Source organism: Cyrtonyx montezumae, unplaced genomic scaffold, assembly GCF_038088225.1.
Source record: "Cyrtonyx montezumae isolate F1298 unplaced genomic scaffold, pur_monq_1.0 scaffold_2, whole genome shotgun sequence".
Taxonomy (NCBI): domain Eukaryota; kingdom Metazoa; phylum Chordata; class Aves; order Galliformes; family Odontophoridae; genus Cyrtonyx; species Cyrtonyx montezumae.
This window is the reverse complement of record NW_027071936.1, coordinates 32,867,008-33,011,186: the sequence shown is the minus strand read 5'-3', so window position 1 is coordinate 33,011,186 and position 144,179 is coordinate 32,867,008. Positions and strand designations below refer to the sequence as shown.

General features: G+C 36.1%; 1 protein-coding gene across 1 annotated transcript; it reads right to left on the bottom strand.

Annotated features, from left to right (window-relative positions):
* Window positions 1-43,818: 43,818 nt before the first annotated feature.
* PRDM5 (PR/SET domain 5) lies at window positions 43,819-127,818 on the bottom strand. Its single transcript, XM_065736834.1, has 16 exons — window positions 127,675-127,818; window positions 122,810-122,893; window positions 110,824-110,946; window positions 99,210-99,393; window positions 98,239-98,413; window positions 96,964-97,056; window positions 96,581-96,702; window positions 92,825-92,904; window positions 88,020-88,104; window positions 86,598-86,755; window positions 79,687-79,780; window positions 74,482-74,642; window positions 73,052-73,145; window positions 60,472-60,557; window positions 48,617-48,721; window positions 43,819-44,224 (listed from the first exon to the last, which is right to left on the bottom strand). The coding sequence occupies exons 1-16, from the start codon at window positions 127,765-127,767 to the stop codon at window positions 44,060-44,062; spliced, it is 1,902 nt and encodes a 633-aa protein (XP_065592906.1). The 5' UTR covers window positions 127,768-127,818; the 3' UTR covers window positions 43,819-44,059.
* Between the last annotated feature and the right edge of the window lie 16,361 nt (window positions 127,819-144,179).

Below are 144,179 nucleotides of genomic sequence, written 5' to 3'. Positions count from 1 at the left end.
AGCTTCTACAATATTGAGCATAGATGGGTATACAATCCAACAAATCTAACATAATCCAGAATAATTTCTTTCTTTTTGCAACAGTATTGTCTCATTTTTGGACCTATTAAAATTTCCTTTTCATTATTTTACACAGCATTACTGCCTGCTTAAGTGTTCACTTCTTTATACTTGTATATGAGGTTTTTCCTTCCCCACTGTCATAATTTGTATTCTTGCATTTAATTTCAAGCGTTTCCTTAAGACCATTTCACCAATTTGTCTAGAGTCTTCACTCTCATTAATGAATACACTGAAAAGAACTATCAGGTCCCTCTGAAAGTAATGCCTCCTATCTTTTCCCATGGGAACTATAACAGATACGAAGAGTACCATGACAGTATTTGACAGAGCAAATTCTCAGCTACAAAGCACTGGGTGAAGGATTTTACTTATTTGCATGGTGCCAGATAAGATCAAATGTATTTAAATGAACATTTGTAACATGCAACAGTTCTTAAAAAATAAAATATGAAGATGTTGGGACCAAAACAATACTGATAAACAAAAACTATCATGTTATTGTCTCCTAATGAGAATTACTGATCATTTTTTTACATTTCATTTCACAGTCTTCATCTCAATTAATCCTACATGGCAAAGTTAAATTATTCAGGTTGATAAAGATTATCTGACTCCAAAATATACTTATTAAAAGAAATTAAAGCCTGGTGCTAATCAGGGGAATGAGCGTGTGTTACTAACCAAACATTAAAATCCTAACAATGAGATAATGACAGGTAGGATGACAGATACAAAGCACTGCTATTTAAAGGCAGTAAAATGTTTTGAGCTTCCTGAAGGGAACAGGCACTGTTGATGAATCTTCTGAAAGAACATCCTTTGCTTTTTAAATTGTGTTTCTCTCATATCTCAGATATAAATGCATCTGCACTGAAAAGTGACCGAAGATGATAAAAGTAGTACTTTGAGAAGGTATACCAGAGCCATGACAAAGTCACCGAATGAAAAGCAGGGCTTGCTGTTACGTAGCACAGGGGCAGTTTTCCACAAATGACTGAAGTATTCCCAGTCTTGGCACATCTATCCAGAAAGTCATTTCAAAGTGAACTGGGAAACCTGGATTCAGTGTTGATTTCCACTGACCTGTATATCTATCAGGATAGGTTTGTTAGACCTGGAGTCAAGACAGTACTAATGTATTTATGTGTCTATGAGTAACACTACATAGGTAAGCAGACTCAGCAAAGCCTGCATTTTGATGGGATAAAAATTCCTGAATTAGCTTCAAAAGCTTTGTTTTACTCAATGACGAGTGAGATGATTAACATAAGCATGATTTGCTTTCATTTGCATGGAACACATGGTTCTCTGGTTGAGAAAATTATCTATAATTTTTCCTGGCAACCCTTATTGTTTTGGGACGCAGCCTGACATAGTAATCTTGCTCTGGTAAAAGAGATTTCTGGTTGTAATGTAGGTCTGAGGAGTCAGGAAGGTTTTTGTGTTGGCAAGCTCTTGGCTTTGAGGGATCAGTTCTGCCCAGCATGGGTGGGAGGATGCACAGTCCTGTGCAGCCCTGCAGTGAGCATGGGCTTCATGCTCCAGTAAGAGCAGCTTGGAGACTGCCCACAAAGAACAGATTCATGCTTCAGGGTTTTATGAAATTATAGAAAAATTATTTCACAGCTCAGGAAACCTTGTCTGGCCTGGGTGCCCAGGAGCTTGGCCTGCTGGCCAAGGTGGTTATGTGATCCACAGGCAGTCACTGGCTGCATGCTGTACCCCAGCCATTTAGGAAAACATATTTTTCAGAGTGCTGCATGTATGTTCAAGGACTCCCACAGTTTAAGTTAATTTTTCACGTCGCTTTTCCAAGACAAGACATAAGCACTAGAGAAGTGCCATGTGGCCTGACATACTGAGGATTAAACACCTGAATATAATTACAACTTTTGCACACCAATTACTCACAGGTTCTCAGGGGAGAGGAAGAAGAGCCAGCTTATGTTTCAGAGAATTTCAAGTCCTGCGCTTCTCCAAATATACAAAAGGAAATTCACCCAAATATTTTGCTCCTCAAAGTATGCTCCTTTCTGCTGTTTCCTGTTTTGCATGGGTTGTCCACGGATGTTATTAAACCCAGATATCACCTTTCAGAAACAAACACAAATTATATGTAAGTAAAAAGGTCATTAGGGAAATGGAAGAGTTGTTTGTAGCGTATCATTGTCTAGTACCTTCAGGCTCTATTATTGGTTTTTAGATATATGCACTGAACTGTGGCATAACAAAGTATGTTAACTGATATTAAACTCTTTCTACTCTGTCAAAATGAGAACCTGAAATAAATGATATACAAAAGGACAAAAGACAGACACAGATTATTTCCATTATTTAAACCTGCATTCCTGTGCTCAGCAGACTCTGTTGTATAACTTGCCTCTATTTTTTGCAGCAATTAGAGCCTGCATTTTTGGGTCAGCAGTTGAAAGTTGGAGACAAGGTGCAAATAGAGGAATGTATAACTGCTTCTTTAGACACAGGGAGTAAAATCATGCCATGTCATTGTGAGAGTGCATTTCTATTTGTAGAAGTCACTTGGGTACAAAATGATAGATCTAATTTTGTTTATTCTTCCCATTATGCAAAATAAAAGGAGTATATTCCAACATGGATATAACTTTCAATAAACTGTTCCAGGTTACCCTCATCTGTTTAAAACTAGTATTGAATTTCCATGTGCCCCTTTTCAGTCTGAAATCATACAGATAGGAACTAAAAAACCAACAGCGTTAAAGATATCAGTGTTGGCATAGGATTTGGATTTGATTCAAATTACAATAAAAAAAATAATAATCTCAGAGAATATCAGAAATTTAATTTTTATATGCAGGTCTTAAAAAGCTTATCTAACTTATCAGTGATGCATGTTCATTTTGTCACACCATTATGGGCTTTTCAGGAGTTCAGATCCATCCCACTTACAAATCAATGATGAGCATGGGTCACCCTGCAACTCCTGAATACAATTAAGCGCATTTTGAACCTAGGGACTGTAATTTATTGTTGTTAATTTTTATAATTGTTTTTATAATTTTTTATAATTATTGTTTATAATTTTTCTAATTGCTATTTTAAGAGCCCACTAAATCTTAAGGTTGAGATATACTTTTGCCTGATTTTTAACTGTAAATACATTTGATTTTTGAGGTTGTTTACATACAACCATGAGACCCTGTGTTATACCTGATTTTTTTTTTCCAGTTTCTAACTGTACAACAACTGGCAGATATGATTGTAACATTTAAAATAGAAAGATGACACAGAGATGCAATGCATCATCTTGGTGCTTAGTGCAACATATAATCTACAGAGCTCTACATTTTTGTAGCTAACACTGATCTACTCTGCCACAGTGCTAAGTTATTCAACAAACACAGAGCTTCAGACTAACAGCATTTGTTGGGAATATATTATTTGGGTAGATTGTTTTCCTCAGGAGTGCCTTACTAAATGTAGGTGCTCAAAATGAAGTTCAGGTTGAACTGCAAGTGTAACACAAACCTGCATTAAAAACAGTCAGTTTTGGGCGCTCAGGAATGCAGGACACTTTATATAAACCCTTACAGACAAGAATCATATTACTAATAAGCAGCATGCCAAAATAAACTTGGAACAAGGACATTGCTGAGTTAAAAGAAGAAACCTTACTCAAAATGCAAGCCCAGCTTTTTCTTGAAGTTTGAAAATCCAAATGTGCCAAACCCTCCTTTCTTGCATGACTAACAATGATGAGCTATTTTCCAACCTTCCAGGTACACATGTTAGGTTTTGCTTATTTGCTTGCCTGATGACAACAGTTAAGTTGCTTAGATGAAACTCCACAGTCTTGACCTGGCAGAAAAACCCCAAGCTGTCATTCTTCCCAGAGTTGTTCTTCTCTAACAGTTCTACTGTTGTAAAAGAGAGAACAGTCCAGAGGGACTTCTGTTGAATTTGAGTTAACTGTCATTTTGTAAGTTCTCCAGAAACAGTCTCTTTTGTATTTTTTTTCAATGCCACATCTCCAGTATTCTTTTTACACTCCATTCTTATCAATAACAAATGTGGTCACATATCATTTGCTAATTCTATGGGTACAGCAAGTTGTTGCCTTCTATCAGATACAAAACATTATATGTAAATCTTTTGTTAAAATAGAAAATTAGAGTTCTCCTTTTCACTCCAGAGAATAAAAAGAAGATGAAATTGCAATTCATAATTCAATGACATGTTAAAGCCTTCTCCAACACTGCTGCCATCCTTTCACAACACTTCACACTTTACCCACAAATCCCTACTTCTCTTGACCTCATTTCCTCCTGGAAGTCCTTCAGAAAAAGGAACCAGCATCAAGGCATTGCAAGCCCACATTCCTTTCTCTTAGGGGCAGAGAAACAAAGATGTTCTGAAGTTATGGCTAAATGTGTAAAGACAGAAATTCCTCCTGTATAGCTTTCACTAGTGGGTTAGCTCCAGCAGCACAGTTTAGATGATCCATTATGCCAAAAGTCTCTTTTACACCTTTCCTGGGCAGTTATAAAACTGCCCAAGGTGCAGGAGAGCAGCAAACCCTACAGTACATTTCATATGCACATATAACAATAGGAAAAGCTGAAAATGGGAGGCAAAAACTCAGGGAGAAATGTAAGTGCCAAACCCTGGCAAATGCAGCTCAAAGCAGTGTGTGCCTGGCTCCACACACTTAAACTGAAGCATTCTTGGCTCGAGAGGTAACTTGTCCTGGAGAGAGGACGTGGAACCGTTTCAATGTCAGAGAAAGATCCTATCTGTAAAGCCCTGTTATCTTGTAAAGAAAAAATGTTGTGGTATCAAAGATAAATCATATGAAAAATAGCAGCACACAGACTGTTCACTGGTATATGATCTTCCAAGGTTTTGCCAAGTTAAAGGGAAGATATGCCAACAAAAACAGTTTTTCCTCCCAACAGGAGACCAATTACACATCCATTGTGTTCAAGGCCAACAGCTTCTGCTTTATCCTGAGTTCTGAGCTGGCAAGGTGTGGGGGGCACTGCCCCTCAAAGTCACTTCCTTCACATGCTCCCAACTTCTGGCCAAAACAGCCTTGTGCCAGGCAATTTGAGATCTGCCCTTGTGTGAGCTTTGGCATTGCATCACGCAGTTGGTTTGGTGCAACACACTTGTTCTAGTTTCTAAACAGTTTCTGAGAAACTAGTTTCTAAACAGTTTGCCTTATCTTGTACTATGGTTAGATGGAGCATGTATCCTCAGCTTAAACAATTCTTGTTTATATCTAATCTATGCTTTTTCTATGCAAGATTAAGCATAAGGAATATTGTAACTTAAGAAGCTATACTGAATAATAACGTTTAATGCATGTATATGAAGAAAGCATTACTTAGGATTACCATGGTACAGCATATAACCAGATTAGAAACAGCAGGTATTGGTTTTAATTTACTAGTTTTTTTCTAATATACCTGCCAGGATATCTCAGCCATCCAGGCATGCAAGCTGAAGAATTTACTCGAAAAAAAATTGAATCTAGACACCATGCATCACCAACAACATGAATTAAATTATACTTTTTTTCTAGTTAAGAATATGCAACGACTGATATACATCAATGAAGCTTTCTTGATTTCAGTGTAGTGGTGTCAATTCACAGCATTCAAGGATTTAGCTGAAATTTTCCTGCTAGAAAACAGAGTTTATTTCAAGCTATCCAAATAAATATACTTCTGACTCATAAGTAAATAAACAAAAAGAAGTGAGACAGACTTGTTTTGATGTGACTGTTCAATAAGACTCCCTTCTTTCCCACAACTGCACATTCACGCAGCACTGACAAAGCCCCAGGCCTCACCCTTTTTAGTATTTTCTCTGTCTCAGTAATTGTACAAAACAATCTTCTCACACCTGCACAGCATTCCTGTCTCTCCTCAGTTCCTTCCCCCACCTCAGATATTTCCCTGTGATGTTTCAGGACACACACAGGGAAACAGAGAGAAAACAGAGGCCTGCCACCTGCAATAGTTAGAGGGCACTTATTTACAAGGAGGAAAAAAATACCACTTAGCAAAAATCTGTGTATGATTTCATAGAAGCAGAAAAATATGTACATTACCAGTTCTTGGAGTCCTTCCTTCTTAGCCAGAGCTGCATGCACATTTGTGTGTGTGCATCCTTGTTCCAAGTAGTACAGGAGGCCTTCTTGTCCCATGCTGTCCTGGGATCCTGAAACAAAAACTCTTTCTGATAAAGGTTTGGTTGTATTCTGAAAAGTTTTTCTGACTGCTGGCCTTCCTTATTCAACATGACTGTGCAAAGGCCTCGACTGCTTGGAGATGAGAAGCCCTTTCTCTGCCACACTGAAACACAGAGCATGCATGCATTTGACGCAGCTTTGTACAAATTTTGCTCTTGAATAATGTGCTGCTTTATCACTTCATACATTTTCTACCACACGTACAGCAACTCTGGAAAAAGAAAGATGATAGAAGTCTTAGCAGCAACCTTAAAGTAAGAGGCTGAGTGCCCCTGGTTATCTGCAGGGCAACAATACCATTTTGAGAGCACAAATTTGAGGTTAAGAACAGCAATTAGGAGAGTTGTGGATGAAAAGCTTCAAGGAACTATGCAAAACTGTACCTACATCATCCTAAAAGTATTATCTTTTAGGCTAGATTTTGTTTAATTTTTGTTCCCCAGCAGAAGACCACGTTTAGGGAGAAAGGATAAATTCAGAGATAAACTCAGATCTACTCACAGTAAATAAATATATTTCCTATGATCACCGGATAAATACATTATGTACATAACATAACTTGTGTCGGTGGTCAGGTAGGAACAAAAGATATGGATAAAGTAGTACATTAGTGTGATCTGGAATGCGTTTAAAACAAGTTTTTCACAGTTGTTTTTTTTTTGCCTCTGTGAAAAATTTTGTGACACTTAGTTTAAATTAATAGCCACAAATGCCAGTATCACATGGCTTTATCCAGTTCGAATGAGGAAAAAGTAGCACCACTGCAGAACTATTAAAAAAATACTTAAAAACTTAAGAGCATCACATCCCATATTCGAGAGAAATTTACTGATTACTTTCCTTCTTTAGAGAAACTTGTAAGACAGTGAACTTGCAGAGGTATATCTCTTGCTTAACCATAATTAGATGATCATACTTGGGTTTAAAAAACTTAGCCACATTAGTATGATCTGTACCTGCCACCTATAGATTTTTGTTTTAGAACATAAATAGTATACTGTAAAGTTACTAGCATACAAACTAAATTACTTTTAAAAAGAACTGACCCCTCAGGTGTTGCATTGTCATATTTATACGTAGCTAATCACACACAGTTTGAATTCTGCTTCTCCTTTTTATCCTTTTGCCTTTTTGTTAACAAGCAAACAAAACCTTTTTGATATTTGCTGTTTCCTTTTGACTTTGGAGGCAAAAAAATCCAAACACCTTTGCATGAACCCAGCTTGTTAACTGCTCCAACACTTTAAACCCAAGATTAGCAATAATTATGAGAGGTGACAGATCGCTGTCATTGGTATTTCACTACTGATATCAATGAACTTGTAATCAGGTAATTAATCTTGTTTCCACATCAATTTAGACTCCAAATTAATAAGCGGTCTATTAATGCTCTATAGAAAGTAGCAAAAATCAGACCTGTGTTCCTAATATTTATCCTGAGTACAAACAATATATGAAACACAAATGCCTTTTTTTATTTTTTTCCTAACAGAATTCTGTATTAGAAAAAAAAGATTATTATTCAGCAACAGTGGTTTCACTAGCTTAAATTAACTAGAAATAAGATTAGAGTTGCTGGAAATAGAAATGACGTAAGAAGAAAACTTAAGACTTAATTTTCCCTTGATAAAGTTGCCAGATGAGAATCACTTCATTCCTACAACATAAACAGACAAGTAAGCTAACATTTATGAAAACATGATGCATTAACTTATTGGTCCTACACATTTTCTTAAAAACAGATAGATTTTATCTGTAATATTCCCTAGAAATTGTATTATGGAGAGCTTGCTTTCCCTGTGTGCTCCCGGAACATGTGCAAAGAGTAAAATATCACAGGAAATAACATTTGTACACTGATCACTCTGAGAGTAATGCCTCCTGTTTATTTCCATGGACACTACAACAGATACAAAGAGCACCATTAACACTATTTGAGAACAAATTCTCTGCTACAAAACACTGTTCCACATCATAGACACTACCATTAGCTATGTATTTCTGCAAGTAATGAACAAGAGCCTGCATGCTGTGTTTGTAAGAATCTGTACCAGTGGAGATGACCTGCTGCCACTGCTGATGCACACCACTCACCACCTCACTGTGCTCACATCCACTGGTTGGCCTCCACTGACGTTCAGCAAGTGTTGATGAATGGTAGAGGGTGCAATTTTTTTCATATCAGGAATTCAATGTCACGCTTTTGCTCCATATGCGCTTCAATGTCAGACACCACTCTGTCAAACTGCCCCTCTGCTGCCATCCATCACACAGCAACAACGTGATGGAATACTGGTGCGAAGGTTCACCTTCTACTGCCATACCACCAGCACCGGCTCTACATTGTGGCCAACACCATAAAACAGGAGGCATTACTTTCAGAGCAGCCCTCATGCTTCTTTCAAAAGACTTGCACTATTTCACTTCCCACAACCAATTCATAGCTGAATTTCGAGTTGTAATTACAGGGAAAAAAACCCACAAATTCTAGTATCAAAGTTTTATATATATATGCACATAAATATACATACACCCTTTAAAATAAATTACCTTAACAAGCTCCACCTCAAGAATCACAGGTACCCTGTTGTCCCTGACCTCAAGTCAACAAAGCATATAAGTCGTTTCATTCCTGAATCAGCGATAAGACAAATATATATATATATATATATTTTTAATCTCTGGAAGTGATTTCAGTGGCATTTATGCAAAACCAGTAAGCCTACACTTAAATGACCTGCTAAATCAGGCCTATGCTTAGTTAAAAGTAAAATCCCTACCTAATTCCTGCTCTCATTCTGAAGACAAGATTTATAAAACATTATGCTGACAGCTGATCAGTGGTGTTTTTCAGATTATGTGGCACTGAACATGACACGTATTTTTTAAGCCAGCTTCAAATCTCTGAATGCAAAAGAGAAAATATCGGCTGACTTCAGCAGCAAAGAAAAACATTTTTCAGTTTGAAAAATGAACTTTTACCTCATAACTGGTGCAGAATATGTGGAGTTTTCTGAGGCATAGAAGGCACATATTGCACAGATCATTTTTATTTAGACATTGTATTTTCTGTGATATTTTCAGCAAATTGCCCCATCTTCCCACTCATACATATAAATCAAATACACGCTGTCTTAATTATTGTAGGAAGTGGCATGATAAATCTCTCATTTTCCCAAGATCTACAACCTCATAAACTCAGTACAATGTACATCATCTCTCTTGTGTAGCAACGTCATTTTATTCTCCTTCTGGCACAATCAACTACTCTGTGGGATATTTGTACTAACAGTCATCAGTCTCTCTAATGAAGGACGCATGGAAAAAATATGGTGGTTTAACTACTAGGTGCTATTTCATAACAGTAAATCCTAAGGTTTTCCAAATATATATCATTTTCTTAACATCACTGAATTTGACTATGCCATTTGTAACACTTGTATACTGAGCCAGTGACACTGAAAATAAGACTGTTCAGAGAAAGCAAGTACAGTTAGTTAACTTTAGGAAAACTCTGCTATCGTAGATAGAAAGAAAGAGCAAATTAATTGCCTCCCATCAGAACAGTGTCCCATCATCTCTCAGAAAAGGAAGACACAGTGACTCTGGACCTTCATGGTCAGTCAGTTATCTGAAAGTGCATTAGGGCAATACTCTTTCCTGGTGAGCCAGGCATAGAAGTTAACAGATCCAAATAAGGGACAGCATAGAGCAGGCCTTTGAAGAAGTATCTTGTCACTATTCCAAAAACAGGCTGCAGAAAGCGACATCATGCAAAATAGTTGCATTTGGACACCAAGAAAAGATAAAAGTCCACACTGGAGAAAACAGATCAACACCAAGGGTCAACAACAGGACAGACCGACAGACCCTGTGCTGTGAGGAAGAAGGCCAGGTTACTACCACTAAAATTTCCAGGATTACGCAGTTATGAGACCCTAAACTAAAAGGCCCTTTTATGCGTACATCACTCCTACAAGAGCCTCTGCAAGACAGTATTTAAAATGTGGTATTTTCTCTCAAATACCTTGGACACCATTCTTACATCTACTGTCCTCATGCCGCTGTTACTCTCACAGCTATATAGTGTATTTAAACAGAGCAATGATTCTAACTGTGATATTAAAAGCATGAAAATAAAGCCTTGCTGGTTAGCGAAAGACCAAAAAGATCTGTCTGGATTTTTCAGGGACTTATTGGCTTCTTTGACCTTAATTTTTTATTTTTCATTAATCAATGACAAATTTCTTACCTTTACAGATGTCAAATAACCAAAGATGAAAGACTTCAGTCTAATGGTCTAATGGCAATTCCTTACTTCATATTGCTGGTTTCACAATTTTGCAATTACATTCTTGCTTCTGAACTTCATTCACTCTTCAGCACTGATTTGTTCACCTCCTCTGCAAAGCCAATCAGTGAGACTTAGAGAGTTCAAAGGCTAAATTTCATTTTCTGTTTTCTGAAACTCCAGTTCTAGAATAAAAATAGAAAGTAATAAGTATTGCCTAATAAACCTAAGCTGTAAATCCACAGCACATAAACTTGTAATGCTAGGTGGTATACAAGCAAGCCTGTCAAATAAGTCATATTTAACACAGATAAATGACTATTTGTCATGAAGAAAATTTAGAAGTCTGAAAGTTAACGTGCTTCCTTGGTGCTTTTTTTTGTTATTTTTTCTTCTTTTTTCCCTCTGGTTAACAAGAATTTTATTGATGATTTGCATAATTCCAGACAAGTTACGTTTAAGTTTCTGAAAGTGGTTATTAGTTAATCTTAAGTTTCTACCTGAAGATCTACTGCTTTTATAGAGGTTTTCTTATTACGGAAGCTATAGGGGAAAAAAACCTATTGACATAATATGGTAGTAGGCAAAAAAGATAAATCCTGGGAGCTAAGACAAACAGTGTAATATAAATTTGACTGTCATTTGCCAGAGATGTTGCCACATCAGAATTAGCAGAGTAATTCTGTCTTCCACCAGAACACAAAAGAATCAAAGCTCCATATTTTGCATAGCAGATGACTTCTACAAGGTCATTTATAATGAAAGTTCTCACAGAGATAGTAAGGCATGAAAATACGTACAGCTCTGGAGTTTCTAAAACTCAGGTCCAAGCCATGCTCTAGAAATATGTTGTGACTAAAAAAATTTTTGCTTTAACAGCTCAGCTTTGATTTCTAAAGTTTGTAAATGCATTCCTGGGCCGAAACCTTAAGGCCAACGTGTGCCTTTACAGGCACTGAAATACTTCTAAAGAAAGGACCTCTTTGCCTCAGAGAAAGAGTGCAAAGATTCTGTCAAGAGCTACAGTTTAATGTGCATGGTACTCAGAAATTATGTCCTAATTACAGAACTCTGATGAGAAATGATAAATAAGGAAGTTATTCAAATTCCCTACCAAGTATTAATGGACATGTGCAAGAATTTAGACATTTGCAATGACACGAAAAGTTCTATTATTCTATCATCCTCCCTTTTTATGTCTTACTTTTACTGTAACTCATCATATTCATTATCTGGTATATTTCTTTTATAGTGCAAATCACCCTGCTGAGTACTGATGCTGTAGAAATTAAGGTAATAAGAAACTCATTCTTCCAAACTTCTCCATGATAAATAGGATATTCAATAAAATGATTCCTCTGCCCAACTTGGAATTTTATGCTTCCTCCAAGCATGACATATTCCACACCTATGAAATCAATCAAATGCCCATGTTATTTTTATTTTACTACCCAGGACTGGTAGAGCAGCTTCAGTAAAAATAATTCGTACCAACTGTTGCCAGTTAATGGAAATTCAAAGTCTTCGGACTGTCTTTTTTATTCCTAGTGCTTGAATTCTCAGGGAAACAGTGAAGTATAATTGATACCATATGCTTTTTATTGTTTTCCGCATGAAAGAATTGTGATATTGAGTGGATCACTGAATTATGCTGTGGCATTGTGCCACATCATCAAACAGCAAGGTCACAAGCAATGAAGGTACAGTACTCACAATGGGACTAGCATGTGCCATACCTTAGAATTGGAGGTTTATTTGAGTTTGCCTGAGTAAAGCTAGACTAAAACAAACAAACAAACAGACAAAACAGCATAATTCCAAGTACTACAATACATTAGACCTAGGTCGGTTGCTTTGGCCACTTCAGAAACATTAAGCAGGGAGTACAAAAACAAATGCACCTACTGTACTCCAGGAATATCCCTGACATAGAGAAACAGACCTCCATACTTGTTCTCTGCTTTATACTTCTGCTTCACAAAATCACAACTAAAGGAATATTTTTAGAAAATCAAAAGATTTTTTCAGCTTTGGAAAAAATTTTTTAATTTTGCTTGCAAGCCTAGAACAGATTCAGTAATCTAAGTTTTTAATCATTCTTTGTCTCATTCTCAGATGCACCTCAACTTCTGTATAATTTCAAGCAGAATACTTGCTGGAAGCAAAACATCTTTGTAACATATGTCTTACACTATGGAGAAATTAGGTGTATATCAAAGAATTAGAATTCCAGAACCAAGTGAAAGCCAAAACACTCTTGTGTTTTTGCAATGTATTACTGTTTTATCCCCAAAATCAAAATCCTTTCTGATAGCATATATATAAACCAGCATATGCTGGTCTTAAAAAATACAAGGTTGTTTTTGTCAGATCCAAGTACTACTTAATTCTTCTATAATAAAACTCCAGTACAGAGTTTTTTCAGCAGATGAAATAAAAAATTTGTTCTGCCTAAAACTCTACCCATAGATGGCTAATTATGTATTTAATTACTTTATTCCATTTATAATGTACTTGTTTTATAACACACTGCTCATGAAAGCCGAACAGAATACAATACAAAAAATGTGGACCCCAGAATTCCAAGTAAATTAAAAACAACTCAAGAGAACCTTAGCCATTTCATTACATGAAATTTCTTAATGTTGGCCACTAATTTCAAAGTCATTGAAGTTCCTTCTTGTTTGCTTCTAGTTTGGCCAGTGCTTTACATATATGAGATAAACATTTTCTTCTTGGAAATCATGATTCACACATCAGAAAAAGAGCAACATTACATAGGGAGCAATCAGGCTTCAGGATTATGTCTGGAGTTATAATATATCTGAACTGCTTACAGAAATACTGCATACATACTTCTAATCATCCTAGCAATTTTTTTCATTTTTATTTGATTTATAAATCTGCTTCTTTTTTCTACCAGAATTACAACCAGAGGTTGATGAATTAAAACTTTCATTTAACAGTTCACAACACAAATACTACCAACTACAGTGCACAGGCATTTTTGTGTCCAGTAATAGGACTATTTGGAGAGCAACAGGAAACAAGGCAGATTTTCTCTTTCCATACTTCTCAGGCAGGAAATCTAATTTTTTGCCTTCTGGAAGGGCTTCAGTTGTAAAGAATTCTGAAGGAACACAATGGTGGTATGATCTAATTTGATGGTTTTAAAGAGCGGAAACACTGAATTTTTGGCAGAGACTGTATTATGATCCAATATCTTGGCCTTTATTAGAGATAGAATGAATATTGCCCTGGGGTTTGAATGACTTTTTAGACAATCTTCCCAGAATCTTTGCCACTCACTGTGAACTCCAATTCACAGGTACATTTCTTTTATAAGTCGCCTAAAACCCTGCACAGACACAAGGCTGGGGGAGACCTTAATTAATCCTTTCTTCACACAACATAATAAATGGCAGTCTTGCTATTTTTATGTTCTCCCTACTTTTTCCCTATGCCAACACTCACTTGTTAATAAATTGGTTATCAATATTTAAAGAATAATTTGTTATCAGGTCATTACCAAAACTTTCAATGGCAAGCTTCTTCATACAGCTTATTTGCTGTTTAGATCAGCAGTAAAAAAGTGCAAATGAAGAGACAAAAAATGATCCTAGCTGCTGTTCATCCTACATTTTTAGATTACATCAACTGACCTTGAAAATTGAGCCATGTTTTGATCAATGACCAGCTGCATCCGCCTCAGGATAACATCAATTATTTGCCCAGGCCTGGCAGTCCACACTGAAGTGGTGTGAATTATTTTTGCTCCATCTTGAATCAACTCTGGCACATCCTGGGTGGACTGTTTGAAATACTGTTCACACATGGGCACAGGATATTTGCACAGCTGTGAGTTTGGCATCCCTTCTTCCCTACCTAAAGACACATCCTACCATTTGACCTCTGGAGGGAAAGGCAGGACAGGACACGAGGTTAATTTCTGAAAACATTTAAGAGTGGTGCTGGGATTTGTTGAAAGGAGATAGCTACAGAAAAGAACAAGGAACCCAACCTTTTCCATAACAAATGGGAACTTACACACCCTATAAATGCTGCCTTTTCCATTTACAAGATGCTTAATGGAAGAATACTAAACTTCTTCTGGAAGATCTGTGAGATTTATCCATTTGCCATCTCCAGTGAGCAGTATTTGCTGCAAAACAAGATAGAAAAATACTAACCCTTTAGAAGGATTTATATATATGAGGAGCAAATCAAATATTTATGTACTAAATATGTACATGCGCAAATATCTATCTTAATATGTTTTTACACTCAGAGGATATTGCATATTTGTCTATGTATTTTCTGGAATTGGTTATGAATGCAGGATTACTCTGGCAGCTTCTCCCCACCCCCAATATTTACACATTCATGGGTATTTGCCTAAGAGGATTTGGATGTTCTCAAAGACAGGGAATGCCTAGGTCTTTCTCAGCAAATGGAAATAAGATGTATTTTTGCTGGAAATTGATACATGAGAAAGATAAGGACTGAGGAAGAATCTGAAGAATTAAACCTATGTAAGTTCAACTCCGTTTTGCAAATTCAGAGGAAGTTTTGATCTGTGTGTCTCATCTTCATTTTCCAAATTAATTTGCATGTATGTTAAACACATACCAACTTCAACCTCTAAAAAAACTTATCACAAATGAGCTTCTGTTTAAATGCTGTTAGATAAACAATACCCTAAAAGTCACAACACTAACGAGTAATTGGAGATTATTACTACAGCCATGAAATGCTTTTGCCAGGAGCAAATGCATTAATATTCTTGCTGTTGTACCCAAGAATACCATATTCAAAATGCCTGCCTTTAATGTTTATTTAGACATGTGCAATGAGAGATGAAGCTACGGATTCTGTCAAATCCCCTGAGGGGAAGCTGGTTTTCTTTTGAAGCTGTATTCTGTAATACTGTTTGTATGTGTTGCCCAGCTCTCCATATATAAGATTAGAAGCAAAACAGATCAACTCTACAGCAGATGCTATGTGACTTGAGAGGTGGCAGCGCGTTCTTAGTGCACTGTCACTCCACATTTCCTGAATCCTTGAAAATTTTATTTGGGGGTGGCAAAGATATGCAATGATGATGAAGTACCATTTTCACAGTGCATTCCACTTCTTCAGCTGTATTTTTGAGATTTACTACAAGTGCCTACGCTCAGTGTGCTTTCAAGTCACAGGGATACTCTTTATTTATGTACATCAGCATGTACCCCTCTCACACATGTCCTGAAGAGTATATTCCCACTTGCAACACAGAACCCATCTAGAAATGTTTCCATTGGCACCATTTCTTTTTTTAGATGTATCTATTCAACAAAATCACAAAAAAAAGAAAAAAAAAAAAGGAGGAAGCATAAACTTTCCACATAAATTATGCATAAGGAGTTTATTCTCAGAGTTGCATGGCTTGTTCAAACTCAGCCAAATGGCTGAATTAATATTTTTACTGGATATGTAAGGACTCTCTGATTTGTATGCATTCCTAAGCAAAAGCAGAAGGCTCTATCAGTTCTGTGAAAAGGGCTATATGATTTCACAGGTCAGTTTTATAGACTAAGTTCTATAGACTAGGTAAGCATGTAAATTTGTTCAGGGTTAAAGAACACAAAAATCACCTTTTCAAACTGTTGGTAACTACCTTGCATTGCAGACCACATCTACCACAATCAAATGATGCTCTGCACCCCTAATACATGACAAGTCATGAGTAGCTTAGTTCTAAGATACAAAGTATTTCAGTATTAGTAGGGGTTCTCACAGTGGATTGGTATAAACAATGAGTGAACTTCCTATCCTTTTTTAAGATGTATGTGTTTCCTCACTGGACTTTACTTTTGTACTTAATTCACTTTAATGCAATTAATCCTAGGAAAGAAACAGCTCCAGTGAACGTGGAGGAACCATTCCCAGAGACTGCAGCCACTGATAACAGACAGAACTATCACAACAACAAGGAAGATTTAAATCCCAGATGGGATTCTGGGGACTCCCAGAGCAACACAAGCAGATCATTGATAAAATAGGCTCCTCCAATTCTAGTTTATCCATATTATGGTTAAAACCATCTTGACAACTGTAGCATTGAGCAGCTTATTAAACTTTCGGAAGGACCTACAGCTGAGGCTGCTTAGCTAGGGGTGATCAAATGTAATTTGGAATTCCTTTTTTTTTCCTGACAGAGGTAGAACACAATTACTTCCATAAAGAGTAGTGAAAAAGGATTCGGGTGCCAGAGCAGATTGTGTTCACTTTTGTAGGCAGAAAACCAGCCTGGAACTTGCAAACAGCGTCCTCTGACAGGGAAGCCACAACTTTCTCCAGGAACAATTCTTATGTAGAAAATGTAGATTATGTAACAAAAATAATTCAAAAGCCCACAGCTCTCACTGAAATTACTCTGGATTAGAATACTACACTAGGATACCAATGGGAACGATGGGAAAGATCAAATTTAATTTTGGCATCCAGAACCAAACTCTGCAGCAATAACAATTGTTTTTGGCTCTCTTTTAGCTTAGTAGCACTGACACTGCAATTGCATTTTTCACTACTGAGAAATAGTAATTATCCCTCCTTCTTTTACTCACATTTGTCACAGCAAATATTAGTCAAGCGCAGAAACATTTTTACAGATAAATGCAACAGAGCAAATCTGAAATTCAACCATTGCTTCTTCCTCCCTTTAAAGGAAGTAGAAAAAAAAAATCCTGAAAGAGCAACACTTGTTTGGGGCTTACTCTTCCCTTCTTCATTTTTCTACCAAGAAATCCACTCATACAGATTAATAAATATATCATTTTTAACAAAATAATATGAAAAAACAGCTGAAAGAAACATGAAAGAAATATTTCCACATATACATAGGGAAAGGTCAGAGAACAAAGGGTAAGGGTTCCTGGTCATGTTTATAAAACCGTAATACAAAATAATGCTGGTACCAATAGGAGAATACTTAAATACTGGCTCTATCCAAGATCATCTAACTACACTAATCTCAAAATAGATAAAACAGGAATCAAATAAAATCAGAGATTTCCAGCAAATAGCTTTCCTATCTGTAAATTACAAAAAGTAGCAAAATCTCATGGCTGTCAGGCTGCACTAACAGAATTCTGAGAATATAGGAAAAAGTTAGAAGGTTTCAAAAAACAGGTGTTAACAGCTATGTTCCAGGAATAATATATTTAACACCTGAGGCATAATTATCTGAATATTCGTCAACTGTTCTCTCGAAGGTTGCCAGAAAAGCACATGATGGCACTTACAACATCTTGTAGTTGAATGACATCATCCAAAAGACTTGCAATACTATACAAAGTGCACTAATGTGACAGGTAGCACAAATATTGCTCCTTTCAGCAAAAACCTTGAGCACTTCACGGATGTTTATGTCTTCTCCTTTCAACCTCCCCTTGCAGAAACACACTACTTGTGCTTCATACACCCATGGTACCTTTTATGCTCCAGGTAAAATATTGCTAGCATGCCCTTCAGCTAATAAGAATAGCTACAATCAATGTCACAGCTAATATGAAGTGACTGCGAAAAAACATGACACTTTCAGATCTCTTCCATACTTCACCCTTTCTAATTCACCTAGGTGGACCCCCCAGCAACATCTTTTATTCATGTATTGTATAAATTACATTAATATTTTCAACCATGTATTGCAATGTCTAAGGGTGAATAAGCTGTAATGAGATAGAGAGGATAACAACTAGGATAATGACAAGGGAATGCTGAACTTAAGAACACCTGTAAACAAATAACAAGCCACAGAGTAGCTGTCACCTCCTTGCAAGCACCCGAGTTCTCAGCATTTATTCTACACTCAACTTCTACACTATGAAATTATGAATGATGAGATTTTAAAAATGAGTGATTATGATTATTCTATCTCAACATCTACTGTACCCAGAGGAGCCTTTCTACTGTCTTTAATTTGAACGTCCATCAGCCAATGAAGCACTTCTGAAAATTCCCTCCTTGGAGGCAGAAGGGAAGCACAAGCCACTACAGAGACATTAAGAAATATCAAAAACCTGTAAGCTGTATTGTCCCCAGCTCTTTTCAAAATTAACACTCTCAAACGCATCAAAGATGATCAACAGACAGACCTCTGCCTCCAGATGGAGATGATAACAGAAGTTCTTCAAGCAATATATTCTCTTCTGTCTTAAAACATTAGTCTTCTTTTCCTTTTCATAACTAGCTCCAAGATCACTATGGAAAAAAGACACAAGCAGTTTCTAGATGACATGATAATAATGTAAGGCTATGATAGGAGAAACATTCCTGCTATTCCTTGTTATTCTGCTGTCATTGTTTTATCTTTTTTTCCTGGCAAAAAGTAAGATTTGTAAACAGTGCAAATCATGCTTCAAGCAGCAGGTTATTCCTTGTAATGCAAGGCTTCCTAAGTGGCAATAACTCACAACAGAGCACAGGAATCAAACGCATAAGCTGTTGCTGGCATGATAGTCTTCAGAAAATGTTACTTTCCCCTCTGACATGGTACATGTGTGAAATGAAATTAATCAAGTCTTCAGTGGAAATTCTGCCCACAGAAAAGGCTTCTGTGACACAAAAAATAATAAAAAAAAAAGTTCTGTCAAAAAAATGTCATGAGAAAACTTTCTCTCAACTTTTATGCTGACTGCAGCATTTCACTGTGGGTGAGATACAGTTGTATAAACGCAAGAGTCCAGTGGTCTCAGCAACTGTAGGACATGTGAGGATGTCCCCAGGAGACTGACCAAAGACAGAGGACCTCCTGCTGCCCAAGGGGATCCTCAAGAGCAAAATACAGCTATGCTTCAGCAACTGCATCCCACCACAGTGCTCACTAATCTGCACATTTGAACTGTGAAAATAACAGCAGTGTCCTTTGTTTTTTGGGGGTTTTTTTTGGGGGGGTGGGGGAAGGGGAGTGGGTGGGGTGGAAGCAATTTGAAAGTTAGGGAGCAAAAAGCACTAGTGAGGCACTCAGAGACCAGAAAAGTCACAAAGAGATGAAGTAGGAATATAAATAAACAGAGGGAAAGCAAGAAAAGATCATGGAAGTTGGACTAAAGTGTAGAGTTCCAGGATACTCAGGCATGGACAGCCTACCTGTGAGGCTCTGTTGCAGCCATCCCTCCTTGCAATTGTCATTCACATTTGCATTCACTTTCCATCTCACCTCACAAAGTGGAACAGCATCTGAGCGCTGCACAGTGGTAACAGGTGGTGATAATCCCACGGATTTCCTTGAAGATATTATGGGAAATGAAGTTTTCACTGCCTGGCCCACACCTAACAAAAGAATGTGAATAAGAGCACAGGGGATGGCTGGGATGTAAGTATATGCTTCTAATTAGAGGGGGAATACTGCACATCCTGCATGAAAGCTCCAGAATGAGGAATATCCTATGCTGATGTCTGCATCTCACCCAATATCTCAGTGATTCTGGTTCTTTAGCCACCTAATTTCAGTGGGCTTCCCAAGCAGTGAGTATACTTACAGACATCACAGAAAACTTCTCAGGTCTTGCCCAGCACCAAAAAGCTCAACTTAGTTTTTAAGGTGAAAGAGAGTTCTATGCTTACAAAGCCCAAAGGACAGTCCTTTTAGGTGTACTTTGTAATTTAAAACCATGCTTATTAATATCAAAAATCACAGACAAAACATGCTATATCAAAATGGAATTTTTAGCTAGACAGAAAATACTCCTCATCAGGTAACACAATTTTGAGACATATCCTAAATGCAATCTTGCTGTCACTAACAGCCAATGCTTAAAAAGAAAACAGAAATAGAATGGTAATGATGATTTTTCTCCTGAGCAATATGACTAATAGCTAGTAAGTCCTGGTTGTTGATGCTACCATTTTTTCTGTCTTCTCACTGATCTTTAACTCACTAAACATGGGTAATTTTCTAACTGATACTGCATCAATCTTTTAACCATTTGTGCAATACTAAAGACAGTGAAATACCTTAAAGAGGAGTGTGATCTCTAGAACCTTTGTCTTCATTTACCATTATTATAATGTTGTTCCAAGAAAAAAGCAGCAGCAAGTAAGATTGGGTTCTTCTCTGTCATGGGATTATATCTGAAAGAATTATAAAATGATTTGTGACTGAAACTATCAATAGCTTAGCTCCTAAAAGCATTTCAGTTGTTTGGCTAATTCCCTGAGGATCTTAGCATATTTGACCAGTATCTTTTTCCTTTCTTGTTCCACAATATAAACAAAAAACTTGTTTTACAAAAACACACCTTTTTTTTTTTTTTTTCAACTGATATTTAATATATGGACTTCACTAAATGGTATCACCAAATCCAAGAACGTAATGTATTTTATCATGAAGGTAAATAAACCAGTCCCAACAGTTTGCAACTGTGCCACTAATGCTAATCCTGCTTAAGTCTGAACCACATGCTAAGAGGTATGAGGTTAGAGTGTTTGCAACACAATGCATAATTTATGTATGATGCTATAGTCAGAAAAGTAGAGACATTACCAGCTCTGTGTCCTTCCCTCTAATGTGCTTCATCCAGATCTTTGATATGGATACAGAATGCATGTCACTTGGTTTCGTTTCAATGTTCCAGTTCACTTTGCTCTTACTTCACGTATAACATATGTTCAGTTTTTCGAGGTTTTCTGCATATTACATCATCTTCACAAGTGACCTCGTGAACTTGCATCACTAATTCAAAAGGATTAGCAACATTTGCTTGATATTTCTTTGAACTTACTTCTACTAAGGGATGGACTGTTGAACAGAAGTTCATCCTCCTGAAAAAATAACAGAAAATAGTCTTTGGTGTCTGTTAAAAACATGTACATTAGCAGGCAATCTCCTGTTACAACAGGGAATTACTTTTGATAACAGAAAAAACTTTGATCAAACCCTTAGACTCTGTGGAAATACACTCACCCTCATTGTCTTATTCAGTTCCAGTGGCTCAGCTACTTCAGCTTCAATTACTGCAGCCCAATGATAGAACACAGAATGAAATAGCTACAGTAAATTGTCCAAAATTCTAGAGTACATGTGATTCCAAAGCATTCCCAACTGAACTTGAGGATTCAAGACATCCAGTAGTTGACAGTTCTCAAACAATATTTTGCACTGAAAATACCTTTGTTTTCTTTCAGACTTTTGAAAAAATCATCTTTTAATTAGGAGAAAAATAAAACAAACAATGCAACCATTTTTTATTTTTCTATTTCTAAGCTGTCGTGGCAAACAGATTTTTTTTCCTACTAAGATTGGTAAATGGAGAAACTTAAGAATGAACAGAGGAGTAGATTTAAAAAAAATCACAAATAAAAGGGAGTGAGTACAGTGCTAAAACAATGCAAGTTTATTAACTGAAAACTGTCTCTATCCTATTTGGGTGTTAAGACGCTGTGTTGACTGCAATATCAGAATTCAAGGTTCATAAATAGACTCTGGGCTCATTTGTTTGCCATTCTGGGCTTCAGAGCCTTGAATTCCAAATCCAGCTTTTCCAAGGGGAAAGACAGCCAGTCAAAATAGGATCATCTTTTGAGGATGTATCTGTCTCCCTCCCACTCCAGAGATACTCATCCTAGGTTGTATCAAACTCCTCTACTATAGGCCATTGCTCTGCAAGAACGAAAACCAGAAGAAAAAACATAATCTATGTTTCCCAATTCAGTGCATGAGCTCCGTTCACTGAATCAGTGGATCAAAGGAACAGATGTGCTTGTACCTGTTCTAAGTGAAAGTGGCAGCCACTGCTGTGATTAACATAGAGCTTTTTTCCGTTAGTTACACTGCAGGGAAATGAGCATGCAAGAGACATAGGAAGTTTCAAGCCAAACATGCACCCCACAGGTTGGAAACAAGAGACAAAAGATCAGTCTTGTCAAGAGTAATGTGCCTTCTCCCATGAAACTGCTGCAGAACTCTACTTATATCTCTGGAACAGTATTACTAACAACTAGCATCCTTCCAGGCTTAGGAAGCAATTAAACAGGACTTCAGTACATCACTAGAGCATCACATCTAATACAGTTCCTTTTTATATTCAAATGAACAACCACCCATATATGTGCATTTAAAAATATCCAAATTTTCTGCCTTTTCTAACCTTTCTCATTTAATAATTTTTTGTGAACTAGGTATATGTAGCTTATACATTCTGCAAGAAGGCAGTCAAATAATCTCCAAGATACAAATAATTTTTGCCATGCACATATTCAATTATGAGTTGTCCAGGTTCATATAACCAACCGTATTTGAGCAAGAAATAGTGTTGAAACTTGCTACTTCAAAATCTGAGTATGAATATGTTACAACTGAGGTAGTGGTGTAAGCTCTGACAAGTCTTCACGCACAAAAAAAAGGCTACCCTCAAGATATTAAATTTTTAGTAAGAAGAAATATTTGTTCACTGTTAAAAAAAAAATCTTCATTCCCTAGTATTCCACAAGAATTACATCTCAGATTGCACTGGAAATATCAGTGAATTCAGAAATTGCTACTTGCAGTGGGGTCTTCCTGTGAAAATTTTAAGTGCTGATATGTCACACATGGGTGCAGAAAAAAAAAAAGACATTTCTTGGCATACCTGAAGAATATTTAATTTAGAGATCTCTGCTACTTAGAGCAAAAGAAATGGCAGATGAGTCTTTGCCCTGACTGAGGCCAGATCTTCACAAATGTTTCTTAGTTGTCGTCTGGTTTCCCACAAGATGAGATAAAGACTGCTTTCATTCTTACATGTGTGCAGTACTTATCACAAAAGGCAAGATCCTCTAAGTTTTACTGAAATGCAGAAGGCAAACAAGAAAGTAGAAGGCAAACCGTTTCATCTCAGTAGATCTCTAAATAAATAGAATATTTTCCTCAAAATGATAATCTCCTTAAAGAACCATGTATCCTCCATCTACTTGCTACATTTCATAAAATGTTATACAGAGAATTAAAGGTAACAATGCATGTGTCAGCTAAAATTAATTATCATGTCAGTTCAAAAATTTGGCACAAAATAACCCTAATATATACTGTTATCCTATAAATCTAACCCAGATTGGAAATTGGCCAGTGCTGCACCATTTAATATACAGTTTACATATTGTCACATATTTTAAATATCAAGATTTTTTTTCACATGGGGAAAATCAAATTAAGGAAAAAATAATTATAAAAACAGCCCAATTTTAAGTTAATCTCAAATCCACAAAATAACCCCCAGGCAACTATAAATTATGTGTGTCCTCACTCAATTGAAAAGCCACTGCTACAAGAAGGGATGGAGTAGGTGGGAGAGTTCTGCTGATCAAATAAACCACAAAAACTTTATGCTTGCTTAGTATTACAGAGCTTATTTGAGCTGAGAATGTTGCTTCAATCTTGTGCTACATGGCAATTAAAACCATGTGAAGTGCTTTCTCATCACCTACTCTTAGGTCCTGGTGGAAGAAAATATCAAATGCCAAAGTCATGCCTGAGAAAATGCAGATCCCACATGCCCAGCACTTATCCACTGAAAGCTGACCAAACTAAAGAACATCTTCTTTATAATGAAGCTGACTTTCATCAGATGGCTATTAATTTGAGTAATAACAAAGGAAACTATAATGAGAGTGTGCCTCACAATTCTGGTGAGTTCAATGCATAAAAAAATTTTAAAGTTTACAGCACAAGTAATTTACTAAAACAAGCCAGTACGGCACTCTCTCTGATCCTCTTCTTCCATGAATATAAGATAAAATACAACTTAAAGCATGGTTTTTCTGTTTACTCCAAATTTACAAGTGGGTCGATCTCAATCTGCTGGTAATGCTGAACAACCTTTTGGTCAGCAAAGTCTGTATCCCTTCATCTGGGTCAGAGAAATAGATCTTCAGTTAATTAAAAGTCAACATAATTCTCTTGAATTTCTGTTTGTTTACACACCACCCACAGCAAAAGCCGAGAGTTTCATTTTGCAGCTCGGTTTTCTGATTTTTCAGTATTTAGATTTGATTTTTACCCTTGTTGCTTGGATGTAATTTCCTTGAAAAGCTTTATAACAAAATAAATTTCCACAGACAGTAACTCATCCTAAAGAAATCTCTGATCTGGGAAACCTGAAAGTATCAGGGCAGGACTTATAAACCTGTTAACAAATGCTTCAAACTTGAATGCCGAAAACTAAGTTTAGATCAGTGTTTGCACACTTGTTTCTCAGGGGAATTTAACACTATTGAAAATAGCAGACCTTATAAGAAATAGCTAACAAGTTTCTTCATTGACTTCTGCCTCCTAAAATCTTTCTGAGTTTTGCATTTTGCCTTTCTACAGTGAGATATAACCACAGAATACTATCTCAGAGAAATGGGTTTGTCTAGGGCAGACATGCATCAAAATACTTCGAACTATAGCTAGATAAATAATGTCCACTAAGTCCTACAAATTATTCTGCTTCCATGAATGTATTGGAACATGAGTTTGCCTATCACAACATATTTTACTGAACTTATCTTTCAAGAGTCTAATTGGTAAACAAATTTCAAAGTTACATGCCTGACTAAGCAAGGAAGATGAATTTTGAATTACCTACAAATCCTAGCTGCAAAGCAATCATTCCTTATCCAATGGAAAACAGAAACAGTGCCATGTGACATATCTGAAATGCAATGATATTTGGAATTTCATATATTAGATTAACTGAAAAATGCAGCCACAAATACCAATGACGAGGAGGCAAAAAAATATATGCAGCTTCATAGATATACCTTCAAAGGATACGTACATTAGATTAGAAACATTATTCAATGTATACTTTTTATTCAGCTGTAGTTAAATGCAAACAGCCTGTGAAAATTTAGTTTGTTTTCCACTTCCTGTGTTATGCAATCTACTCAAGTTACACAAGGCTGTTTTTTCAGCTGCATCACAGCATGGTAGCATTTGCAGACCAGTGCTGATGTTTCATTAATGATCTCCATAACAAGAAGATCATTGTTTTCTTTTATGTAAATGCTGGCTAAGTTACAATCACATTAGAATTTACTACCTTTTTTTTGGTGGCCCAGTATTAGAGAGATCATGCTTCGTACCAGTAAGGACACTTGAACAACATGTAGGCTATTTTTGGTGAGTGCTAAGTGATTAAAAAAGCCACATAGTTAACGAAGTCTGCCAGCAAAAGAGGAAAGCTCAATTGTACACACCAAAACAAGACGACCTAGTTTGCCAGGTGACATCCAATCTACTCGGTATAAAGGTTTTGTACAGCTGAATGTCCAGCCAAGGAATCAGATCTGACAACTCACTCAGAATTCTAGAATTCAAATTCTAGCTTTCCACAGAATTCAGAGCATGGCTAAGGCAATTCATTATTTAATTCTTCATTTATCATCATAAAGTAGAAAGAGTATTTTTTACCCCTTTTCTACTGAACTTAAGTGTAAGCTTACCAGTTTGGATTAACCTCCTGGTGTAGGTGCAAAACAGTGAAAATAAAAACTCTAGCCCCGGCTGTGACTGAGAACAAACAGAAGATCCATGTAAACACATTAATAACCTGAAATAAAATAGTAGTTTTTAGAGTAATATTTCCAATCATAAGTCAGTGAGTTTTAATTCACAGATCAGGAACTGATCTGTAAAATGATTAGTAAATGACTTCCGAAACCAAATATTTTATTGTAGTAATGAATTGCTCTCATTTTACGAAAAATTCCACTCTCCATAGGGTTTGACAGGAAAATGCTGACCATTCATGTAACATCCAATCACTGTTACACACTGAAAACAAGGTTTTCAGAACCTTGTCTCAATATGAGTATTCCAAATCTCACTGCTCAGACAAAGTCACAAGCAGCCAGACTCAAGTGCTTTTCTCAAGGCTGACAGCCTCTATTAATGAAGCCCAGAAAGCATCAGACAAACTCAATTTAAACAACAACAACAAAACAACAGAACTTCAGCAGCTCAGTAAAATACCTACAGCATTCAGGAAACAGTGCCAGCAACATTGTGTCCAAGTTTAAAATACTTAATAAGGCATGTCAAAGAACAGAAAACAGTTTTCTAAGAACCTTGAACTGAGTGTATTACTCATGTTATAACAAACTCAGATGCAAATGAAGTGTTAATTTTTCTCTACAGAAAAAGGTCCTGACTTTTACCACTCCCAGTCACATTTTCCCAGGTTACATCTTATCCCAGTAATCCACAGCAGTGCATAGCCACAGCAGTGAGACCTCGAGCAGGGATCAAGATCTGGCAGGTATCTCTGGAGGAAGGCTTCCATAAACACTGTGGAAAATACTGGTTCAAGTTGTGAAATCAGCAGGGAATACTCCACTCATTTTGTACTTTTGTTCTTCTGCTTGGAAGGAATATAGATGAGTGCATCTTTCCAGATTTCTTGGATAAAGATCTAAACACCAAGAATGATAGCCGGGCAAGGAAGGGTTGAGAAGTTGACATGTAAAAGCAGTAACAGTCTGAAGGGAAAAGGCAAAGAGGCGAAAACACTTCTAGCGAAACAGATTTTGCATTATACCTAATCCACTCCAAGATTTCTACTGAAGTAACAGAAAAGGTTTGGAGAAACTGAGAGCACAACAGGAAAATACTATAGGGAAGTACTGTCATTTGCCAGGACTTCAGCAATAGCCAAAATTCCAGTTCCCTATATTTCACATGCAATCCCACTCTAACTTACATGAAATGATGAGTTCCTTCTGAGTCTCATTTCCTTTACTCCCAGACTCTGAGATATTGTCTCACTGGTGTACATAAAAAGATAAAGAAATCTACCTGAAATTGCACAAAGTGTGCTTTTCCATAACCTTTCTGCTCATAGCCTAGGTTTACCCCAGAGTCTTTAACACAAAAATGTACATACCTTTACAAAGACAGTAAGCACACCAAATCCAAAATGTCTCACAGATATTGTGAATCACTGTTGCTCTTCTTCCAGGCTCAACCACATGAACACTTGAGGCCTCTCCAGTATCAGGCAGCAAAAGCTATTTCAATAAATTTAGCTATTTGGGGCAGATAACAGAGCAGCAGAGGTAAAGGATGCAAATAGCCTGAGCTGCAAGGAGAGGAAAAGTCATTCTTTTACTGTGCGTCTTTATGTCTATTTACTCCAAAATTAAATGTGGAGTCCAAAAGATCTTGTCAATAGGTGGCAGACTGGATTAAACTTTATTAAGCTGGCTTAGAAAGAATGGATGTACCTTCCACTTAAGATAGCTGTATAAAGCTATTATAGTTGCATTAGAGAATCAGATTTATGGAACAATATATATATACCTGAGTTATGTAGGTAGAGGTGTTTCACTGTATATTTTGGAGGGCAGAACCATAAATCTGTGCATTTGAGAGCAGTCTCAACAATAGGAAAGCCAATCAGAAAGTCAGAACAAGAATTGTGGGTGTGTGAAAAGAATGGTTTTCAAGGAAGGATGTAACAAGAGCTTAGCTTTTTATAATTACTATTACTGAAAAATTCCTGGAAGTGCACCCAAATACAACCTTCTTTTCCCCTCAGAAAAGAAATTTCATACCTATTAGCAAACAAGCAAGATCTCATTGACAATTTTCTTTACATTGTCATTAGTTTCCTCTCTTGAAGTAAATAACTTGCAAAACCCCACATTTTGTCTACTTCTGCTAGAGAAAATCAACATTCTCTAGTAGTCCGCTGTTAGCATACTCTAGCTAGGTATTCTAGCAACATCACTGCAATATCAGAACAACAACACTGATGTGAGGAAAAGTTTCAGCCTCTACTGAATAAATTTGAGATACAGAAAAACAAATATGGCCAAATTGAAGCAAAATAAATAAATAGAAACTCAGAAGGGAAAGAAAGATTCAAAATAAAAAGGGGGAAAAAAAACAAAGCACACTACAACCTAGATAAAAATAAATCAGGAGATAGAGATTACACAAAAGGAATCAAAGCGCCATTTAAAGCAATTCCAGAAGAAAAGGCTGGATGATGAGATGCATGGAAAAAATAAAGCACAACTGATGTTCAGTTTTGTGCATAGATGATATGATGCATGATAAATGGACTAAATACTCTTGTTCAATCTGAAGCCAAATCCAGAAAAGTTTGGAGCATGTCCAGAAGGACATTTATGTTTCATACACCAACAAGATGCGAATTACTACTGACCAACCCCCCTCCCACCCCTTCAGTGATACACTGAAGAAGCCATTTCTATAGGCATTCCCAAATGTACAATTCTGCCCACTTCTGCTTCTGCTACAAGTTTATTTGTGGGTATGCCAATACTGTAAGCCCACTACTCAGCAGAAAGACTAAAGATTTCAAAGGCTGAACAAAAGCCCCTGTGACTACTTCTTTCTTGGCACACCTATGCTTCAGAGCCCTTCAGACTGGACACAGATGGTAGTGCTTACTGACTGACAGCAACGGCAGCACAAAACCATGAAGTATTTTAAGGAATGGACATTTATTTCTGAAGTCTTTATTCCACAAAAGAAAATCAGTACATCACCTGAAAGGAGCTTGTACGAGCAGTTGAGTCTATAGACATTTTCACAGATGTTTCCAATTTGTCAAGCGTCCAGCAATATTCCATGCTAAGAATTTAGCAGCTCTGAGACCTGGCTACAAACCTGGTGACAGAGATGAAAATGATCAGGATGGTACAGGCAGCCTTTCAGTAAATATTCATTTACACCGGTGTGAAGTGTGCATTATTTGCAATGCACTGTGGGGCTATACACAATTACACTAGAGGTAGGTGCAACCCCTCTGGCAACATGGGAGCCGTCTCTACTCCCATGTCAGTTCACATGAAAATGAGCAAGTCCGCATTTCTCAGCTCCATGTACCATTTCCAGTTCTCTGCAGCTTTTCACATTAGTCATTTGCAGCCACAAAGAAACTGATGTGTAGACCTAGGATGATTAAAACAGCCACTGTCATGGAGTTTAGTGTAAAGAATATAAAAAATTATATAATAACATATAAAGCATGTAATTAATTAGCATATTTATCTGTTTTCTCCTTAAGTCTATGTCTACACATCCATTCTGTTCTACTGCTTAATCACTACAGAGTCCAGGCAAATGAGATGCAACCATCTTGACTCTTGGAGATCATGAGTATCTGTAGCTCTTATTACAGTCAATAGATGATATAAGTTTGGATTATCAACACACAGGGCAATTAACTGCCTTATACTTCTATTCTCACATCCATAAAATGGGAGGAATTACTATTTTTTCTTACAGTGCCATCAGAACATCAGAAGAAAACTGCTGAGATTATTCCTATTTCTCTTAGACTACTGTGGTCTGCCATTTTGCTGGTTGCTTTATCTTTTGTTATCAGCTGACTAGCTGCACTTGCAATTAATGAAACAGCCAGACCAATGAGCTGGATGTCCTCAACATTCTCCACAGTTGTTCCCATACGACTACTTATGCCACCTGTCTGGTTACTCCTTTTCTCAGAGCTGAGGACACCTATTCTGCTGCAACAAAAAATATGTATAAATGGCAAAAAGGGAAGTGTCAGATATCATATGGCAATAGTAACAGAGATATGAATGCTACCTTCCCCTGCCTGAGAATCACAAGGAAATGGCACCAGATCTAAATCATTATTTGGTAGGAGGTGGCTCTACCAGCAAATCTGATAGCCCTATCAGGCCGCATTCAGCAGCACTTTTTCCGTAAAAATATTATTTCACAGAAGTTAAATTTTCTGGCCTCATTCTAGTAACAACTAAGGCAGGTTACTGTCTCTCTGGAAGGAAATCTTGTTCAATGTGATGGAAGTAGTCATTGCCTTCTAGAGAGAAAATTCTGTAGAAACATTCAGTTCTAATTCAGTTCTAATATTCTGGACTGAGCTTTGATTTTTCTCCTTGATAACAAAAAAAAAAAAAAAGGGGGGGGGGGAATGCTCTGCAAAGGAGACTTTATCAGCAGGCAGTGGTTAGAATAAATGTTGCCTTGGGCTGGCATAATGCCTAGTGAAACAGATAGACATTTTCTTGCAGCCATCAGACCTTCTGCATTTGCTCTGGTCAGACAAGTTCACCTAAAACAAAGCACAGCGTGCAAGGGAATCTAGTCAGATTGCATACATTTGATTCCTGAAATCTGCTGGGCATCTTAGAAATCCTGAAACTAAGGCCTAACTAATAACATTTATTTAAGTAATTAAAACAATCAGTTAATTAGATTGACAAGCTGAAACCTGTACAAATCTGAAAAGCAGAAAACTCAACATTCAGATATTCAAGTGCACTTTACATGCATGGCCCTTTGGTGGCTAATACACTGAACAGAAAACATCAGTAGTTTGCAGAAACAGAATGCATACAAGAATTAGCTACTAAATAGTACTAACTGCTAGATTCTTACTTCCTGCCTTGTCAGTGACACTGTTACCTTCTAAAGCAACACTGGGCAGCAATTAAATAGGGCTGTTATTCACCACTAACTTAACAAAGGAAAAGAAATGAATGAGCTTTTCCAGGCTGCAGCAGTTCCAGATTGCCTCTCAAAGGGCTGCATCAATTACTGTCACTTATTTGTCAGCAGTATGACATGATTAATTGGTGAGATCCACATTTTTGCGTGCCTTACGTCACACGCAACTCTGTTTCCCATCTGTTTTTATTGGTGTTACAGCTCAAAACGTTCCACACCATGTACCTTGTCAAAAATATATTAATGTCTCACAATGGACCCAAGCTAAAACAACTTAAAACCCTGAAGATCTCCTAAATGTGCTGAAAATAAAGATGTAAGGAGAAATAACTGAAAGATTTAGTAGAATTTCAAGTAGAGATGAAAAAAAAAAAAAAAAAGAGCAACAGACTTTAAGCCTTCTTCAGCAAAATGAGACTGTTATGTTGGCAGAATAAAGGAAATTGTTGTCAGGACTAAAATATGTGCAAAAGTTTTTCTCACTGTTTCAGAGAAAGTAGCACTTTAAAAAAACCCCAAGGCACGTACAAAGTAAATTGTTACTTAGCAAGAACAAAATGTCAATGTCAAAAAAACCCTTAACTTTCAGTTCCTCACATCTTATTTAGAATGGTGTTTGAACACTTCTTTACTTTTCTAAACGTGCCCAAGTTCTGTGGACTCTCACAGAAGTCAGATGTACTGAAATGCTCTCCTGGAGTCTTACAGTGAAGAAATACACATGTACGTGATAGATAGTAGGTAAAAGAAGTCCCATATATGTAATAAAGAGCAGTACAGCAGGACAAATTATGATAAATCTCCAACTTATGACTATAATGAAGTCTGAATCATCAAAATAGTATTTAATTCCTCTGTAGGTTTCTTTTCTTTTTTGGTTGTTGGCTTTGTGGCATTTTTGGGGGGCAGAGGTGGATGTATTTAAAAAAAGAAGTAATTAAATGTTATTTCCAGTCTAGCCTTGACAGTCATCAGGGCATATAATACATCTTGTGATACCTGTTATCTGCCTGAGATGATCTACTCAGAAATTATGCCATTTTTTGAATCTTCTTTATGCTTGCTCTTTCACACTTCCTGCCTGTTTCATCATCTGAAGCTCTCAGTGAACATTTACACTGATAGTCTTGCTTTTTTGTTGCTTCAACTGCCAAGATCAGGATCATGAAAATAGTACAGACTATTGCAGTCCAAAGTAAGTGTTGCACAATTATTGGACTATATGCTAGTAATTCCACATTGATAGCACTTGTCCATGATACAATCAGAAAAGGAAGCTGGTCACAGCCCACAAATTCATATAATTTAATCATTTTCACTGCAAAGAAGCTATCTTTTAGTATAATTTCTTAAACTTTCATCTCTGCTTTTATCTGTCTTCATAAAAAAACCCACAAACTACAAAAAACAAATCAACAAACAAAAACAGGAAGGAAAAACAATATAGTTTTTGATCAGATAATATAGGGTAACCAGATCAGATAACCAGAGTTAAATCAGGTAACAACACTGCATGATAAAAGTTTAGTTACCTACAAGAAATAAATTTCCAGAAGCTCTGAATGTTTTTGTTACTTTCTCAAAGATAAAAAGAACTATTGTGTAACTTCATGCAAATGATGCTGATGGTAGCATAAAGGAATAAGGGTATAAAGAAAACACTGTGAATATTCAGGCCAAAATGCAGTTAAGTGTACTTCTGTCAGTTACATGCCATATCTCAATAGAGAATCTCACAGTACTGCTGTTATGGGTAAAATGGTAAGACAGTTATGACTGTTACCTTCCCGTGTTGCTTCGCAGAACAGAAAAAAAGCCTACATCTGATGGATCTGTACTCTGCCCGAAGGCTTACTGATTCCAAAAGGGAGGTACTTGATCCTCTGGTACAGAGGCTCTCCGGTGCTTCCGAGGTGCCATCAGCACCTTGGACAGGGTTAGCCCAGAAGGAGCCAGTGGCACGTGCTGCAACCCCAATGGGAACCGCAGAGAAAGCAACGCCCACGGTCACCCTCTTACAGCCTCAGGGCATTTCTAACACGAATCTTTGCCCGAATTTTCACAGCTTCTGGTAGTAACATGTTGAAATTCTCCAGTAGGCCAGCAATCAGTGCATCCTGAAAAAGGATTCCAATCAGATAATGCAACAGATGGAAGCCGCTGTCAGCAACTGCTGACAGCAAATGGCAAAACAAACAAGCAAGCAAAAAACTAAGAGAAGAAAAGTAGAACAAGATCAGGCTTCTATCTTTACCTCCATTTTGTTGTACATTTCTTAAGACTGCTCCTTTAGAATGCTCTTCCTTCAGACCACTGCTTCCTTTAAAGAAACTAGCAATCTATTTTATATTCCTGTGAATTCAGTTTTCACACTTACTTTTAATTACCTACTTTGACTCCATGCTATTTATGTCTCCTTGCTTATCCACTGACTGTTGTATTTCACAAGATACAAGAGGAGGCTATCTAAATTTTGTCTTGGCCATTATAGAGCCACAATGATACAAATAGGTAATTTTTCATTAACTCTGCGTTCAACTACACACTATGAATGTACTACTTATCGTTCTCTTGTGTAGCGAAATTCAAAGTCACACTGGCTTAAGAAACAGAAAATCATTTAAATTGACAGATAAATTTCAATGACTTAGAAAATACCACTTGTACGCATAATGTTTTGAATATCTGTAGCTCCAAATTTATGCATTAAATACTATATAAACCTATACTATAGGTTTAAGTACACTAATCCTCCTGGATGTACTTGTGCAGGGGAGTGGTCCCTGGCCTTCAGTTTTGAAGCAATTTACTAGTTCTGCATGTGCAAGCAATGTTATAAATAGAAATTATAGGTTCCATTAGCAAAATGTTTTGCTGCAGAAGGCTCTGATCTGCTCAACTTGTGATCATTCTGACCTTAGAAAAAGTTCCCAAAATTTTGATTAAAACAGTGATATTTCAGACATACTGTCATTATCTTTCATTTCACGGTTTTCTTACACAGCCATATTTGAAGAACAGTTGTGCGACAGTACAGGGATAAGAAATGGAAACAGCATATAGAAGATTTGGCAACTGTGCCTTGACAAATGTAATTCCGAATCAGAATAAAAGATTCCCAAAACAAAGGGTAGGCAGAACAGCTCTTCAAGTCAGACAATGTACTGAGAAGAAATCACAGAATCATAGGGGTTGGAAGGTACCTCAAGAGATCATCAAGTCCAACCCCCCTGCCAAACAGGTTCCCTACACCAGGTCGCACAGGTAGGCGTCCTGGCCTATGGAGCAGAAATGGAGCAGAATTCTAAAGCATATATTCCTTTTTTTTTTTTCTAGAAAATTTAACTGAGTCATAAGATCTTTACAAAAACCTACAGTCTTAAAACCTTAAAATATAAATCTACAGTACTTAATACATTCGAAATCCACAAGAGGGCAGAAGCACAGGTAAACTACTGAATGTAAAAAAGACATGCACACAGACACCAGATAAAGAAAAGATGAGAGTATACATCTTGCTCAAGATCTTAGTATTCTGAAATACAGGTAGGTTTTGTACACGTTCTTTTTCTTGTTGCTTGGTTGTATGTTTGGTTTGGTTTGGATTGCTTTTTAAAAATAAAAATTGACCATTTACTAGAGGAAATCATAATTGCCTTTAAATCTCTGATTGCATTTACTTAAACCATATAGCCTAGCCATATGGTAAAAATATGAAACCTATTAACTAGATTCAGACAACTCTTCATTTGTTCTGAAACTGGCTTGCTTTGGTTTGGTTCCACACAATCAAAATTACCACAATTCAGTCATTCATATTTGTTCACTTATTTCAGCTGGAACACCACTCATTGTTGCCAACGATACACTAAAATCACACAAAGGAAGCCAGCATCTTCAGCTTGGCTTGATCAGTTTGTACAACAGCTAGCTCAACTCAAAGCTGCAATTGGAGAGATTTGTTTCTCACAAACAGTACCTCATAGCATTGTCCTAACTGACTTGGAAGCCCACAACTAAACTTCAAAAGACATTTAAGTATGACTTATTTGTAGATATACTTTTACCTAGCAATGCTTACAGTGCCAAATAAGATGCCAAGATCCATCTTGTAAAACATATGGAAAGATGACAAAGCACAGGAGGGAAGTTGGCTCATGTAATCAGTATATAGTCAGAAGAATGATGTAGTCCTTCATTTTACAGCAGGTACCCTACTTGATTAGAGACTGTCTATTCTAAATTCTCTCCTCCACAGTACCCAAGCAAGAATAAAATTATACATGAAACAAACTTGTCCATCACAAACTCTCTACCAATACTATCATTACTTACTATATGAACAGTACGTTTTCAGTTCTCACTCCTCTCCATTAGCAAAAGTACCTCATTGTACCTACTTCGGGAATTCCTGCCACAAAGTCAATACAAATTAGATGCTAACTATTCAGGTTGTGAAAGATCAGCAAATAAAAATATGCTAAGTTGCCATCTGACTCACCAACTACTTCTTACATGGGAAAGTGCCTTTAAATTTCTGCCAATGATCAAGTATAGTCTTGTACTGATGCACAGGGACATGATCAGCATCTGTGTGAGCTTGGCAGTTAAGTACTTTTAAGCATAATGGATTCTCATATGTTGGAGAAATATACTCAATACACAGGGATGCTTCTGCTAATTGTTGGACATGGAAGCAATATCCTGTGGCTCATCAGCAGGTTGTTCAGTGAACCTTATCAATGAAGGATCTCCCCACTAGTTTTTTTCTCACAGACACAATGCAGAGAGACAGTTCTCTGCCTAATATGCAGACCAGGTTTTCATTTTTTCACATATAAAGGTGGACCCAATTTGTCTTGTTTTCTCATTATGTAAAACTTATGTCATACTTATAACATTCACTTCTTTCTGTGTGCATATTTTGATCTATGTATGCACAAGCATGCATACATACATGAACTTTTAAACTTAAATAAAAACTTCATAAAGTTTACTTGCATCTGCATTGGCTATAGCCTTTCATTTTCTTACACCAGCATATATCATCCTCCCAAAGTAAAATTGAGGAAGTATGAGATAAGAACAAGAAAACATCTTCAGTTTTCTCAAACTAAAGCTCTCCATGCATCTGTGAACACACTGCCAAAATCTACAGCAGCTGTGGATTCACCTCTGGTAAATCTGAAAAGGAATAGAGACCCAAGAACTCATCTGTGATCTATTTTGCTGGCTTTCTAGAAAATGTTGTTCTTTATGTCTGGATCTTCTCAAAATATGCAATGATGATTACTGAGTGGTAAAAGAGATGGTAAAAACAGTCATTTTATCCAGTCAGGATCTGCTTACAGAAAAAGCAAAGGCAAATGCCACAGCCATTTCCAGTGCACACCAAATATGCAATTCTAAATTCTAAAAGACTTTAGAAGTGAATGACTTCAAAAAGTGTTTTCATCTTTCTGAAAATATGTTTTGAAGCAAAACATGTAAGCATTTATCCATCAATGATGAAGAATTACTGCTAAAGTGAACCACATCCTTGTGGACATGACAGTAGCCCATATTCTGAGCAGAACTCACTGGACTCTTATTAAAGAAGCAGCACAAATAACCATTGGAAACTTGAAATTTCAAAGTTGACTACTGACTGGGTTTTTTTATTTACAAACAAAGTATCCTGAACTTTCCAAAGTTTAATATACTTGTTCACCTTCCTAGTAACTTACAGTGATTAGTACTGTGCTGAGGAGTAACAGCCTACAAGCATGACTAAGGACTCTTCAATTTATTAATTTTGTATTTCTAGTAAAAGACTGTTTTGTAGCATTTAACTAGAAACTAGTTGCTCTACTGTCTAGGAAATGTATTTCTCCTTACTGATAGCTACTTAATTTGGATTAATATGTACATATTGGAATAGGAAAATACTGACTTTTGCTGTTATTCTTTTATAAAGAAAACAAAGCATGTGCTAATCCTAAAGGATAAAGTTGTTATAATATTAAAAGATTCAGAAAATAGAATCAGTTCACAGTACACAGCAAACAAGCACAGGGCTGGTAACTAGTAGAATGAAACCTAAGCAGGATGATTGATTGTAAGATCTGCCAATTAACAAAAAAATAAAAAATAAAGACAATCTCAGCTGACACGGTAGATTACTTACAGTCAATGAAATATACAGCAGTAAGCTGCCATTTTGGTACAAAAACAAATGTACTAATTGTACTAACTGATTTTTCTAAAATCAGTATACATATTTAAAAAAGGCAAATGGTCTTCCAAGTTCTAAAATGTCTAGAAAAAGTCTAGAAATACCTTAGTTTTAAAATAGATTTCTCAACTACCCTGAATTTAGTAGATATAATTTGTTAATATTTTGAAGGGTGAGGCATGACACAGAAGAAAATAACTGCAATATTGGTACCAAAGAGTCAATCTGGATAATGTTGCAGTGAAGGTATCTAATCCAGCAGCAACATTACCTGTGTAGCATTTTCTCCCAGTTTTATTTGAACAGCTGTCAAATAAAAAATGAACTTGTGGATTTAAGAGCTTAAGATTCTTCTTCTTATAGAAAGATAAAATAACAACAACACACCAGATTTTTATTAATGATGCCTTCTCGCAGAATGCCCTTCTCTAAGACAAACAAAAATGAAAATATTTTCTGTAACTGTCAGTTTTTAAAGACAAAGATTTCAACGAGTTTCTCACTTGCAATCACTTCTCTGAATCAAAGAGCAACTGTTTTTCACCTATGCTTGCTTTTTACAGAACTGAGTTCCTGTTTTCTGTTAAATCATAAAGAATATGTCTCAAGACTTACTTAAACTTCCCTAACTTCAAGGAGCACACACAGCATCAGGCTTTATATCTCTGCAACATGATCTCACCTTTTCATACTGGACTGTCTTTTATATATGTATAAACTGCTATATAGTTCTGATATGCACGCATACATGACTGTGAAATACTTGCGAGACTGCACTGTTTCAAAAATCTAGGTAGCAACTCTTACTACAATTCTCTTTAGTGAAGAATAATGTGAAACTCCAACTTTTCTCTGGGGTTAGTTGTTGGAAGTATCCTATCATCTTATGTACTAATATCAGGACACTAGGTTTTTGTCCTTCAAAAACATTCCATCTGAGATTTCAGTTGGGAACCCCCTCAGCACCCAGTTAACTGAGACCACTGAGCATTCAGTGCAGAAGGAAAGACAGTTAACCAAAATTCAATACAAGTAATCCAAGGTTCAATTTAAAATGAGACATATCTCCTGATAACACACTTCTTGCCCACTCCAGCCACAAACTTAGATCAAGGAATTTTTGTTTAATCACAAAGCATTTGCCCATCATTTTCAAGGACTGCATCAGAACATATCACTGCATACATTTCCACCCATAAGAGAAACACTGTAGCTTTGCTTATGCTCTCCTCCTTTCTATCTTTTTTTTTTTTTTTTTTTTTTTTTTTTTTTTTTTTTTTTTAGATCAGGCTGAGAATACATGCAATGAGGGAGATCCAATAACCACTTCTTTTCCTACCTTAGCTGGATTCCTGAAACACAAATATGTCATCAGACTTTTCACTCTCTTCCACTTGCAGCTTGGCTGGTGAGCTCCTCTTGGTTTCTTCTGTAACTGAAGAGTGATGACAATTTGCATGTGATGTATAGCATCTGATTTCACTCCTGTTGTAGCATGAGATGCAGGTGGTGTTAGCAAACTCAGGGATATATGCTACTTGAACATAACAAGTAGGGCATGAGAAAAGTGATCCAATATAATACCTAATATTCTGCAAGCACCAAGTCTGCTAGTATACTGCCTGCCCTTGTTCACAGGATATTATAGATTCACTACCAGATTACAAGGGAATGGCAATATGAAAGAAAATAGACTAAAACAAAGACAACTGTTAAATAAAACTAAGACAGGTAGACTAAGGCTAAAACATTCAGTGAACAGTTCTCCAAGTCATGAAAACTGTTTTATCAGCAACAACCTTTCAGCTGTTACTGTGTATCCTTAAGTTATTCCACCTTCTCAGTGCGCCTCAGTATATACAAAAGACAAAAGTAAGTTGACAAACAAAAATAAAATAAAAAAATAGGCAGAGTTAAAATCTTATTCTGAAGGGAATTCCTACACTTCTGTGCAACAAATATTTATGTAACTGCATTTATAACACTTTAGTATCACTTGAATTCTAGTGACACTCAGAGGGACTGGTTATGTTGTGTCTTTTAAATTGAACTTGCTTTGAGTGGCTGACGAGCAACTGACAGATCCATTTGTGAATGGTATCTAAGTCACACAAAAGAGATCAGTGGATCTCAGATTACATTTTGCAGAGAAGCCATGGTTTATACATCAACATTTGAACTCCACACTGGACTACCGGATTGCAACTATTTAGAAGGAAGTCATTCAACACAGTGACTTTCTCCATAAGCTGCCACAAGGTAGACAGCAAGATAACATTATCCCCTCTTTTAATGTAAAACAATAAAAGCAAACAGATCAATTTCAAATTTGGATTCAGAACTCCTTTACCTTTCCCAGCCTTCAGAAAGGCAAAACATCTCAGTAGATGAAATTGTTTTTCCTAGGTTGGAATACTCCTAGATTTTCTTCCCTACAACTTGCACACTCACTGAAAGCACTAATGAGAGGAAGGAAAGGAGCCTGAGCTAATAGCATAGAACTGGCTATGTTTTTTGGGTTTTTTTTGTGGAAAATACAGATTGAGTTGGTGAATCTAGCACTCATAAACAACAGGTGACACAATAGTTCGATGATGTAACTTCTTCAGACCCTGAGAATAATTTACATAATTGCATGATCTGACATTAGCTCCATAAATTGTCATTGTTAAACACTGCAAAAGCTCTAAGTTAAAATAAACTACAGCAAGAGGCCTTTGAAGAACAATGGCATTGGTTTATATTGATGCAAATGTAAAATATTAAAGGTTGCACAGACCAGAAACGTATATTCTTGTAAAAGAACCACAAGTTTAGTTGTGGAACATACAAAATGCTTTGAATATACTATGTTAGTGGATTTAAACATAACAACAAAAAATGCCCAGAACACATTTATTAACTTACCGTATTTCTTCCTCCTTCTGATTTTTAATTAGAACTTGCTAGTATAAATTAAAGGATCCATCAAATCCTTGAAAATCTTACAGACAGAAAGAAATATCCTTCATGATTGCTGTTATTTTCATGTTAATGATTTGTAGCAGCTTTTGGCTGTACATCTGATCAGACTGGAAAGCAAAGAGAAGGAGTTTGCTGCTGTTTCTAACATTAGAGATGGAAATCTCTCAATGTTAACTACAATGAAAAAAACCAAAGAAAACAAACTCTATATTTGGCAAAAAACACACAATAAGAACAAAACACATTTAAAACAGCCTTTTAAAATAACAGTAGCACCTGTTATTGCAGGAGTATTCCTAACTCTTCATACCAGTCTACATCACACAACTCACCACAGAAAAGTCAATATTTTAACTAATGATGATTTTTTGTCATTTTGCAATAACAGTTAATAAAGCAAAACAAATACATAAATAAATACACAAAAGATCAACAATAACCTTTAAATCAACATGTTTCAATTTCTCACTCCTCAAAATCACCTGAAAGGAATGTTTACCAATGGAAAATTTTTATTCAAAGTTTAGGGCTTTTTACATTCTGTTTTTTATTTATTTGCTTAAGAAAGGCACGACCACATAGAAATATATAAAAGTAATTCTGCATCACGTATTAACTCCATTATACACTTCACCACCATGAATTCACTGAGATCATATTACTTCCTGCATGAAAGACAAGCACCTCATTGAAAGAACAGGACAGTTCCTGTCTGAGCCAGGTGCTGGTTCTGTAGGGGCTCAGACAGATCTATAACCACTTTAGCCCATGAGGGAAGATCCTGGTCTTCTTCCTTACATATCTGCAGTTGTATGAGGTTGAGCTGGGCCTTGCACCTACCTGTGTTTTCCATGAACGTTTTTCACCCACATATTGATGCTGTCTATCCCTTGTTCTATTGAAAGCATTAAGTAGATCACTGCTCCAGTTAAGTTACCTGCTGCTATTGAATAGAAACATGATTACTATTAACATGCATAATGTAATTTATCCAGAAGTAAAAAAGGTAATTTGTCACTTTCATCCACCAAATTTCAGAAATTAGCTAAGATTCTCAAATGCAATTGTTTATCCTAAATATTCAACATAACTTTGCAGACTTCTGGCTACAAAATATGAAATTATAAAATTTATTAAATGATCTCTTTTTTTTCTATTTCTTTTTCTTTTTGTAAGGCAATTTTTTTCTTTTTGTTTCTATAGTGTACTCACTCAAAAACTATTCAGAAAAATTTCAAACTCTTCTTTTTCATTTTGTTTTCTCTTATTTTCTTCTGCTATTCCCCATGCTTTATTCTGCATTGACTACAAGAAAGAAAAAATGTAAAGGAAGAAAAATATTATAAGCATCTATAGATTTATTTTTATGTGACTTTATTCTTGATTTTATTTTTGTCAAAAAAGCAAAACAAATAAGTCATTTTTTCAACTTACTCCCACCCCAGCTACATTAATTATCTTTGCAGATTATTAAGAACACATAGTTAAACTAAAACACCAAATAAACCATCAGACATCTCAGTATTTGCCATTGATTTTGCTACCTGAACAGCTTAATGACATGATTTTTTATAATAACTGCAACAATAAATTAAATATATCTGGGACTAGTAAGTCTGATTAAAAAAAAAAATCCAAATAAGGAAAGAAGTAATCTTCAGTCAGCCTGGTAATACCTATTTCTACTACATTCGTCTTATACATATGTAAGATTTGTATGGAAAAACTTATTTATATTGAACTACCAAAGACTCCAATTTTTATTTAACTCAAAAGAACCAAAAAGGGCAGAAATAGGACTTTGTATACTTACACACAGATTGGAGATGCAAAGTAGTAAATCTTAATAATCACATTTCTTTAAAGTCTGCAGGAATCCTAAACAACCAGAATCAATTAAGTGTAGGCATTTTGAACACACAAATCAAATGGAACAAAATAGTCAAGTGTTACTGAATAATTGCAATTTGGGAAATATCAGCCATGCAGTTTGTCTTCAGAACTAATACTCTGAAAAACTACTAAAACACAGGAAAAAGTGTTCTATGTTTAATTAAAATTAAAAAGAGCATAGACTTAATAACTTCACATGGTAGAGATTATAACAAGATTACATGATATATAACATGCAGTGATTCAATTTTCTCTCACACACCAGCATGACATTCAATTTGCTTGTTCTACATTGAACTGGTATGTTATGGAACAACATTATATTAACTGTGTTCTTCACATGAAATTCTCATTCAGAACCCTGTTCGTATAAATTTACCTCAGTATGTAAATGCAAAGGCTTATTTTACACAATTGCAATACCGTCTGGCAGACTATGCCTGCTGCCAAAATTTGCCTTATTGTTTTTTAATATCAAACTAGGGGACACAGTTTTAATTTCTGATTTGCAGATTCAGCTAAAGATTACACCTCTGCCTGCAGAAACCTTGCCTGTAACTCATTAAAGTCCAACCAGCCATATGTAACTCGGGGAAGATCTATTGCTACTTCTATAGCTGCTGTGCTCAGAGGAAAATCCATCATGACAGACAAATCTGAGAAGAAAGTGAGATAAAAAAAAGTTAAACTGTTCATTCAGTTGTTCCCGCTGCAGTTCAGAAATGCTGAATTCTTTTCCCATAAAAACTAGAACCAAGATCTTTCAACATTAGTTCATTTTATGAGACTTGGTCTAAAATGAATATGAAAAATTTGCCAGCAACAGTCTTAGTAGTAACTGCCAATATCTCAGGAATTTCACATGCAGTCACTCTCTGAAGTTACATTTTTTCTATTCCTGTAGATAATTTCTTAGTTATCTAGCTGTGATACATAGGTCAGTGGAAACTGTTTTCCAAAGTTGTACTCCAGTCAACAACTCAATCTGGTATTTAGGAGAATTTCAGTGTTACTTAAGTGTATTTTTTTCCCAATGCTTATTAACAGGATTAACAAAACAAAGGTAGTTAAATGGGATGAAGAAAAATAGGGCACCTTACTTAGAAGAAGAAAAGACTGGGAACCAGCTGTTCACTAGGAAATCAAATACATATTAACTAGACAGCTGGAGCTGCTCATTCAGGAAGTCTTTCCACTTGCCTTGCCAGTCACAATGATGAGTATGAATATAATAGGTGAACTATTTTTTTTTTCTTCTGTCATGTTACATGCAACCACGAACAGTAAACTTCTATCAATGTCAAGAACCTAAGTTGACACATTTCCACAGTTTCTATGTCCATACGTCCTGGCATCTCAAAAACCTATTCAAGTTAATGAGCTCCATCTAGCAATGAGAAAGCTGTAAATAAAATGAGACAAAGTCATGTCACAATAAAATACAGCATTATATGAGTAGAATAAAATATGTCTGGATAGAATCAGCAATCAATCACATAGACAAATTCTGCCTGTTTTCCACTTTAAGATTTACAATGGAGTGTGAAGCTTAGATAAAGAAATAGTTGCAGACAGCCAATGGTTCAGTTTTAGATCTCGAAGATTTCCTGGCAGCATCACTACCATATAACTTTCTAAGGCTGTAATTGAGAAAGTAAAATTTATTTAAATCTGGGTGAATGTTTTGTTTGTTTGTTGTAAATTAGGATAAAATCTTTCTAAATTTTATCATCAACTTTTTATTTTCAAGCTACATTTTGTTTCAAGTGAATGTCTTTGTTTTTGTCCCACTAGCATATAAAAAAAGTGAGAAAAATAACGTGAACACAGTTGTTTCTCCTGACTATGCCTACAAGTCAGGCGCAAAGTCTGGAGTACACACACATAAAGCGGAACACCTTGGAACATGAGAACCATTCTTCTCACACATCATAATTAGCTGTCAGTTTCACCATGAACATTTTCCATGTGCACTTTGAGGTAGTCATTTCTTGTAAATTTCTTGTGGCAAAGCTGGCATTCTGCCATTGGTCGATTGGGGTTGTGAGTCAGCTTGTGTCGAATCAGCATTTTCTTCAGGCTGAAGGACAAATCACAAACCTAGGCCAGAGACAACAATACAAAGACAGCAACAGAGATCTTAAAACTTCAAGTATGTATAATGTTCCTAATTTTACATCACTGAAGCCACAGCTATGCATACCTGCAAGACTTAATAAATGAGTTTGTCTTCAAAAGAATAACTGCTTCAGAGAACACTTCAAAGATTATTACTTTCAATGTTGTGCCTTAACAATCTGCAAAACACTGAGGTATTCCAGTAACATTACTGTTACTTTTCTCTCTTGACACAAAAAAAAAATTATGCCAAAATCTCATAAGCATCTGTCAATTTAACCTCAAGGGAAGGGGCACTCAAGGCTGCAACAATGGTTAGTAACAGTTATAGAGGAAGCCCAACTGCTGCAGTATTCTTTTGCCTAGCCAAGGAAGAAGATATTTTCAAATTAAAGCACAATTCCTTTGCTCTATTACGTGCTGTTGTGCTGTTTCCTCCCTTCCTTCTCCATACTCCATGCTTTCCAGGCCACTTGAATAGATAGAGGGGTAAGGGACTTGCTATGCTATATCAGTCATTGCTTATACACATTTCTGTACGGCAGTCAAAATGAAAGGTTAAAAATAATTTCAGCTAGAAGAAGTCAGAAAAGAAAAGAAATTTAAGAATTTGTAGGCAAGACATCAAGTTATTTGATATCATGTAGTTACGCTGTCACATTCAACTTCCATCCAGGTATATACTATAGGCATGAATTTCCCGTAAAAAATATTTTTTGAATGTATGCTCCTGATTTTACAAATGAAACAGTCAGTGGTCATATCGTTAGATAAAAATGAACATCCACAAGCTTGAAATCTTTGAATTCCAGGCTCATTTCAGACAAAAACATGTCCTATGCAGAGGAAATTCAAGAGAATACAGCAGAATTTCTCTGATGAAAGATGGAATTTTAAATTCATAGTTATCAAACTAGTAATGAAAATGCTGGATTACTCTTTTTAAAAGCAAGGTACATGAACAGATTTGACTATATGAACAGATAACTGTGACCTGCAGAATATATATTTAATGCCAGCTAAGGCTAAAACCATACACTGAACATTGAAAAGGCAATAGCTTGAGGCAAGTTTTGTATCAAAAATATTTCTTCCTCAGACAAGAACATTGTATGTGCATTAGCAATGGAACATTTCTGAATTTATGACATGATGTAACAGAGAGAACTATTGTACAGTAACTCTCCAACTTTTTTCCTTAAACATATAACTACCTCTTTCAGCCCCAAGCAACAGACACCCTTTGTTAAGTGAGGATGAATGTTACTTACAGCATTCACTGGTTGGGTCTTAATACTGCTTTTGTCAAGTACTATTTTCTGTTTCTCTTCCACAAAAAACACAAAGTGAACTCATGTACCTAATCATTACGATCACGCTTGCTCTCATGTTTCAATGTGTTACAAGTGTCATGTGTTTGTAAACAGACATTTCCTGGAAGCTAGGAAGCCAGTCATGGATATACACATAGATAAGCTGCATATATTCTGTGCATGTTACACACACCCCACAATTAAAAAAAAAAAAAAAAATTAAAAAAATTTAAAAAAAAGTATATAGTAACAAGTACAGTTCAACATGACAAATTCAGCTTTCACTAAGGTAACTTCCAAAATTTTCAGTAATGACTGCATATTATTCATATGAAAAGAGAAGACAGTTTGCAGAAACATTCCACAGTAGAAGGAGAATCTGTAGGAAATGTCGTAACATAAAACCATGGAACAAAAAGAACCAGCCTAAGAGCCATTCAGACCAGTATTAACCTTTCTCCAGAAGTTTTCAATAGCAAAAGAGGCTAAGAAACAGAGCAAACATAACATAAACCTCTTTGTGATGCATTAGGCCAATCAGCTTTAGAGATTTCCACAGAAGTTATTAGTATTAAAAATAAAGTATTCATATAAATATTATTAAAAACAAATTTCTTGAGTTTTAACATGAACTGCTTATAGCACAGTTTCATGGTACATTTTTCATCTATAATGTTCACTTAACAACTGGATCTAGAACCACATGTCCTGCTGTTGATTCAAGGCTCTAGGATATTTTACTACCTGACCTCTTCAAGAACAAAACAGGGAATGCAGGATCATTACCTAAAGTAATGACAAATCTTGTGCTGTGCTCAAGCATACAGATAATCTTTTTTCAGGAGTTTGTTTTATAATTCAATTTTACAAGCAAGGCTGACACTTTACAGATTTACAATTGTCTTGCTTATTTGCATTGGAATTCTAATTATTCTCTCCAAAATCATAAAAGTTTTGATTGAATAGGGAGGATGGAGACAACTGACGTTTAAAAGTAAGTGTAGGGTCAACAAAAGGCAGAGTGGTGGGAAATACTGCACTGGAAATAAACCAGAATAAGTAGCACTTGACCTTTCTGCCCCAAAAGAGTAATATCTTGTCTCTGAGGCAACTGAAGTTCAATTGGCCTTCCAGTTAAAAAAAAAAAGGCAGGTCTTCAGAGAACAGAAATCCAATATACTAGGATATACATATTCTGTGTTTCTCTATTTCAGTTTTCATTTTCCCTTGTGATGTATATTAGAAGTTTAAAATGGGAATATTCAGTTTCCACTATTATCAGTGGAAAGTGAAGGCTTTGATTCATTAAAAGTAAGTTCTAAAATTGCTTTTGATGACTGATAATACAAAGAAATGGCCATGTAAAGAAAGTGCAGCACCTTCAAATGGGCTATATGGATTACTTTTACATGTAGCATAAGCCTGTATTACATAAGTCAGAAGAGCATTGTAAACACTTGAGCACTTGAATATTGTAAGAATGAGCAGTAGTGGCAACATTAAAATCCTGAAAACTGCAATCTCTGTAGTATGTAGTTGGCCAAAATTGAGTGCTGAAGAATGATTTTAGTGAAACACAATAGTAATTTAAAGTATTATGAAAAAAATCTGCAGTAAGTGAAGTTAACATAAGAATTCTTGGGAAAGGATAACAGCTAGGTACAGATCACAGCTGTTTCAAGAAATATTATGATTTGGGAAAACAAAGTGCTATCTGGTTAATGAGGAAGGCTAAAGAATTAGTTGAAATGGAAAGTATATTTTCATGTAGTTGAAATGCAGTTCCTATTACAAATTAATGAAAGAAAAAATAAAAAAACAAAGCAACCTTCCCCATATTGGTCTCAAAAAGCGTTCTGTGTATCCAAGATCCAGTAGGTCTTGGATCCAAAGTGTGGGAAAGGTTGTTCTTACACTGCAAGCCGCCCAATAGTTGCTAAACTGTACAGTAATCTGAGAACTGAGTTACTGATGATGATCTTGAACTAGAGAAATCCTCATGTTACTACCTATAGCCAGGATAAGATTATCCCAAAAGAACACAGTAAATCTCCTGACTTGTAGACATCAGTAAAATTGCTAGTAAAACTATATCTGAAATTTTTCATTCAGTGAATTCTAGTCTTAATGAAATATCAGACTATGCCGTTAAAAGCCAGATCAATTAGTAGAATCTTCTAAGTTTCATGTAAAGTGGTTATTCTAACCTTGCATCCAGTTTTAAAAATTTGTGAAAATTTTTACAACTCTTCTGACTGAACAACCTAGGATATAACTGAAAACGGGTGGTTTGCTTGTGACTAATTCAGTCAAAGCTGGGATCACAAAACAAAGAACCTGCATTCATTTTATTCCCTGGGCTGATGCCCCCAACAAAACCCTAGAACAACAATATCAAATCCAGTATTTGATAACTCTGAATGACATTCCTTGCCAATTGTTTCTGCTCAAGCTTCCCACACATCCTGGAAGTGATGAGATGCATGATATACAAGATGGGATATGCTGTAATTGACAGTGATCTATGAACTGTAATACAATATTCCACATTTCAAAATTGCAAACATACACAGCATCTACGATTTCTTCATTGTTCAAAGAAAAGACAGTTATTGAAAATAACACACCAGATTTCATTAAACAAAAATAAGAAACTCTAAATTCATATTTGTATTATTGAACATCAGAAGCATTCATATTCTATGTAATTCCTGTAATAACTTTTTCTGTATAAGCTGCTCTCTCCAACTATTAACCTGTCAGACAATCAAAGGGGAACCCAACTAGCATGAATTTGTAACTTGCAACACACAAATTGCATTAAGAACAGTGAAAATAGCACTTATGGGAGTCAAAACCATAAAAAAGAGTGTGCAATGCTCTTGGCAACTGCAGTGGATACATAAAATTCACCAGAATGGTCTTTCATGAGCTAGGCAATCAAAGACCCTATACAGTGTAAGTTTATGCCACAGCAAATGGATGCAAGGCCATATTCTTACTGAAGATAAGCCTTGCTCTGGCACTTGAATCAGGAAGACAAAGGGATAGATCAACTCACATCACACTGAAACGGCTTCTCTCCGGTGTGGGTTCTCATGTGTTCATCTAGGCCTCGCTTTTGACTGAAAGCCTTGTTACACTCAGAACACTGGTATGGCTTTTCCTGTATGAAACGACAACAGTGAGTGAAAGTGAGTCAACACAGAACCCAAGTCATTAAAAGAGTGGAATTCCATGCTGGATGGTGCAAGTTTTATATTCTCTCTAAGGGATTACAGTCAGTGAAAACAACAGAAAATGACTTTCAGATGATTAAGTGAAAGCTGGGAAAGCTGTGGCCTGACAGTTTCCACTTCAACACCCACTTACAAATTAATTATCTGTCCTAGTCTGTCAAACCCAGCCATTTTGGAAGTCTGTTTTTTGTAATATGAAAGGTACGAAAACATAAAATTTCAATGCATTTCCTTCATACTCCACAAAAGCTTAAAGACTAGTAAGATGCCTATAAAACCTCGCATTCTTTACCAGGTTTCTAAGCAAGAGAAGAAGCGAGGGGAAGAAGTGGGGGTACGAGAAATGCTTGTGGTAGAAGCAAAAAGCTTATTTTGAAAAATGTGGTGACAGAAGGTTAATCACAAACTCAGTGCAGAATCTCAGAAGTACAGATGGCAACATAGCCATCTGTATTTTTATTAGAACTATTGGTTAGCAGCTACTGTAATACACAATGTTATAAAAGTAGCAAGTTCACTGACCTCAAATATTTAAATAATTAGAGGTATGTATGGAAAACCATTTACATCGAGATTTTCTTCTTCAAAGTTCTTAATATAGAAACCTATATATAGGTAATTCTTCCTTTATTCCACAAGTGTTACAAAAGACTGCATGGAAAACATTCAAATTAAGTAATTAAACATGAACATAACTACACATTGCCCCACTGATGATTTTGAAGCTCTAGAGGCACTTTGATTTTCAGTCAATTGTACTTCTTCCACTTTCATTCAATTTTTTTTTTTTTTTTTTTTGCAGTCCCTAATTACATATTGCTTGAATTCAGAAGATGGATAGATGGTAAAATAAATACTAAGGATTTTTTACTAGGTAAAATTGAAAATAAAGACTGCAAATCAATAGGCAATAAAATGTTAACTCTATGGATTTCCAAATAATAGTAATTAACGTTACATGGTCTTTTGGGAGATGTTGTGAGATCTAATGCTAAGGGAGAAAGAGCAACTCAGGTAAGGCTTTGAAGCTAAAAAATGAAGAAATTTGTTGTTATTGACTTCCTGTGTAAGGGAAAGGACATCTCTACACATTGCTTAATCCTGCCAGCATAAACTGTGCAAATAAAACAAACAGAATATCAATCAGCACTGTTCTGGGTAAATCCTTTCTTTAGAAAAAAGAAGCTCTTTGCAGTATCCAGAGATCTCAGTTCTGCTGTTAGTTATGAGAGTACCCATCCAAAAAGTTTCCTAGAAAAGGCTCTGTCAAAGAAATGTCTCAGCTTGCAGTTACAGGAAGCTCTATGAACAGGGTAAAATGTTTCTTTAGCAATATCAATTTTACATTTCAGCATACTATGAAATTTAAAAAGTACGTTCTAGTTTGGTGCAAGACAAAATTGTCTGCTGACAGCCTGACTATATGGTGTCCAGCTGCACATGATTAAATAGGCCTAACAGAAGACCTTAACAAAGATTTCTTTGTAAGATTCACCTTACACGTTTATCACCTTTGTGGGTTTTTTTTTCAACATTAACTTAATTTTGTAATTTCCTCAACACTTCAGTACAGAGTATAATATAAATTACTTTTAAAATATCTCTGCTGATCTTAAATTATCATCTACACTAAAAACTCTGTAATGGAAAAATTTTTTTGACTGCCTGAAGACTTCATGAAACATTAATTTTTAAGGAAATATATGGATAACCCATACGAAAAGCAGTTTATTGCAACACCTTTAATTGGTTCTGCATTGTGTTTAACATAAACCACATTTTCTGTGAGTTCTCAGAAAACAACCTTTCTTTGTGTGGGCTGTTCCACAGAAAGGGAAAACTGTAAAGTATATGATGCGTATACTTTAACCACCTCTGAAAAAAATAAATTATTGCAAACAGTATAGGGTTGCTTCCTTTTTATCATGTTGCTCTACAGGAAACTGAAGGGTTAATTTGTTTATGATAAACTTCATCATTTCAAAGTTAAATGAGCTTCAGAAGTGCCTAGGCTCCATTTTAGAAAGAAAGGCATTATGAACATCGGGAAGTTAGTCACAAACCTGGGCTGGAATATCATCCCTGAGGTTATATGCACTTATCCTCTGATCTGAATAATTCTCTAGTGCAGGGAAAAAAAAGGCATATCTATTCATTCACTTGGCATTTACATTCAAATTCACATATGTAGTGCATGAAACATATCCAAAGCTGTCTTTGATCTAATTTTAGTTCCCTTACATCTGTATATTCCATTAACTTTGGCAGACACAGTTCTGATTCACATCAGCCCTCTCTCTCCTTTAAGCTGCCCTTCATTCACATTTCTGTCCGTTAAAGAAGTATGAGATAAATATTAATAAAAAAGCTGTTATCCAGACTAAAACTTAGCCTTAAGTTTTTCTCTCTGGAGAAACACTTCATTGCTTTCAAAGGAAACATCATTTTCATAGACTAACTTCTTCAAAACAACAGTCTTTGTTTTTTCTGTTTCCTCTTCTTCCTTCTTTCCCTCACACCAAATTTCCATTGCATTAACACTCATGCTTGGAGAAGGCAACCTTTATAACAAGGAATGCTGGCTTAGCATAATGACTGCTTTACACCCGCACATTATATCTATGTACACGCATATATACACACATATATGTATTTAAAAACACGGCAGTAAGTCTGAAGGAATTGAAATGCCACCACAAAAGGACAACATGAACAATGATGAGATTAGAATAAAGTTGGAAAAGGGAATAACCCACTAACTGGCAACAAAACAGGAAGTCAGTGGAACGATCATATGAGTTTGAATTCAAAGGAGTTAGCAACTGCTTGTACTATAAATCTACCCTCTGCACTAAAGGCATCTGCTAGCCCATGGTTATGGTGGCAGCAAAGCCAAAGGACTACGTGTTTCCTTTTTTTGATGATGCAAGTGAGGAAGAGACCTCGGAGTTTGAGAGGCAGGATTTAGTTGATACTGAAGTGATTTAACATTATTCTTTTAAGTATACTAGGTCTAAATAGAAATATATAGATGGGGATTTATAACATTTATGCCTCTAAACAAAGAAAGACAAGAAAGGCCTAGGAGAGCCTAAATGAGACTTGCAATTTAGGAAAGTGTTTCTCTGTAGAAATGGTACTCTAGTGTAGAAGCACTCATCTCTGATGATTTTAGTTTACGAAATTAAAAAAAAAAAAAAGAGAATTTTCAACAACTGTGATAAATAAAACAGAATCTTCTCTCCAGTACACACCTTCTCTGCCTTTGGATAGCTGAATTATCATTATTTTGGATTCTACACAAATTGTGCCTTGCACTGGAAAAAAATGAGAACAAGACAAATTTTAAAGGCCATTTGATGCCACCTTTAAAGACTGATAGAATAAGTGTACAGTGCATCCTGCAGATGGAAATATTTAAATGCAGAATATTTGAACTGCTAGCTGCTGCTGTAGCTTACTGTACCTCCCTAAGATACACAAAATACATTACATACATTAACTTAGCACTAGTGCATGTGATTGTTTGTGTAAAACTGCTACATTTGAATGCAGAGGAAAAACATTAATGATTTTGATATAACCATTTCCAAATAACCTTTTACATTTTAAATTGGAACTATCACATGAGTTCACCATCAGCAACAAGAAAAACCATAACCCAGAAAACAGTATCTCCAAATAAAATATAACTCAAGATTCGAAGTTAAGTGTGTAAAGAGTTAAGAACAGTTCTGGCAACCCTTTTAAAGATGGCAGGCACAAGCTAAAACTGGGCTAAGTCCATACTCAAGAGACCCTATTCTTTATCTTTTGGATTTATTTTCTACACTGATTGCAGTTATACTACTCAAAGTAAACTTGTTGGACTGCAGAAACAGCTCTCAACAATCCTTTTCGGAGCTTACATTTTAACTGACATACAGAGCATGCTTAACATACCACAGCTATCCTGAACTGTGCTCATTTTTTAAATCTCCTGAATTCAGCTAATTTACTTCCATCAAAAATTCGCATATTGCTCATTTCTTTTTGTAGATCATATTCATACATCAAAGCACTCATGAGCGTTTACCAGAATGTGAGGGTGAAATACACCGACTATTTTAAATATTACATGATAATCAATGTACTGGATGTGAATTTTGTTTGTGCTGACAACTGAACAGTCAGGGCACCTAAGAGAAACAAGAAAAAACATATTACATCTTATTTTACTTAATTAATAGAAAATAAAAACTATCTTGAAACATACAAAATTCGAATATCTTGAAACAATACAAAATATCTGTATAACAGATGAGTCTAGAGGCAAATATATGAACAATAAGGATGCTACTCATGATTGTAGTACACACACAAAGCTTCTTGGAAAAGCCAGAATAATTTTGAAAAGATTTCAATCCAAGTTCCTTAGTAAACAGAGGATATATAACTTTAAGGGGTGTGATGTACTCTCGTTAAAGGAAACACAAGTGCTAAAAAAATAAAGTGTTGAAAAAATTAGCAAGATTGGAAAAATGTGGACTAGAACAAACGAACGTGATCACTCAGAAAACATTAAAGTATAATCAACCAGGATTGCAGCCACCAAGAAGTGATGTCTTAAACAGGGTTCCTGAAAATCCAGAAGTTTACTCACTCTGAACAATGTAGCAAAATCAGCAGTGCGACTTGCTGTAGAATTTAGTAGAGACAGACAACGACTACTGTGAGAATTATCTAAAGTCCATCAGAGGTACTCAGGGAAGTTTGAGATATAGATATTTTATACTTCACATGTGCCATTTCTTCAAATGCTTTTAATCTTTTGCTAACACCAGTAACAGCTTATTTTATTCATTACTGATCATTAATGTTTATGTGCCCCTCAAACTACACTCAGAAGCTCTTTGGCCAACTGGAGGTGACAGGTACCATTTCAGTCAACAGTGCCATCTGAAAGGGAACTAAAGACACAGAACTATAAGAGCCTGGAAAGAGTTCAACCCGAGGTAGCCTACACAAGGTTCGTAATGCATACCTGTAAACAACTAAAACTGCAAGGTGGGCTGTGGGTAACAGCAAATGTCTACCAAAAGTAAAACAGAACAGCAATGAATAAGAAGACACAGACAACCTGAAGGATCCTTCTGCTTGGTCTAGAAACCCCTCAGCAGTTAGTGTCAGATCATGCTGAGGGAGCCAGGTCAAGTGGGTAGCTCTTTATAAAAAGACCTGTGAGACAACAGCTGTGTTAATAGACCTTTAAGCCTCAGCAAATTCCAGTGTCAATATACAGTTTTTTTGATATTGAGGAAACAGTGATGGGTAGTTTCACTATCAATGAAGTCATGACATGCAATGTAAAAGTCAATTCTTTTAAAAAAGATTCGTTTTCATCTTCATCGTAGGGTAGGAAATTGAGAAATAGTGCAGTATAAAAGACAGTAAAGTGTCTACTGAAACAAGGGTGGCTTATGTAGTTACACTTCAGCCCTTAAAACAAACCATTAAGCTGATTAATGTCAGGAAAAAAACATCAGTGACACTTTCTTTTAGGTCATCACCACTAGCAACACATCCCTGTTGAGAAGAGAAGCTAAGTCTCTTCAGATCACAGATGGTGCAAGTTAATGGAGTCCAGTTTTGTATTTAAGTGTGAAAAATGTGAAAGCACTAACAAGATGCTCTCTTAGTAATTGCAGGGGGTTTTGAAGTCATAGCAAGCAGATCTCCCACAGACAAAGGACCACTTAAACTATCAGACTTGCATTAAATTGATGAAGAAATGTAGACATGGGAATACAAAGGCTGATGAGAATTTATAACTCTCCAGAAGCAGTAATTCTTTGAATCTTATAATGATTAAAGCTCAGTAAACAAGAGAAAGTTAGATAGTTAATAAATCACTTTAGAAATACACACTTCCTCCATTGAGAAGTAAAATTCTTTTAAAAATATTTCCAATTGCTACAGCAGGCACAGTAATCTTGCCATTGAAACAACGGCTTCTGGCAAATAATTTTTTTGTTGTTGGGTAAGTTCTTTATTACTTCATTTTTAGGGTTTTTGAAAAAATTCTGCAATCTTCTAAAATATCTGAAGCAAACTTAAAAACATGCATCTTCATTTAAATGCCTGTCGTAAGTAAAAAAAACACATTTCCTCAAAAACTCTAGTATTTGCACTTAGTTGGACTTCACTATACCATTGACATCTTTCTTTCCACAGTAGTTCTACCTGTTTGCTATTTACAATTAATGGTGAAGTTTTGCTTTTTTTGTTTCTTTCATTTGTTTCAAACTGCTGAAGTCAATTCTGCCCTAAGATTTAGAGAAAGCAGGATTATTTAACCAACCATGAAGAGAACCAAACAGATGTTGATCTGCTCTTGGAAGAATAACAATATCAATACCAAAGATACGTTCTCCCTCTGCCAGGGAAAAAGATCATTAGTCAACATTACTTTTTTTCTTTTTCTTTTGGTAAGAGCGAAAATATAGTTGCATTGGGATCCAATCCTCCTATGTTCAGTATACAAACAGAGATATTGTAAGCAATGAAAAATACAGCACTGGCAAAGTCATCAGGCACACACAGACATTTGGAATTCACTCGTGACACCAATGGGAAAATATAGAGAAAATATAATAATGAAAAAAGATGCAAAATTCAATCAGCACCTCATATATTATTGAATTAGACAGTATTGTTCACAGAAAACTATATTTAGTACCCAATGCTTTCTTTTTCTTCCCTTTTGGTGAGGAGAGGACAATGACAATGGATACAATAACATGGTATTTTATTTCTAGATGACCTTTTTTTTTTCTTTTTTTTGGCTTCCATCTTCACTGGCATCTGCTCTTCACACACTCCTCAAGCAGGTGGATCAGAAGCTGGGGACTGGGGGAGCAATGTCGCTCCTTCTGTAAGCGAATATCAGGTTCGTGATCACCTGAGGAATCTGAACATCCATAAGTCAAAGGGTCCTGATTAGATACACTCTGGAATTCTAGGGGAACTGACTGATGTAGTCACCAAGCCACTCTTGATGATAATCAAAAAATCACAGTGGCTAGGTGAAGTCCCATTTTTAAGAAGGGTTGAAGCTCAACCCAGGGAGTATTTAACTTCTATGGATATCTTCACACTGAATTGACTCATATGGCTGCAGCCTATCCAGATATATTTATTCAAGCTTCAGTCAGACTACTTCTCTCAACTACCACTGAAAAATTAACTGTGGAATTTAGGAATTCAAGGGTTGAGTTTAAAATCATAGAAAAATATGGAATTATTGAGCCAGGAACTGGATTTGATGTTCAATTCCTGCAGGTTACTTTCAACTTGGGATAAACTATGATTCTGTGTTTCCATAAATACACATCAATTGCAATCTACAGTCCAGTTCCATTTAATGTCTGTGTACATGTGAAAAAGCTGGCCATGCATTTCATGTGTGGAAAAGTAAAGTTAGTGGCAAAATTACCACAAATATGCCTACCACCTGATCTGTTCATTTCTTACATTTCTGAACATTTCTTAACTGTAGTTCAATGTTCTCTTTTTTTTTTTATTGGTAGGTACCTATGCATTAAAAAAAAGGAAATGTAGCTAAGAATACACTGTAATTTCTCTAATTTTCAACTATTAACTTAGAAACGTACAATAAGGATTAAACCTAGCAATCCTTCAACCATCAGAAATCAGATTTTTAAGCAAACTACAGAAGTGAGATCTATCTGTTACACATTAAAAGTATAAATGTGAAATATTCTATCCAAATGATGAAAAAGCATTTGGGAATGACTTCTACATGTTCTGTTTTCCATCACTGCCATATATTTAACTGAAACAATATAACAAATCCACATTTACAAAAGTACTGAAAATATCATTTTGACACAACAGTAATTCTTGGCACCTATCAACTATTACATTTCTAAACAATAACAATTACATTGCAGTATTTTCTCCATGTTTAAGTTTAGACTACATAATATTGTGTCCAGCACTGAATATAGCCTTAGGGAAAAGTTCAGCTTTATTGTATAGAGAAGGATGGATGCATATTTCCTTAAAACTGACATAGTTAATTTATAAACTTCATTAAGAAATTCAATTAGTTCTTCAATTATGTTTTCTTAGGCTCTTTTTAAGATTTCTTTTTAAGAAGAAAACCAAACAAATCAGGCACATCTGCTTTTAAAGAAGCAAATCAGCACTCCGGTGAAATTTTAATATTATGAGATTGGTATTTTCTTCTCCTTATAATGTCAGTAGGAATTTTGGCGTACCTTCCCTGCTTACTCCAGAGTTTGAGCTGACACCTGTGGCCACCCAGATTGTACCAAGCTTAGCAGCTGTCAGACCTTAACTTTCTAAAACAATTTTTCCAGCAGCCTTCCCTGATCCACAGGATCAGGTTTGGCATTTAATCCCACCGGTAAAACGTATCTAAATTTAATCTCTACAATTATATTTTCCTTGTTTTATATCATTACATTTAAGCTACTTCACAATTTTTCTGGCCAAAAGACAAGATTTTTTTTTACTGTCCTTTGCTGTAAACATGTAACATGTTATGAATTGCACGATTTGTATTCCTTTTGGAAAATAATAAAACCAGAAGATGCATACCAGGGGGTGTTACTGCATCAAAGGACGAGACTACACAAAATCCTCAGTCAAATCCTTGAAACACATACAATATGAACACGAGGACCTCAGGCTCAATTTTTTCACTTTACATAACAAGTACTGCATAATACTACTTGCTATCATAGATATAGCCTCTGATTTCCAGAATGAAGACCACCACAGCACTCCAAGCACATGAGAGAGGTTACAGTGTCACTGAGTGTACACCCTTCAAAAATGACTTACACCAATATCTCAGAATTTTCACTTCATTCTATGTCTCGTTAAAGATCTGAGATGCTCTAAACTAGCAATCCAGCTTATCATTATTACATAAACACTTGTAAAGATACCTGCCTTGTAAAGGAAACCATTTTAATCACTGTCTTAGGTCACACCCACAAAACTAGAGTGAAGGGATAGTATGACTAAATGGGCAAGAATGCTGGAGAATTACCACCTCTTCTATAGCAGTTAATGTATATCTGATTCAGAAAAAAATGAAATATGGGGATAAATTTATAAAAATATCATTTATATCTAAATGAGTTTATCTGTGAAGCTACATAAAAAGAGTAAAATATAAACAACATGACAGCAAAAAGAAGCATAACATGATTCTTTAGAATTCATTTTGTGGTTTTGCCTACATATTTTTCATCATCTATTGAAATGGCAAAGATTACCAGTCATCTGCTTAGCACACTTACACATAGGAAAAAGGAAAAAAAAAGAAAATTGAAATATAAACTCCATATAGATGATCACTACAGCCTAAGTACATGGAAACACTCAAATCACATTTGGCATGAACTGAGCTGTACAGAATACCTCACTCCTTCCTTCTGTAAGGATACTGTAACAGCACATTGTTCTATACATTTTAAATCAGATTTTATTACCCTCTTAGTGCAGTGAAATTTCTGTTTCTCTGATTATAACGCCTACACACATTAAAAAAATCCCTCTGTACTCTGCAAAAGTTGTTTTTTTAACTTTTCTCTTTCTTATTAACTAAATAATAAGCATTGGTTAAACTTTTCTTCCATTATTTGTAAGTAGTTCAAATTATTTTCTCTTTCCTCCTATTCTCACATCTGTGTAAGTTCTCAGCTTGCCTTTCACTTCTATTTCATGGAAGCATTTTGGAACCAGATGGTAAATTTCAAAGGTTTTAATTTTTTCTGCTTATATGTAAAAGTGGCAAAATGTGATGAGATGTGAATGTATGAAAGCAATAAATGATGTAAAAGAGATAGTAGCAAGTAACAAGTAACTGAAAGCCAACAATAAAAGAGCAAATTCTCTACTAAGGTGTATAATTACACTTCAAAGTATAGCTAAGAGAAGAAACATCCTACAAAAGTACTCTCAGCTGAGAACAACTCTCTTCAGTGCTCCATTGAGCACAACTTGAAATAACTTATGAAATATTTTGATATATACAACGATCAGAAAAATGTAGTTATCAAGAAGAAACTGTACAACTTTCCTCCACTGAAATACTTCATTTCCTAAGACAAGAGGATTTGCAGTTCTATTCTAAGTAGACACACTTCAGTTTGTTTACCATTTTGAAGCAATGAAGATAATGTTTGTAAAGATCTCTAGCCTTACAAGCACGTGAAGAAAGAATCATCTGTTGCAAAACACTACATTCAACAGAGATGCATCATTACAGGCTCTAAAGTTCTATTCTTACTCTTTTTTTTTTCCTCAATTTTTCTACATAGGGTGTTAGTGGTTTTGAGCTGGTTTATTTTTTGGTTTGTTGGTTTGGGTGCTGGTTTTCCTGTCTTTACTCAAACTATATAGGAAATCAGGAAAAAATTAGGCTTTTATAATGGCATGGCAGATTTTATCTACCACTCCTCCCAGTCACATACCTGGTAATTAAATTTCTCCTTATGAAGAAATAATGAGACAGTAATAATAGAAAAGGTTTCAATGCAATTTTTAGAGTGATTCAACAGTTGAAAAGAGAGAGAAATAACAAGCAACATGGAACTAGTCTATTCTCAATGAAACACCAGGAAGCATTGCACGAAGTACTGACTACTTCTGTTAGGGGGCCATTAGCTACAACTTTATATAGATCCTCCAGTTAATGCCCTGAAAACTTGGGTAAAATGCTAGAAAGTATAATATGCAGCTTTGATATTATCTTCGCATACTCAAAAAGCTATTCTGAGTGCAGATTTGCATATGGGAACCACAAAATTCTACTCCCCTCATATCCTAACAGATAATGAAGGTAATTGGTTTGGCCTCCAGGCAAATTTCCATAAGCAGCAACATCTCCCAAGGAATTACCAGTAAAAGCTAGGCTTTTTTTTTTTTTTTTTTCTTATCTTAGAAGGGTAGGCTGGAGGCAGTTAACATAGACATTGTTAGACCTCCTTAACTTTGCCCGAAATCACCCTTTGCTATGGGAATTCACATCCAGTTGTTTCGAGACAGCTCTCCATCTCTTTGCTAGAAAGGAAAGGAGGGCTGAGTGTTGCCATGGTTTCACCTCACCTCTGAGCAACATAATCTAGCTGTAGATGTCTGTTTGCTGCAGGAGAATTGGACCAGATGATCTTCAATGGTCCCTTCCAACTCAAAAGAATCTATGATTCTTTCCAGCTTAATGTCTGTCATCCATTAATAAACTACAGCCTCTACAAATGCTCACAGTGACTGGATTTGGAGGGAACAATAAGAATCAAAGTACTGGATACTGAAGTTTAAAGGATGGTAAAGTCTTTTTAGAATTGCTTTCTCAGGAAACAAACACAAATATTAGTTTATAAATAACCAAAGATTACAAGAAGAAAAACATACTGTTATTATTTTAACAAAAGACATCAAACACAGTAAAAACAGAAGGCCACTAAAGGAGTCAGAATTTTACAATAAACGATTTAAATCTTTGATTTTCATTTTGGTAAGTATGAAATACCTTGGTCAGTATAGCCTTACTTCTGTTTAAACAAAATATTTACTTTTTCCAAGATGTGATTTATGAATAATTCTCAAGAAACCACCAAAGCAAGTAAGCTACACTTACTCTTGTGTGGGTACGAATATGCATCTTCAATCCATCATTCTTGCTGAAAGCTTTGTCACAGTAAGGACACTGGTAAGGACGTTCACCTGAAAAATAAGGAAAGCATCAGAATCTACAGATGTGACCTCAGTACATGAAGGCTTTGCACCATGCTTATTTGACAAACCAAGGCTTTTTTTTTCTGACCTTGTCTTCACACTCATTTCAAACAAAAAGAGAAATAAGCACCTGGAAAGTCATAAATTAAGGTCCACCAAGGCAAGGTGCAGGACTGGTTCACAGTATTACTCTTCATTGCTTATTTTTGTCTTAACCAGATTTGGTTATGCAAAGAAAAACAAAAACAAACAAAAAATCAATTAAACAACAACAACAAAATTCTTATAGCTTTTGTCCAAACCACATTCTGTAAGTAGCCACTTTCTGGGAGGTAGAATCTAATTTAAATATAAAATGCACTCTTTTTTAATGATACATCTAAACTATCCTGTAAACTATTAATTACTTTTCCATTGAAGCAATTTTTTTTTTGCCACCACTTGTAAGTGAAACAGAACCAGGAGGTTCTTGTGCATCTTCCTTGCAGTTCTTGTATCTTAAAGCTATTTAGTTTAATGTTCTGTTAAATTAGCGTTGTTTAGCAATGATTTGCCTGATTTTCCCAAATCCAGTGTAATGTGGATAAAAAGCTATTCAGAATCACACAATTAAAAGTTTTTAAGATAGATCAATAATAAGCAAGAAATTTTAACACTCTGCAATTTCTCAAATATCTTTTGATTTTGAATTCTTTAGGCTATGTACTGCAATCACACTCTCTCATCTCTTCTTTCCTACCAGGATGTATCTAAAAACACAGATCAACATATCAAGATACCATAACTTGTTCTACTAACACATCTGAATCTGCTGTACAAAATCATAATACTGAAGATGCAACAAAACTTTATGTGAAAATACAGGTAAAGCTTGTAAAGAGAATTAACATAGTTCTAGTACCTGATAAACACTTATTAACACTTAATCACAATTTAAAAACCTCAGACATCTTTCATTCCAATGAAAAGAGTTTAAGAGCAGCAAGAGAGATAAGTGTTTAAAGTTCCACAAGTCCCTTCTAACACAGATACTGATCTTCACTTGAGAAGTGAAGCCTCATCCCTTTTCTCATCTTTTCCCCACTGCAGTTGTTCCTCCTTGGTTATTCAGAGGGAAAATAAAGGATGTTTTCTTTCCTGTGAACAATATGTAAAAGGATCATAACGTAATGGAGACACCTTACAGAAACATCTCTTCAGAAGGCCCAGTTGTGAACACAATAAAGCTGACTGATAGTCAACAGTGCTCCTAAAAACTACAGAGAGTTGCAGGGTACGCAGAGATTTTAGGAGAGTTGAGATTAGATGATTATTTAAGTAAGAGGATACAAAATCTCTTTAGTAGAATATTCTGTTATTTTCTCTTTTCTTATTGTACAGACAGCCACAAATGACAGCCACAAATATTTGTAGTGAAATAACTATGAAATAAAAATATTTTTCTCTTTGTACTTTGTCCGTAAGCAAAGTTATGTGAATTTGCATTTCTTTTAAATAACAATTGCTGTGTCATAGCTGTGTTTTCATTGAGTAGTTTGAAATACAACTCTCTCTTATGACCCTTGATGATTTCAATCCATGCCTCAGACTTTCAAACTGTCCAACAGTTGTCAGTGTTCAAATAATTAATTCAGCAGACATTTTTATGTTTTAGGACTTTTGAATGTAGAAGTTAAAGCTTTTTAAATTGGTAAGTAGATGAGTGTTGACCCTTCCTCCCTCACTCTGCCTGTCCCCTGCTTTAAATAGAAATCATTCTACATTCAAGAGATGGTTTTGAGCTTGTCTGAAACTCAATAAGCAGATAAATAGCATCCTTCAGAAACTAACCACGGAGATCGTGATACATGACTGAGAAGGGCCTTAAGAGCTTTCAGCAGATGCCAGTAGAGGGCACCAACATGACTTCATATCAACTTGTTACACCTGAAAAAGACCAACTTCAAGCAGCTGTTATGTGCTGAAAGTTTTCAAGTCTCTACTGGTCCAGAAATTGAGTTTACTGCATAGCAAAGACTATGAGCTCAGAATAGACATTTAGTGACACCCGAATTTTCTAAATTACACAAACAACTTCTCACACACTTGTGTCATTAATAATTGTTAAAAGAACAACCTTAAAAGATGATCCCAAATAAATTTACTGTTGTTCTTATTTTATTTCATTTTAGCCTGTAAGTTCAATGCCTAAAATACATATATGTGCTTTTGTACTTACATAATCAACTGTTTCCTTTTTGTCCATACATCTTTTATAAGTGCAACTTATCTTCTATCTCATAGAAATGTATGATTTTATGAGATGAACGCAGGGTCATTCAAGACAAATCAGTGCTTGCAACAGCCATGTTTTCTTGAATGTTTCCAGGTACAGGGCAACCACCACACCTCTGGGTAACCTGTTCCAGTGCCTCACTATTCTTACCATTAAAAAAAAAAAACAACCTTATATTCATTCTAAATCCCCCATTTTATTTTGAAACCATTCCCCTTGTCATATCACAACAGGCTCTGCTAAAGAGTCTGTCACAGTACTTCTTATAGCTCCCCTTTAGATACTGAAAGGCCGCTCTCAGGTCTCCCCTGAACCTTCTCTTCTCAGGCTGAACAGCCCCAGCTCCAGTCAGCCTCTCCTCAAAGGGGAAGTGTTCCATCCCTTGAACCATTTTGTGGTCCTCTGCTGGACATGAAGGTAAGTTTTCAAAAATAGTGTTATTTCACCAACTGAGGGTTGCCTTTGGGTTTTGTTTTAAATTTTGCTTATTACATATACTGATAACATGCAGGAAAACATGTTAACCTTCAAATATACTATTACAATCTAATCTTGAAAATACACATTTTGAAAATATGTGAGTGAGAAAGGTCCACGTTCTGTACTATTGTTCACAACTCTGCCATTAAACTGCAACTCAGAATATTATCTGCATTGAAACAGGCTTTCCGTTATACTACAATATCAAAATCCATTAGGCATATTAAATACAGCTTTTTCAGTCAACGTGCCCAGAAGTAATGTTGTAAATGTAACAATAACTAAGAACAACTTACATCGAAATAGCAAAGCATTCAAGGAAGATGGAAGTAATAAATGCTTTGACTACTCTTGAGTTACAGCCGACTGTCACGTTCCTGCTACCTAAGAATAAACTGCTTAACACATTAAGGGCACTTCTGTACAAATAGCCCCAAATAAATAATCCTTAGATAAATTGCAGTGGATTTAATATAATTCAAAGTCTAGACATTCTACTTCCAGATTTTGTATGAATAAAAACAAAGCTTTTAACATAACAAAAATAAATTTAACCCTAATACATGGATTACAAAAAACAATTCCACAATGGAAAACCATATGGGATTTTGATTTGAAAAGATGCCACAGTAGAATTAGTACCTTTTTTTTTTTCCCCTGAAGTGCGTACATCTCTAGCTTGGGATCATTATATCTACTGGACTTCAGTATGGCATAAAAAGTTTAATTTAAAGACCAGGATCTTCCATCCCATTTCAACTTGAGACAGTTTTCTATGAGATGTTTGCAATCAAAGTTGCTACAAGGCAATACCTAGAATGAGTTGAGAACTCTATGTTGCTTTTTCCAAATTGTAGTTTGCAATTAATTACAAGATCAGGTAGAAACCCTATTAAAAAGCAAACAAAACAACAAAAACCAACAAACAAAAAACAACAAAAACATTTAAAACAATGACCTCAACTAAGATAGATCACACTTTACAGGTGATTTACACAGCAGAGGGCCACAGAGACAATAAAGGGTGTGGAACACCTCCCTTATGAGGAAAGGCTGAGAGACCTGGGTCTGTTCAGCCTTGAAAAAAGAAGACTCGGAGGGGATGTGATCCATGTCTATAAATACCTAAGAAGCAGGAGGTCAAGGGATGAGGCTGTGTGTGGTGATAGGACAAGGGGAAATGGCCACAATCTGAAGCATAGGAAGTTCTGCACAACTGTGTGTGGGAACTTCTTCACAGTGCAGTGACAGAGCACTGGCACAGCTGCACCGAGAGGTGGTGGAGTCTCCTTCTCTGGAGATGTTCAAGACCCACCTGGACACTGACCTGTGCAACCTGGGCTAAGGAGCTGCTTTGGCAGGGGGGGTGGACTAGATGATCTCTAGAGGTCCCTTTCAACTCCTGCAATTCTGTGTGTATCAAGTTGTTGGGATTTTTTTTTTTTAATTTTAAAAACAAATAAAGCCATTCTAGTATTTTATGCTGGCACTCTGCACCACCAATCTCGGTCAACACTCACTAACATTAGAAAATGATTCCACTGAGCATCAGACCTAGTGTACAGTATGCAACTTAAAAGCTTGTTTTCTTTAGAAAGTTAACAGATAATTGTGGCAATGTGGCCCATTAGAATCTCCCCCAGAACCTTTAAAATCTTCTAAACATTGCTCCTTTCCAGATGCTGAATGGTAAGGACTAAAAAGAAGATTTATAAAAACAAAAATCTGAATATATTATTTTAAAATGTCAGTATTCTATGTTAATGTATAACTCCAGTTAAACACCTAACTTAAGATTAGAGTAGGTGAGAAGGGAAAAAGGGAGAATTCACCATCACCCAACTTTTGTGGAAAGAAACAGATCCCCAGGGGAAGAATTTGGAGGCAAAGGGGCCATCTGGATCACACATGCAACACTTCATACCAGGTGATCAACAGGGCAGCCCAGAAAGAGAACTGCAAAAGGCCTTTTTTAGTTGGAGATAATCTGTGGTGATGACAGCATTCAACAGCAAGTAAGGATGGGCAAAAGGTTAACAGATACAACAAAATTATAATCTGTGACATATGCTGAAGAAAATTATCTGTTCATACGGAGCACTTCACAACTTCACATATCTATCCTTAGCTGCTGTTTCTTTGTATACAGTTTCCATCAAAGAAGAGGAGGGAACACTACAGAGGTTCATTTACTCCATTGTATATACACACAGAAAAAAAACCTAAAATGCACAGAACTTAATTTCTTCCTAATGGAATTAACCTCATTAATAACTGAGATTAAGTATTAACTCAAGAAACAAAGCGACTTTGACTTAAAGCAGAAAATGACAGAAAAAATTTAATATTAAATACTTACACTAAGAAAATATTCAGTAAATTAAATCGCCTTTGTGATCTATGGCATGTCAAATGGCTTTTGAGAAAAGAAACACTTCCTCAAAATAATAAATTACTTCTTGTGTAGAGGTAGCTGTTTTCTAGATATAGAAAAGTATTTTCAAAAGTGTTGAACAGTCTTAAACATTAAGGTCTTTTAATGCTTAAGTTCTGTTAAGGAATTTTTATAGTTCTAACCAAGGGTTGTAGGAATGGAAAATAACGGTGCAGCAACCAAGAAGCAGGGCCAACTGCAGCAGCTAGCTGCTATTTAAAAGCTTCATCGCTAATCTGGACTAGTCAGTGCACGCAGTGATTTGGCTAATACAAAATTCTGGCCTGCTTCATTTTCAGCCATCAAACTTAACGTTCAAAATAAGCAGTAGAGAAGTACAAAAGTACCCACACAAGAGTAACTCTCACATGCCAAGAACTAAATAACTTCATGATCTGAAAGATAAAATACTTGCAGACGTCAGCTGAGACAAGACCCAGAAACACCAAAACACCTGTAATTCTACACTCAGTCAGATAAAGAAAGGAACAGGATTCCTGGCCTGAAGAGAACAGCTCTGTATAGGTTGCTTGAGAGAAATGGAAAAACAGTATTCAAGTATGGGTTGATTAGAGAAACTTCATGTTTAATAAACACACAAAATTTGCAGACTTTGTAGACAAAAAATCAAATATTTCTGTAACTGGTTTTCTTTCTCTGATGATTAATAACGCTAAGTCTATGTAATTCTGAATGCTTCCTAACAAAGACACAATCTTTGTGTATTTTGTGGACACAAGAGAGAATTAGAGTTTCGTGTACGTGATTCAATAAAATACATTTTCCAGTCAATGCCATAGCAATGCCATAATTAATAAGGAAAAAAGAAACAACCACAATCTGTTTGGGAGTGGTGTTCAGAAACATGATTTAGTGGCGGGTTGTTAAGAGTTAGGGTAGTATGGTTTGGTTGTGGTGGGACTTGATGATCTTGAAGGTCTTTTCCAATCTGAATAATTCTCTGTGATTCTATATACAAATTTAATGCTCATCTAAAATAAAACCAGACTACTTTAACACATTTGTTTTTAGTGCTCTTTCTTGTACGTACCTTTTCTCTTCGAGGCACAGAAGCACTGCTTTCACAGTTGAGAAAGCTTCTTAAGTATGAAGTTTAGGATTTACTCAGAGAATTTGGATTTGACTATTTCGGTCTTACTATGGGTAAATAGGTCCTATTTGGCTCATCATGATTATTATTAGATAATTGAGGTTTTAGCTTTTTGTAACTAAACAAATCATTAAGAATAGTAGAGAACTTTGTCAAATAAAAGGTTATTACATTGCTCCTAAATATACCTATGTTACCTGCAGAGACACAATATGAACTACCACTATTAATTACTTACACTCTTACCAGTTGTATAGTGGTATAAGGATTCTTAATCACAAACAAAAACCCTATACCATCTCTTTAAAGAATAAAGCAGTTTGATTATTTGCATCTGTCAGCAGATGTAAGCAATTTGGTTTCAAGTGAATGGAGCATTAAAATCTATGACTTCAGGTCAACCACATCTTTTCAAGTATATCAGATGGTATAATTCATTTGATCTAAAGATGTCACTACTACTCATATAATCTATCTCTTAGAAGAACATTTCTTCATACATGAAGACAAGAAGCTGACAGCTGCATGAAACTTTACAGGTACTTTTAAAGATTAAACTGTTGTCTGGAGATTAATAGGACAATGATGTATAAACTGAAAGGCTTAGAAATACAGAATCCTTACCTTTGAGGCCTTCTGCAAGCTTCTTTTTAAATTCAGTAGATAAAAGAGAAATCATCTTTAAGTTACTGAATAGAAACAACCTATCTGCAGACATGTGCAAGCTGTTTGCTGACTAGATACAGATGCATTTTTTCACATACTTGATTCAGATACAAGAGGAAGTTCCTTCAACCTCCTCTCCTATCTTTTTATTTTTTAATGTGAGAAACTATACATAACTTCATGGCAATTTAGCTGACAGTTTGCTATAATGATGATCCTAGCCGTACATCTTTTCTCATGTATAAAGCCTGCGTAGCTATTAAATTTTGGAGACATACTTTATGCAGCAACAGCATTGTGCTTGGACTCTATTTTCCCCAAATAAAAATTGTAAGTCTTTTATTTTCACAGATGGCTGAATTACTGTTAATAAGCACAAATTTTTATTTTAATTCCATAATTAACACTGGGTTTCATTACTTAGGAATTTTGACATGTGAGTGCAAAATTTGGAGATATACTTTTATTCAGTTGTACATTAAACATGATTTGAAATATGCTCACATGTCTAGTTAATCAAATTGCAGAGTGTGATTACAACAGTAAAGTTAGGACTCTTGTATCATGCTCTCAATGCAGAGCAAGAGACATCCCAAGAAGAAATGAGCACCAATAGTTATAAGTGAGGATTATGAATAAGTGTTTCAATGAGCTTCTAAGACAGTATTTATTGTGCAGATGGAAATCTAAAGAAGTAAGCTTATCTATGCTATGTTATGACATGGAATTTGATGGCTTGAATGATTTTTGATGCTTTTAAGTAAACTTGTGGTATTATCTTTAATTCATGTTCATGGAAATTAATTTCCAAACAACCATCTCAACTCTTACAAAACAAAGCTGCTTTTTCCAAATATCAGAGAACATTACATGGAAGAACAACACGTCAAATAAAGACTTTAAAATGACACAGAATGAAAACATGAATCCTTTCAGAAAGTAATCAGGACATGCAAAGTCACTATTTTACTATCTTAACAGGACTTCAAATAAATATTATGTGAAAAAATAATATTAAAAAAAAAGAAACAAAATGAAACAAAATACAGAATAAGGCTACATACCCTCCAGTTTTAACCTATGTTTTAATGCCCAAGCATTTTCTGAAATACATGTATGATCATCAGTTATCCCTCACTAGTCCCTGTGTAATGGAATAGGAAAAATATATCATGGAAAGGACAGTTACAGTTTAAATCTTTTATCAAAAATAAATAAACTTGCAAATATTATCTGCTTTACCACAGCTTTCATTGTTCCACAACTTGATGTGCTGCATCCCAAAGATGGAAGGGATTAAGATACAACTAATTAGGCAAGAATCAGTACTGGTATGAGGCAGGAAAAAAGCACGTATACAAATAGCATAGGCACACACAAAATACATATATACACAAAATACACAAACACACACAGAAGACAGCAATTAACAGAGTTTTATACCTATATGTAAGGTAACTGCAAAACTGCACAAAACACAGCCAATAACTTCTAGCACTGAAAGCTGCTTGAAACTTCATTGTAAGTAATTAACCTCATGGCCCACAGCCTTCTAGCCCAAGGAGCAGTCCATTGAATATTTTCTACAACTTATGAACAAGCCAAGGAATTTACATCACAGTCAGAGGATTCTTTTGCTGAATTAACCCCATCTCCCTCTGACCCTAAGAAGCCATAAACCAACAGGATACAGAAGAGGGAGAATGTGCTATAGTGTTTCAGCTGACCTACAGAGAGCTGTCTCTGTCATTCCAAGGCTGAAAACCCAGATGATGAATTACAGAGCAAAATGTTAGGTTCAGATGCAAACATCAACCACTTCCCTCTACACATGCACATGCAGACATGTTCACTCACCCCAAACCAGCTCAGTTTCTGCAAAAGGCCAAGTAGTGTTAGGACTCATTTACACAGTGTTACTCTAAGATAAAAGAGGGAAGAAAATTGCTTACTGAAGAAGCATGCATCCATCTGTGAGTAACAGTATATAAGAATGTGCACTGTGTACTGAATAAAAGCTTGTCTTTTTGTACATAGATTATTAAGTATGACATAAGTACGAGTACAAAGCAGAATGAGCAAGATTCCCAAGAATCTTAGCTTGAACAGCCCTTCCAAAAAACTAAAAAGAGTTGTGTATCATGTTTTAAAAGACTTCTGCCTGGTTTTATTTGCTAAACACAGTGCAAAGCCTCTTATATAAAGTAGCTAATAAAGTCTAGCTGACCACATGCACAGCAAATGCGATAACACAAATATCTGCACTAGGACCTCAAAAGTAATCTCTATGACATGAAGCTCTTTGCAGTCTTTAGGCTTATGATGTACTGCTTAGCTGCACTGAGAACTTATTCCCAGCTGAAGGCTTACTTGAATAATCTCTTGCAAATGGACAGTGGCTGACTGTTCCACTTCTAATTCAGAATGAAAACTGATACTTTGAAGTCTGACTAAAAAAAGAGTCCACAGTTTTAAATAGATTAATTTAAAACCAATACATTTATTTAATAGACACCAAGAGCATGAAGTACTCAACACAGCGACATTTCTAAATGAAATATTCGTCACTGAATCTAACAAGTTCATGGCTCTTCTCTGATGAACTGAAGTTGTAAAGGATTTTCACAATATCGTGAACTTTATTACTAACAGCATTCAAATGAGTACTTCGTTCGTACTGTTTTCTTTTGAAATGATGCAAGATACTTCAGAAAGCTTTATTTCACTCAGATCCCCTGAATACAGTAAAGTTTTTGCACACTAAAAAACAGTTTTCTTTGGTGATTGATTTTCATGCATTATGATCTCAAACAAGTTAGCTGAAGTCTTCAGTCAGAGGACAAGTCAAAACCTCCCCTTCTGAAGCGAAACACAAACCTATGGAAGCATTTTCTCACTAACCCTAGTACAAAGTACTGCACTGTATAACTTACTAATTATTTTTTCAACCCCTGGGAAGTCAAAACTTAGAGGCTATTTCCTCCTGCTCTCATTTTTCCACCTTTAATCAGAATAACCACAAAATGATCAGGAACTGTAGAGAATGACATAAAAAAATATATATGTGAAAATGTGTATCAGTTGATACTTAGAGTGAAGGATGCAAATGACAAATCCCTCTATCAAAAATCCCATTGACAACACTATAGAAACTTGACTGGAAGAGGAAAGGATCAGTTTATCACAGACCACTGGCCATTATATATTAATTTATACACTGGCCATTATATATTAATTTAGCAAGACATTTTTTTTGAATTTGTAACTTTCTTCATAAGGAGTACTTCAAGCTTCTTTATACAAAGGACTTGAAAGTTTTCTTCATTTTTTTTCTGCACTGAGATTCTTTCATAACCTCTTTTCACACTGTATATTCCATTAACTGAAACATGCACTATCTCCCAACACAGTACTGTCTCCCACCATATTTAATCCACAAAAATATTCAAAAACTTCAGTGTCTTCCTACTACAAGTAAGTTTAAAATGTCATCTTGTACAGCTTCTGGTATGATAGTTAAAAATGCTGCAAGCCTCTATCCCCACGATAAGAGTTCTCTGGTGTGTAGATTCATGAAACTCACCTTAGCATAACTCCCAATTTTGAACAAAATCTGCTTGAGAGCACTGAAACATTAAATGCAACTGGTAGCAGAACATGTGTGAAAAGCATTTTCACTTGGACATCTATAAATCCTTTTCCCAAGATCTATCTGCACTATCAGATTGAAAAACTAGGGCTTCTCTACTGTGCAAACTGATGTGTAACATGCTCAGTACACAGAAACCATACTTAACATTTCAGAAAAGGAGCTATGAAATAAGAAAGAAAGGATCAAAAAAAAAAAAAGCAGTAAAATAGGCTTACCTACAAAACATCGCGGATCATGAGATTTTTAATAGAAGAATTAGAGTAAAATTTTGATATTTCCTTAAGCACTAGAGAAATAAATATAAATAAATAAACTAACAAAATAAGCCTCAAAAGAAAAGAAAAGAAATTAACACACTATTGAAATTGAGCCAGTCATAGCCTAGAAGTCTGGACTGATGGGTTTAGTGACTAACAGTGCTATTAAATTGCTTCCTTTCACTCCTGACAACGTGGTTCTTTACTGTAAAGCAAAAGTGTGAAAGTGGCTGGTCCTTCCAATTGCACAGTACCCAAGAATCCTCTCAGTTCTCTATCACATGCTCCATGAATGGTATTTTGTGTTTCCATGGTTCTTTTCCCACCACTCCACTCCACCCCACCCCCCCACACACTCTTCTTCAGTGCATCTTGAGGAAGTGACTACAGAAGAACAAACTACAGCTTATGGGATAGAAGACTGAAGAGAAATACACCTATGCAGGGAAGACTTTGAAAGAGGTCATGGAGGTGGAGTAATAGAAGAAAGAATAAGCATAAGAATGGAAGAGAGAACTGTTGCATAGCGATTCTGTCTTAACAAGTTTGACTTTCAGGGTCTTTTGTGTCAATGATTACAATATATACAAACCACACGAGCAGAATGCTTATATACAGGCTCATAGGAATATTTTATAAAGTTATTATGAGTGAAAAATGTTCCAAACATAAAATTTAGCAAAGATGAAGAGCTAACAATTAAACTGAAGTTTAGTATTTTAAATTGACTACAGGATCACAAAATTTGTTAACAGTAGTCAAATCCAAAATGGTAAAATACATCAAATTAGTAAAGACCTGTAATCCTAACAGGTGGTCCTGATATACTGAAGTGATTAATACTTATGTCAAAAACCACATAAAGCCAAGTTATTAGAAACACCAATTCTGTCATCTTCCTACAAACCAAATACGCTTATGTGAAGTAATTGGAACGTCACAGAAATACTATTTGTTAATTGATGCTTTGGCTGTCAAAAGCAAATCTACGCAGTTTTATGTTGGAAACAAATTATCACAAAGCAACTCCTTTCATTTGCCTGCCAATTATCTGAAATGAAAATATAAGCTCAGAAAGTGAAACCTATTTAAATGACAACTTCACTAATTTATTTTTAGTGTGCTTAGAGAAGCACATGAGAAACAGTAGCACAATCTGTGTGACAATATAAAACAAGCTACATAACTCAGATTTAGGAGTGCCAACTCAATAGCAGAATGACTCAGATATTGCAACAGGAAATAAATTCAGAGCTTAAGTGTTCTAAAGGTAGAACATTCTAATTCGTCTAACAAGCAGGCTGCAATAAAATCAGAAGCTACAATAACATGACTTCAGAGTTTAAAAATTTCAAAGCATAGAAATGAATGAATTCACACTGAATATTCATATAAATAACCATATATATGTATATATCTATTTGTACATAATCATAGTTCAAAATAAAACCTTGTTTTACACATTAAGCAGGTAAAACATCTGAAAAACAGGCTGTTAAGCCTGTGTGTAAATTTCTGTTTGTAGATAAACTAAGCATTTCTAGACAAACGTACAGATACCTTGGTATACATTTAGACATTTTTTCTTACAAAAAATATCACTGTACCTGTATGGCTTCGAATATGAACTCTCAGTGTTCCATTGCTCGCAAATTTCTGTCCACAATATGGGCAAATTTTCTCTTTTTCACCTGTGTGAGTCTACATGAGAAGAGGAAAGATGAGAATGGAAGTTACAGCATTGCCTTCAAATAGTAAAATATGGAACAGCTTAACTGTATTTCACATTGACCACTATTCTCTCCAACAACCATTATATATGTCATTCCATCACATAAACAGACATTTTAAGGAATTAGTGTTCTTTCATTTTTCTTCTATAATTTCTAAATTAATCTCACTATTAATAGCAAAAAAAAAGAAAATGTTTTTATAGTTCGTAAGTTTACAATTTCCATAACAGTTATATTATTATAATTTCCAATTCACTTTTGTCTATGCTCATCATTGAAATATTAAGAAACTCATTTTTCAGATTGATTTCTCTGATAATGGTTTCTAAACTAAAAACAGTAACTCGATTACCTAATAAAATTAACTCACATGGAACTTCTTTAAAAATCTTGTAATTTCTCAGAATTTTACTTCATTATTAAATTAGCTAAGAGTTTTACCAAGTGTAGTATAGCTTTTTGTACTGATAACTTGAACAGGAGCTTCAAAAAGTCTCTGTGGAGATTTGTGTAAATAACTTCTGACACTTTCACATGAATGGACATCAGTGATATAATACGATGGACATCAGAAATATGATAGACAGCTATACTCCAAAGATCAAGTACTCACTGATTTCTGTTAATACCAATTGCATATTGGATCCTGTTGGGTTTGTAATAAATGCTACAATCGGACTGTATTTATAGAAATAATCATAAGAAGGACATTGTGATTGTCACTAAGTGTAAATCATAAGCTGAGCCTGTCTTTCCAAATCAACCTTTTAGGGCTGAACTGCTTTTTATAAAAAGAATTATTTCAAATTCTATCATCCACTTTCTGCAGTCACAAGCAAGACCACCTTCAAGTAAGTTAAATGCAAGGATTCTCCTTATTTAGTATACAATGCTTCCAAGTTCTTAATTGAAGATTTATCAACCTACTGAATAATTTCTCCTCATAGTCATGACAGCTTTGTAGAGGGTTTCTAATGACCTTTCCATATAAAGAATATATTTTTTTTTAATTATTTTTTTTAATGAAACGATCTTCATAAAACCTTTCTCTCACATGTTACATGTTATTGCTGCAGTTGAAGGAAGAGTTATCCTAAGATAACCACAAGTTTCCACATCCATAAGATATGGTATAGTTGGAGAGGCATGACAAGACTCCTCTACAATTTACTATCAACTGTGAAAAGAGATTTGTGTGATAATGCACAGTATTTGCTCTAATCATGCACTGAAAATACTGTACCATTTACTCCATTACTTAAAAACTTGCAAGTAATAAATAAAAAATAATTGATTTTACTCACTTTTTTATGACTTTTCAGGACTGAGGGTGTCACAAAAGCTTTGTCACAGAGATCACACTTATATTTCTTATGTCCATCATGTACAACTTGAATATGAACATTTAAGGTGTCCTTTCTTTTGAAAGTAGCATCACAGTGATCACACTTGAAGGTTCTCTCACCTTAAAAGAAGAAAATTAGGTTTAAATATATCAGCTTCCTGTGGAAGTACACTAATGCTTATCATTTCATAAAATTAATGGAAAAGAATTGAAGAGCTAGGTCCTGAGAGAAGATAGCCAGAAACATGAGCTTAAGTATAGCTAAGGATGAAATGGCTACCAGTGAAAAGGAACATGGGTTTTATCAGTACCTCTAGTAATAAACTGTCCGTGTGGTAAAAAATAAAATTAAATTAAAAAAAAAAAAAGGAGTGATAGGCTTAATTTGAAACTTAAATTATAAGAAATATTTTTCTGAATACAAAAGAATTCTCAAAATGAGAAATACTCATTAAGTGTTATAGCTCAAACTATAACGTTATTGTTATGACAGAAACGGTTAATATTACTAATACTTTTAAAACTGAGTACCTCAGAATAAGGAAGAAGCATTAGACTGTGAAAATCTGTGTAAGGCTTCTCAGAACACAAAAAACAAACAAGATACATTAACTTCTCCTGCAGAAAAATCATCACAATGAACCTTCTTTATATTTCGCTATTGCATTAGTTAACTTCATGATTAATATTAAATCTTAATAATCATCTGGAACATGGCACACATTCAGAAATCAGTGTTGCTTAGGGTTATAACCAGAGTCACGGTCTAAACTGGAAATTGGCTTCTTATATCCCAAAAAAATTTTCCAGGCAGAAATTGTAATACAAAAGAAGACCACCATAATCTCAGGACTATTGCTCACTCCTTATTTTTCAAGACAGATCTCTGAGTTGCAATCTCCTGATTCGAGTAAGACACAGACTTACATATTCATTAACTATTTTTTCCAGTAGCTATGATATATGGAGAGAGGTAACTTATTTTCTTGATATCGATCAAAAAATCTTAAAATAAACCCAGCCTCAGTCCAAAATGAATGTAAATTGACATCAGTATATTGCATATTAAAACCCATTAGATGCTGCACGTTGAACCATTCAAAAACATGATTTCTTTATTACAATTTGCAGATGTAATACCTTTAAGTAAGGCTCACCAACACAGCAGTTCACCAAACACCCAGACATTCCAAAGTCTAGATAAACTGTTTCTCTCCACTATAGATCAGCCAAAATTGCTCTCTTTTCCCCAAAACCTCAAAACACTTATTCATTTTCACTTTGGTAACAAAAGTTGTTTTGTCTTCCATGACACAAGAATAAGCTAAAAGATACTAGAATAAGTTGTCTCACCCTAAAATACTGCCAGTCTAATTATCCAGAAAAATTTTCAACATCAACAGGGATGCAATTTAACACACTGCTATATGGAGGATTAACACTTCTAAGAGTGTTAACTTCTTCTACATCACTTCTTGTCTTGGAAAGATGAGACAACTTTGCAAACAAAGCGAAATCATTGCTATTTTTACTAAATAACATAAAATTTTTTACTGCTTTGACAAAAGAAAATATCCAAATATTTTCTTTTAAAGAAAATTACATCTTACAAGAATTTCTATGCTTAACAGATTTGTTCAGATGGCTGTATTTTTCTTTCTGTCTCAATTTTAGTAACTTAGCCCCAAATCCAAAAATAAATTGAAAAAAATGGAGCAATACCAAACAATTGGAACAAATTATCATGCCTTCTGAAGTCAAAAATAGTTGTACGATGTCCACAAATTTATATGATACCATTATGATTAAAGAAGATATAACCTTTCAGTTTAAGGAGGTTTTGTCCTTCTTATCTTACATTTTTGTTGATAATCATTCCTATAATTTTCAGTAATGCACTTTAATTATTATCTGAGAAAATAAATAACTTTCAAACAACAAAAACTAATAAAGGATAAAAGTTAAGAACCAGTTTTCAAATAAAAGGCCTCCAAATTCAGGTAATTTCAGAACCCTGATGCCTTCTGTGTATTTAGCCAAATTCTGGTGTCAGTTTAGTAAAATCTTTCAACATGCAAAGTGATATGAAGCCTACAATTGTTTTTTTTCAAACACTATACTGGATAAAGGTAAATATACAGTGTTTTCCCTCAGCTTCCTTTTTTTTATCAGAAACTCTATATCTCGCTATTTATGGAAGAGTCATCAGAACACTGTCTTCACTCATAGCTTGCTCATTGAGCAGTTGCTGGCTTTTTTGTTTTGTTTTGTTTAAAACCATAAAAGATGCATGAGAACTTCATAAAGCATACTGATACAATTCTATGGAAAGAGTTTCAGAAGTTTCCTGAATGGCACAATGTAAAAGTCTAAATCAGTCCACAAGAAGACATGAGTGCTATAATTCCCTAGAAAATTAAGAAGACTGCAAGAAAAAAAGAGCTCCACAGTTTATTTCATGATATCTCATGCTATAATAAACAAATTCCTAGGGTAAATATAAGAACATGTAGTTTGCTTAAGGACTGAATCACTCCTTCCACTGCCTTTGTTAGATAAAGAATAACATTAAAGCAATCAAATACATTTAAAAAAAAATAGTAGCTCCATTCTGCACTTTCCGTCCACAGGTTTGCATTGAGCTAGATTTAGATGTTACTACAAAAAAAAAGTTACCAAAAATATATGCATTTTCTCTTCAGGATTATGTAGTCTACAGAGTGGAAATAAACAACAAAGGATATCCATTTTTGAAACCACTGAAAGAGGGAAATTTTTCAGAGTGCATGAAATGACATTACAATATCATTATCTCCAAATGTGGAAAGAGAGTGCTAGCATAGCAAATTCTCCAGTGTTTTTCTCCAGAAATAAATATCAAAGTGTGAAAAGCCTTTCCCTGGACAGTTTTCCTCTACTGTAAAAGAAATACATAAAGAGGATGAACTCTTTCTCAACACATGAAATCCTGTTCAGCTATGCCTCTACAATTCCAGAAAACTGAATGACTCATGCGAACTGCTTCATATTATGCACTCTAATCAGCTACATCTCATACAGCCTTGTGAGCCAGTGTATTTGATCTTGAATTTTAAAAATGCATATGTAATATATTCTTGTCAATTTCAAGACAAGAACAAACGAATAATGAGTTTTATGAAATACGTTGGGTTTTATCCCAGTAAATTAAGATTGTGGTGGCCTTTTCTTCCATGTAACTAGCAACAGAATTAGAGGGAATGGCCTGAAGTTGCACCAGGGGAGGTTCAGGTTGGATATTAGGAAATATTTATTCTCAGAAAGAATGGTTAGGCACTTGAATAGCTACCCAGGGAGATGGTGGTGTCACTGTCCCCGGAAGTGTTCAGGAAACATTTTAGATGTTGTAGTGAGGGACATAGTTTAGTGGGAGATACTGGTGATAGGTGGATGGTTGAACTGGGTGATCTTGTAGGTCTTTTTCAACCTTTTTGATTTTATAGTTCCATGATTCAGAGCTGATAGGCACCATCATCCAATACAGCTGGATAATGCCTATAAATGAGTTATTTCAAAAATGAGAAGCTCATTATCGTGGCAACACAACTTGCTAATATCAGAGTTATGTTATTCAGAGAAGAATTCTACTGCTTCTTTACTTGAAACACAAGCTTTTACACAGCAAGAGTTTCCTATTATAACCACAGCCTTGAATTGAACAGTTTGTTCTTCAATTCATCCTTTTAACGACTTTCACTTTGCTATTGGTCTTTCAACGCTTCTTTTATAAAAGGACTGCCCATGAGAGATGCAGTGTGACCATAAAACTTTTGCTTCATATACTGCTGCATTAAGAACCATTTGTTAAGATGGCCCAGTTCTACTCGTTTTAATTTCCAAAATAAGAAAAAAAGGAATCTTCCTTGTGAATAATAAAAATACAAAATACAATTAAGCTTTGTCTAAGATGGCAGAAGAATTTACTGCATTCAAATTTTACTTCTACTTGTCCTCCAAAAAGGCTTCTTTGTGCCAAGAGAGACTGACTAACTCATAAGCTTAAGTATTTACATTTGCTTAAATAGTGGTGGTTATAGCTATACTTATCCCATCTTATTGGAAAAAAAAAGAAAAAAAAGGTATGCTTTTGTGTTTTAGAGGAATTTTCATCAATATCTACAATTCTGGGTACTATGAAATGTTGCTTTTGGATATTTCACGAACATTAAAATCCACCTATCACTGCATAGTACACTGAATATATAATACTGATATTTGCTGGTTTCTTTATTTTAAATAAACATATCTTTTCCCCCAAGCACATTTGACATTTTACATTGTGAAATGATTTCACAAAATCCAGTGCTTTGCAAAATTGCAGAAGGTTTGAAAGATAATTGTAAAAGAACAAACCAAACACTCCAGTCTATTAATTCCTCTACCAGAAATAGCATTCTACTGGGTCAAAAAAAGTAAGTTTATTTTTTAAAATTAAACCAGTATAAATATTCCTCAAATCAAAGCTTCTAAAAGCTAACAGGATTTTAGATTGTTAATATTTTTTTATATCTTAATTGCTAATACTAACATGGTTGAGTGGTCATTCAGGGCTCTGTAAATATTGAGAAAATTCCACAGAAAATAAATCTGAACAATAAGTTAAAAACAAAACAACAACAACAACAACAACAAACAGTACAGAATGCTTTTAACACATTAGTCACAATGGAAGATGGACACAGAATTCTTCTGGGCTGCCAATTCTAAGCTACTGGAAGGAAACATTAGCATACAGCGAAGTCTGGACTGGCACAGAAGAGTCAATTTCAGTTTTGAGCTCTGAAATGAATTACCTCCAAAAGCCGAGTAAGTCACCACTTTGTTCCTAATTTCCATTTCTTAATATGAAGATAATGCTATCACAATTAATGCAGAAAGAAATCTTACAATCAGATATGAAATCATGGTCACATTTTCTACAGTGCATTTATATTTGAATTTAAGTGCATTCAAAGGCAAGGTTTGACTTTGCTCCGAATTTTCTAATTCCTAGTGATCAGAGCTGAATTTTAAGTCTAATTTGATATAGCATGTTGTATATTGGAGCGAGGTGCTAGAGGTCTATTTTTCTCAATCAGACAAGAGAACTGAAGAAGTTCTTTTTCCTCTGAGACTTAGCACTTACTGTTATGAATTAGTAGATGCCTTTGTAGCGAGAATGGGGTTCGGAACAAAGCTTTGCATTCCTCACACTGGAATGGTCTCTCTTCAGAATGGGTCTGCAGATGAAAGACAAAGTGTCAGAGGAAAGGCTCACGGAAATCAATTAGCTGTCATTACAGTAATTATACTTAATTTTCCAAACTGAATTTGTGAAGGGATATATTAACAGTTCGAAATATCAGGGGGACAGAGAATTAAAACAATCCTTCTGCCATTATTCTGAATCCTAAAAGCCAGCAAAACTGCTACGGAATTAATGTACCACGTTGATCCTCAGAAGTATTATATTTAAATAGAAACAAAAATAATGAATAATGAGGAGGAAAGCTTCAAGTTCAGTTTTATTTCTTTATCAGCACTAATATTGGCCTTAAGTACTTACTAACATGAAAAAACTTACAAAAACACGTGTACACAAAATCCTGCATTTTTTTCACTTAAGTATAAGAGTAGAACTGATCTAATAATCTCAAGATAGTAGATCAAAATTTAGCAAAGAAAATTTCTCAAATCATGTGACTACTTTTGCGTATCTTTATTTCAGCTTCATGTTTTAGAAGACATAAAAAGCACACAGAAGCATCAGAACTGAGATTTCTGTTTGCTGTAGTAAAAATACACCATAGCTGAGGAACAGCGTAAAGAGACTTGAAAAAGAGAAACGCAGAAATAGCCTTCAAAGCCATAAATAAAATAAATGGCTAAGTTTGGATGAATCTCACAAACAGCAGAGTTGCTGAAGCGCATTTCTTTTCTGGAGCTTGGGAAACATCCAGCTTCATGCTACTGTTGTAAATTTTCCTTTTCCACTCCTCCTTTCCCTGGTGCTATCCCCGCAGTAAATTCAGATATTAAATTCATCTGTACAATCTGTTGTCTACTCAATTTTCTACAGTTTCTCATTGAGGGAAGAATGTTTTTAAAGCATCAGTGTCTGAACATTGTATTAGCTATCAAGGACCTTAAGGGGCAACAATAGTGCCAAGGGCAAATGGGGATGGACTGCATTTTATAATATGCATGACATTAAATGAATTAATTCAGTAGGTTAAGGGTAAATATTGACATAGTACATGTGTATATTGTCCATTTCTGCTTATGGCAGAAAAATTTATAATACCATAAGACATATAGAGATATCCCTTAAAATAATGAGAAAAAAAAAAGACTCTGAGGAGCCAGCATAATTATTTAGATGTAGATTCTTGGCCTCAAACTCAGACAGATTTTAACACAAACGCTGTCTCACATAAACAGCAGTAGCAAAACATGAGAGTTCTTGCAATGTTATACAGAGGTTTTGGACTCAAAGTAAATTACTTGAGTCCAGCTAATGTCACTTAAAATAAAAAAGCGTGTGGAATATATTATACATTATATAAAATATGCTGAATGTTTCAGTCCAGCTCTTGGAGGTTTACATCACAATCTGCATTAGTTGACATCCTGATTGGCAGTCTCAGCAGTCAGACCATGGATTGACAGGACATGAAGAGACTGAACTACCTTCTCACCTCAATAGGTGGTTCCTCCAGAACAGGGTTGAGACACATTGACGAGACACTGTGGGGAAGCTCGCAGTGCTGATGTCTGTGCTGTACCTGTTCTGTGGATAAATAGAAGGGTTCAGTCTCTAGGGCTGTCAATCTGGTACCTTTCACGAGCGCAAAGTTTATGTTATTTACTTTAAAATTGCTCTATTTTAGAACACTCACCACTTGAGTGATAGTTCTGAAGAGCACAGCCATTTGTATATAATTCCTTCCTATCATTCTCTTGCCAGTCCTAGTCTTCCGACCAAAATACAAGAATTCATCCATATTTCTGAACTTCACTACAAATGTTTTACTAGTCGTACCCACATGCAAGTGTAAAAAGACATCACAATTCATTTGCCTTACTTGCAACTAGTCCAGAAACAAGCTAGGTGTATCATAAAAAGCCATAAAAATCTTAATGAGCAGAGGTATATCTGCAAGCAAGCATATTAATTCTAATACTTTCCACCTTCGTCCTACTAACAGGTTCCAGAAAAGAGATGGCTTCCATTAAGAGTATGGTGGGAAATAAGACTCAATGATCCTTGTGTGGATCCCTTCCAACTCAGAATATTCTATGATTCTATGCTCAAGGTAAATGCATTTTGAGATGTCTGGCACCACAGCTGTCAAACCTCTTCACTTTTCCTTCAGTTATGCAAGTTTGTGATCAACTGTAGAAACTCCATGTGCCAAAAGTGGGCTAAGCTCATTTGTCAAGCTTCCATTATATCTCAAACTACAGCTAACAAATTTACTAAAAGCTGCTTGAAAAGACATCATATACTAAATATATATATATAAATTTGCTATATAATAGGTTATGTATATATCTGGTAAGCAGGTACACAGTGCACACACAGTAATGGTGATGGAGCACTGGCACAGCTGCACAGAGAAGTGGTGGAGTCTCCTTCTCTGAAGACATTCCAGACCCACCTGGACACCGACCTGTGCAACTTGGGCTAGGGAGCTGCTTTGGCAGGGGGGGTGGACTAGACGATCTCTAGAGATCCCTTCCAACCCCTACAATTCTGTGATTAGCTTAGGTTTAAGCTACATATTTAATACGCATATAGCAATACAAAGGAATAGAATACTATATACTATACATATATATATATACTATATATATAGACTAACTATATATGTGATTTTATTTTCATAAAAGGGTCCCACAAGCAGCTTGCAAAATGCAGTTGATTGATGTGGATTTCAATACAGCAAAATAGACTGCTCTCGTGCAAGATATTCTAGAATCATCTTTCACTCAAATAAGATGAAGAATCAGATAATAAAGTCTGCAGCATCAGAATTCAGAACGGAAAGTGGTCATACTAAACAATCTGAGTTGAACTCTCATTTTATGACTTGATTCAGAGTGGAATATAAGCAGTACATATTGCCAATGCTGCACTTAGTTTCAGTACCTTGATGTTCTACAACTGAATTTGAAGTTTTCAAAACTGTCTAAAGCTTTTACTGTAAATCAGTAGCAAGCTGAGTCTTGAAATGCATTAAATGTTTGGATGCAGTACTGCAACTCTTTAAGAACATAGTGTGATGAGTGAGATTATATCTACACCATGAAAAGACTATTATCTTCTGCTACTACTTTATCATACCTTTACAGCAAGCTGGGGAAAGGAAAATAAAGTGCAAAACAAAAATTGATGTTTTTACTACTATTTGCTCTAGAGCAGGTCCAAATTGTTGAATAGATCCTTCCACTGTTAAATTAACAGCAGGACCATGAACAACAGCACAAAGACAAAAACAAAAAACAAAAAAAAAACCATATTTTACACATTTCCCTCTATTTGAATATTCATTATGCAGAAAGGAAACACAATTTATGATTTAACACTTAAATACTTGAAAAATCAAGTAATTTTTTTTTTTTTGTAATTTCCTTGTTTTCCCTTGGACACCAGTGGTTTCAGTATTTTGAAAGGTATAGAAATAATAGTTTCTGGATTAGGCTCATTCAGAAACAGTGCAGGCCTTGGCGTCTTATCATGAGAAACTGTACAAAACTAAGCGGTCATGTGTACTTTTTGAACAGTCATATGATCAAAGTAACTAAGGATGGGCTCTTACAGAAGATCTCATGGCAGCCTTTTCTAGAATAGCATCTCTGAAAGTTTAAACCCAGCCCAAGGCTACCCATTCCCAGTAGAGAAGATGAGGGAGTACAATTGTTTTAATTCATTATGCTCCCCAAGACCAAACAACCCTGGATTAACAGTAAACCCTTTAAAATCCCATGTCTGGTGACCTACATCTGCTCACTGTCATATCCTCATATTTTATTCTTTGAATTCATCCTCTATACATAGCAAATGAGCAGATGGAAGAAGAACTTTGCATTGTCCTGTACAGAAGTAACCTGCATTATATGGCATACAAGATGTGCCTTCATCCAGCCTGACCTGGATAAAAAATGAACTCTATGTGTAACACAATGCCCCTTCTAATTTCAGCTAATATTTTATAATGTTATTTATACTATTATTTCCACAAAAAATTATATCATTTTCTTCCCATGTTCACTCAGACATTTAGTCTGAGCTTTTTCAAAATTTATCTGAGCTAGTTCCACACTGCATAACACTTCTAAGTGCCGACATCTTCAAGCAAGTGACAAAGCAAACTTACACTTGCACCTACGCAGAGCAGAGTAGTACTTGTGTGCAGTAGTAGTACACCAGAGCACTACCACAAAAGGATTAACATTTCCTGGCTCTCAGATCAGTACCTGCTAGGCTGTAATTAGTAGCACTAAGTTAGAGTTTACACTCCAGTGCTCTACTGAATAGAGTAGATGAACTCATAGCTAACCCACTGTCTATCTTCCAGCAAGATCCTGTGAAATGCAAGGATCTAATCTCCTCTGTACCTTTGAGAGGGATTTAAAAATACATGTTGTGAAACCAAATTTCATTTTGATTCTGATCCTTCCAAGATTAAAAAAAAAATCAAATTAAATAGTTACCATAAAGGAATAACAAACAACAGCAACAAGCTTCCATCTCAAACAACAAGAATTCTAAGTTACAATAAATAAAAAATGAAGTAAAATCCAAAGAGATCTTTCAAGTGCGATGCTATGAAACTCGAAAACTGTTTTTAACTGTAATACCCACCATTTCCACTGCAAAGCTCCCTGTTACTAACACAGTCATTGTATTCTGAAAGTAGTCTAATTATTCAGAGTCTGATTTTTAATTCCTCCAAAAGAAAACAAAACACAGAGTGTGGTCTTAAAGGGATATACATCTGAAGATTCATTAAGAAACTGAGTAGAAGAAGTACACAGAAGAAATATAATCAATAAAGAATTTCCATTCTTAGTTGTTCAGCTTATCTGTGACCAAGCAACAGAACTCTTGTTTTCTACACCTTGCAGTAGTTTATCCCTCCAAAAATCTTGGCACTTAAAACTATTTTGGCATCTCAAACTACTACCTTGCAATAACTTGACTTGCACTTTTTATTTTATTTAAATATACATATCCATAATGTCCACCATTATATACTACCTCTCCTTGATTACCTTTGTTAAAGGTATACTAGTGGAATGAAAACAGGAGGCCAGATAAACTGAAATCTAGGTGCCTACTTAATGCTAGTGAATATATGTACAATCTCTATACTCAATGGAATGATAGGCGTTTCAGAAAAGCAATTCAGGAGATCTACATCCATCTCCCATCTCTCAGGCTCACCTCTTCATTTAGCAAGAGCAATCAAAGACTTAATCGTGGAAGGGCAAATATATACAGCTGTTTGGGTAAACTTTATATAAACACTGGAATAATTTTAATTCACTATAGGACAGGGTTGTTTACAGCCAGTACTATGTGCAAATAGGTTCAGGAAATAAGTATTCCAACATGCTTTGAAGAATTCTGTCAAAATTGGGTACTTGCTAAATTTGTATACATTTTAATATATCTTCCATTATTTGGAGCCTCTAATCCTTGTCAGACACAAGAACCAATTCTGCAACATTCTCTTACACAGTCCTTGCTTATGTTAGTGGTGAAGCTGTTTTGAATACTGGGTCAAAATGTTTGCTCATTATTCATACTTAAGCCTGAAGTCTGTTCTCAGACAAAATTGCCTATCAGTCATCAATTGCAAATTGTCCTAAGGAAATACGTTACAAGTATTCATTGAAGATATAGCACTATCTTTCCAGATAATACTATATGTATTTCCCTAGAATATATCCAATTTGTGAGATTCTGCCTCATTTTATTAATAACTCTAAAACAAGATAGCATATACCATGACATATATGGGAGCTAATCTTGTCTTTCAGCAGATTTCTCCATGCTTTCTCTTTTAGACCATCATCACCATTTCACCCTATGAGAGGTATTATTATTATTATTACATGATTTATGGCTGAAAGTGCAAAAGATGGTGTAAAGATCCTGTGCCAAAATCCCAGATGGCATACTATATGAGCCAAACTGCAAAAGACATTTAACTAAGAGTACATCCGTTTCAACAAGAGGGGTAAAAAAAAAAAGTGGGAGTATGGAAAATATAGAAATAAAAACAGTCCCAAATATTGGGCACAAAGCTAGATAGTTTTTTTCTGTCTATTAATCCTGAAACAGCAGTCATGGATACAGCCTTACCATTAAAAAATGAAAGTTCAAGTTAAAATTAATGACAGGCATTATGAAAATTTGGTCAAATAGATTTGAGCTTAAATAAACAGAAGCAAAATGTCTCTTCAAGAGCCTGCTTCTCAGGTGATGCCACTTCTGATGTTGTTTTAAAGTGTGAACACTACAACTGAGTTCAAATTCAGAACTGCTTGGAAAGCATCTGGTGCAAAGTCCAACAACGAGGAATGACTACAGCAGGACTACAGTTCATTTTATTCAAATACCGTGGTGGGTTTTTTTTTTTGTTTTGTTTTGTTTGTTGCTTTTTCTTTTAATTTAAAATTGAAGAAATTTTAGATCAGTTAAAAATTTCTTTTGATAATGTAAAAAAAAAAAGGAAAAGCATTCAAAAAATCAAAACAGAAATGTATTTGATGCTTTTAATCAAGCAATTGTGATCTCCTTCTAATTTCCCTTTTTTTATGTTTGTTTTGCAGTATCAAAAACTCACATCTTGTCTTGAGATTTTGCTTAAAACAACATTCACTTTATATATATATATATATATATAATATATATATATACATTTTCCAATACTTTACTCCCACGTTTATAAGCATGCCAGAGCTTAATGATTAACCATTTAATAGAAAAAAATCTGCGCATCTGAGGTTGGCAGACCTGTAAACAACAACAGCAGAGTGCTTTACCTTCTTGTGATTCTTGTAAACATTTCTGTGGGCAAATCCCTTTCCACAAAGCTTGCATTTATAAGGTTTATCTTCACTGTGTATTATTTTGTGTGCAGTCACTTGATCAAGTCGTTTGAAGGACTTATTGCAAACCTCGCAGGTGTAGGGGCGTTTTTCTGCAGAAAATGAGTGGGGGACACTTAATCTCCTGTTTATACAGGGGGAGAAGATGAAAGGCAGAGACAATCATCTCCTCAGAGAGATTTCTGCAATTAAGTCAACCCAATTAAGATTAAACCAATTAGAAAGACATCTAATGCCCTTTATGTTAGACAGTTAAGTCACTTCACAAAAGATGAGCCATGGTGTATCTCAAGAAAATGGCACATTCTTTGTAATAATCATCGCTAAAACTAAATTCTGATTAATTAGCTTAAATCAAAAGAGAATGACTTCAAAGAGGAAAACACTGTTTCCAGATTACAAATGTGAAGGAGGGCATGACAGTTTTTAAGCTTAATTAACAATATACATATTAGCTTCCAAAACTAAAAGTTGCTATACAAAAAGCCTATTATGCTTCAAGTGGTGACTGCAATTTAACTACATTAACACTCATCCAAAAGTGTCAAAAGCAAGCTAAGAGCTCTGAAATATGGATTATGTTGTTGAGAAATGAGCTTTTGGTGTGGACCGATACCAAGAAAATAGTTCAATTACAAGCCTAAGGAGTTGCAAAAACCTGCGTTTTTAAATGTTAATGCATATGAGAGAACAATGTTTGTGTTTCCACTGTGTTGCTTGATGTTTCTAATCACTGGTGAAATAAACAGAAACACTAGACTGCAGTGATCAGAAATTCTGGGAGGGCCAATTAGTGTCCTGCTGCCAATCCTACGGATAGGCAACTCCCTGCTCACAGTGATCTGCTGTTCTACCAGAGGAGGACAGGCACAATGAAGAACTTGTGTCATCTATGAAACGGTGTGGGATGATCCATTTTCCTCTGAATGAGAATTTTTTGCACCTGAGCCCACGAATACCTGCCCTTTTATCAGATCTCTGGCTGACAGCATAACCCAGCTCCCATCCTCTTCAACATAAAATTGCACTCAACAGTTCTTCACCACCTCTATAAGACAAGCAACAATCTTTCACCCCGTCCCATGTAACTGACATCATCTACCCCAGCTAGCATGAAACAGAAGCTTGACAAAGCAGCAACAGGAGAAAGTAGATAGCATTACACTTGGAATCTTGAAAGGCTTAGAAACAATAACTTAGATGTTTTCCTTGGAATATGGGATTTGCTTGAACAGCCCAGGACAACACAAAATTCACCAAACCTTCTATTTCTAAGTGATTAATGTAAAACTGAATGTATGCTAAATACATCACACACACACACACACATAGGTTTATGCCATTTTAATATGTTACCTGAATGAGTTATCATATGGCGTTTTAGCTGGTTAGCCGAAATAAATCTCTTGTCACATTCTTGACACTCAAAGGTCTCATGAACCTGCAAAATGAGTGTTTAATGATAATTAAATACCTGACTCAAACAAGATCACATATCTTACATACACAGAAGTTCTCCAACAGACTATGACTATTTCTAATCCATTAGTTATATATGTGGGGATTTTCTATGATTTCCACTTTGTTAGTCCCCAAAGGAACAACAGTATCTCTCAAAAATAATTTTTAAAACCAGGAACAAAAAAAAATCACTAGAGAACAATATTCAGAAACAGCAGTTATACAAAATCACAGTATCAGATCCATTTAAAGTACCATTAACCAAAAAAGAACAAAACAACAGATGCAGAATAACCTTTCAGAAAACTTCCTTCTAATACAATAGACATAAGTAAAAATGCCAACACAATAGCTACTTCGTAACTACTATAATAATTTTAAAATATCAATACAATCAAACTTGATTAGGACTTCTATCTGCTTATAGAAATCTGATTGAATACATGTGTGATTTAAAAATGACTGGGCTCCATCAAATCTCTTAGTGACTCTTCTGTTGAGAATTTAGCAGGTTTTTAAAAAAAAATCTAAAGCAATCACACTGGCAAAATAAATGATTTCACTGTTTTTGTTATTTCTGGGGGAGCTAAAGCAACTCTCGAGGCACTCTTTTAAAATAGCAAACTCTTTCCAGGTTGAGGCAAAAGGTGATACTGTTTGTCTTGAGAGCTTTGGAGGCAATACAGTGGAGGGGCAGCAGCCTCTCTTTAAATTATAAACACAGTAAGCCAACATCACAGCACATAATGTCATCAAGGACTAAATGATGGAAAATTAGTTAGAAGTTGCAGTTGAGAGCTGCAATCTCTGACACTCAATTAAAGAAAAATTAAACCTTTGCTCTGGTTTACCAAAACCACAACACATACTCAAGTTCTCCACGCTTCCTTCCAGCAGGCACACCTTAACCTAGTCACAGTGCATCTAAACATACATTCCAGGCTTTCAGAACTTGCAGCCTTAGACAGCAAAACTTCCTGGCAGAGATCACACTTCATGAAGCACTTTTGGGGATCACTAAACTCTCTGAAGAGGAATCTAGCAGCTAAAAATAACAAACATCAGAGCTTCAACAAAACATTTGAAGGAAAAACATTTTCAGACAGCACAGTAATGTCTTCCATTTAAAACAAACATGAGGGGAAAAGAAACAACAACAAAATTCTCCATAAGAACCTCTGTTTCCATGCTGTTACTCCCCAACTAACAACAGTCCATTAAAAAACACTGCTGTAATGAGTAGTTACAGTATTTCCTACCATCAGTAAACTTGCATATCTTCGATAGTGATGCTTAAGCAAATACTTAGCCAGAACCAAGTGGCATGCTCAAATAACAATCATTCATTTGAAATATCCTGCATTACAGGTTAATTTCCCTGATATATACAGTCTACTATTTTACCTTTTCCAAATATCTTGATTTTGACTCCGACTGTTGATCGAAGCTTATACTAACTCTGCAACCAAGTATTATCAGAATCCTGCCAGAGTCTCCTGGTTTCAGCTGAGTGTTAATAGCACAACAATGTTTTGGTGTTACTTGAAATGACTTGTAAGGTGCTCTTAAATCTATTATTTAACACATCAGAACCTACGGTTGTGTTGCACTTCTATGCAGCTGTCTGTTTTCAATTTATGACCATTGTTTATTAAATAGTCTCACTGAATACATCTGCATTCCAACAGAGGTTTGTGTGCATACATTAAAAAGCAAGAGCTAACAAAAATATATTCTATACGTGGTACTCCAATTCTTCAGAAAATTATCAGGCACAGACTGGCATGTATATGCATTAAACAGCTGTGGCTATCAAGCATATTTCTATAGCTGTCACTCTTAAATCAATTATTTAGAAAACTACACAATTATATAGTAAAACAGTAATAAAATGCAGCAAATATTGTTGCAAATAAAAATATTCAACTGAGTTTCCATTAAGAAAACTGGTCAAGTAAATTATTTATGAGTACACTATGCAAATTCAGTCAGCCTGTAATATCACAGATAAGTGATTGTGCAAAGATTTGTTAGTAATTATTCCTATTAGGGGACTGTAACAGTTATCATCATAAACATCAGTTACATTACAGTCAGAACATCCTTACAAATTGTCTCATAGAGCCTTGAAGAGCTGCCTTTGCAGACAACTTGCTAGGTGCTACAGGAACTAACAAGCATCTGAACAAAATTAACTTTTACTCAGAAAAATATATGCTTTCATTTCAGAAAAATATATGCTTTCATTAACAAGACCAATAACCTTGAACTTTTCACAAGGTCTACTGAAAAGCAAAAGGTCATTCAAAAGATCTTTGGGGAAGTGATGGAGGTAAAACGTTTAAGGTTCAAGTCAACCATGATAAACATTTCCAAAATTTGAAGCACTCAAACTTTTGGATGGAGAAATTAAAGAAATGAATACCACACAGTAAATGAGCTTACATTGGACTATTAAAGATAATAATGAATTCACAACAAAATACAAAAAATGAGTTTGATTTTGCTCTTCAAAAACCACTGTCATTTTGAGATGTATTAAGAGACATATTCTTAGTACTGATGATTTCAAGACAATCATTCCCCTCTACTTGGGGATTATAAAGGCTCGACTAAGCATCACAACTCCTTTGGTGAGAAGATGAAAATGCTTACAAAAACTAAAGACATGCATGAAGAAAGGTTGAAATACGAGTGCTTGTGCAGTCCAAGAAAGACAAAGGGTGTTCACAATAATTTTACAGTATGCTAATCTGTTACAAAGAAGACAATGATGAGTTTTTCTTCTCATTCTCTGAGATTAGAATGAGTTATTAAATCAATGCGTAGCAAACCTTTAAGAAGGTTATCTGAAACAAACAAACAAAAAAAACCTAACACTTGACACGTTTCAAGAAAGTTCATGGCACTTAATTTGCAAGTCAGAATTCAAAAAAGATATCAACAGATGTGGCAAAATTTTCAGCAGAGTAGAAAGGGCATAAAAACTTTCTAGGGTCTCTTTCAGCCTGACATTTCCGGGAATGGATTAAAAACAAACAAACAAAAAAAAAGTGATGCCACCAAAAATTAGTGTGGCATAAGCAACAGTCTGAAAAACAAAATAGTAAGTCTAAGGGACTTGAGATGATGACACTAAAGTTTAATTGTGAATGGCTAAGAAAGGGCTTGTCTTTAGACATTTAAGGCAGAAACAACTGGCAAAAACAAAGCTAAAATAGGTTGAAATCATCAATGACATGAAAGCTACAGAAGTGAATGCCATATTTTCATAGAGCGAATTGACCTCAATCTGCCCTACAGTCATTCTCTTTAACTTCTTTCTCTGTGATTGTCAGAAGTGTCAGTTGTTCAGACTTATTTTCTGTTATATTTTACCTACTTCCTAGCTTTATTTCTTTATATTGACAGGAAATAGAATGAAAAAAGTGTTTCCTCTCCATTTCACTTATTGTTTTCTTACCTAACAACCTTTGATAACACATACTTCATACAAAAACAAAGTAGTTCAAGCAACAGAAGGTATGAGTCCTACATGCAATTTCCTTCCCTATGTGATATAGATGCGTGAATCTGTAATATCTATTTTCTGGATGTCTTAAAAGAGAAGCCTGTGAGCCAGTGCCTGCACTATGCAGAACAAAAGTAAACCTTTTCCTAAAACGAACACATTAAACTGTGATATTTTACATTCTCAGAGGCCAACAAAAGGTGCAATGATATACAAAATTTGTAATTATGAGCTGCATGGAATACTACAGTTTGGTATGGGGAGGAACAAACTGAAGCCCTGTTAGCCAAGAAATGCAAGGCACATTAATACAACTAAGGGGGCAGAAGGAAAAGGGAAGTAAATAAATAAATAAATATACAAATTAAAGAAAAAAAGGAGAGGCCCCATCATTTCCTTTGCAACAACATATTTTAATTGATATAATCTATATCCTCAATGGACTCAGGTTATACCCAGGGCATTATTAAAGACTTACAGTTAATCTGATAAACAGCAAAATGCAGCTTTTTGTAAAAACAGAATCTCCTGGGTTTTAGCGATTTATCAAATTAATCTTGCAGGGACTTCCTTTGGGTATAATGGATTCAGAATCTCATGTTCTTAGCCCATCTGCATTTCTGTATGAACCCCCTTATTTCCAATTGATGGTTTTAAAACTGTTAACTCTTACTGTTCTAGTAATACACCAATCAGGGCAATTGTTTATTTTTGAGGAAGCACTTATTTCATTTTTTTTTAACTGCCTCACAACTAAATTGCAAATAGTAACCTTACTGTTATGATAGAAGGCAATAAGAAAGACTGAATGCATTTTGTGCAAAAACTGAAGGCTCGTGCACCTATTTTAAGGCCTGTGTGTATCATATCGTTATATAACATATTTTTACATTTAGCTTAGTGCTAAAGAACAGCATGTACATTTGACTTAATGTTGAAAAGCGCAAGAGACAGAAGCACAAACATTTTCTTATTTGGTAAAAGATGCACTACAACACTAGGAAGACTTTTGACATAACCAACTGTGATTACAAAAATAAATACCAACAACAAAACACACTGATTCTGTAACCATGACAGATATTAGCCAAAGGTTTGAATCACAGTATCTTTCAAGTGACCTAAGCACCACAGTATTACATCGCAGGGAAGTCAAAGCCTGCTGTGGGTTAGCCTTCATCTTACTGACCTTTCGATGCTCTTGGAGATTTGTTGCTGAGGAACATTTCTTATTGCACACTGAACACGTCAGCTTTTTCCTAGAATTTCCTGAAACAGAAACAGAATACCACCAACATCTTAAAAAGGAAGTGCTAAGAAAGAACCTAAATATTTCTACTGAGCTTGTGACTTTTTACGGGTCATTTCACTGACATAAGATCTTTACATTTGTACCCCATCTTGAAAGTATTCAGTATCGGGAGTTCTCTGTGGGTGTCCAACCAGCCAGTTACTAATGGAATGTAAATCGACTAAACTAGAATAATAAAGGAAAAAAGAACAATAATATAGATACTACCAAGCAAGATATTACCAACCAAGTATTAAGAGCACAGTTCACAACTAGGATCAATTCACTTTACAACTGAACAGCTGCATCCTTCCAGAAGCCAAAATAACTAATATCTTCAAGAGCTGCATATAATTTCAATAGAAATGTTTCTGAAAGGAGTAGTGCAACAACAAAAATAAATAAAAAAAGGTAATAATAATAATTAAAAAATCCCAAACAACTATTTCCCAATTTTCTTTATTCAAAAAGTATTAAGATTTCTACTGAATAAAGTAACATAGATCAATGGTCTTAAACTGAACATTATAGGAAATCTGAATTAGTACTACATTATGAATTCAAATAGAGTTTATAATATAAATCACAGATCAAACTACAAGTGGTCAGCTACCAAATATATTTTCCTCCCTTTTTCACAGTTGCTTTAAAAACTGTCAGAGCATTTAATTGGGTTTCCCTATAATTTAAAATTTATATTAGTAACATATAAAATTATTTTATTAGAAAGCAAAGACATCACAAACCTTATTATTTGTTTATAATTGTATGTCCATACAAGATATTTCATAGCTTATATGAAAAATGTTCAAAATGCATTGCACACTAAAAAGAATAGACTCAGAACTAAAAAAAGGCAAGCACTATTTATTCAAGCACAGAGGAACTGTATCCTAATCAAAATCACTGATGGCTTCCAGCTCTACTTGTCAGACTCTTAGCATTGTGTATCTTTCCTAATCTCGCTGTCCTAAAGAATTAATATGATATTGATTCTGATTACTTGCTTTTTCACTTTATTTCTCAGGAGGAATTTTCAGAAAGAAAACATTAAGCTTGGCCTTACTTTTGCCTTCCCTTCCAAAATAATAAATTTTAATAAATAATCTTAATGATAATCTCTATCCCCATCTATTTTAGCACTAAAAACATCTCTATTAAGATCACATGTACTTCTCTAGACTACACACTAAAGCCTAAATACAAACAAAACAGACTAAAGTGGTTATGAGAGCCCTCTCCTAAAGATGCTTCAAGAAGGCATATGAGGCACTCAAAATTTTTGTGTATTAAGTAAAATGAGGCAAGAACACTGCAATATGTGGCTGCAGAGCAGTCTATGCAACTAATTTCCACGCATAAATGCAATCAAAAGGAAATTACATATTTTTCCAGAAACTGACACAGGATAAATCACCCAGGACAGCAGGAATTGCCTCTGAATAAAAGAACTGCTCTTCCTGGGTTGGCACACAATACAAGCAGATAAATTAGTCCTTTGGTTTACTAACATGAGAGGTAAAAACAAGGTCTTCTGTCTAACTGAAACCATAACATATCTTCCTAACTGGTATTTTTTCCATCCACTGATGTGTGCATGAATGTAAATGCTGCAAGTCCAGAAAGAGCATTTCATACTACTTCAGGAAAAGTAACATCTCATGCAAATGATCAAACTTTCAAATGACACTGATAACAAGACATCTATTATTTATGTTGTTGAAATAAAGCTACTTTTTAAAAATTCAATGCAAATATATAAATAACATTTTGCTAAAACATGTTGAAATGACTTCTAATCTCAGATGTCCCATGGGGGCTGTAACTAGAAACACTAGCATTTCTTAGTCCTCTGAGACCAGCAAAACGTGTCTCAGTCTTCATTGCTTCCGTTCTGTTGATGATTGATAAGATTAAAACTAAAGCAGCTAAACTAGAAAATAAAGGTTACATATTTCATCTTGATATATCACAGTCTGCTGATAATGGAGGAATTTGGATAGAATGTTATTCATTTCTAGACTACTTTATTGCCCACAGTTATTTCCAAATAAAGAATTTTATTTCCAACAATTTTTTTACAAAGAAATGAAAAATCTAATAGTGGACTTGAAGAACGTCTAGGATTTCAAAGACTGAATGTAAACTCAGTATGCCCAGCTCAGGTCATACTACCACAGTGGATCAGAGGAGGGAAAGAGAAATAATCACGAGCAAAGCTGCCCATGTGTAGTGAGCAGACTGTGAAAGCATAATACAAGGCAAGTATCTCACTACAATATATCATGTCAATCTGTTCAACAATTCACAGTAAGACATAAGTACTTCATCTCGGATCTATATTTGCTATTCTAAAATTTAAGTATTGACATATGCTGATACACATATAAATACAGGAACTTAATACCTTAACTTACAAGAACATTGAGAAAAGAATGGTGATAATGAATATCTATGTCTTTGTTCATAGCTTTGCATAATGAACATTTGCATAATGCAGCAGTCTTTTCTACTCTCCCTTGCCTCCAGGTTTTGCAATAGCATGAAGGAATATTAGAAATGTCCCTCAACAATAGCAGGCTATTTTCCCTCCTGTACTGACACCAGTTGTGATTTCTGTGACTCCCAAGTGGTAGAATAAAAGCTCTGTTCACTGTATAGGTAGAACTAAAATATCCTCCAGGTGCCTAACCTCAGTCATGCCTGGAGCGATCATACAAGAGAATAACTGTGGGATCTGTATACCTGTATATAACTAAACAGAGTTGAGCCTGAACAATACTCACAGCTGAAAAAAAACTTACTGACAACAACAAATAATAATAATAAAAAGTAGATAAACTATGAAAATTGTTATGGAAGGGTTTCTGCTCGTTGTAAGTTTGGCAGAAGAGATTTCATATAATGAAAATCTCAAAGAGCACCTCAGTGTTCTCATCAAGTACAGACTGTTTTCTTTGCACTGTGTTATTCGACTGTCCCCACACATACTGATCTGCCAGTGACATTGAGAGGGGACATGCAGAGAGAGCAGAATGACAGCTGAGATCTGCATTGTGGACCCTGAGAGAAACATTTTGCCCTTTCATGAAAACAGACTGAAGTTTGATTGAAAACTATTGATTCACAGTGCACAGTTATAAAACAGCTAGGGCCTAGAGGGACTAGCAGATTGTCTTATTTGGCTTCCTGCACAACAGAGCCTATAGAATTTCCTGCAATATCCTCATCAAGTCTAACCATTTGTAAAGATTGTCTTCCAGAAAGACATCCCCCATTGTGTCCTGAAAATACCAAAAATATCAAGAAATCACAACTTCCTGTAGCCATTTGTACCAGTGATTTTGATTTTCCTTACTATTGAAATGTTTTGTTTATCTGTTATTTGTCTAGTTCAAACTTACCCAGATTCCCATTACATTTCCTGCAGCAAACTAATGATTCATCTAGCATACAGCAATTTCTCCCTATGGGAGGAGGAATGCTTATCCTTGCTATTAGTTTCTACTTAATTTTCTTTTTGATACAAATGAATCCTTAAAAAAGAAACCAAAGATAACGCTGACTTGGATTTGCACATGTAAGGCTAGCAACACGTTAGAACTTTTTTGGTTTTTACTTTTTCTCCCAAAGAAACATTAAATTCTCTCTTACCACTATGAACATTTTCCTTATGTTTTTTCAGGGCATCCTTACTCTTGAACCTCTTCCCGCAGCTATCTGCCTTGCATATGAATCTGGCATCCCCTCTGCATGCTTCCTTGTGCTGTTCATAACTATATGGGATAACCAGCAAATAAAAACAACACATGAAGCAGTATATGCAGAAATCAGACATATAGTAAGTATTCTGAGCTTTAAACATGCTGCACTGCAGGGTTCCAAGGCCACTTCATGCATTACTTACAGCAAATAAGTATGAAAGCATTTGACTTCTTTCATTGTTAGGATTCACATACACTAACAAGCTTGAAAGCTAGCATGCAAAGGAAGGCCAGCAATGGTATGACAGCAGTCCAGTAACTCGGACACAAAACCTCGATTCTGAGCTGAAGGAAGTATTGCAAACAGAGCACTGAAAACTTCTTGAAGAGTCTCCTGGATTGACATTCTCTGTGCACTGAAGTACACTAAATAAAAATAAAAAATTAAAAAAATAAATAAATAAGGGCACCATTTTACAACTTACACAGAATTGCAGTAGCAACAGATCAAACTACAAACATATAAGTATGTGAATAACCAGTGCAACATGTGAGGTGTCCCAGAAATTAGCGGGACTAATAAAATTCATAAAAGCAAGAGTTGTGGTCCTACTGCTGTGTCCTGATTCATTTTACTCCGCATAATGTAAAGATTTACTTAACCAGCTAAACTACACAAATATAATTCCCACTTCGGACTACAAGAAACATATCTATGTTCAATAAAAATATATTCAATTATCTCTATCAAATATTTCTCTACTATGTTTTTTTTGTAATTTATTTCCATGAAAGAATATAGAGCTTGTGAAGAACTGCCAGTTTAAGAAACATTATTGTTATTCAGACATGAGAAAAATAAATTTATTACAAAAGGAGTCTTGCGATACACAATGCATTATGAGTCTCTTTCTGACATGAAAGTTAGATTAAATGTACTACTTATAACAAGATACTTGGAAATCTATTGTACTACATATAATTAAATGTATAATAGTATCTATTTAGTTGCAAGCAAATATATATACATAAACAAGAAAAGAATAAAATGGTATTACTTTTGTGTAAAAGAATAATGTAAGACACATGACTTTAGTGACAAAACTGCATTTTTACTCTACCAAGGATAAAATAACAAGATGCACTCTTAAATCTTCTATCTTCTATGTTTCTTCTTCCTTTTTTTTTTTTTGTCATCCAAATATTTAATTAATTCAAAATGAAGTATGGGTTTTCTTTTCTATTTCCTTTTAGGATTTATTTTATTTTTTCTAAATCTCATTCTAATTCAGTGATGACAATTCCAGTTAAAATTCATCTCCTAAACTAATAAATAACCGCCTTGAGATGGACATCAAGGGCTTTGCAGCAATCAGAAGCTTTAATCGGGCTTACACTGTATGATTTGAAAATATTAAGAATTAGTGACATTTTATTATTCAAATTGAAGTCTCCAATGAATACAGGAAACTAAAAATTAAGAATTTGCTAGAAGAGTGAGGATACAGAGACAGAGACAGAAAATTAAAGCCTAGGTTGTGACGAAGCCAAGAGAAATAAATAATAGAATGAAAAGGATCTGTGAAAACCATTCTTGTTTCTACTCACTGTCTTTGTAGAGCTTGTTTAACAGGGAACTTCTTTCCACAGTTTCGGCACTTAAATTCCTTTTCCTCACTGGGTTTTTGGTGCAATGTCTGAAGATGTTCAGCTAGAATCTCTTGGCTTGCAAAACTGGACTCACAGTTTGGGCATGCATGGCCTTCCTTACAAGTGAGGGGATCTGAATGATTGGAAGAGAAAACAGTAATACTTTCAAGAATATTTTGGTTATGTTAAGACATACTCTCTTGTAGAAACTGATTATGCACAACAACATCATTAAATTCACAAGAGACTTTGTCTTTTAATGGATGATGCACACAAAATGCCAGAAAAAAAAGCATAGGCATTTAATGAGAATACTTTAAGTAAATTGTGCTCTTTCCTGCTTAAGGCATGTGACAACAGTAAAGATTTTGACCATGGGTTTACCTGTGCAACCTTATTTACTTCAGCAGTTGTTTAAAGACTTCTTCGTAGTAAAAATGCAGATCCAATGTCAGTTAATTCTCCTTTTGTTATGCAGGCTATGCAAAGCTTGGAGTGGCAGAGACTACCATCTCTGTAGACAAAAATTATCAGGGGGCTGGAGCACCTCTCCTATGAAAAAAGGCTGAAAGAGCTAGGACCTGGAGAAGAGAAAGCTCTGGAGCGACCATATTGTAGTCTATCAGTACTTACCAGGGGTTTCTGAGAAACACAGATTTTTAGAAGGGCATGTAGGTGACAGGGCAAGAAGTAATGGCTTTATACTGAAAGACAACAGAAGATGTGGATGCCCCATTTTTGGAAGTGTTCAAGGCCAGGCTGGACAGGACTTTGAGCAATCTGATCTTGTGAAAGGCTCTCCTTGCTCATGGTGCAGGAGGGAAGAAGGGGAGTGGTACTAGGTGATCTTTAAAGATCATCCAACCCAAATCATTCAGTGATCCTATGATCCTATTTTTATCTCACAATATTTTTCACATATTGCTCACCTGCAATTTTTTCACCAGCTGGTTGCACTTCTTTATTATTGCCACTGTCTTCATCTTCTTGAATAACAGTTACTTCCTCCTCATCCTCCTCCTCTTCTTCCATGTCACTGTCCAAGTAACCAATCAGAAGTTCTGTGTCTGTTTCAATATCATCCACAGCAAGATAGAAAATATTTTCCCCTTCCTGTGGCAAAACATAAGTAGAAGCAATAAATAATTACTTTATAAGAAGTAAAATTTCAAGTCAAGTCTGGGACCCTCAAATAATAATTGCCTTGAACTATGACAGGACTGGCTCCATACCCCAGAAGGCACAAAGATGGAACTCCCACCTAGGATTTCTTTCCCAGCATGGCTACATGGGTAGGGTGCCTTTGTGTTCCAGAAATATATTCTGTCTTACCCTAGGAAGCTTTTTCAATTTGCACTGTAGCCTAGACCAAGCAATGCCATGCTTCTTTCAATCTTGAAGCTGCCCTCTCTTGCCACACTCTTTCTATTAAGAAGTTCAGAGTTTGAAAATGAAAAATCCAAACATTAGAAAAATAATTCAATTTGAATAACAAATAGGCTTCAGCTTGGACTTCTATTAGCTACATGAGTTAGAATCCAACTTTCAGGAACATGTTTACCTACTGTTTTTTACTGTTTTTTCCAAGATTTCCAGCTTGCTTCATAAACAGGTCTTCAACCCTTGTCAGTTATCCTCACTATCAGTTTAGCAAGCACATCTATTAAATGAATGTATTTTAAACCACTTCACCAAAACCCTCTGCTAGCTTAAATTACAGAAGGCCAAGGATCCATCCCATTCCTCATGAAAGAACAAACTACATCATAATAAGGTACAAAATAATCTTTTAAATAAGCAAATACGCTTTCAAATTGATACAGGACCTAACATCTTCATTCTTTGACAATGTTTAATTAAAGTTACCAAGGTAGATTGAGATAGAAGCATTAACAAAAACATCTGTATTCATAAGTTGATTTATAGAGTTGCTTTGTTTGGTATATATGAACCAACTGCATTGGGTGTTACCCAAAGCACCAAATTAAGATATCCAAATAGTATCATAAATCTTAAAGTTTATTTGATTTACATCCAGGAAAGTTAATTGCAGTTTCTTTAATGTACATTTAGCCATAGATTTTGTAACAAGCCTCTCAACTCAAGGACAAGATAATGTTTTTTAATTCTCATAATATATTAAGATTAATATAAACTGTCAACAGTGCTGTAGGATTCCTCTTATTTAGAAGTTCTGTTAAATATTACAGATGTTGTTGTCACACAGCAATGAAACCTATTTATTTCAATGAACTTGTAGGTGCTGCTGTCTTTCAGGATTCCCCACTTTTTTTCTCATCTCACCAACAGCATTTCAAATCAGAACAAATCATACGGTTTTTTTCAAGATGTATTGTGCAGTCCATATGTCTAACAGCATGTCACTAACTTATTTGTACATCTAAGAGAGGCTGCTTCTCATGACTCTGTCAAGAGCTTCAGAATACTTAAATTTACTACAGTCTAAACTCAAATAATCTCCTGCAACTCTGATGTGAGGAAAGGGAAAAGTTCTTTCTACACTCATCCACCATTCAGGATAAAACCCTGGGGATAAGCCATCACTGTTCAGGCCAATCTTATTAGAAATCAAGACAATCTTATAAATAACTTTTTAATAATACATACATACCATCACTTACATCAATTATTAACTTGTCAAAAATTAAAAATAAAAAATTTAGACATGTATCACAGGCAAAAATAGTGCCCTAAAACTTATGAATTAAAGAAGCAAATAGTGCTTATTTAATTACATCACAGATGACACACTTTGCATCACAAAGTAAACTGAGGAGTACAGCAACCGGAACTAAGAATTTATTGTTAATCTACACCAAGTGTATGAATTCCAGCAATCAAGTACTTATCAGTACTGTTGCATCCTCATTATCTCTCTACTTCTCCAGCATACATCTGGGACATGTTTTATAGCATATCAAAAGGCATCCTGGTTCTGACCTATTTGTGTACTTCTGGTCAATTGAAAAATATAATGAAAAAGTGCTAAGGACTCTCAATGCTTGAGTGATTTTGGTTGCTTTCTCACTGAAAAGAAATCAGCTTTGGTACTAACACAAACTAAAACAGAGCTCAAGCTCATTCTTCCTCCAAGGCTAATTTGTTTGGCTTTTCAATCTGTGCTAATTGTCAGGTATTTGGAGTGCTAATTAATAGACATATCCCCACTGTAGTAGCTCCTCAGGCTGCAATGAGAGTTCTATAGAAACCACAAAGGAATTTAAATCTCTCCCTCCACACAGGCAGCACCAACATGAAGTATATTTATCTTCATTCACACAGACATGGTGAAAGGAGTAAAAACTATTTCAGAAAAATTTAATAGCCCTCCATTTTACTAAGAATGTGTGCTTTCCATTAGGGGAAACTGGCAGAAAACATGGACGAACAAGCAGTGACAGTCCACCATACTGTTTCATCCAAAAAGTGTAAGACAGTTGTATCATAGAATCATAGACTGGCTTGAGCTGTAAGGGCCCTTGGGCAGGGTTGTCAACTACTAGATCAAACAGTAGATCAGGTTGCCCAGGGCTCCATCCAAACTGGCTTTGAACACTTCCAGGGATGGAGCATCTACACCTTCTCTTCTGGGTAACATATTCCAGTGCATCTCTACTCTGAGAGAAGAATTTCTCTCTAACAGTTAACCTAAAACTCCCATCTTTTAGTTTAAAGCAATTCTGTCTTGTAGTATCACTATCTGCTTACATAACAAGTCAGTCTCCCTCTTGCTTATCCTCAAGTACTGGAAGGCTGCAGTGAGGTCTCCTTGAAGCCTTTTCTCCAAGCTCTGCTCCCTTAACCTTTCTTCATAACAGAGGTGCTCCATCCCTCTGATCATTTTCACAGCCCTCCTCTGTACTCTCTCCAATAACTCTACATCTTTCTTGTGCTGTGGGCCCCAGATCTGAATGCAGTACTCCAGATGAGGGAGACCTCATGAGGGCAGAGCAGATGAGGACAATCCTCTGCCTCTTCCTGCTGCCACCACCCTCTGTTGATGCAGCCCAGGATAGAATGGGCCTTTGCGGCTGCAAGCACACACTCCTGGCTCATGTTTAGGTTTTTTCCACCAGAACCCCAAAGTCCATAGAGTTTCTTTCAATGAATTCTTCTCTCAGTCACACATACCTGCAACTGCTGCAACTTTGCATTTGGTCTAGGTGAATCTCATTTGGTTCACATGGACCCACTTCAAGTCTGTATATATGATCACTTTCTCAAAGCTGAAAACACAGTGACTACAATCACTGCCCTTAAAGCAGTGTTAGTTGGAGTTGGCTCTCCTCCGTATCCAATTTCCTGGCAGCAAGGAAGCTCTTCAGCCTACTTGTTATGCCAGTTCTCCTTTGGTAGCTCTCCAAAACATAAAAAAATAATAATAAAAAAAACACACGCTCTCTTCCTTCAGCAGGTTCAAGGCTTCACACTTGCAACAGGCAAGATCTGTGAGGGAAGAAACTTCAAGGCGGGAAATGAGTGGGGGCGATTTCTTGGGGAGGGTAGCAGAGGAAGACAAAGCCTCACAGGAAAGGTCAATAAGGACATGAGGTACTAGAAAAGCACAACAGATAACAGTACCTTCCCAGGAGAAAGAGTGGATCAGGTACCTCTGAAAGTACCTCTCTGAAACAAGAGCCTTGCTGCTGGGGACCAAGGTTTTCCCCTCCCAAGCAAGGAAGGGAAAATGGATGACAAAAAGACCAGAGGAAGTTTTTCTGCTTTCACAATAGTTCATATATTAGCAAATGCTCAACTGTTCAAAGCACATATCCCTATCCCACATAATCTATTCCTGATCATGAAGCATGGTTATGGCTCTCATCAGACAGGAAGCTAATAGATCCCAGACAGACTTCTCTTCAAAAATGGGGAGTGGAATGTTTAGCCCAGAAGCCCAGACAACATCTAATCTGTAGTACAGCACTTGAATCAAAAACGAAGGAAACATAGGAACCTCAGCTTTATCTGCTGTTCTTGGTCTATAACTTGTTAAGGTAGACAGTCTTTGAGACCTCAACCTGAAACTGAAAAGAACAGTAGATTGAAACAGTATGACAACTATATTTCACCTGTATTCTTATCCCATACTGGAGTTAAGTTATAGCTTCTAGTAAGGTTAGAGTACCTTCCCAATTGAACATTCTGTATTATGATAAACCTTTTTTTCTTTAATTTTTGCTTACAGTTATTGTCTTGCATTGAATTAGAAGCCATTGTTTTTAGCCTTTCATCTGCAGAATAATATTTTTTACTGAAATGATAGTACTACATACCATAATCTCGCAGTTAAAGTCTTCAGAAATTTGAATGCATACACTGGCAACTAACAACTGACAGATGACTGATATTTTTTCCTGTGAAAAAAGGGCTTCTCCTACTCTTTAGTGTACATTTCAATTCGATTTGTATTCTCCAATCTTCCAGCTTAAAAACAAAGTATTTTTCATTTCTCTTTTATTTTAACCCCATGCACTATCATTTTCACAGCTGGCGAAATTAAAAAAAGAAAAAATGAATGAAATATTAAAATAATTAAATAAAATAAACAAAAAACAATTGTAGAACTTGGCTTTGGATATTAATGTTGAAGCCAAAAGTCACTTATTGAAGTTTCAGTTTCTACCATACTTAAATCAGCATCATGCAAGAAGACTGAAGATGAAATCTATGTCCAGGAATTGAAAGTTCATACAGTCAAGCCGGAGAAACCGTCTGACAAGAAGACAGGACACTTTTTACAGAATTCATTACAGCTACCGTCCATTCCTCATGTCGCTTCTGCGTTGACATTTTTCAAATACGACATTCATTTAGGGACACCTTGCTGCCAGTTTAATATGATACCATAACTGTATCTTCTACCCAATGGTACAATTTCTCTCAGAAAATCCTTGAAGAAGATAGGAGTACAAAAACCGAATTCCAGAAAGATCACAATTCTAATGGCTCTATCAGAAGCACTAAAACTTCTGATTCTTCTTCTTGCTAAAGCGTTTTTTGCAAAAAGTAAAGCATATTTTCTTCCCCCTGCCTTCTGAACTTGGCACTTCAATGGCATGTACTCCATACATGCCCAGTATAACGCTCTACCAGTACTAGCAGAGGTTAATGAACCTATGGGAACCTAAACAGAGATGCTACAATTTCCTCCTCTTTCAGGGCTCTGTGAAACACACAAGGCATCAATAAAAATAAAATAAATAAAAAAAAGTCTAGTTATACAGAATCACAGAACCAAAGGACCTCCAGAGTCACCTGGTCCAACCTCAAGGAGGGACATCTAAAGCTGCTTGCCCAGGACCATATCCAGGCTCCTTTTGAGGACCTCCAAGAGAGAAGGGAGAATGCCCAATCTCTCTGGACAAAAGGGTGATGGTCACAGGGAACTTCCTGTATTCCAGTTTGTGCACACTGCCACAGGGCACCACTAAAAAGAGTCTGGTTGTGCCTTTTTTTCACCCTACCTTCAAGTACTAGCACACAAGACCCTCCCTGAGTCTATTCTTCTCCAGCCTAAACAGTCCCAGCTCTCCCTGTCTTTCCTCACAGGAGAGGCATTTCAACCCCTTCACCATCTGTGTAGCCCTTCACCAGGCTCTCTCCAGCATCTTCATATCCTTTGTGCTGAAAAGCTCTAAAATGGACAGACTACACAAAGTGTGGCCTCACAATATCAGTGCCTAGAACATGAAAAGAATCACCTCTCTTCAGTAAAAGACTAACTCAACAGCACTACTGTATACTCAAACACAGTTAAATGTGTACCATCCTGAAATTAAAATTTCTCCTCTTTCCTACAGAAGAATTCAAGAATTAATATATTTTTGAATTCTCCCCTCCAAGTATACAAAATGAACTACGTTCACTTTCGTTCTTAAACTGCTTACAAAATTAATCTCTCCTTTCTCCTTTGTAGTGCTGAACCTGTCAGTAAAATTCAGGTATTCACAAAACTGTTCAGCAATACGTACTCTTACTAAGCAGCATAACACAATTTGTTTTTGCTTTCCCTGTTTCTTCCCTCACTCTTGCCTTTTAGATCAGTCTTCCTGCACCTTCTATAGTGTTGCCTCTCATATACTAATAGTCCTGTTAAGACTCCTGAAATACAACTTTAAACTCTACCCGTTCACAGTAGATATCCTCCTTCACATTAGCTTTTGCTAATTATTACTCTCACTCATGATTTTCCGAGCTATATCAGAACAACTCAGTGCCTGCTTATTAATGAAATATTTGAAAAAATTCTGTCTGGCTGCAATGTTGTTTGTAAAACAGTTTTCATGTTAACAACAGGATCTTTTTTGCAAGGTAATCTCCATCACAATGTTTAATAAAAATACATCCAAAAAATAGATAAGCGTATGCATTCTGCATAAAAGAATGCTGAAGATGTAATACTTTAAATCACTCTAAAACCTGGAAAAAAAAAACCTGCAGAATTTTTCGTAGAAGCCATTTCCCTTAGATTGTGACAATTACAATGTATTTTTTTGCTACATATCAGATGTCGTATTTATAAGTAAATAGATAGGACTAACCTATGGTAAAAAAGGTAACAATTAGTACAGTTTTCATTAATGCAGAAGTTGCAATTCTGAAGCTACTTTAAATATAATAAGGGATTAATTCATTCAATTAATACTTGAAATAAGTTAGAGAGCCCTGCAGCAATTCAACTACAAAATGCTCAGAAAAATAATCTCGTGCATATGATGTTGCCCTCCAGCCTCTCTCTTTTCTAGCAGCAACATATTGGCACCATAGACAAAAGAGCTGTTAATGATACATGCTGGATGTTCCAAGTCAAAGGACACTTAAAACATCAATGCTCCACCACTGAGCTGTTCTAGAACTCAGAGATGAACATGCACCCCTGATGACAACCTGAAGCTCTCTCCAGAACACTTTACTATGTTTTACTTAAAGTACTGCATTACTGAAGAAAAAAAAAAGCACCCTTACGTAAAGTAATTCCCATGCCTTTTTACCACAGAGTAAGCATTTTGTACAAGGCTGTAATTTTAATTAAATTAACTTAATCACTGTATACTATTAACCTATGATGAATTAATCATTTTCCAGTGAACAGAGTGCGATTTACCTTGTTTGTATACAGAGGCATATGCATCCACTTCTTCCTTTAAACTGAATACCAAGCACTAAGCAGCAAACAGATAGCTTCATTCTGAATATAACGTTATAATGTTTTCACTACTGGAGTAAAACTTCATGTTTTCACAGCAGACCTAAAAGGTCCTGTTCGAGAGTTTAGAGACTACTAAGGAAAACTAGTGGGAAAGAGAATTAGTGAAAATCAACAAAGGAGGGAATAAAATAGGACTCACTTAGCTTCCATTCATATATTTGTTAGTTCATACAAAGTCTCCTAGGAAATTTTAAAAGGGCAACTGTGAAGCACACAAGCTTTATTTTCTCATTTTATAGGTTAGTATCATAAATGGTCAATCATTTTAAGTAATCCTTGTTGATTTGTGAGTTTCACTACTAAAGATTCGCCCTAAAAAGTAAGCAGAACTAAAAAAGAGAAGTCAAACACTTCTTTAAAAATTCCAACCAAACTCATAAAAATTCTTCACTAAATAAAAGTGTCTTGAAGTTTTACATTTCTCAAGGGTAACTATAATGTGCCACTGAGAGCACAAACTCTTTAACCATCTCTAACTATTCTATTTTCCTTTCTAAGTTAGAAAATCGGTTTTCTATAACTATGCAGACATATTCTACTTTATTGTATAAAGCATAAAAGTATAATTTTAAATAATGATTTTTCTTTTATGTAGTAATCTGTATTTTGAATTCTTTTAATCTTTTAATTATCTGGGTATTTGTTCAGCAATGCAAATTCTCAACATGTTTATAATGAAGCTTATTAACAATCCTTCCCTCTTTGTAAAACATCATTTTGTTGCCCTTGTGGCAAGGAGGCAACCCACAATTCAGAGTAAAGAATACTGGAAATTTTCCACTCACATGTTGTCCATAAATTTCATAAAGCAAAGTACTACTGCCTATAAATAAAGACAAATACACAAAGATTACAGAATTAACTACTGATGGATATGTGGGTTTTTTTCTTCCTAGAGGAACAGCAGCACTTTGGGATTTGCACCTCCATCTGCTAAAGTGAAACCAAACCCTGAAAGGAAATATGTGCATCTTTAGCTTTGCTTAACATAAGCAGTACCTACATGTGCCTACATGTAATTAAATACATATGTATACATACACACACGTAATTTCAAGGTTACTCACAAACACACAAGTTTTGACAGTTGGTTATCGATAGCACTTAAAAAAAATAAGTGATTACTCAGTAAATTTTTGTTTGTGTTCATAAATTAGTATTCCTGATACTTTTCATCACTTGATACATGCTGATATTTATTCTAATTTTTCCTTCCACTTTTTCACACATCCTTCTGTGGAAGAGTTTACAGAACTTAAATAATGTTGATGCATTTTTTTTCCTTTTAAATCATCTTGTGATTCTAGTATGATTCTTTAAAAAGACATGAAAAAAGCACAAGATAATACATTATGCAATTCAGTATAACAGTTTATTTCCCTTTCTTTAATAACCATTTTCATTAATAAAAACACTGGATGCGACATTCTATTAAGACTTTTGTTCAGAAATTCATGTTGGTTTCCTGAGTGTTTTATTTTAAATGTAATAACAAACATTAATTGTTCACACTGCTCCCTCTTGTGAAGCTTACCTCACATTTTCCAACACTGTAATTTGCATCACACTGTCTATTCACTGATTATATTTGACTAATACCTAGCAGTGATAATAATGTATGAGGATCTTTCATATTTAGTATTGTAAGTAGGACAACAAATCTTGCCAGAAATCTTCATGTTAAAAGCCTTGCTATAACAGAAGGATCAAGACAGAAGGAAAAACATACAGAACTAATTTAACAGGCAGTGATCATACTAAATTAACCACTGACTAGCCACAAACATCATGGAAAATCATCTTGTCAATACTGACAAGAGTTTTTGCTGAATGGGTGAATAGTGAACACCCTTAACATTACTCAAGTCTAAACTAAAGCCTGGACATAAAGACATAAAGATGTCTGATCCAAAGATGATAGGAGTACAGACCCAAAGCATAAACTGATCATAAAGCTGTCCATAGAGAACTAAAAGAGGAACAGTATCAAGGTCCAAAGAAACAACAGTAACGGCAAAATTGCAGACATCTTCGGCTAGCAATGGAATGCCAAAGAAAGGTGAAGATTTTTACTTGGAGATAAACAAATTGAACTGGAAGACAGCAGTAGCTATATCTCCAGTTTCTAGAGAGATCATCCTCTAATTTTCACTTGCACAAATTCACCATCAGAACAAGCTACAGATGTAAACCTCAGACTGGCATTCGGTAAAACTAGAGCTCTGTAAAGTAGGAGGTACAAATCAAGTGAAGGCAGGCAGATAACAAATCAAATTTCCCAACGTGATACCACTTCTAATAGTAGCATTCAAGTACTGTAAAAAAGGAATAAATGCTAGGCAGAAGAGATGCAGTAGAACAGCAGAATGGAAATCATAGAAACGGTCACCACTGAAACAAAAAGAGGGGGGACATACGAAGACTATAAGAGGAACTGACAGCAGTAATCTCACTGGACAGTGATTGCTTAAAAACCAAATAAGCAAACAGTCCCTCTAGAGAATATGAGATTTAGAGAGGATTCAGGTCTTCAGCACAAAAATTGAAGTTGCCAGTACTGAGTGTCATCAGTGCACTTTCCACAAAACTGCATGTTGGAGCCTAACTAATCTTTTTTTCAATTTTTTTTATTAAAGTAAACATTTTTCTTTTCTACTTCATTTGAAATAATATTTGTATTCTCAGCAAATAAAAGTATTTAAAATATTTTTGATTGGTATCAAAATAAACTTCTTTTTAATTCTTTTCTCAAGGATCTTAAAATCGTAGAAAAAATAATTTCAAGATGAAAAAGCAGAATTATAATTTTAAGAAATGCTGATTAACATTTATCCTATTTTCCTAATGTTTCTCCTTTCTACTGATTTTTATACACACAGACAGTGACAGAACAAGAATGTTTTTAAACTAAAAGAAGGAAGATTTAGATTAGATGTTAGGGGAATATTCTTTACTTGGATAGTGGGGAGGCATTAGAACAGGTTGCCCAGAGAAGCTTTGGATCCCTATCTCTGGAGGCATTCAAGACCAGATTAGATGGGGCCCCGGAGAGTCTCACTCAGGCAGTAGGAATCCGATCCACAGTAAGAAGGTTGGAATTAGATGGTCTCTGAGGTACCTTCCAACCCAAGTATATGATATAATGATTATAATATGCAGATTTTGATTACATTAGTGTACAGTTTGTTTTAACTTGAAACAACCTTTTGGCAGGTATACGTCTTGAGACAGAAAAATAGAACACAGTGTAGTAATTTTTGCTTATGTCTATTATCAGTAATTATGTTACTAAGCTGAGTAAAAGAAATAATCTTAGAGCTTGTTTACTTCATCATCTCTAAAAGGACAATAGCTGTGACTAGAAAAATATGGCTGCCTTTGTTATCATTCTGTAAAGTCACAGAATGCATTCAAAAATTCAGAGATTAAACAGACTAAGATTCTTCAGCTTAAGAGAAGAGCTGTCAAATAAAAGGGAAAGAATATAATAGTGTTCTAAAAATCAGGGATGGCACAGAATAACTAACAAAGTGACAATTCACTGCCATACAAGGATAAAGAGGAATCATGTGAAATTAAAAAGTTGCTAAAAGAAAAACATAAGCCTGTTTCACATAACGTGTAATTATACAATGGAGCTCATTACGACAGAATGCTGCAAATAACAAATATAAAAATGAAAAAAAATAAGCTGGATAAATTCAGATCTGCTGCCAAGACTAGAAAAAGAAAATGATCTTCTTTTATTAACTTATCCTCAAGCACTGCACGATCATCCTATCGGATAATTAGATCCTTGAATTCTCTGTTTTCTACTGGAATAATGTAAGCACCTGAGCACCTGAGTTCAGCACAAAACACAAGCAGATCTCTGAAACACTAATGTTGATTTAGTCAAGTATAGAGCCACACAGTTAGGTTTCTAATTTCCATCATGAGAAAAAACAACTGTATTCAGGCAAAAGCTTAACTGGACTAAGTAAGGCTATAGTGAGAACATTAGGCTGTTGTTACAGAAGTGAATGAACTCTGGAAATGACTTTTTCTAAATGACACTGTTACTCAATGCAATTCCATTTCAGTAGATTAATATAAATCTTACAAAGAATATCAGATTTTAACTAACAACTCCTTCAGTCTTTAAATCTTTTATTTATGGCACCATATTTAAGCACAAGTGTTCACTTCTAAAAAGAAAGCTAAGAAAAGAAAAGCTATGTTTCTCAGATCTTTTTTCTGCATTAGATACAGATCAAACAGGAGATTGAGTTAGTAACAGGAAGCAAATGGTAGGAATGCACCAAATCTACCTGGATTGCAGCCAGATTCTTTTGTTCCTGTGATGGAGCTTCATGGACAAAACGCAGCCAATTAGAATGGCGTGGGTTGCTTGCATCCAGGATATAAAGGACTTCACCTTTACTGCCACGAACCTGAAACATTTCAAAATAAAGAAAATTAAAACTTAGCATCAAGCATATTTACCAAACACACAAATGTATAAAACATTAAGGCATGCTGGTATTTAGCAATGGAATCTCGCATAGAATGGGTATTCCTCTTTATACTTCTTTGTCACCAAATAGAATTTTTCTTCATACAAGAGATTCTGAATGCCTTCTTTGTTTCAGGTTTTAATGCTGAGCCTAGCTCCTAGGAATCTCAGACCACAGAGGTAAGAAAGAGAGTTTAGGGAAAGGAAGACTGTCCATCGGTTGAGGAGGATCTGGTCATAGAGTATCTAGCCAAAAATCAGTGCACGCAAACTCATGGTCCTTGATGAGATGCACTCATGTTCTGAGAAAACTGGCAGAGGTGATTGCTGAACTGCTCTCTATCATGTTTGAAAGATCTTGGCAAACAGGAGAGATCCCTGAAGACTGGAGGATAGCCAACATCACTCCAGTCTTCAAAAAGGTCAAGAAAGAGGATCCAGGAAACTACAGGCCAGTTAGCCTCATCTCCATTCCTGGAAAGCGATAGAACAACTTGTTTTGGATACCACCTTCAAACAACTGAAAGAAAAGAAGGTTATCAGGAGGAGTCAAAGTGGATTCACCAAGGAGAAGGCAAGCTTAACCAACCTGGTAGCCTCCGATGATGTCATCACAGGGTGAGTAGATGGGGGGAGAGCAGAGGATGCTGTGTACCCTGACTTCAGCAAAGCATTTGACACTGTCTCCCACAGCATCCTTGTTATGAAATTTAGAAAGCATGGGATAGATGATTGCACAGTTAGGTGGACTGAGAACTGGCTGGCTGGCAGGGCATAGAGTTGTTAACAGAAGCACAGAGTCTGGTTGGAGGCGTAAATTGTGTTCCCCAGGGGTTGGTACTGGGTCTGGTCTTGTTCAATATCTTTATCCCTTCATCCAGGTTGATGATGGAGTCCACCCTCAGGCAAGTTTGCTGATAATAAAAAGCTGAGAGGAGTGGTTAACACTCTGGAAGGTTGCGCTACCATTCAACCTGGACAGACTGGAGCAGGGAATAACCTGATGAGGTTTAAACAGAGTCAGTGTAGAGTCTTGTGCCTGGGAAGGAATAACTGCATGGTTAGGGGATGACCTGTGTGAGATGAGCTCTGAGGAGAAGGACTTTAGGGTCCTGGTAGACAACAGGTCAGCCACAAGCCAGTAGTGTACCCTTCTGTCCAAGAAAGTCAATGATATCCTGGGGTGCGTTAAAAAGAGCATGAACAGCAGGTTGAGGGAGGTTATCCTCCCCCTCTCCTCTGCCCTTGTGAGGCTACATCTGGAGTACTGTGTCCAGTTCTGGGCTTCTCAGTTCAAAAAGGACAGGGATCTCCTACAAGAAGTCCAGCAGAGGGCCACAAGGATGATAAAGGGCCTGGAGTGTCGCCCCTATAAGGAAAGGCTGGGTAACCTGGGTCTGTTTTGGTATGGGAAAAGAAATCTGAGAGGGGAGCTGATAAATGTTTATAATTATCTAAAAGGAGGTGGCAGGCAAATGGGTGAGGCCAGGCTCTTCTTAGTGGCATGCAGCAATAGGACAAGGAACAATGGTCTAAGACTTGAAAATGGGAAGTTCTGTACTAACGTGGATGCATTTCTCCACAGTAAGATGACTGACATCTTATTTGTTGCCCAGAGAGGTTGTGGAGTCTCCCTCCATGGAGATATTCAAGACCTGTCAAGACCTGTATAGAACCCTCTTTAGCGGGGGGTTGACCTCAATGACCTATTGAAGTCCCTTCCAAACTCAGTGATTCTGTGAAATTCCAAATCCAGTAAATACTATTTCAGTATTGTTAACCCTACGGCTAACATAATTGTGCCACATCAATACTAAACATCCCAGAAACTCATAAACTACTTCTTCAAAACTTTATTTTTCATTTCCCTCCTAAATCTTCTATAGAGTTTTTTCAGTTTCTTTTTTTTTTCCTTTCACACATCATAAGAACTATCTCCAGAACAATACAAATGCATTTATCTGTTCCATATACCCTACTTTAGGGCTCACTTCAACATCTTTCACACATACCTATTCAAGGGAAATATAAACGTGTAGCCTCAATGATTATCAGTTAGTCTTAATTTATTCAGTCAAAGAAAAGAGGGCTGCGAGAACACCTTATAGCAGCTCTCTGGACCCTAAAGGGGGCCTACAGGAAAATGAGATAAACTCTTTTTGCAGAGTGTAGTAATGCGACAAGGCTTAACTGCTTTACACTAGAAGACAGTTGTTATAGATTAGATATTAGAAAGAAATCCTTTACAATGAGAGTGGTGAGGCCCAGAGAATCTTTGGATGTCTGGAGGTGTTCAAGGTCGGGCTGTATGGGGCCCTAAGTAGCCTGATATAATGGGGGTGGCAATCCACAGCATGGGGATTGCAACTAGATTAACTTTAAGTCTCCTTCTAAACAAAAGCATTCTACAGCTCTGCGCTGCCTGAAATAATGATTTCAGTAACAACAAATTAACACACTACATAGGTGAAGGGGCATAAATTATTTAGTATGGCAAATAAACACAGTCTTTGTTCACTAAGTAAAGAACCAACTTCTAAAAGCTGCGCTGTAGAACTGAAGGCACATGTAAGCACAAAAGCTTTAACCGATGAATGAGTCGTTGCACTGTTCCCACTCCAGAACATCAGTAGTAGTAGAACCAATTTCTTCAAACAATGTTTATTAATAGTTATAACACCAGATCAAACAAATTATCTGATATTTCTGTTAGCCAATGTTTTAAAGAACGAATTACTTAAGACACATAATCTCCACATCAGGAAATTATGTTGCAGATCCACAGAATTTCTGATAAGTTTGCACTGTCAAAATGAGAATAGAAATAGAAACCTAATTTTAATCAAGTGATTCCTTGCTCTTACAACACAAAGAAATACTGCTGAAATAATATACCTGCCCTTCTGGCATATTAAAAATGGATTGCTTGTTTTCTTTTAAATAGAGTGTCACTTAAATGTCTCTGAAACAGAAGATAGAAAGCCATGAAAAAAGGTCACGGAGCTACAAAAATTCCATATGATTTATTTATATGAGGAACATATTTTCATCCATCAACAAGAAGTTTCCAGAGTAAGTATTTCCTAAGAGCTAGGGATTTCAGCTATGCAAGATCAAAATTAGATTGTCATCATGGCTTTGTATTTAAATTGTTCACATTCTTGCTGTATTTGTTTTTTTACAGATGCAATATGTCTTCTGTATGGCTGCTTAAGTTACCTACACTTTTAAGATACTGTTAGAACAACAACAACAAAAAAACAAACCTGCATTTAATTATCAATATGACAGCATGCTGTTCTCAGACTAATACAAAAAACCTACTGCAGCTCTGCAAACAAAAGCAGGTCTTTGAAACATATTACTGCTCTTCTAAAGGAAGACTCTATCTTCAGAGGCATGTTTTAATTTTTCAAAGTTGTTTAACTTTCAAACACACAGATGACCGAAGCCAAAAGTGTCAAATCTACATACTTAAACACACCTGGAAAAAACATTATCAAACACTAAGTGGTAGAACACCTTCTCTAGAGAGGCTATAGGGTCTTCATTCTTGGAAATTCTCAAGAGTTGTCTAGACATGGTCCTAGAAAACTGACTGTAAGTGGATCTGCCAAAAAAGGTGAATTGGACCAGATAAACTCCAGAGGCTCTTTCCAAGCTTAACTATTCTGCATTTGCTGACTATTCCACTAGGAAATAATATCTGCTCCTTGCTGGAACTGTTGGCTTCACCAGTAACTTGAGGAGAATGACTGCAAACCATAAAAGTGAGTCCCAACTTCACACAAAAAAAAACCATATAAATGGTGTGTTTACCTTCTGAAAAGTCCCTGCCCCCTTCCTCACAGAAGTATTGCATCAATTATACTGTAATAATCACCAAGTTCAAAATACCCACAGAGCAGAACTTCACTTTGCCTGAGCAATAATAGTTAGCAGTGAAGACGAACATCTGTGAGCAATTTAAGTCAAGATAATGGCTCTGTGATTTAGCTACAGCTACTAAAGGCTGCATTAGAGAGGCCCACCATGCAGGTCTTATAAAGGTTTCCATCAGATCCTGACTTGGGATTAGAAAAAGAATCAAGATCCTATTATGAAGAACATGCGTTACACTACTAGCTTTTCATCCATTCTTCTTCATTTGTTTGATCCTTAAACTATGTCGCAATGATTTATATTCACAGCAGCAATATGTGGTCATCTCAGTTGTCCTTTCTTAATCTCTGCCAGTCCATAAAGGGATGTCAAATACAAAGCAAAGACTTAACACGCAAGGAAACTATTGATAAAATACAATACATTCTTCAAAAACATGCTATACTTTCTATAGCTTTTTTCCACCTCATAAAGAAATAATACTGCATTAAATACACAGATGTGAGTAAGGGAAAAAAATAGAAAAACACAGTCAAAACATCATACTTAACATGGACTAGATTGGTGACATTTACCATTCCTTTCCTCACCAGTTAAATGGATGAGTTTTTTAAATGTGTATCCAGTCTTTGAGCACCATGGCAGGAAATCTCCAACTTTATCTATTTATTTAAAAAAAAACAACAAACAAACAAACTCCTGCTTTGCAAGCATATTCCTTAAACTAAAAAAAGGCAGCGTGAGCTAATCATGGTGGCTAAACAAAATAAAGAGTTGGACTCTATATTATATTCATTTGAAAGCACGTGCACTTAAGTATCATCCATACTGAACTACTAATGAATTGCAGTGATGTTTGGAGTACATCCCAAAGGATGCACTCTCCAATAACAGCCTACTTGAGTCCTCAGTCAGCCTTTTGCTTTGTGACACAACCACCAAACAAGAAAACCAGACTAGTGAAATAGACAAACAAATGAAAAATAAAATGCTTTCATCCAGCTCATGTGTGTTCATAGTTAGAAGGAGACAGGATCAAAGATGGCTGTCACTAAGACATATGTTGCTCTGCTGCACTACAAAATTCTGCTAGCTACAGTGACTGGAAATTTTCTCCTGCATTCCCCATCAGCAAGACTGAAAAGCATGTATGACAGATATAGCTTCAATACATCTCCACAATCCTGGCAGTTGCATAAGCTATAACAGCAAAAGAAGAAAATAGGAAGATGGTGTCAAGCTGCTTATGTGCTCCTTAAGAAACCTAAAGATAACTGCAATTTCTCTCTCCACCCCTGCAGAACAAAGATTCAGCGATTAATTTTTAAGAACACAACAAGCAAACTCTCCATAATGAATAAGCTAAGGTTTCTTGGCTTTGTTTACATCCATTAAACCTCTTCCACAAGGGTTCAGACACAAAACCTGACCACTTACTGCACATGAGACCTGAAGAGCTATACAGAATTCATTCTGCCACAGAATTCCAGTCTGTTCTCAATCTGTTCCTTTCCCATCAATGAACTACTCCAAGAATCTTCAGGACTACTAGCCTAACAGCTATTTCTTGCAGAAAATTGTTGGAAAACAAAGGATACCTTACTGGGGGGAGGAAGTGAAAAACGCTTTTATATATCACAAACTAAAGCAGAAAATGCTTTAAAAGGCTTTTCTTAAACAATCTGCAGGCAAATAGCTGCATTTTCCCCATAAACAGTTACAGTATGTTTTTTCTTGATAGCCATAAAACTTTTAGAAGAGACAGAAGATTTCTATAAGGTTGAGGTTCCCTAAAAATTTTCTTAAGTAGAATCTATTTTATTATGCTTGTAAACATATTCCTATCTTAAAATTGTCATATTTGAACCTGCCACCTGTCTACATTAGACAACCTCTAAATAATAAAGAATTTAGTCATCTTCACAGATCAACGAAGACCTAGATGGGTTTGATATGCCTATGGTCAACATGAGAAACCTGTTGAAATAGCTAGAAACAGAACTGAAAACCCCAGGCACAAATAAGCAATGTCGTGCTATGTTCTTTTGTTTGTTTCTCAATTGTTTTGTTTTTGTGTAGAAACAGGACCTTATCCTTCCTTCCTCTAAATAAAGGGGTAAATCCAGAAAAATTGAGGTTGCCTGCTGTAGTTCAGCAGACCACCCTGTTTTAGGATCCATTTAATTCTGAGGCCCTTTTGACAACTGTGGCCAAGATGTTCCTGCACTTTCTGTAAGCAATGGAGATACATTGGACTTTCCATTTACTACCAGGGAGTAATGTTAACAGACATGCAGTTGTCTTTAATTTCACAGGCCAAATAATTAAGTAGCAATTCACCTCAAATTTAAGTATAAATAAATTGTCATGAATCTAAAACAAGGTTCAAATTTCTTGCCTCATAATTCACGGCAAGATATGTACTTTACAACACCCTTATTATTTGGTCACCCACTAAAATTAAGCATCTAAACTGCATTCATATTAACAAAGCACCCAACAAAATACCTAAAATAGATGTATTTAAGAATCATCCCCTTGACAATTAACATACAAGGTGTCAGTTCAGTAAAATATCTTTACAGTAAGATGAAATATCTGACATTCACTGCCACCATACAGGTGGTTTTACTTCAAGATCAACCAGGATATCACCAGACTATGCTGCAATAGCAAATATTGTATCACTATGTAAGTATTAGGGGGAACAAAAATTGTAGAAGCTACCAAATGAAATGCTACAGACATCAGTAGTTCTTAAGATGCTTGTAATGCCCATTCACACCATCACTACTCCATCTGCTAGACTTTTATGCTGCACTGAAATAATCTACAGATATTCAAAATGCATTCAAGGTGTTACGTATGCTACTTAAAAATGTTCATGAGTGCAATTGTACTGTACTACCCACATCTGGCAAGAAAAGAAGGAAAAACAACTTCAGTGAAAATAAGCAGATGGTCATCCTTGCTGAAGGCAGTTAACATGTCATCTACTTTCTGGGAAACCATTTTCTAAATGTTTATAAATCTAAAAAAAAAAACCTATATTCTCTCAAGTTTTCTCGATTTTTGTGACTTTTTTTTTGTTTTGGTTTTTTTTGTTTTTAATTAGCTGAGAACAATTTTTATTTTTAATGGTAAAAAACAAATAGGTGTGATGTTTCTGCATCCTGAGTTTCAGACCCACTTCACAGAGTAGAAACCCACATTTTAAAGTCTCTATAGAAAGTACTATATTAAAACTTGAAAAAGAAACTTTACATGGTATCTGATGGTTTGCTTGCTGATGAAGAAATACTGGCTCATAGGTGATATACATTTTCCTCCAACCAAAACACAGAGTAACATTTTTTCATACTAATGAATATCATGCTGGTTCATGACAGTATTTGACATTGTCAAAGACAGAATGGTTCACAAGGTTTCATTTTAGACCTTCCGCAAAAAGGGTTGAGCTTTATGCTTACTGGAAAGATATCAAAGTCTTCTGAAGCAATTTTTGTCTGACCTTCTATTCAAGTCTGAATGCCACCACCTCAAACTAACAAAATGGAAATTCTAAGAGGTTGAACACATCACCTAACTGAAGCAGTGATCCTAATGTTCTCACTTTCAGAGGTAGCCCCTCCTCATCACAAAAACTAAACATCATTAAGGTCCTACAATGGGCTTGCTCCAAAAGTCACTAAAGAGACTGCAAAGTCACACACTTAACAAGAATAATGACTAAATTAAAGTTTAAAATAGGTGATTTGTGAAATTTGGCTACATAAACAAGTAAAAATATTAATGACTATTTTTAGATACTCATCTATATCAATTGGTATTAATTCAATAATACCAAGATTCTATTACACAAAATTGTAATTGGGAGAGGGGGAATACCCTTGGAAACAACATCAACGTCCCACTTTTGATTGGCAGAAGTTATTTTAAGTCAACTTACTTTCAAGATCCCAAAAACAGTACTAAAAGCAAGCAACTTTATAAATATTTATTGGGAAGCTAGTCTTCACAAAGAAAAAAAATAAATATTGTTTTGGAAATCTAGTTCCTTTATCTTCAGAGTAAACTCAGAGAATTTCAAAATAAGATTAACTTTGCCATGAAATTTAGAATATTATTCAAGTTAATGTCCTATATGTAAAAGCTTTTCTTTGCCAGAACCACATTCTACTACCAAGATATAGAAGAAAAAAAGCAATGCTATTAGTTTAAACCACTTGACTTCTCATACCTCAAGCGGCAAGTATTAAAGCTCCAACCAAAAGCTAGTTGCAGTTAATAGTAGGTGTTATGCTATCTTCATAGTACTCTGGCAATTTTGGGGGGCCTTTTAACTGAAAAAAAACTGTCATTGCAGAAGTGTTGGAAGTTAAGCAGACAAAACATAGTCATTTCACTTCTTAATAAACGTATTAGCTTCCACAGAAACTGTTTGCTACTATGTTTCTGCTCTTGGATTTCATGTAACAATGAAGAAAACAATCTTGGCAGATACACAGAAAACAACCTAGATATGTATCAGTCAGCGTTACATCATGTATTAAGTACCACTCCTATCCTAAACATTGCTCCTCAGAGCATGCGAAGAAGGACTAAGTCTGTCCAGTCTTTCCTGCTTTAACATTTGCCAAATCCAAAATATATGCTTACCACAATCCAACAGTATTGAAAAGAATACCACTTTCTCAGTTAGGAATAGTAAACAAAATAAAATGAATAGATATCCTCCCTTTCCATCCTGAAGGGAGCAATAAATATTAAAAAGGACATCTGATCCTCCGGAGGTAAAAACCTCCATGAAATTTAATATCTAAAGATTATTCTGTTCTTGCCCCAGAGCACTTTCTCTTCAAGCAAATACACATAATTTAAAATTGCTCTGTCAGTTACACTAATATAGACCAGCAAAGCAGTACTTAATCAAGGCGCTAGTGGGATCCCATGAACAGGAACAAAACTCACAAATCATCAGTAGTAACTAGCTGCACTTCTGACTAGTACAACATGCAATTTGGGCAGACAGAGTAGCACAGGGGCTGAAGCATAACTGGAAGGTGGCTTATCAACAGTAAGAAAGAAGTACAAAGTCTCGAGACTTTTTTCTTGTCTTTTTTATTATTTCTAACTAAATGGTTACTACAGTGTTGAGTGGTTTTTCATTAGCCCATCAATTTGTAAATAAAATATTTCAGCAACTATTTACAAAGGTAACACAGTGAATGAACCCCTTCCCCCAACCCCACCCCAATTTTCTGCAGTCTGTTGAATGAACAGCTTATGGGCACACAAAGTAGCATTCTGCTACATTTTAGTTAAACACAAATCTTAATGTTATTAGATCTATATTTAAAATCATTTGACCCAATAAATTCCTTTAGATCCCATGTTTTCTCAAAAACCAAAGGAAAATGTAACACAAACAATTCAGGCTGGATGGAGCTCTGAGCAACCTGATCTAGCTGTAGGTGTCCCTGTTCATTGCAGAGCAGTTGGACTAGATGACTTTACAGATCCCTTCTAACTCAAACAGTTCTATGATTCTATGAATTCCCACCCAGCGTGATGTCGTAAAGATGCCAACTCAGAATGCTGGTCTTGGAAAAACAACAATAGCTTGCTGAAGACAGGCCACATCAGAGACCACTATTCTACACCACTAGAAATGCATGCAGTAAACTTCCTTAAAGAAAACCATTCCACAGAGTCAAAGTTAGGAACTCAGAACTCACACACCAATAAAAAAATGTTCCTTTAAGGTTCATTTTTACTTGACCTTTGAAAAGCTTCTACTATTTAGCTTTCTTTCTTAAGGTGCCCCCTCTGAAAGTGTATTACTGTTTGCTTTTTTTTCAATGCAGACAGATTGCGAGTTCAGGCCTTAAGGTTCCTTCATCCAATAGTCATCAACTTAATTATTTTTAATATATTTGGTACAGCTGACTACACACAAACTTGGCTGGTTGCTATGACTGCCTCCCACAGTCTCTGGAATAACCATTTACTTGGACTGTTTTACTTTTTACTTTCTGCATTCCTGGTCTCAATTTTCAACTTAAGACTACTCCCAGCATGATTCAAATTATAATATAAAGTTCGTGTTCAGATCAACTTCAGTAAACATGAACAACTTAGGCTCAAACATTCAGGAAGTCATAAAATTTGGTATGCAGGAATCTTTTCAAGGCTCTCAAAACTAGGTTACAACAAGATATTATGAAAAGGTTTTAGAACAGCTCATAAAAATCTCATTTTCTGGTTTGCTGTCGATGGGGTCATATTAGTGTCATCAATAAATACATGTATTTCCCTTTTATTTTCTGACTTAGAGAAACAGATAAATCTCATTTAATCATCAGCAATGAGACATCTGGAAACTCATATGGCTTTCCAACCAACTTAAAGACCTATAGAAGCTAGAAAGCTCCTATAATCCACCTACCATCCCTTCTAAAAACCTTGTTCTAGCTCGAATATTTTATTAATTTAAAATAAACTGTAAAAACATTACGAAAGGGCAAGTAAGCCAGGGCCTATTAACACATATTGTATTCAGAAAACATCTGAAACAAAAGCACATTGTACTGTTGTTGTTTTTTCAGCTGAGAATAAACAAGATCATAACAGTTGCTCTTGATACATAATCAAAGGAATCAGAGGAAGGAATTGTCTACACCTCTGTGGGAACAGATATGTTGGGGAAGTCCCCAAAGACAAAACAGATTCATTTGAGGAGAAAGGGACAAAGGTACAGGAATTCTTAGGCTTGAGTTAAAACTCAGCTATGGATATTTTGCCACTCCATCCCTGGATTTAAACTGAAGACAGGTTTCACAAAATGAGAGCTTACCTTTCAGTATTCTTTCCCACATCATTCTACTGCACTGAATCTATCTATAGCTCTGCTAAGACTATAACAACACTATGCTCTCTCTATAGAGATGTCAGGAATGTTAATGCCAGAAGTGTTCGGGTTTCTTTGTTTGTTTTAAATAAGTTGGATTTGTTGTACTGTGGGTTGTTGGGATTTTTTTTGCAATAGATGCATGGATAATCATCTAAGGCAGGTGGTCAAGCCTAAGTTTTTGCACAGTGCCGTATAACATCAAAATATCCGCCATCCTTCCATGCCTAACCACTGAAAACCAAGTAGCCTCAAGAACCTTGAAAATGAGTACTTTTCCCAGTAAAAATGAGGACTAAATGTGCTTCCAGTTGAAACTGTTCACTTGGACAGAAAAAAAGAAAAGGTTTGGGGGGAAGAGGAGGGATTATGCTCAAAGAACTATAACAGAAAAGAAAGATTACAATGGAACAGAAGCACAAAAGCAGGTGTTCTGAACAAGTTTAGAAGATCCCTGAAAAGCCCTGTACCTTCATTTGCCTATAGCACCAGGTTTATTTTGTTAAAGATCTCACACTTACACAGAGAATTACCAATGTTGGTAAATACAATAACTTTTATCACACTATTTATCATACAATTATCATAGAATTACCAAATGCTGCTTCAAGCTTCACAGCAGAGAATGTTTCATATGAGCTGACACCTGTTGATAAGCATAAATCAGTGTCTTGTAACTTACAGTCACCTTCCCATATTCAAATGACTTTAATCATTTTTATTTACGTTCATTTTTCAAAGATCTTTCACAGTGCTGCTATGCTTTCACATTCTTCACATTTCATTGATAAGAAGTTATCATTTGCTATTTCTTTATCCTTTATAAGAAGTAATACCTATCTCAAGAAAGTGTACTTCAGCATCGTCAGTAAGTATGAAGACTAGTTACAGTGTCGTTAAGCCTTAACTTTAAAAAAAATGTTATAGTAAAAATTCTGGGAGCGGTTTTTGCTAGGTGTGATGATGTGGATGTTAGTCCACACTGATGTGTGTGATGTGGACTACTTACTTCCCACATGAGTCTGCAGTCTGTGTTCTCATCCAGCTCCTGAGGCATTCGCTTCTCCCCTGCAAAGGGGCCAAATTTTTCACCCTAAGAAATTATTATAAAAGAAAATGAATCAGTGAGGACACCAGAAAATAATAATAATAATAATAATTAAAAAACAAAACCAACAACATTGAATTCCCAAGCTCCAGCAGATGTCTCAGTTTTAGCTTCAAATGGAAAAGGGCAGTTTTCCATTGGAAACCAACTATCTGACAAAAATATGCACAATATCATGAGTTCAACTTCAAGCTCATTCCCACTCTTATTATGGCTTGGAGAATCTCTTAAAACCATGCCTTTCCTCTTCATCTGATTTTCCAATTTAGCAAATAGCATTTTTCTAGATTTTAAATAAGGGTTATATTTACAAGTCATATTTCTTCTAGGATTCTCAGGAATCACCTTGCAGTAGACATCCTACTAAATGTAAAGTATCTGGCATCTGGCAAGCACAAAGTTTACATTAGATTTATTTGCAAGATTATTTGCAACACTACTTTTTGAAGTGCGACAAATCAATTCACTAAATAGTTTTGAGGTTTTAAACACACAGATGGATTTATTTATAAAAGTAGGAATATGCACGTGTCTATGAATTAATTCAAGCCTTCAAAAACAGAATTAAAATGCTCTAACACCTGTTCGCCCTAACATATACTGTGAAAGCATCCATTGATGTGTCCTTCCAAACTTCTTGAAGTTTGGTGTTCGGTGTTTTTTATTTTTTTTTCTTTTTTCCTTTCCAGATGTCATGTCAGCAGCAGGGTAAATTCTATAACCAGGGCTTATATATATTCTATAACCAGGTCTTTTTTTTCAGTACTTGTCCTTATTTGCAATGACAAACCATACAAACTGGAATGCAGAATACTACTTTCCTTTAGGCAGCATTGAAATAGAAAGGTTCTAATATACTTGAGGGCATTACAGGTTATAACTACACAATAAGAAACAACTTTGTTTCGTCTTTACAACATTTTGGCTAATAAAAGGATTGATCTCTGAAAATACTCTCCCCCAGGCACATTCCACAGTCCCAGGAACAGTCTGCTGCACATTTTTCTTTTCCCTTCCTTGCCTGTGTGTACAGTGCCAATGAAGAAGTGCCATGGAAAATTTACACAATGATTCCTCCTAGAAACAACCAACCAAATATTAATAAAAAAAAAAAACCTCATTTAAAACTAAACCTGAAGAGGTAACAAAGAAAAGCAAAATCAGCATTGAATAATAATGACACAGAATTGAGAAGCAATAGTTTAAAATGTGCTCAACAAAGATATCTTTAGAGAGGCCAGCAAAATAAGGAGCTAAAATGACAAGAATACCACAGAATAACCGGAGCCCAAATCACGAAATGGAGATGCAAATATGCACAGGAATAGCAAAAATTGGCACTCTGGGGCTTCAATTCCTTCATTTCCCTGTTTTCTACTCCAGCTAATCATATGAGGTCACAGGTGCTCTCCTGCCAGCTTAAAAAACCCTAGGATTTAACACTCAAACTGACATTTCCTTCTTCTTTCATTCCATCCACAATGAAGGCAAAATTTGGTCAGTACAATTACCTGCACACAGACACCAAAGCCCTCAGCTTCTCCTGAGGGCTACTCCAGCAGCACACTACTGTCTAACAGGGGCCATGCAGATGTGACAAGGGGGACAATTTACCATGTTGTTTGCTTAGGTTAAAGAAGATGATAGCAGACTAATTCTGTTCTAGAGGTGTATGGTCCTTTCTAGCCTCTGTAAAGATAAGGTAGGCTCCTTTTGGAAAAGATATCTCATGCCAAGCAAAACTTGCTTTTTCCATTTCCTTAAAAAACATCAAGTAGCTTCAGTGCAGATAGGAAAATAGCTCTGAAAAAGGGCATAATTGTACCTGCAGAATTTCCAGTTATTTATAGCAATCATCAGGATGAAAAGAAGCTTGTTTGACTATAATCTAAATTAGTTCTGTTCTGTGGAAAGAAAAAATATATTCTCCATAGATTTAACACAGAAATAATTTCAGGACATTCAGGAATAAGGAACTTTCAACAGCTAGTCTCTTACACTCACTTCAGCAGCAGAGTAACAGTTCAATGAGCAGAAAGAGATGAGTTAATTCCTTAACTGCTTCGGAGGTTTCCACAACCCTCACCTCAGTAATACTTTCATCCTCACAATCCAAAAGATGCCTGTCTGATAAAGCACCTGCAGGATTAATTTTACCCATCACTGAACCCTACATCGCCTCTGGCTTGAAACACAGCATCAGCTTAGTAGTTCATACCGACTCAAAACAAGAAACACCATATGTCATTCATAGCTCTACCACTCCAAGCTAGTAAGCCTCTACTGCAATATGTTTAAGCCCTTCTGGAAGTTCAAAACAATAGAGAAAGCAAAAGGCAAGATACCCATCTCTAACGTAAAGAGAGTGTAACATGGATTGGAGGTGATTCAAACTTCTAAGTGCTTTTTACAGTTCCTCAAACTTGACAGAAAGCAGAAGTTAGAGACACAAAACCTGGTGTCTTGTGACACAAAGGTCCACGGGATGAGCATTATTATTAATTCGCCCTTTAAGGATGATTTTTTCCAATATTTTGATTAGTCCTAGTTAGTAAGTACGCTGTCATACTGAATATATAGATCAAAAACATAGTAAGACTTCCTCTCAGATCAGTAAAGCAGAGTCTTAAGTCAACTGCAAAAATTACTGAGGATATGAAAGGAACATCATTCAAAAAAGTTGCTTTTGAGAACATGACTAATCTTGTTCCAATCTCAGCAGAGCGCTGAGAAATGCACTAACTCTTTCTTCATTATTATATCAAGAGTGTTATCATACTGGTCCTGTATCCAAAGGCCAGATGTCGGAGGGAAAAACTTACAAAAGAATTACAGCTTTTGTAAAGGTAACAAAGCAAATGAAAAAGATTCCACCTTTTACACCTATGGACAGAAAAACTGAAAACGTGGCATGATGCCTGAAGGCGCAAAAACAGCAATTCAAAACATCATTACCAACATTTTGTAAATACTATCATTTTCAGAGGCCTAGTTCATGATTACTTCACCCTTGGACAGTTGTTACCACAATTTTTGACACAAGACCATCTAAATTGTGCTTGACTTTCAATTACAGCCATGCAAAAACAGTAGGAAATAAAAGGTGCAGCGTTAGCTGCACAAGAACACAGCTTTTATATCACAATTAGTGTCACATTCAACAATTACTCCTAGTCTCAGTGTTCCAAGGAATTATCAACAATTAATTATTAATTAGACAGCTGTTCACTACTCTGTATCACAGAAATGAAGTATAGCACTGCTGCTGCACTCATTACCAGGTAAGAGGAAAGTTGACAGTACTTCAGATGTGATTTTTTATTCTTTTCCTATGGAAAAAGAGTAGAACACAGCCTGGTAATACCCAGTGTATCATTCATGTTGCTTACATGATTACTGTTCTCCAAACAGCTGAGAACACACACTGTGCTTAGGTCTTACTGATGAACAAAGTCAGGCACATGCTTCTGACAGGACTTTGCAAACCACACCTTGCTGGTGCTAAAAGTACAGAGGATTCAAAGCTAAACAAAAACCAAGTCCATAAAAGACATTTCACACACGTGCTCCTAAAACGCTGACAGATCTTACTGTCAGTCTGCACATTTTCCTTTCACAACCCACATGCAGTACTTGTCCCGTTTGCAACTTTTGAATTTTGCTAGGATGTCCTGTACAAGGAGCTCACAATGACACAGCTGTGCAGGCAGAGCTGTAACAACATACACCTGTTCTGTAAAAAAACAAACAAACAAAAAAAAAAAAAACCCACAATTCAAAAAGCAACATGGAGCAGTCCTACCAAGAAAAAGATCTATTTCTCCTAGCATGCAGATCTAAGGGTTTGATTTACAACAGTATGAACGAAGAGGATTCAGACCTTCAGCTGATACTGACACACAGATAACAATTTTGGTCAGTTTCACTCTCGAGTTCATTCTATTTCAGAATCCAGGGACTCATGCGAGACAGCAGTCCTCATGTGTGAATTCCCAAGGGTTTAATATGAGAGTTCAGACCCTCAGTGGAAAAAAAACATTAAGCCAAGTGATAAAAATCTTGATCCACTTCTACCTCCCTCTAGCCCTGAAGGAGGACCTGGTGGACAACTGCAAAATCTGACAGCACCAAAACCTGGACAAAGACGTAAAGCAAAATATTTAAAGCAAGCAGAAGCACACAGTAATGCAGGCTTCACATCTTCAGGAACGCCTCTAGTGGTTGAAACAAGTTGTTTAAACGTGTCAACTAGCAGTTCTAAAAGGGACTTCAAACAATTAAGAGGTTTTCCCTTCAGTCATTGAGCACCAAGGGCCACGGCCTGTTCGGGACAGGAGGAATTTGCGGGTAGCGTGGCTCAGGGGGACCACACCCTGCCCCGTCCCCGCAGTGACGAATTAACCCTCCGCCTGCCGGGCTGCAGCGGCCGGGAAGCGGCAAGAGCTTGAGAACGACAGACGGGCACCTCCGCCTCCGAGAGGACTAAACGAACCCAGAAGCACAAAATAAAGCCGGGACAAGCTGGGAAAGCGGCATCTCGCAGAGCACACCCGCCGCAGGTAGCCGGGCCGCCCGTCCCGCTGCCCGCCCAGGCACGCCGCCCCTCCGGGCACCGGCCGGCCCCGGGCAGAGAGAGCCTGGCCGGGCGGAAGTGGGGCGAGCGCCGAGCGAACGGGGCTGAGCCGTCCCCTTCTGCCGGGATACGTGGCAGCGGCTCCCCGCCGGGCCGGGCCGGGCCGCGCCGCCGCTCCCAGGCCGTCACCCACCTTCTTCACTCTGCGGGCCGTGTAGAGCCCCATCCCGTCCTGCACTTTGGACGACTTCAGGGCAAACCTGTCCGGCACGTACATGCCCAGCATTTTGCACCGGGCTGGGCCGCCGCCTGCTAGCGGGGAGGAGGGTTCCCGGGGACTTCCATCGCACCGGGGGAGGGGGCAGGAAGAGGGGCTGGGTGCGGGGCTCGTCCCGCTCCCGAGGAGCAGGAGGGAGGAGCCTGCCCGCCGCGGCCGGGCAGAGGCGGCGGGGCGCCGGCAGGGGGCGCGCGCGCCCGTGGGGCAGCGGCTGCGGAGAGCAATTAGTGGGTTTCGCGCCACCGGCGCCTCGTGGCCAGGCAGCGCCCTGCCGTCAGCTGTGTGGGGCGGGGCTCGGGTATGCTGAGGTACTCTTAGAAGTATTCTCACCCAATGCCCAAAGAGCTTCCGTGCCACGAAGTACTTTCCGCAAGCGCTGCATTTGCTCAGCATCACTCAGGCTTACCCTCGCCATCATCTCTCACCTTAGCAGACTTTTGAAAACACATAACCCTTACTTAGACAGATTGCTCTCAAAGAATGCCAGAAATTTAGAAGCCCAAAAGTAACACTGCCTATGTCGAAAAAGTAAAATCTTCCATATCCCGGTGCCATGCCCAGCAGGGGTACTGTGTTCTGACCAAAGCTAGGCACAATCTAGTTTGAACAGGGAAAAAGTCGCTGCACTGCTATGATCTCACCAGAGTGCTTCCTTTTCAGAAAACCGCAGTGCCCAACACTGCATTTTTTTCTAGAAAGCTGATTAATTTCAGTTGGGATTTCTGTCCACATCATACGCATTGCCATGCTCTTACAGTAAGTTGAAATAGCAACTGCTGTATTTGAAAAGGAGTTTGTTTGCATTTGATTTTGCAGTTAGAAGCAAGTACAAAAGCACGTGTGGCAAGCACAGGGAAAACACTGGGCGGGGGGGGAATAAAAGCCAGATTTATAAGACAATTTAAAGAAATTCAAAAGCAACTAGCTTTTGAAATTCAAAATTTAAAGAATTCAAAAGCAGACCCCCTGGAGCATGGTGGTCTTCTGCTTAGTACTCTTCCAGACACATTAATAAATGGATAGATAGTGGAAGTTCAGTATTTAGCTTCTAGTTCTCAAATAGGTATAGGAAAAATCTTCTATTGGAATGAAAAACATCCAGAGTTTTAATTACAATATGACAGTCAATGTCACTATAGAATTATGCATATCCTTGTGGATCAACTGTGTTTCTGCAGTAGCAGAAATTCATGGGCAGACATCTAGGGAAAAGTGAAAAAAGGAACAACTCGGTTAGTTGTACTGGTTGTATGAGAGTCCCTTTGACTACTTTCTGATGTCCTTATATGCACAATTAAGCCATTTGGTGCCTAAGATCTGTAGAGTCATATAATAGATACATTGCTTTTAAAAATACTGTAACAAAGGAATATATATCCTTACCAACACACACATATATATATACACAGATATTTATATAATGATGCATTATGTCATTCAGTATATGAGCAGCTACTCTTGTAAGTTACCTGGGGCCCTCATTTTGATAACAAAAGGAAGGGAGAGTTAAAAAACATAGTTGGAAGAATGACTTTGGGAATGAAAAGAATAACTGGACACACAGCTTTAAAACCTAGATTTGCTAAACAATTAAATTAACAATTAAAATCAAATTAACACTTTTTAACATAGAAACACTAGGTGGGAAAGGACCTACAAGATCATCTAGCCCAACCAAAAGTATGTATGTAATAAAGAACTCTAATGCCTCAAAAACAATTAGGCTGAACTGAGAAGAAACAAGTTGTCCAGGCCTATAGTTTCAGTTTTAAGAATAACAGCAAAATTTAACTAATCTTTTAATTCACATCCAATGCCAAAGCTTCCATATGCATAACTGAACTTAATATCTTTCTAGACTAGAATACTTTCCTGAATTGAGGCCAATCTGTCCTAGTTCGTATAAAATTAAAATATTAGCATAACTTTCTGACATTTTAAAATATTCATAGTCCTTGGAAAAGTAATTTTCACGTTATGAAGTCCTCAGTATTTCTCTCCCACAAAAATAAAAAAAAAAAAAAAGAACTTGGTAGTGCTCCATATTTCACCTTAAAATATCTTTACAGAAATACAGCAACGTATCTTGCTATGCAGTTACATGTTTTGCTTTTAAGCTCCTGAAATAGGCATGACTAGTTACTTTCATTCATAAACTCCATTCATTCTTATTCTAACACAAAATACTGCTTGTTGCACCTCCTTCTGTTTAAGAAAAATAGGAAAGAAGCTTTTACACCGAGTAAAACAGATGCCAAAACAATCTCTTCATTTAGAAGCACTATGGTTGTTATCATGTAAACTGGAGATTCACAACTGCGCTGGCACCATTACAGATTTTTTTCTTGAGTTTGATTTGTCATCCATACATGTAAGTTTCATGTGCTGTTGGTATTACCCTTTCTGGTTTGTACCAAGGACACTGCAGGGAATAAAGTCAACTTAGTCAAATGTAAAGGTGACCCTGTTATTTATGCAGAAATGCATTACAGCACTTCTAATTTGTCCTATATGCAAATGCAAGAAGGGTGAGCTCTCAAAACTCCAAATGACTCAGATTAGAAAGAACAAAGATGAAAGGCTCATGGTGCGTATATGTTCATCATTAATCAATTGCAAGAGTGGAGCATTACACTTTTGAGTTACTGGTTTGTATTTTTGCAAATGTAACGTGGGTGCATATAGCCTGCTGTCATTGTCTGTCATGAACGTTATTCAGCTGAGAATGCTGAATATACCAGAAAAATGAATTTTCTTGCAGGCATCGCAAAGTCATCTCCAAAATGACCAACTGAACAAATAAAAGCACACTTCTACAATAGCTGCATGTACTGCAGGTTTTGCTGGCATAGCTGGCAGCAGGTTGAAGGAATGAAGAACTCATACCACATTATATAACTACACTGACAGAACTAATTACGCTGTCTCATTCTCGTGAACCATCAATCTGGAACAGCCAGGCAGGGATGCCTCCAAGATCCCCTTCACACATATAAGCAACTGCAAAATAAGAGAAAGTGTGGAACAAACTGATAGCTTTCTCAGTAAGGGCTCTAACAAACAAAGCATGGTAAACATTTGTATTAGTCCATTGCAGAGGACATTTTCTGAGACTGAAAAGTATGCCTTTGTGTCCATTTCCCAAAGCCTCTTACTAACAGCCTATGTACTGTGATCTACATTGATCTATTGATTTCTTCTCAGTCACTGACAAATATTCTCTACATTTGATATTTCAGAAACTGTTATCTGTTCTTTACAGTTAAATCGTCACACATAATGACTTGCTATCTTCAAGTTTTCCACTCCCTCAGAAACACCTGCCAAGGCAATTCTCTTTGCTTTGTATTCACATAGTTTTTCTTGGCTAAGAAAACTTTCTCGCACTAAGTCAGGTGCAATGGAGGGGAGGGTGACAATCAATCCAGGAATGTTTGCGTTCACTGAAACAACTAACTCCATTGCCAAGAACTATTCAGTGTGGTCTTGGTGGCTTAACTGCACTGATGAGTGGCACTCATGTTCTAAAACAATGCCTGAGAACCAGGTTTGTGTGCACAACTCGGACAAAGGTCACGTGCAGAAACCACAGTCACCCAGAGAAAACGTAAGTGACTTGTATGAAAAGCCCTTAGCCCAGATTAATGACAATACTATTATTACTCAAGAAAGTTGATCTGCCACAGCTGGGCGAAACAACAGTAGATGTTCCAAGAATAGGAAGAAAGCAGTTGTGCTAAGTACACAAGAAAAAATTATTCACTTAATATAATTAAGAATAGGTGTATCAATAGGATCTCATGAGATTTCAAATAACAGTGCTCTTTAGCCAGTCCTAGAAAAAGAACTATAGAGAGGTTAAAGAGTAGAGCAGAGTCTGAATATGAGACATGCTGGTTTTACCTGAAATTGAGAACTGGAATTAGTCTAGAGTATTGGAAAAAAAAAATTGCTGCTTAAATAGCAGTACAAAACTATATAGAAGTAGTCAAAAATGTTACTTTCTTTCAATGGGAAATCCTACAACCATCCAGGTATAGGAAAACTCAGCCAGTCCCTTCCTTTTCCAGAGGGAGCACTGAGTTTATAAGGAAGTATAAATGAGTTTAATGTTTTCTGTTCCACTGTAAGGAACAAACTTGATTGCAGTTGTAAGAGCACACTAGCATGTACATGAGAATAATGTTTATTATTTTAGATACATAAACTACATTTAAATTAATCCAACTAGGAAGTTTAAAGACAGGGAAAAGAATAAAAAAGAATAAAAAATAAAAAGGGTCTTATCAAACTTAGCACCACCCACTAAAGAAGCATTGAGGGTTTAGGGTTTGTTCCCTCCCCCCCCAAACACACACACGCGTATCAAACCAGGGTAGGATTTGTAGAAAAGACTTAGAGATAAGTTCCATTATTCTTTCCCAGTTGCTACTATAATTTGCAGTTTCTCCTTTATCTGGATTATTACAGTTTTAATTAACTCATGTATAGTTACTTTATGTTTTGTTTCGTAGTACTATTAGTATAACTTCATCATTTTTGTTTTACATTTTTAACCAGCTATGAATACTTCAGTTGCTGTTTACAAAATGTACTTGCAAAAATATATGAGAAGAAATACAAAGGGACAGCTGTGTTCCATTTTCATTGGCCTAACACTTTTTTCAGAAGAATGCTTTGAAAGTTTTAGTGTTAGTTTCAACTGAGTAAATCAAATGAATTGTTGGGGACCAAAAATGTCTGAGGAGCACATCTCAAAGAATAATTCAGTCTGAAGTAATACATTAAAAATAAAATGAAACAAATAAAAACCACAATTTTAGTTTTAACCTGTACCACATAACAGGGTGAATAATGAAGGACAAGTAATCTATTAAGTTACATAAAAAATTACATAATATTCAAATTAGGACTGTAGAAAACTTAAAAGAATTAGCATTTGTGTTATAAATCAGTATTATTTTTCATTTACATGAAGGTAACTATACTGATTATATAATAGCTAAATAGATGTTCTCTTGTTGTCAAATTACTTCAGATTTACTGAACAGGGGATGCCTTTCAGATATTTTGCATTCCTGTTGCTCTAATTTTTCCTTTCTGAATTGCTTGTGCATACATCAAGGTGTACATCAGGTGTTTTCTTTCTCATGTGCTTTCTATGGCCTATCCTGAGGCATACCCATACTCCATGCAATGCTGGGCAATTAAAAAAAGAAGACAAAAACAAAACAAAAAACCAATTCACTTTCCACCCCAGCCCCAAAATGCAAATTGTGGATGATAACTCATCAGCAGTCTAGCGCAGAGAGAAAGTAAATTTGTTTCTTCGTTAGTCTGTAGTTCCTTGCTTAGAACTACATAAAGCATTAAGAAAAAACACTGGGGTATCCAACAACCTTCAGATTTGAAGTCTGATAGTGTCAGGAACTGTTTACATAACTTCCTTGTAAAGGGCATGAGGTACTTTCGGAGAAAGCTTTAACACAGTCATGGAAGCTGGTGTGTCCCAAATGGAATCCCATGGAAGAAATCCATGTGTCGGGGCAAACAAAGCAATTATGAGTTACTTGTCTGGAGTTCTAATACTTGTTGCAACATCACACCAGAAGCATGTTAAGATGGTCTCTCCACCCAAGGAACAGTTAATTAAGGGTCAGACCTAATAAGTTAACATGTCATATTCTAAGAAGAAATAGACAGATTTAAGGACAAAATGATCTTCAAGATTCCATGCCAGTCCCTGAAGCACACCACAGCTTAGAGGGAAAAAAAGAAAATCTGTTCTCCAGAAGAAAGAAAGGTTTTTAATTGGTAATCCTTTGTTTATAATTATAAAGTGTCCAACATTTTGGCTAGGCTGAGCCACATCGCATGAAGAGGTATTGTCTTGGGTTGCATATAAAATATATATTATAGCTAATGCCTATAAGTAACAAAACTTCTTTTTATAAATATATGTTATTAAAACATAAAAATAAGGACAATACAATCATAAAACTAGCAGCTTGGACACATATGGTTTAGATGGTATGCCATTATCCTTAAAAGTTTACTTTATGTTTCCTTCCCCTCCTCCTTCTCCTGCCTCTCACACCTGCTGACTGAAATCAGAAAGGCAAATTCTATTTTCTCCTTTTAGTAATTCTAATACTTGGGATGCAAGGAACATTGGCTTGTTGCAGCACCCATAGCAATATCAGAATTTGATTCTGGTAGCTGATAGAGATCTTAGAAGTGTTGCTGTTCAAGGTGTTGATTCTTCGTTCCCAGTTTGTATGTTCGCTATTCTAAGTTTTCTTCGCTGAAATTTAACCAAGTTTGCAGCAATTGTTTTGAAAACTTGCCTCCTAGATCTATAAATCTCTTTTCCATACTTATCCACATCCCTCCAACACGGTTAGAACAGGACCAGCATTTTAAGAGCAGCCTTTGACTAGTGTAAGTAGTAGTCCATCTACAGGATGCTTGCAACATTGTCCACCTCCCTCTTCTTTGTTCATGTATGTCTGCACTTTTCCAGCATGCAAGTAGTGTTTAGCTTTGACCAGAATTTTAGTCAAATATTCCTAGAATTTCCCAAGTCAGTTTCCCTGACTAGGCACAACGTCATTATCTTTGTATAGGTTCTTTGTTTCCTTCATTGTAAATGACTTCCCCACTTTTCTACACTGCAGTATCCAAACCAGGTAAAAAAAGACCTTTTCCCATTCATATTTTGCATTGGAGGTCTCAGGAAGCTTTCAGCTTGTGTAACCACATTACTTGAGGAGAAAATGGCAAGAGGAATAGCATACAGACTGCTCAGGTTTCTTGTTCTTTTTCTGAGTCCTACAGAGCTCAAGCTAAAAAACAACTTTACTATTTTTTCCCTCCACTACTCTGTTTCCCAAAGAAACAAAATAAATATGGCTATTTAAAACCAAAAACAGTTAATTTGGTATGTAATATTACAAAGTTGAATATGAAAACATATTGCTTTAGTCTACGCAACATACCAGCGTGTGCATGCATGAGAAGTGTAATACTGTCAAATTAAATCTTTAGAACCAAACAACAGAGCTTAGCAAAAGCTGCGTATGCCTTTACAGCTCCCCCTTCTTTGGGGACAATGGCACCCTTGCTACAAGTAATCACCAGTTACAGCCACTGAAAGTACCTAGAACAAATTGTGTTGACATAGAATCAGCATAAGCCATATATCATACTACCACTTAAGAACTCAGCCTCTTAGATGGAAGAATCTACTTTCCTAAGCAGTTAAACTTGGTTACTGAGAGTATTGCAACAAGCCCCACCTACTGAAGTGTCTCAGTTTTTCTCCCCAGTTCTGACAGCGTTTTGTCTGTTTGCTTCTCTCTGAAAAAACAGTTATTCTTTCCCTAATGTATTTTGACTTGCTGAGGAAGATTCCTTTTCAAAGCCATTTTTAAGGACTCCTTCCTTTTTTGACTTACTTTTTCTACACCAATTCTTTTTGTGCTTTTTGGAGTCGGTACTTTTTTTTTATTCAGTATGCATATCAATCTAGAATTTTTCCCCATCAGATCTTGCTTCCAATCAGGAAAATAACAACAAAAACATTTAGTGTAAGCCTCTATTTTCTTTGGTAATAAGAACTGGCAGAACACTTTTTCCACTAGTAAATTAACTTCTGGGCCACATCCTTAAGCATCCTAGAAGTGTCTTCCTCAGCTAATTAGCATACTATTTCAGTTTAAGTGGGACTTCCTAAACTGATCTTACACACCCTGACTTTTCCCATTCAGCTTCTTCAGGATCTGAACCACTTTTCTCTCTTCATTAGTGGCAAGTGACATTCCAAATTCAGCTTACCTCTAGTAAGCTATTTCTTTCAATGCTAAGCATTCACATATGCTCCCTACCACTTAGAGGTCAGACTTTCTTAGACTCTATTTCCCATTAGGAATGAGCTGATCATATGCTCTTTCTGGAAGCATTAAGTCTTAAGTTTACATATTTCCTCTCCTACTTAAAAACTAATACTGAGGGATCTTCATGTAACACATATTATGTCACCGAGCCAATTCCTACTCTGTACAATTATTTTTATTTTTAGAAAAAACAAAACAAACAAATAAACCCATCAAAAGTTAGGTTCCCTTTACATACCTGCCTTATGTTTGTAAATAGCTTTTCATTTGAGTGCTTTCATTTGAAAACTGTAATCCTCCATTATTTTCCATCTGACACCATAGGTACTTAGCAGTTCTCTCTCAAAGGTTCAGAATTCAAACTCAAGACTGCTGAAAGTGTACAGAGACAAAAAGAGCTGCAAGATATCTGATGATATTTATATCAACTTAAAAAAAAATGCAATTGAGAGGCTTTATATCAACTCAGCGCTCAGTGGAATTAATAACATTTCTATTTCCCTTTATACATCTTAAAAACTAGACTGTGTCGGCAATAACATTCTGAGCACTGCATTTCAATAACTATTATTCTGATTTATGAATACACCTACTTAATAGCATCAATTTCCATAAAACTAAGTTGTTCTTTCTCATATCCTCTACAAATCTGTGTAAGAAATGCTTGTTTTTAAATAGCCACAATGTAAAAAAAAAAAAAAAAACCCACACAGTCCTTCAGGCAAACCAATTTTTTGATGCTCTAATGTAATTTCCTGGCTATCTTTCTTCTGGGGGCACTGTATTCTTGTAATATTTAACAAGGATGACACGACAGAAACAAGACTGAAACATGCTGATTTGGAAACTGTACGCTCATTTCAAAAGACTACCTAATTGCCCATTTCTTCCTCTTGATAGTCACAATATCAAAAAACAGAAACACGAACACACCATCCTACTGTTAGCAGAAAGAAAATGTACACAAAATGATCTTTCACTCTATTTAATAGGATAATTTGCTTAACGTTAGGAGACTTATCTTCAAGTCTTTATTATACGAGATAGAAGGCTAGACTGTCAGTACGATCCTTTCCAATTATAAAAGATGTGGCAAGCTTCAATAATCAAGTACACAACACTGGCTCAAACAGTGTTCTGATATTGTTGCCAAGGTCTATAAGGATCAACTGTAAAATGACTAATGAACAATAGAAAATGTGCAAATAAGAAAAATGAAGAAAATCAATTGTTATCTCAAAGATTAAGTTATATGATTACAAATGTTTTGTGTGGCTCAATGTTGCTTATTGAAGTTATTCAATCTTGAAAGGACTAGAAAGATTTAAGATAATCATATCATTTTTCTTTTTTACTCTAAAAACTGAGACAGAAATAAATACTTCTGTGTTCCCTACAAGCAATGATATAATGAGCCAAACAACTCTTAAACAAAGCCTTCTGTCTAAACTTTGTGAGTCTACTTGGCTTCACAAAGCAGAAACGTCTGGAATAATGGGGGAAAAGAATTTCACGACACACTTTCAGGAACTACTTCTGGTTTTCACCAAGAACCTGACAAAGCTTGATACAGCCCTGTAAACCCACATGCTGGGACAGAAATCAATTTCAAGAGCAGATTAAGAACTGCTCAATGACTTAAAGAAATGTTATAACTACATAAAATTGGCAAAGGGAAACATATTGAAAATTTGATAGGCTAATCTGTACATGTATAGGACAAGCGTTCTTTGAAAGTATGTCAGCCGCTATGTTACTTCCTTACTAAAGTAAGTATTCATCCCAAGTTAATAAGACCAACAAATCCTATAGCTCAGTCTAAAGCTGTAGCTGGTTCTATTTTACCATGTGTGAAGCTATGTAAATGCTTTCTCTTTGCTCAAGTGTGCACTCCTCTGACATTTCAGAGGAAACAATGCACCCCCCTGGGTCAGGCTGCAGAGAGTTTGGATTTGATATTGTTTGTGGGACACCATTCTGTTTATCACACAATAGGGTTTCTTTTTCTCCATCAGTTCTATTGTGTTAAATCACACCACTTTTTTAGAAACTATGTTTTAAGTTACAGCCTGTTAGGCACCCTAAGGCATCTAGACATTGAATGCTCTATAAATTCAAGGTTATTACTGTTCAGTATTGCCGTAAATGAGTTAGTCATCTTTTGTCATAAAGCAGCAAGAGAATGGAGTGAAAATACAATGCAGCTGTATCTTATTTAAAAAGCGTGTCTTTCAAGATGTACAAGACATTAACATGCCCTTTCCAATATTATACTGAAGTCTGTCCAAGCTATAATAATTAATCACAGAAAAGCTGAATGAAATACTGCTGCCATAGTTAGCCATTGTTGTACAACATGGCTGTTGCCAACCTGCATGCTAAACAACCTGCAGAGTCACAGGCCGCAGAGTGATTAACGTGGTTTTACCCAACCCATATCTAAGTAAGATTATTCTTGCAGCATGAGGATACTCTAAACAAGGAGTAGGAGAGAGGAGACTCTATGCATAGCACTCAGTATGCAGCCCCTGAGGTCCTTCTCGTCTAACCAGTGGCTTTTGGAACCTATTCATCCCACTCCTCACATAGGCACAGGCACACGTTTGTTTACCGAGCTCTCAGCAAATAATAGCAGAAGCACAGTCTCCATTCCCCTTCTCATGATTTCTTAGAAAGAGACCATCATTTTTCAATGTGGAGTCATTGTATTTTGTCATTTGTGCGATAGTCTTTCGACAGTGCTTTATTTTTAGTTTGCAAACTGAAGTAAAAGTTACTGGGTAGATGTGTATAATAACTAACCTTGAACAATGACAAAAGCTATAAGAAAAAAAAGAATTCTAAAAGATTGGAAGCAAAACATTAAGCAGACATAGATGACATATTTGTTCATTGCAAGGATTTCAACTCTTAATAGCCTACGCTTGGTTGAATGCAATTAATCTAACTAATACTCCTGGGTTGGCTTTTGAAAATTTGTTATTAATAGTTATTGTTATCTCAGATTAAAGTCACATAACAACTCCCTCATGCAATAACCAGATGGCTATTTGATCCAATATATTCCTACGATGAAAGTTATTAGCAAGAAGAGATAATTAAAAAGGTTTCAATAAACCAACAGAAGTAAACCTGAAGTACTTTCTGCATAAGAAATGTACTACTTTGAGAAATCAAGGAACCAGTTGCTACTGATTATGGCATTTGTGGTATCATCTCATAGTATTCCCCGCACCATTTCCAGGTCATTGTTAACTGCACAATGAGACAAAACAAACAGAATTCTAAGTACCATAAATCAAGACATTTCTGGTTTTCAGACACAGTATGATATTGAGTACTACAGCAGCCCAGGGTCAGTAGGACTAGAGGTAGCCTGAACTAAACTCAAAGGCAACTCATTCTTAGCCAACTCTAAGTATACCTTTTATGACATAGATCAATACTAACAATTTTCTATCCCCTCTCTCCCCCACACTTTCTTCCCACAAAAGTGAAGACAAGGATATAGAAAATATCAAGTGAGCAAAATTCACATTCAAGTGGAGAGAAGGAATGTAAATCATCTCCAGCTATTGTGACTAGACTGAGTAACCTGCAAATCTGTAATTGCTCACTCAGCTCATACCCACTGGCCTTGTCCAAGGAACAGATATTTGGACTGTGTTAATCTTCCAGGGAGTATGTGTGCAAAAATACAGCATGGAATTATTAAAAAGGCTGCATGTTTTGTACTTCTGTGTTTTGTCAGAAAGGTCATTGTTTGAGATGTTTTCATTTAAAGGAAATATGTCTCTACTCCTTTTATTGTTTGGCTGTTTCTTCCACATATATTCCTCCTCCTCCGCACCATTGATTGTCAGCATGTTGTGAAGTAACTCATTCATCTAGCTGTCATGAAAGTAGCTAGATTACATAGATTTTACAACTTCTTGTTACACTAGTGGTTAACTTACAGATGTGTATATTTCACCATAACAACTTCTCTGACATTATTAGGAAGATTTGGACAGAAATAAGACGAAAACTATTTTTAATGTTGTAGGAACTATATTAGTTTAGCAGAGGAAGATGTGTTATACTTCTTAGAAGTCTCCCATCAAATTGCTAGCTATTAGGTCTTTCTTTTTAATCTGATCTAAGTGTTGACATGGGGCAGAGCTGTATCTGCATAGGAGGTCTACTATGGCAGCAGCACATTTGAACAGTATTAAACACCCCATGCACATTGAACTTTCCCTCTTTGTCGTGTACATGCCTCCTATTTAGGAAAGATCTGCAGCTTGGACAAAAACAACAACAAAAAATAAGGACCCTACAGAAAAAGCACCAATTCCAATTGAGGTACAAGGCAGGCATCAAAGGGACTGGAGATGTGGGTAGCTTTCAGAGGATACGGATGGGAGGATGTTGTCTTCCCCTCATGATATTCTAAGACTCTTTTCTACCTCAAAAGACAAGATAACAGTACCTAAATATTCATCTTGCACATTTCACATTTGTCACAACTTTTTTTTCTAGTTTTTCAACAAGAAAAACAAAGTATCTCTGGATGCCATCTGTCTCAGCCCCTAACAACTTACTTTTTTAAGATGTATTATTTTCCTTTAAAGAAGTCGGCTGAGACAAGTAGGCCTCTCTGCAGAAGGAGCATGGCGTCTACATTTGAAAGCTACTGGGTGTGCTTCAGAAGCAAACAGCAACAAGGCAGGAGGTTGCAGTGCAGGCTCTTGAGATGGCTGAGAGCTGTGGGAGAATATAAAAACAAGCCCCAGTAGCAAAGGAAAAAAAAAAAACTGATAGGGGCCAAAGTGGACTAAATCTACTTCGACTGCAAAAGCCACTGAGCTGACTGAAACCAAAGCTGGAAGCAAAGACAAAGGAAGCAGCAGGAGACTGGTTTATAAGTTCTTCCCCATGTCTAGTCTGTCTTTTCTTTCTTGTCTCTGCTGTAAGAGTTTGTCTGGTGTAGGCTTTGTTCAACGAAAACCTGAGGTTTCACAGGATCATAGAATATCCCAAGTGGATATGGTCCACAAGGATCATCAAGTTCAAACCCTGCCTCCACACAGGACCACCCAAAACTCAAATCCTACGTTTGAGTGCTGCTTGAACTCTGGCAGCTCAGGGCTGTGCCCACTGCCCTCTAGTGAACAACCTAACACTCAACCTGTCTTTTCCCTTACTCAGCTCCACGCTGTTCCCTCGGGTCCTGAGCAGAGCTCAGCACTGCCTCTCTGCTCCCTGAGAGGAGCTGTAGGCTGCTGTGAGGCCTCCTCTCAGCTTCCTCTGCTCTGGGCTAAACAAACCAAGGGACCTCAACCACTTTCCCTCCAGTCCCTTCCCCATCTTCACAGCCCTCCTTTGCTCTCTACTAGGTCCTTCTTCTACTGTGGCAACCAAATTTGCCTGATGCATCCCAGAGTACTGCTGGCCATTTTAGCTGCCAGGGTACACCAGCTGAGGGAAGAAGTCCTGATAGACTTACCTAAGAGCCCTGGTCAGGGCTTATTACTTTTTTACTCTAATGAAGGTATTTTAGTATTTCACTTAATCATGACAATACTCATCTACTACACACAGCATATCAGTAGTGCATTTATCAAGCTGTACTTCTTGGAGAAGGGAGAGTGAGTGACATTTTCACACGCTGTGTGCATGTACTCATACCAGAAACAGCAATGATCTCAGAAGCACTTCCCTCACACTTTGATATAAAATCAACATGAGGATCTGGTAAAAAGTATGTCATAACTTTCCAGTCTTTCCCACTTCTCTCACCCTTCACCCAAAGTAGGAGCTGCTGATCAAAACCTCCAGGCACAGTGCCCTGCAAAACACACTGTGAATGCTAGACTGAGTAATTATACAATCAGCTGTAATGCTGAGTGCACAAGGCTGGAGGAAAATGATCAAACACCCCAAACACAATGAGAGGGTTCGGGGTGTTTGATCATCCTCAATACCAACAGGTAACCTGCAACTGAATGAGAGTTGTAACTCGCTTCAACCTAATGCTCAAACCAAAGCAAAAGGCATTGTATTTTCTTCATGTCATTTGGGCCAGTTCCACCCTCCCTGATGAGGACATGAGACAAATTACCCAGCACTCAGTCACCAATTACAGAGGAAACAGAACCAGTGCATTGTCTATACACTGTCACGCGTCATCTGCCTGCTAATTGTATTGCACTGGCCATTGTCATGTGTTGTCCTCAGCAGCCAGCTACACCATTTGAACAAAAGAGGGTGAAAGAACATAAGGAAGACATTAGAGGTTAGGAGCCGTTGCCCAACATTACTCAAAAAGGGATCTGAAGAAACATAATGGAATCACTCATGAGCAACTTGTCTGTCGGGTCAACATCTGCAGGCAGCCTGCAGCTTCTCCTGCTCTCAAGGCAGGCTGTACCAGCTCTTTAGAACAGCACAATATATGAGCTAGCTCAGTGTACCTACCCATTAGTTTTAAATATGTCACCCATTAAAACAATCTTTTGTTCAGGGAAAGAATGGCTACAAAGATACAGTACTCACAAAAAGAGAAAACAGGAGAAACAATGCCTCACTGTTAAACTATGGAGAGAAACATATGCCTCCAGCTTCTAATCATAATGCTATGCAAATAAATAAATAAATAAGACCTTGAAGTAATGTATTTGTATTTATTTCCCATTCAGCTTCCCAGATGTGTGATAGGCAATTGAGGAGAATGAACAGAGTAATAATATTAGGGACATACTGCAGCTGGCATACACTTGGGTGTGTGAGAGGAAAAAGTAGCGAGAGTGCCCACAGCCTACGTGCAAGTCCTGCCTACACTCAGCAGACTTTTCTTCCTTGTACCCTCGAAACATAAACTAACTCATCAACTTTGTGCTGAAGAATAAGACCTAATTACAGGACAGAACAAAAGCAAGGTCCACACTTAACTACTCAAAACACCCACCAACATCACCTTGGCCTGACGATAAGTTACCTGGCTTTGAGATAAAATCTCCCTTTTTAATAGCCATCCCATTTGTCTATAAAAAGTGACTATTTACTCAAGATTCACACCTGTTCTTTTTCAGTTTTTCATAGTAGATGTGCTCAGTAACAGAAGTTTTCAGAGGAGGAGAGGGCACCTTTTTGAAACGCATGATAAACATTTATCTACCTCAAAAGGTATCTTAACTACAATTTTCAGCAGGCAGAAATATACCATAAATCAGTAGGCTTTCAAGATATGCATTGATTGCAAGATCAGAATGGCGATTATACATTCATTATTCAATTATGATTACAATATGAGAAATAATTCTGTTAAATGGGCAGAGATTTATTGTTTTACTGGAAAGAAATAACTGTCTGCATTCAAAAACCTATTCATGTTATTTATCTGTTCACTTGAACTTGTATTTAAAAACATTTTTCTTCTAAAATAGATGATTTTAAGAAGTAGTGTGATAGGGGAGGGAATACGTCCTGCATATACTGATGTCAGCATTAGTTGCTCATGCAAGATAACCAATTATGCAGACCTTAGAGAAGCCTTTAAAAGCATTCTTGTAAAAAAAGAAGATAATAATTTGGAACTACTGAACAGCTGAAATGGAGAATTTGCATCTCCAACATAATTAACAACACAAGCTTATAAACCTGTCTAGATACTCGTTTAGAAGACTAAACCATCTCCAAACTGCACCAATTGCTATCTTAACTTTTCACAGCTTCACTGAAATTCAAAGGCAATGAATTAAAGGCTCTCCTCAAAAACACTACTGGGGAAAAAGTTTAGTAAGGAAGTGAATGAAAAGCCTAGCTTCTCCTCTATACATACAGATATACAGGTAGAACCTACGTGGTCAGAAACAGCTGCAGCAGCTCAACAAGAGAATGCAACTTTTGCCAGAGAGCATCTTAAAAGAGGCGGGGATAGGGAAATCAAGCAGAGATTAGAGCACGGTAAGCATCAACAGACAAAGTACAAGAAAAAAAAGAAAAAACTAAAATATTATACTCTGCAAAAACTTTTTAATCTTGGTTTTTATTCTGTAACACTCTGTTTCAATTGAAGTACTGAGTAATCACAGGTTTAGAACAGCACAGGTATCAAATAGGCATGAAGAGGCCAGTAACTAAGTTAAACCACTGATAACTAAACATCCGATCGCTTTCTAACCTGGACTCCGACCTCCTTCACCCCACGTCCAAAATGCCCATAATTTTTCTTAGAGGTTAAGCAGGAAAAATGCCTTCTCTCTCAATCTGGAGCAAAGCGAAGAAAGACAGTATTTCTGATTTGTGATTTAGCATTATGCAGTCCTACTCTTACCTTGTGGTCATTCATACTCTTCATTGACAGACTTACAAGATTGAGAAGTTTTGACAATTAAAATGAGAATTCAGATCTGGTAGAAAGGTATGCATTGTAAGATTAATAGATAATAATAGTTTATTAGAACTAAGCCCTTGAAGCAGAAAGGTACAGTTACTTCAGCTACCTGTTGCTATATACAGTTCTCTTAATAAAACAAGATAACT

What these genes read in the sequence shown, in the direction of transcription:
- PRDM5 (XM_065736834.1), bottom strand. Translation starts at nt 127,767, where the DNA reads ATGCTGGGCATGTACGTGCCGGACAGGTTTGCCCTGAAGTCGTCCAAA. An exon ending in ACTGCAGACTCATGTGGGAA is followed by an intron (nt 110,947 to 122,809) that starts GTAAGTAGTCCA and finishes GAAATGTTTCAG; the next exon opens with GTTCGTGGCAGTAAAGGTGA. An exon ending in GCATCTACTAATTCATAACA is followed by an intron (nt 74,643 to 79,686) that starts GTAAGTGCTAAG and finishes TCTTCTTTTAAG; the next exon opens with GTGAGAGAACCTTCAAGTGT.